Below are 141,799 nucleotides of genomic sequence, written 5' to 3'. Positions count from 1 at the left end.
TTACAAATGCTTCGGGTTACAAACGCTTCAGGTTACAGACTCCACTAACCCAAAAGTAGTACCTTGGGTTAAGAACTTTACATCAGGATGAGAACAGAAATCGTGCAGCAGTGGCGCGGCGGCAGTGGAAGGACCCACAGTGGTACCTCACAAGACGAAAAACTCGCTAGACGAAAAACTTGCTAGACGAAAGGCATTCACTAATGAAAGGGTGACTCACAAGACGAATTTCCCTATGGCCGTGACTTGCAAAATGAAAACGTTTTGCGGGTTGTTGTTTTTTTCATAAAGCCGCACTTACTCTGACCACGCTTCGCAAGACGAAATTTCCACTATACGACAGCACTCGCGGAATGAAATAATTTCGTCTTGCAAGGCACCACTGCATTAGCTAAAGTGGTACCTCAGGTTAAGAACAGTTTCAGGTTAAGAACGGACCTCCAGACAAATTAAGTTCTTAATCAGAGTTACCACTGTAATGACATTAATGACAATAATGAATAATATCATTCTGGATTGAGAAATGTCCATCAGAATGTTAGCACTGGGATGGACCCTTTACCACTTTGAAGTGGACATACAAAAATCAAGCCCGGTTCTGTTTAAAGAATTTAGTCTACCTCACCAAGGTAAATAGAGAAGCCTACCCTTGAGAATGGCTATTGTATTCTCCCCAAAAAAGGAAAAGTCTCCTGTTTTGTGTGTTAACTACCAAACTACCTCAACTACAGCTTTAACATCTACTGGATTTGATGTTTGGCATCATGTTTATGTAGTTGAAACCTATGGAAACTCTCAAAATATGAACTCTGTGCTAACGTACTTAAAAAGAAAGTGTGGTCAAACGTTCACATCAAAACTTGAAGAGTAAATCAAAGCAGGATTACTGGATGCAAATAATGACAACTCACTATTGTAGTTTGTATCAAACACGTCAGCTAATTATGAACAGCAAGCAAAATTTACTCTATTGGATGTGGAGTACAAAACTGTCAAATGAAGGCAGAGAGTAACCCCCCCCCAAAGGATGGGACAGCCCCCAAAGCCCTTAGACAACTTTCTCCAAGAGACAAGTTTAGGGTAAATTCATTTATCCCTGTCATAGATGCTCTTGAAGCCAACCTGTTGAGGCCACTGCTGTGACCTTAGGTGGAGGTCTATGGTTCTGTTTTTTGGTTTTTATCATTGCTCTTCCATAATGTAGCCACTAAGTTTGGGGTTTGCAGTGTGGGGGGACAAGGGAGGGAGGGAGATTTGCTCACATTTTCCTTGATGGAGCAAAAGCTGCTCAGATTGGATTTTTACCACCCACTGAAAAATGAGATGAGAGGTAAAAGTTGAGAAGCCCCTCCCTCCCCCCCCCCCAGGCAGGATTTTCATTCCAAATTTCAGTAAATGGTGTGATTTAAAATACAAAACAAAACCTACAACCTGGACATCTGCTTTGAGAAGTTGCTGTCACTTTCTTGTGCTCTCAAGATCCCGGGAGCAGGAGCAGCAGAGATACAGGATAAAGGCATCGCCATGCCCATAAGCCAGACAGTCTCACCAAAGAAGATTTTCCACACACACCCACACACACACACACACACCCCAGTAACTGCAGTAAATGTTCTGAACACACCTGCTAGTCAGTGAACTGCATCACCCAGCAGGACACAAGAAGAACAGGGAGCTTAATCAAATCAACTATGGTAGAGCAACCTACCGGGGCCTGCTAGCCCCACCTCAAAGCGCTGCCTTGTGGGGAAATGCAAAAAAAGAGAGAGAGCGCAATAAATGTGCATTTATTGCATGAAAATCACCAGCCACCCAGTCTAATCATGATGGCAAAACTTTAGCGATTCAAATATTCATGAGTGTTTCTTTGTGTCAGAATGTTTTGCCTGTTTTTGCTTTAGTTATTCAGAGGCCCATAAATAATGCATTTTCTATGTGTTGGCGTTCAAACACCTCCTCCTGAGCAGAGGGGCTTGTCTGAGCAAATGCTGCAGATTAATTTCTGGGGAGGAGAAGGGTGGTTTCCTCGTGGGTCAGAGCAAGGGCACATTCATTTCAGAAGCCCATTCCAGGATTGCTAGAGAGGCCTCCTTGCTTGGTCAAGATCACGACTGCACCCTTCACGTCTGGCTGTGGGCATGTGGGCTTCTTTGCACTATCACACAGAATCGGGAGCTCACCCTGCAATTCAGTTTTGCGGGCCAAATGCAGGCCTTCCACTTCATCATTATCGAAGTCCCATTTATTGGACGTGTATAGGTGTAGGAAGTTCTGCATCGTCCCATCACGGTAAAGAGCAGCATCCCATAATACCATCCATTTAGTTAAACACAGTTTATTTCAAATCATAGGTGCATATTTTATTTGGCTGTGGAATCTATCAACCTTTCCGCTCTTTAAATGAAATGAAATCGGGATAATGTTTTCATTTGATCATAAAGAGGAAAACAAAAACCAATTGTTTTTCTCAACACATGATTCAAATGAACGTATTAAAAATCACCCTTCTGATGGGCTCCTTTTCTCCCTGTGAGATGAAAGGAACAAAGCCATGGTAATAGACAATAATGCTCCCACTGATGAATCACATCAAAGACACCTCTCCCATTGTTCGCTTCTCTTGTCCAGGGGAAATTGGCTCATTAAAAGTGTGTTGTTTACGTTAGAATGGCCTGATGGATGGCAGAGGAGGACCTGCCATATTTCTCCCACCAGGAGTTTTGCTACTGCACCTCCAGAGCTTTGAAGGCTCAACGAGGCAATGGCCCAGCTCACTTTTTACTCTGCTTTCACTAATTAGCTTGTCAAATGAATAACCTCGAGAAGTTCAAGCATGAAACTGCGAAGCAGCAAGAGACGCAGAGTGACAGACCAGCTGCATTTGGCATTGAGTCAGACACACCTGACTCTTTGGGGACAATGGGATCCCCAAAATGACTGGAGATGGTTTCATCAAAACTCTTACCCCACTGAAGAACCAGGTTCACTTTCTGGGGCATTCCTATGCCTGCCTCTGTACCCAGGGGGACCTGTGCCCAGCTTAGGCTGAATCACTGTCTGTACCTGACAAGCTATGCTACTAGACAGCATTGCTGCAGTGTGCCTTACATTTTAGGAACAAGGCTATGGAGCCTTATGAGCCCTCTCCTGCAAGGCTTGCACTGGTTACCAGCCTGCTCCCAGGCACAGTTCAAAGTTTGGGTGGTTAACATTAATGCCCTAGATGGCTTAATTCCAGGGTCTTTAAAGGCAGCCCTTCTATGCATCCCATCCAGAGGGGATGGGGCAAGTGTAGGGGCAGAGCTCTCTCCTTGACCACACCAGGACTGGGGAACAGCTCACCCCAGGAGGGTCAGGCCAGGCCAGGGGGCTTCCTTTCTAATGGATAACTTTTTCTTATTTCAGCAGGTTTTCGATTTGTCGTGTTGAAGGCTGATTTTACTGAATACAGTTTAATCTGCCATGTCTGTCTCTGCTGCTTTTATCTTTGCTGTATTTTACTGTTGTGATTTTAATTTCTGTAAGTCACCTTGAGCAATGCATGTGCTTTGGAAAAGGAGGGTCTAAATCCTTAAAGTAAAGCTTGTGCTAAAAGTGCACCATTTGTTTTTGGTAAACAGAGCCTCGCTTTTGTCACAAGTTTGCAGCCAGGTTCAGAGGGAGACTCAGGGCAGGGCTGCCTTTGCCCTCGCTTGCCTGGACAGTGATTGTCCCTTTTTGGCTCCACCTTCAGCGTCTCCAAGACCAGCTCCAGGACAATCCTTGTTCAACCTGGAAACCAAATTCTGCAATCCTCTGTCACATATCTCACCACTGCCACCTGGCTTGCTTTGCTCAGACAATGTATTGATGACATTTTCCATGTTCCTGGAAGCAGCCTTCAATTACAGAGGCAATCTGTAGCAGGAAAATGTGCCCCAATGATGCTCCTGTCCTCAGCTTTTGCTTTGCATCAGAACCAAAGATGCTTGCTTAAGCTCATTGAGGCAACAGTTGCAAGGCCATGTAGCCAGAGGGTTGGTTGAGAAGGGGTAATTATCTTGGTTACTACTCTGCTTTTGAGTAAAGAGTAAACCTGTAGGCTGACCACTCCTACTTCACACCCTCACCTGGCAGCATCCTTGAGCAGAGTGGGCCTTTCCACCAAGCAGCCATGCCTAGCCTGCCACTATTAATAAAGACCCCAGCCAAGGTTTTTATTAGTATCTTGGACTTCCCTCCTCCCTGCTCTAACCGCAATGCAAAGGTCAAGGAGATTAAATGGCCTGTTTCAAAATGGTAATGGAACATTTCATGCAAATGTTGCAGCTAATTCAGATATTTTGCAATTTGAAAATTTCAGCTAATATGGAAAAAAGGAGCAGAGTCTGTGTTGGAAGATTAAGGTCTTTGACCCTGTTTTGGATTCACTGATCAGCTGAAGTGAGATGATAATTTTGAAATGGTTTGGGACTCTGCTCCTTTATTTTTTCCAACAAATTCTATTTATAATTAAAGAACGCAGGTTTTAAGTGAACTGCTGCACTTTGCTCTTAGTGTGTGTGTGTGGGGGGGGAGGTTCCCGGGAGAGAAAGGTCTAGATTTTTATACATTTTCATGCATCTACATGAATGACTAAATATACCCTGGAAACTTTCAGAGATCATCACCCCACCCCACCCAAGGAATGTATGGGGCTTCTTCATACAAAAATGCTTGCCACTACATATACTACATTCAGAAAAGAAACATGGTTAATGCTCCAGGGCACATGTGTCCTCACAAGACAGTATGTGAGCCTAAATGTTTTGTGCCTGTATGTGAGCCTATATGTGTTGTGCCTGTCCATGAACAAGGCAGGATGTTGGAGGCTCTCCTTTCCACAGAGAAAGCAGCTGATGCTGCAAATATTGTTACTCTTGGAGTCTCCAGCATATCCCATCCCACATAGGGAGGGGCGGGGAGAGACAGCAACCATGTTCCCCTAGTCATTCCTTTCTGAAAAGGCCCTTTCTGCCTTCACCATAGGAAGATCGCAATCAAATTCTCATCTTCTGTCCTTGCTCATAGATCTTTCTGGGGGGCAGTCATACTTTTTTTCATTTTCAATCCCAAGCTCTCCATGTATTCTCTTCTACGAGTATCATTGGGGTGGGGGGACACCCCCAATTCAGGGGAACCTGTTGTGCCACAAGAGGCTCCAACCGCATGAGATATTGAATGGGTTGTATCTGGCTCGTGTTCAGGACCCTGGTCAGAGCACAGAGCACAACTCCCACCTACCCTGCCTCCCACCCTGCCTGCCACACACATACGCCTCTGCCACAGTTACTCTACACTCCTTTCTTCATTTCTATATTAAGTGCAGAGACAGACAGACAGACACACAGACAGACAGACAGACATGTAAAACATAAACCAGATGCAACTCCTCGATCCTGGGAAAGCATATCTGGGTATACATTGGGCTTTGAGATACACAAACCACTCCAATAATGTTGAGCAGAGTCAGTATAGTAGAAAACCCGCAAGCATAAATGGGGACCTGGGAGATTTATCCCACCTGCAAGCTGGCATCTTTGGCAAGCATTTTTAAAATAGTAATGTATTCAGGGTGGCAGCAGCACCATTTTAAATCCCTTCCTCCAAATCCCAAGGAACTCATTTTTGGAGGGAAATCCCTCCCAATTTATTATTATTATTATTATTATTATTATTATTATTATTATTATTATTATTATTCTGGTCTTCTTTGTACTTCCCTCCAGTCTTCTGTTCAATAACTCACACATTTGGTCCATTCTCAGTGTCTTAATCTGTTGGCAAAGATGACGCTTTTACTTCCAGGCTCCTGTGGGCATCAAACATGAGAAAGACCAAGAGCGAACCATTGGAGGGTGGGAAGCTTCAGGGTCTCCAAAGCTGTTCTCTGCCCCAGCCTATATTTTGAGTCCCCGTTGATGATCTAGGACATAAGAACCTCTCCCCCAGGGGCTCACCTAACTGAGCAGCCTATTGTGGAAGGTGTTTGTTAAGACCCAGCTTTTGCTCTAGGAGGGTGTGTGGTGAGAAACAGGAGCAGGCAGGGTGGAAGTTTGTGGAGCAGCAGAAGAAATGTCCTGCCTGGCACAAGAGCAGCTCAGAACGTAAGTCAGGGGGCTCCTTGCAGCTTCCTGGACCTGTTGTAACTAGCATGAGCTGAATGTATCAGGGAAAGGATTAACTGCCCCCGAATGAAGCAACTATCTGCAGAGGGGAAACCTGCCATCAATGGCAAGGAACAGCCAGCAGCCAGCTCCACTGTGAGGCGAAGGTCTTTTAGGCAAGGGCTCCTTCTCTTAGCCTCTTGGCAGAACTGCTGAGCAACAGAGGACAATTCTAGACTGGGAAGCTTCAAATTTGAATTTCAGTTTGGAAATGCAAAGAGATACTGCCTGTGCATTAACTATGGAAATGGGGAGAACAACTTCAGCACCACTTTCCAAAACAGCCTCTGATTGCAGCCGCATCTCTCTGGCAAGTGCCACACAGCTCCCAAGGCAGGGAGGCCAAAGAGCCAAGCAGCCGCCCTGCAAATATGCATCAGGGCAGGTTGTGTGGGGTGTGCACAGTTCACATCCACCTCTTGACACTTGCCAGGAGCCTGACCTTCTCCTGGCTGTGGACAGAGCCCCGCTGTTTGCCACGCAGATAGAAGCAGCCTGCCCCATTCGCGGGCTCTGAGAGGCTTCCCCTTCCAATCCTCTTGCTGTTCTTGCAGGGGCAGAAAGGCACATTCAGCTCCGCGGAACCTATAAAAACCTGTCACTTTGAATTGCCAGGATAAAGCCTAACATGGCGAGATCTGTTCGGCTTTCTAATGCCTTGAAGAATATTGTGTTCAGTGTATGGTTATCACACACTCATTTCTGCGAGGCACGCTGCCTCTTGTACATGTCAGCCAAGCCGACAGGAGCTCCACTCAAAGACAGCTGATGCGGTTCCTGCTGTGTGAGCAAACAGACACTCAACAAGACTTGACTTTCCCTGCTAACAGGAACAGACATGGGATCCTGTGTCTGTATAAGGGGGGGAGGGAGGGAGGGGTGGCCTCAGACTGAAAGGCCCCTTCAGACTTCACTGCCAGGGAGGATGGCTTCTGCTAGCCACCGACTTTCCAGACATTCATTAAAAAAAGAGGAATGGAGGGGCAACTTTTTGGAACACCATCAAAAAGGCTCCTCCTTCCAGAGAGGGATTCCAAAGCCGGATGTTCTTCCTTTCCATTTGCAGGGGGTGGGTGATGTGGGATGTGAAACACGGGAGCAGTCAAATACAACATTGCTAGAGTGGACATAGAAGGAGAACTCTAGGCCAGCCAGTTGGAACTTGCTGTTTATTCTGGGCTGGGCTGGGCTTCCTCTGTGTACTGGAGATGGGTGTGGCCTCACCTGGGCAGGTAAACAAAAGCACCAGGCTGGCCACCATCTTTCTTCTCTTTTGGACGACGCTCTCAAAGAAGCGACATTGCTAGGATGCTCTTTTGCTTCCAACCAAGAGAGAACAAATGAACTGTTTTTTCCCTTATGGGACAGTCTCCTGAGTACATTTAACATTTACTGAATTTAAGTCTGCCTTCTGGGATCCTTTTGTGAACAGAATGATCTATGTAAGTAAACTCTTTTTATGCTTTTATAGAAGACTGTGTTGTGTCTTATTTTAAGAGGGATTAAAAGGGGGGAAATACCAGGACAGAATTATTGTAGAGACTCTAGCGAGTCTGAGCAAGCTATCCGCTGTGTGTGTTTAAAAGGGGGATGTTAACTCTGCTGATATTGTTGAACTTGTAAACACAAGTTGGAATAGGATATCTTAAACAATATATCCTCTCCTGCATCCCAAAACATTCCCACAGTTGAGATGGATTTGATGCCCAAGAGATGGCCAAATATAAACCAGGTGGGGAGAGCTGGGGAGAAGGGGAGATGGTGACGAGGGGCGTTGAACTCAGCAGAAGGAGGGAAGGGACAGAGGCAGATCTAGGGGTGTGTGATGGGTTCATTGCACTGGGCACTGACAACTACAATTTAGAAAGGAATGAGAGCCAGAAGCATTTTTATTGGGAATTATAGGGGATGAAATCCCCCCAAAAGACACTACTTTCTTTCTGTATGCCGCAACAGCAGCAAGAATTTTAATTGCCAAATATTGGAAGATTCAAGAGATGTCTACAGTAGAAGAGTGGCAAATGAAAATGTTGTACTATATGGAACTGGCAGAACTGACAGCGAGACTACGTGACCAAGAGGAGGAGACAGTGCAAGAAGAATTTAGAGATTATTTGAAAAAAATATTGTTTTATTTAAGGTAGCATATGCTTTATGGAAGCTAGATTAGTTCATAAGATAGATGTTAGAAAGAAATAATAAGATGTGACTGTGAAAATGAGACTGCCAAAGTAGATAGGCAGAGAAATTCAGAAGGAGGAGATCAGGGGAAGTAATTTCTAAAATGTTAAAGAAGATAGGTTAAGAAGTTATTTTATTTTTTGTTTTGTGTTTATTGTGTTAAGTTGTGTATCTTTGTTGTGTTTTGTTTGTATTGTCGTTGAAAAAAGGAATAAAATATAATTTAAAAAGAGAGAGAGAGAGGCGGGGGCACTGAATTTTGGCATTGCACAGGCTGGGCAAGGATAAAGCAGGCGAGTGGAAGAGGAGAGGACCACCAGTGCTCGTATGTGGGCCCCAATGGACTACTTCCCAAGGGAATGACTCCTCCAACAGAAGAAGGTCTTCCCCTTTTCTTCCCTTTCCCTTTTGATGAGGCTACAAGGGTATTTTATGCTGCAAGGAGAGCCAGGCTTGGCTACCTCTGGAATTTGGCACTGCCCCTTCTGCCACATCAGATTTCCTCGTGGGACCTGGAAAGCCTCAGGGCCCGTATAACATCTCCTCAGTGGTGACTAATCGCAGTAAATAATCCCCAGCCCCATAAATCCTTTTATTTTGCAGGTTGTATCCACAGACGAACCTTTTTCAGCGAGGACTTTCATAAGAAGAACACTGACTGCTATCAGATTTTAGAGTTATTTAAAGCCCTGCCAAGAGAGAAAAGGAAACCTGGTAATTATAAAAACCACTGCAGATCTTTTGCTGTGGTCAATGATATCCCGTTCTCCAAAGCTTTCTTAAAATGTGTACATGCATCTCGCTTGTTCAAAACAGTAAATATCTCATTCACATTCCTCATTGAAGATTTTCAAGCATGGGTTTTCTAGCTAATTTTAAACATTACCAAATCACACACCTCAAGCCTTTTCCCTACATTGCAGAAGTAGTTTAGACAACTTCCATGCATGTTCAACATTTGGTGCCCACCCATCACCTTCAGAGGCCCAGTAGGGTTTTGCCTGCAGCCCAGTGCAAGGCGGAAGAGGAGGGAAGACTTTTCACAAATATTGTTTCCCCTCTTCACCTGGATCCTTGTAGCACCCAGATTCCAATCTTAAATCTATTCTGTAATTATTTCAGTATTTAAAGAACCAGTCTTTTCAAAAATTTAAGTTACCAATTCAATGAAATCTTGAAGTATACATTGTACTTTCCTCTCAAGTACTCAGAAAGGATGATAAAAGTTTCAATGCCATCTGAAAATCTGCACTTGAATTTAATGTAATTAAAATACAGTTTTTTTACAAAAAAAAAAAACAGCAACTGAAAAGAAATCAGGAACGAGATAAGCGATATTATCTGTGACAGGAAGAATCTACGCAGTTCTGTACAAGAAAGTCCTGCGTATTTTTAAAGCATTCAGACACTGATGGGTTTTGTTTTCATTTTTTATTTCTCTGCAGATTGACTGCCTGGCTTTCCTCTGGAATGACATTGGGGAAGGTAACGTATTTACATATCCTGGAGGAGCTTGTGCAGCCGATGCAAAGAAATCGCTCAGTGAGCTTCTCTCCCTTTCCTGTCCTGGGCATGACACTGAAACTGGACTTCGAGCCAATGAAATCTTGCCTCCTTGTCACCACTGGAAGGCCAAGCAACCCCAAGCAATCTCAGGAACAGGACCTGCTGCAAAGGTGTGGGGAAACCTGGCCCCTCAGCCTTGCATCTGCCACAGTCGGTACCAGTTTGGGAACCTACCGGTACCACTTTCCCCTAAGCTCAGAATTCTTCAATGACCCACTCTATGCTCATCTGTAAAACATACCCTCCAACATTTCTCCAATGAAAATAGGGACATCCTATTCAACAACAACAACAACAACAACAACAACAACAACAACAACAACAATACCCCGCCCATCTGGCTGGATTGCCCCAGCCACTCTGGGTGGCTTCCAACATAATCAAACATTACACTAAACTGCCTTCAGATGTCTTTTAAGGTTGTAGAGTTACTTAACTCCTTGGCTCGGGGGTCGCATAACTCCACACTCTCCAACATTTCTCTGATGAAAATAGGGGTGTCCTAAGGCTTAAGCGAAAGCAGGACATTCTGGGATCAAATCAGAAACTTGGACTATCCCTGGAAAATAGGGAAACTTGGAGGGTCTGTGTTTATCTGTAGTCTAGAACACAATTTAGTTAATGTGACACAGCACCACAATCTGAATTAAAGGAAGTATTTCTTGGTAAGACCCAGCCTGGACCCCTTAGTGATAGGAGGGAACCAAAGCTGCAAGGACAGCTCAGTTTGTCAAAGCCAGTTTGGCCCTTATCTCAGGGATCTTTTTGCATGTGTAGAAACTGGAGGGAGATCCAGGAAAGCTTGGCTTAGAGAAATTGGGGGCAGGGGAGGCAGGAGACCAAGGCGCTTCTTCACACACACCAACCCTCACTGAGAATCCATTTGGGACCAAAAATCGTTCAGGGCTTAAAACACCAAAGCGAGCACCTTGAACTGGGTCAGGCTGTGCAGCTATTCAAAAATAGACCGAGTGCTTTTATTTTTTGCTTTTTAAATATAGTAACTATATATAAAGAATACAAAAAAAACACCAGAATGGCGTTTTCATCTTGCAATTGACTAACAAGCAGGAATGTGTTTAAGATAGCTTTCCTCTCCTTGGGTCGGTCCATAGGCAACTTGACGTCTTCTGCCGTCTGCAGTTCTGCATCTTTCGTTACAGAAAACGGTGTGGACGATGCTATGCGTCAGCAACGGAGGCAAAGCTGCTCAGCCAGTGCTTAAGCCAGACTGTGTGGCTGGCCAAGCTCAGTTGCACAAGTGGAAGGAGATGCTCCCCATGTTTCTCCTTCAGCCTCTGCTCAGGAGGCTGCTGTGTGTGTGTGTGTGTGTGTGTGTGTGTGTGTGTGTGTGTCGTGCCAAGGGACTCGATCTGTAGGGTGCCCTTCAGGATGGCAGTTCACAGGGCCAGTTGCGTTGGGTTTGGCCTCTCCTGAGAGAAGGACTAATTAGCCGAGTCCAGGTGGGCTGACATCTTCTGCCCTGTCTGTGGCCAGAAAGTGGCGAGGCAGCCACCCCGTTAGGATATGAATGTGCCTAATTTAGCATGCGAAAAAGCCTGCAGTTAAAATACAGGCTACCCAGTAATATATTTAAACCCATTCCTGACATGATAAATGAAATGGAATAAATGTATACAGCCAGCCAGATTTCCATGAAACACCCGGAGACTTCAGTGCTTTTCCTGACAGTGAATGCGCTGTCAGCGGCCCGTCTCTCTCCGAGGCAGCTGTCAATCATGGGCCATCTTCCTCTCCCACAGGATTTCATTGTGCCCACAGACAGTCGTGGGAGAAATGCTTCCAGGCATCAGAGCAGCAGATGGAGTGTATCTGTCAATCATTGTCACTAATTATTAACTTCTGTCACTCAGAGCAAGGCAACATCTTTCTGCCTGATCCTCTGTGATTTGATCTGCTCCACCGCCTTTCAGGGAGGCAGCGCAACCTTTCATTCCATGTCACACGCTCAGCGCTTGGCAGGGTCAGCCCCTGCAACTCCATGCGCAGCAGACTAAAGTTTGCCTTCGCCACAGGATGTTGCGGGGAGGAGGCTGGCTTGAGAGGCGATGGAGGAGTAGGAGGCTCTGTCCTCTCCGGTGATCAAAAGCGGCGGCGGTCAGTCACTGCTGGGCTCCGGAAGCATTTGGCAAGAGAGAGGCATGGCAGGGTGGGGGCTGCCTGTTGGCAACAGCGAGCGGAGATGCACTGACACACAGCCAACCTCGACCATCTTGAGGAAGAAGTCCTGAGGTGAAATACAAACATCGATCAATAAAAGGAGGACTAGGCACTCTCTAGTCAAAAAGCAACATCAGTCCATGGTCTGTGGCAGCTCCTGACCATCTTATGTTGCCCAAGGAAACAGACATGACAGCCACTCAGAGAGAAAAGCTTCCTCGCAGGGCTGTTTCCAGGCGGTGGCAACATTTCTCACCCCTGTCACTGAGGTGCTGGGGGCAGCATCCATGGCCGTCTCCACCTCCTCCTTCCATATCTGCCCAGTTCCTGTTTCCAAAACAGTTATGGTTTCTCCTTCTTCGTCCAGTTCAGGTCCATCCAAGCACAAGGCGAAAGGAAAGAGCTTTTCTCTTGAAAGAGGGAGGTCCCCTGGCCCCAGAGAGGAGCTCCAGTAACAGAGGCCAGCTGGGAGGCACCAAGATCAAATGTGTCACTTAAAGAGTTCCCAGTCCCAGAATCCTTTGGGTGCACCAGGGCCCACACATTGGATGCTGGGGGCCTGCTTCCCACCCCCGGTGCCAGAGCATGAAGCTCCGCCACTGGGCCTTAGTGAGAGGAAATGGACAATTTGCAAATATCCTAGCTAATGTAATTATTTAGAAGCATCTCTACACACTCATTCCTGAGTACTTGATTCTTGATTCTGAAGAAAGGCCATGGGGATATTGGCACATGGTTATGTCTGCATCTTGGCAATGCCAGCATAACTCTGCTCATGCAAATCACATTACCAAGTGGTGTAAGTGAAAGCCCTCCTATTGAAGTCAATAGAGGACCCACTAGGCAACTCTGCCTGACTCAGGGCTGGATTAATCATTAAGCAAAGTAAGCATGTGCTTAGGGCAGGCTTCCTCAACCTCGGCCTGCCAGATGTTTTGAGACTACAATTCCCGTCATCCCTGACCACTAGTCCTGCTAGCTAGGGATCATGGGAGTTGTAGGCCAAAAACATCTGGAGGGCCGAGTTTGAGGAAGCCGGGCTTAGGGCATCAAGGGAAAGCGGGCACGGCAGAAATTTTCCATTGCCAGATTTTCAACATTAATGGTCACAAGTTGCTCAGATGAGCATTAATTTTCTCAGTTGCAGTATATGAAAAATCCCAACCGAACAGCTGTGCAAGAAGACAGGCTGTATGCCTTATGTCTGCTAAGCACAGAAGCAGATGCGTTATGTAAGATTAGTTTTGAGGATCTGATCAAAGACTTTGCAGTTAGAAAAAGTAGGAGATTTTTTTTTCAAATATAAAGTATACAAAAATAAACATTATTTTCCATCTTACTGTAGGCTTTGTTTCGTTTCAAAAACTAAAATTTTAATTTGTAGTTTATTATTGTTTACATTTTGAATTAGATATGTATGAGGGCACCAAAATCTTTTAAGTGCTTAGAGCCCCTAAGGGTGTTAATCCAGCCCTGGCCTGACCTCCAGTTCTGCTCCCACAGCTCTGGTGGGGAACAGGATAATGATTAACCCTGGAACCTATTCTAACATGTGGCCACTATATAACCCCATCACAACCCCCACAGCACCCATATCAGAGAGCAACACTGTTGGGGTGGTGAAAACAATGCAAGCAAATATGCCCTGCAAAAAGGAGATGTTTTGCACCCCCACATGGATGTATTTCTGGGCGTATTACTTAACCCAGTGGTTGACTTTCCAAATGTGGGTACCAGGCAGTGCGTATCCCTAGTGTGGGAGAGGGGCTCAGCCCAGGGTCCTGGAAGAAGGAGGGTTCTAGCTCCATTGGGAGCTGGTGCTTTGCATGGAAAAAAATGTATCTGCATGGAAAAGACACTGGGATACTGGAGAGCCACTGCCAGCACGCTGAACTAGATGAAGCAATGGTCTGACTCAATGCAGGTTCTCAAGAGGTGGTGGCAAATTCTCATTACTCTCTCCTGGTGAACACGTAAGACGGCTGTTGGCAAGCACACAGGCTTGGGTTCTCCGTGCACAACTGGGCAGCTCCCCAAAAGGTCCAGAGGAAAGAAGGTTCTCTCATGCAATGCCATGCACACTGTAGCTGAGGAGGTCATCAGCAAGGCTAGGACTGACCAGGATGGATTCAACAGGTCCTGTCCTCTGCTTGGCTCCTGTGTCTGTGAAAGCAGCTTGATGGACGAGGATGCGACAGAACCTGGCAGAAGGATGCAGGAAGAAGGAGACCCCGCCAATCACTCCTCTGCCTTATAGCTTGCGTAGGAGATCAAGAAGGCTGGCCCGCGCCAAGTCCCTGGATTGCATTCAAGCTCAAGGCCAAATTGGAAGAGGTTGTAGGGCTGCTCTCCCTACTATTTAGTCATTTGCCATTTTTTTTAATATGACAGTATCTCAAAGTGACTTGCAATGGAAAAAGAGAAAGAACAAACAGCTGCCTCTCAGGTACCATTCTCATCTGGAAAAGGTGGAGGGGGGCAGCTAAAGTTGTTGAACTTCTTTTGGGAAATCATGGGTAAAAACACCTCGTGAATAGGACATTGCTAGGAGGGCAGAACCTCAGATAATGAGTACTTTCAATGCTTTTCAATAATATTTGTGGGTCATGGGGGGGGGGGCTGGCAACTGTCCACACTGCAGGGTCCATGGGCGGAGCTGCCAGGAGCTTACAGAGGTTAAGAAGTGGCTTTGCATACCTGATATCATCAATGTTGTTGCTGGCCAGAGAGCCCAAAGGAACATTTTGCCTTCTCCTAGATGCCTGCTCAACGCGCCACGGTGGAGTATGTAGGTTTGGGTGTGTAGGAAAGGCGATTTCATGGGGCCGCATGATTGACAGTGACCATGATCAGTGCAGGAGGCTGCATTGATGCTTGTTGAAAGGGGCATTGCTTTGTTGTATAACCTTTGCTCCTTGACAGCCGTCACCATTGGCAGACTTGCCTGGCCTTTAGTGAAAGAGAGAGAGGATGAGCAGATGAAGAAAAGGCAAGCTTACAATGTCCTCCACAACTCATACCTTCAGCTTTCACACTTAAGCCCAAGGAGGAGTTGCAACTGCAAGGGAGCTTTTCTATGAGGGAGGGAAACCTGGGCAGTGCATGAGCAAGAAGAAGACAGCCTCTCTCCAGCGCTGCCTCCGTTCAGCGCTTGACATCCTGCGTCATTCCAGCAAGAGCCAGGCTGTTGTGTTTTTAATAGCCTTTGGCGAATAGAATCCCTAGCCGTATATTTTTGCTGGAGAAACTTTTATGAAATATTGCAATCAATTCAATTGCATTAAGACACTTGAACCTCTGGGTTCAACACAGTGGAAAACGCAATACTTCTTCATTACATCAGCTGCCCGGACACATCAATGTCATCGGTGATGACTCCCAAAAAGACTGTGCGCATGCCGTAACCCCAGAACTCAGAGCGAAAGGGATTATCTGGCAGCGTGAAATGAAGCGTGATGGCTCACTGAAAAGTTTGAGCAGCGAGAGGAAGGAAACTTGGCCAACGTGAAGGAATGGAATTTACCTTTGCCAGATGTATCTCTCTGGGATTTCTTCATCAACTATACAAGCACCAATTTGCCATTTTAGCATGCAGAGGAATTCTATCGCTCGGCCGTCTTCACGTGCTTAAAAAGACAATTGAAGCCTAGGTTTGTAAGCATTTCTCTACTGCGCTTGAGCATGGGTGCCTCCCACAATAAACAGAGGATGGAACCAGTCTATTTAGAGAATCTGAAGGGACAACCACAACCAGGTGTTTTTTGCCCCCCAGCCAGAGCTCACACAGCAGCTCAGCTCTGGCATCTCTCGGGTGGGCGCCATTGCCATTCTAAGAGAACAAGGAAGAACTTCATGGTGAGCTTCGGCACCTGTTTTTCTAGAAAAATAGCACTGTTGTGTGAAGTGGTAAATTAATCTACTAAACTAAACTTTGGCATCTGCTGTTTCTGCCTTCAAATGAAAACAGTTCTGTGTGCAAACGCTTGTGCCTCTCCCTCTCTTCATTTGCCAACAGGGCTGAAATGTGTCTTACAGCTGTTTTTGTTGTGATATGATCTTCACTTTAGATTCCCCTGAGTGCCTGGGGCCTCCAAAGGTACATTCAAAATTCCATAAATAAGCTCTGGATGGAACAAGGTGGCCAAATCTGAGAAGGCAGCAATTCCTCACAGAGCCACTTTTGCTGTTTGCAACTCCCACTTCAACGCACCAGATAGGGGATTCCAGCTGCAAAGAAGGAGAGGCAGTGTGGTGTAGTGGTTAAGAGCGGTAGACTCGTAATCTGGGGAACTGGGTTCGCGTCTCCCCTCCTCCACATGCAGCTGCTGGGTGACCTTGGGCTAGTCACACTTCTCTGAAGTCTCTCAGCCCCACTCACCTCACAGAGTGTTTGTTGTGGGGGAGGAAGGGAAAGGAGAATGTTAGCTGCTTTGAGACTCCTTTGGGTAGTAAAAAAGCGGGATATCAAATCCAAACTCTTCCCTTCTTCTTCTTCTTCTTCTTCTTCTTCTTCTTCTTCTACTTCTTCTTCTTCTTCTTCTTCTACTTCTTCTTCTTCTACTCCTCCTCCTCCTCCTCCACCTCCTCCACCTCCTCCACCTCTCAGTGGATGGGAGCTAGGCATGCTCTCAATCCCACCCTTGGAAGAGGGAAATGTCACTCAGAGAAATGAACCATGGATGTGGTAAAGCCAATCCTCAACATTGTTCCATCATCCTGCCCAGGAGGAAGTAGATGCCTGCTACAGTCGCTCCAGCCATGGCTGGCCGATTAGGCACCTAGTGAGCTCTCAGCCTGCATCAGAGGTCCCAATGCCATGCCCCTCCTGCTTTTTAATCCAAAGAGCGTTCCTCATGAGTCACACAGCACTGCGATGGCAGAGGAGGAGGCCGTGCTGCTACTCCTGCTCCTAGGAGCTGCTCACAGAGATGGCAGCCTCCCATGTGACCATTTGCTTTTCTGGAACACCACCCTCCCATTGAGCATCCGAAGTAGGATATTTAGTCACGCCACCAGGGCAGGTGCCCCACCACATCACCACCACTGTGGTTGCTCCCTCCACTGAGGCCCCGTGATGAAAAAATGAAAAGAATCCAGCCTTCAGCCTCCAGGCAAAAGGAAGGCATGGTGGCACACAGGTGTTCAAGTACAACAGGCTGCGCTGAAAGGCAAGGATGTGCCAGGCATTTCTTCATAGTGCCTTTGGTGGATCAGCACAAGCCAGGCTACACTTTGCAAGCACTCCCTGGGGACAAGTCCCTAGTCCTCATGGGGAAACAGTTCCATTTCCAAATGCCAGCCTGCTATATTTTTATGCCACCCTTTCCTCCGACACGTCCTCTTGTGGACTGAGAACCACCCTAGTGAAGTGGGGGCTTGGGTGCTGTTTCTTTCAGCTGCTGTCTGTCTCAAGGCTCCCAGTGGTTAACGCTTCATATCCCAGGGGCTTCTGACTACTGATTTAATGTGATGCGGTTTGGTTGTTCTTGGATGCATTTCTTGTAAGTCCAAGAGCAGAAGAGCAGGTGAGGATGATGGTGGTTATTGTTGCAGCTCCAAACCCTCAGCTCCGAAAGGGTTTTTTTGGGAGGGGAAAATGAGGGCAGATGGAGAAGATGCTGAAGGACATGCAGAGAGAGAAACATGAGGGAAATAGAAGCTTGAGAGAGACAAGATTAAGAAGGAAGCCTCCTGACTCAAGTGCTTCTCCCATTACCTGGTCTTCTGGGCTTGATAAAATGAGGACGTGGTGCTCTCTGGGCTTTTGAGTGATGCTCTTCGGCACACGGAGGATACTGACCCCTAGAGGGCCACCTGAACAAAACAAGCAGCTGCCCCCCATCAAATAAAACAATAGAAATACTTAACTAACTGACCAATCATGTCAGTCCTGCCCCCACCCCACCCCTGCTAACAAAAATCCTTCCTGCATAGGAAAAGAGGATAAGTCATTTTATGGGTCAGTTACTGATTAAGAAACAGGAAACAGAACGCAAGAATAAATTGACAGTCCTCCAAGTATTGGTATTGGGACTCATGCTTTTAAAGTTGTTTGTCAATGACCTAGAGCAGGGGGTGAGCAGTGAGGTGGTCAAGATTGCTGATGATACTGAATTGCTCAGGGTTGTTAAAATAAAACAATAATAATAATAGTAGTGAGGCGCTCCAGAAGGACCTCTCCAGACTGAATTAATGGAAGGTGAAATGGCAAATGCAATTCACTAGAGCGATTCTGCTCACCCAACAAGGGGGAATGGCTGGTTTGTGTCGCTGATTATTTACCTGAAGGAACACCTGTTCCCACCCCAACCAACCTGCCTGTAAAGTGGGGTGATCTCCAGAGGACCTCCCTCCAAGTGCTCCAGCCATCAGAGATCAGGAAGGAAGGCAGTGTTGGCCAGAATCTTCCCATTTGTGAAATTCCCTTCCTAAAGAGGCCCACCTGGCACCAACATTGTATTTTCAGCATCAGACAAAAAAGTTTGTCTCATGCTTTTTAATGCAGCATGATGTAGCTTTTTTTAAAAAAAAAATCAAAGCAAAATGTTATCAAAGTTCTTGGAAACTGTCCCAGAAGCGTTGTTGAAGGGTGTTGTATTTATTATAACACTCAAATTCCATGTATTTATTATAAATGTGGTTGTTTTTTGACTGTTACACACTGCTGCATACTGCAGTCATGTTTTGCTAAGTTCTTTTTCCTGGCAAATAACCAACGACTCCCTATCACTGTCTATGCAATGCTAGGAATGCAGAAGTTGCCTTATACTGAATGAGACTAATTGGTACTGTCTGCATTGACTGGTGGCGGCCACAGCGGCAGCTCTCCAATGTTTCAGCCCTACCTAGAGGCACCTGAGCCCTTTTGCATGCAAAGCAGGCTCTCTGCCACTGAGCTGCAATGGTCCTTCCTGGAGCCAAGAAAATGCCAAGAGTTTTTGCCCTGCTGTCATTTTGCTACCATTTCACCTACGCTGGAGATCCTTGAGGAGCTCAGGTTTCGCCTCAACCAGGGGTGAGCAGGCTTATGAGCAAATTAAGTCCTAAAACAAACTGCTGTGCTCTCTCATGAGTCATGCCCATTTGCTCCAAGCCGCCGCTGCTGCTTCCTAAGGACTGAGCCATGAGGTCAAGTGGCTGCCACACCATATCTTCTCTGCACACAGGAGGCCTCAAGGCAGCATCTGTCTCTCCCCTTGGGTTAAAAAGGCATCTCTTGCTTGGGGCTTTCTCTGTGGTGGCAGCCGCTGCCAGTAAGGAACAAGGGAATCTCCCAGGATGTTAATGCAGCTGCAACTGGGCAGTGGCCCCTGCCGATCCAGAAACAAGAGAGGAGACAAGGGTCCATGCTCTTTCTAACTTAGGGGCTCATTTACTTTTAAAACGCCCTGTCACTCAAGGCAAAGCCCATCATATTCTCTCTCTCTGTGTGTGTGTTTCTGTAGCTTCCCTCATCAGCCCTGCCAAGTAAGTCCTGGTTGTCTGAGGGTGGGACAGAGAATCATGCATGACAAGCCTGGAGGAAGGCACAGTCCATCCTCTGTGATCCAGGATGGTGGGAGGCAGGAGGGGCACAGGGGGTGGGGGGGCAGGGAGATGTAAAGGTGATCACGAGAGGAGTGCTAGAAGGGACAAATCATCACTTTTTTCCACACCCCTCCAGGAAAATAAATTAAGGAGAGTCTTGTGAGTGGGGGTACCATTTTAACCACAAAAAGCAACCCAAAGGGAAAGCATTCAACCACCCCTCTCCCACTGTTGGAATCACCTTCACGGGCTCCCCCACCCCTCGCCCCCTGTTTGTAATTTTAATCTCAGGAGTGTTAAGCAATGCTTTTAAAAAGAGAGAGCCGTTTCCCCCTGGTTTCTGTCCATGGCTGGTTTGGATTTCCAGCCCAAGACACAGAACACCCCTCAGGGTCACAGCAAACATCAGCCTTCTTCCCTCAGCTGCATTAAAAAGAGGCACCTGCTCCATGGTCCTGCAGGCAGGCGAAGTGCAGTATTGACTGTTTAAAAACCTCAAAAAGCACACAGTCTACAGTAATATTTGCACAATCGGCAAACAATTTAAAGTGTATACAAATCAGGCTGCCCAGATTTGGAGAACAGATGAAGAACCTATCGACGAGAAGGGCAGGTCCATGGTTCTTTGGCATTCTCCTTAGGCAAGTGGATCCACCCCCCTTGTCCTCATTCGCTGTTCAGTGGCGCCATCGCTTGGGTCCTCTGGACCATTTGCACGGGGTGGAGGCAGGGGTGTCAAGGGAAGGGAAGCAGCAGCAGCGCAAGCGAGCAGAGACACCCAGCGAGCAAGAGGGATGAAGCTCCAGCATGCGGGTTAATGGAAATCTGACAGTCACCACACATTTCATTTAATTGGTTTTGCTGCTGAGGCAGTCCTTGGTTTCGCCGTCCTAAGGTGGAACCATGTAAAATCTCTATGGCGCAAGCAGGATCAGGCCCCTCCTTTGGATTCCCAGCCTGCCTTGGCTACAGCTAGCCTGATGCCCTACCCGAACCCCAGAACTAGCTGCAGGAAGCAGAGGGCGAGGCAGAAATCCAGTTTGCTCTCGCCTGGATTTATAACTTAGCACACTTAAAACAACTTGGAGTTAAAGCAACAGCAGCAGCAGCAGCAGTCAGCTTCAGAAGGTGCCCGACCACTGATGGCACATGCTCTACAGAGATGGCCCACCATAACTGTAATAAACCCTAAGGAAGCCCCTTCCAGCAGTCTGCATTTCTAAACATATTTAGCAATAATTCATTTGTTTGGCTTTTTAATGGAACCGATATTTCCTCTCCAAGATCAATACTGTCATAACAATATTGGAAAATTAAATTATAGCAACTTCATTTACATTTTTTAAAGCACCATGAAAATTATTCCGAGGCAGGACCTAATCAATGTTATGGACTTGAAATGTGCCACTCTGCATGAAGCTATAAAAAAAGATTAATGTACATTTTTACAAGAAATTAGTAGCTTAATGAAGTGGATAAAAACTCTGTCACAATTTTTATTGGATCTAAATTGCATTGTAGTGGAGGTACAGTAAGTGCCTAACACGTAATGACAGGATGACTCATGGCGAGAAATGGAAGGGTAATTTGCCCTCAACTGACACAAAACCAGGGCATTAACATCACAGCCGTTTTGAGCCAAGGGAAGTTGCCTGCTTTCATTGCACAGAAGGGGCAGAGCTTTAAACAGAACTGTTAACTTGAGAATTATCGATCGCTCCTTCTGTGAAATGATGAAACAGGGGTGTTTTTAAAAAGTACATCTCAACTAAACTGTTGGCACCACGACAGAGGCCAATGGGCAAAACCAACTCAGCATGCAGAGACATCCCAGAAAGCTACCATCCGGCTGGGCTTGGATTTGCAGCCAAACTGCAAGGCGACAGAGAAGGACTGAAGCAGACAGTCACACAATCCCACCTAAAGTTTGGAAGAGCGGCACCCTAAGCAAGAGAAACACCCAGCAGGAGGCAATCAAAACAGGAGGTGTTTAAAAATAAACACACTCCCAAAAGCAATATTTTCAACAGCTTGTGATCTTTTCCTGACTCTGGGAAGACCCACACATTTCAAACGTGGCAACGAGTCTTGCTGCTCAAATGCCTTCCAAGTAGAAGAGGCAAGCCAAGCACCTCTCCTGCAAAACAAGAGCCAAGGTCAAGGATGCTCAGAGGGAGAGTCATGAGCAGTGGCCAGAAGGAAGCAGGGAGCAGCTAGAGAATCACTCCAGTGACACACCCAGGCCACCCACAGTCTGCCTCAATGATTAAGGGAGGTCAAGAAGCCCAAAGGGCTCCTGCAGTATATTTTATTGTGGAGGGACCCCAAGAGCCCCCAACACTACGGTAGAGAGCAAAACACTGGAGAATTCAGGCCAAGTGCCAAACTAGTCCTGCTGCCATGGCATCCTTGGGCTTTGCTACCTAAATAATCTCCCACCAGTGAAGGGACCATGTAACTTTGCAAAGCCGCCCTTTGCCTCAGCCACCAGCATATATCTTACTTAGCCGACGCCAACAATGTACGTAAAATATGAACCATTTGCCTGGGCTAAACTGACCCTAGAAGATTTCTGCCGAGTGCAGTTAAAAGAAAGCCTTGTTGACATGTGGGCAACCCCTTGGGCAATTTCTAGGATGGTGGGAGGGTGAAAGCTCTGGACACTCTCTGCCTGCAGAACCACCCTAGCCAGTCCTGAGCACTTTTGTTCTGAAGGAAAACCCCATGTCTGCTTGGGCTTCCAGAAAAGATGAAACCTAACACTTCTCACCAACTAGACAAAAGAGCCACTCACATCCATCACTTGGTTTTGTTACCCATTCCTGGCCTGTCGTGGAACCCTTTCCAGCTATCCCTCGGCCTTTTTATACCACCGGAGCGAGTCAGGTCTGACGCAAATGGGAACCCACCCTACGTGGGATGTTGCCAGGCCCACAGGAGTCCCATACGCAAGTCAGAAGGGCTCCCCGGAACAGGTGCCGAAAGTGAAGGGGCAGGCAAGCACCTCTCCCAGCGCAGCAAGCAGAGCAGCCTCTGGTGTAGCCCTCCAATCAAGGCTTTGCTCATCAGCAGCTGAGCAAAGGACGGCCAGGATATACTATCGGCAAGGAAAATCTCCTTTCTGCCTTGGAATGAGCCTGTCAGCTCAAGACACATACACGGGGCAGCATTGCCACCTTGTGGGTGAATGGCAGAAACAAGATTTCTTCCTCGCCCTGGCAGCCACCCAGATTTAGGTGGTTTCCAAAATATACCGGACTAAGCTGGTCACATTTATTTACAGTACTGCATACAGAAGAATCATAGAATTGTAGAGTTGGAAGGGACCCCAAGTGTCATCTAGTCCAACCCCCTGAAATGCAGGAATCTTTTGTCCAATGTGGGGCTTGAACCCACAACCTTGAGAATTAAGAGTCTCATGCTCTGCTCACTGAGCTATAGCCAGAGCCAACCCATAGGAGATTTTCTCAGAGATGCTTACAAAAAGAAACAAAAAATATGATATAAAATAAAACCACCAATTAACACACAAAACACAGTTTGAAAGGCTTGGGTGACTAGAAAGGTCGCATTGGAAGTGTGGGGCCCAAGTGCTAGATCTAACCAACTGCCTGAAAAGTTATTGGGAAAGGAGTCGATTCTTGGGGCGAGCCCCAGAGCAACCTCTGCTTTGGAAACTTTGCCTTGTGCCAACCTCGCCAGACCACTCTGCAGCCCAGAGACCCAAGGGGGCTCTATCAAGTCTCAGCTGGTGCTGCAGAAGCACCACTCTTGTCCAACTCTTTGCTGAAGTGGAATCCAAGCCATTGATTGACTGACACTTGAGTGACTGGGAGTGGCATGTTTGTATGGGTGGTTTGTGTGAGACACACACAGAGAGATCTGTCTCTGCATGTGAGAGAAATGTAGATGTATATGAGGGTGGGGGAGAAGAGATGCACTTGGGCAGAGACCCACACATCTGTGCTGTGTGTACAAAAAAGAAAAAGAAAGAAAATGTGGTGTGAGAGAAGACGAGATGAACCTGTGTAGTTGTGTATATGTGAAGGATATGGGGGGGGGGAGAGATATGCCTGAGTTTCTATGGAGTGTCTGCATATGGTGAGTGCATTTATCTATTTATTAAAATATTTGAATACCACTATTATCATAAAATTATATCAAAATTATAAACAGCAATAAAAACTCATATAAACCATACTATAAGCTGAAGTCTTACTATTTTTCTGTAGTGTATATTTTATCTTACGGAACACTAAACTTTCATTTTTATGTTTGTTAACTCAATAATTGAGGATTTTACCTTAATGTTCCCATGAAATGCCACATGGCTTGAAAAGAAGCATATATGGTATTGATTTTGTTGCCCAGAGGGCAACACATACAAAATCAGGTGGGCAGTTTCTTTTCGTTTAGATGCTGTAACTTACTGGCCAATGATAGCTGCGCATTCTCTGCTTCATTCTCTCCACCCCACCCCGCCTAAAGATGAGGAACAAGCCATTGACCTCAAGAAATGGGAGGTTTAAGAGACACCACCAGACATTTTGGACTACAACTCCCATCATCCCCCCCACAAGCCTGACCAATGGTCAGAGGCGGAGAGAATTATTATTCTCCTTGGTATCAGGTTTTCATAGAACAGCCACCCCCAACTTGGTGCCTGTCAGACATTTTGGACTGCGACTGTGAGGACTGCCTCACCCTTCCTTTCTCCAGAAACAACCCCACAAACTGAATCGGACAAAACAGAACAAACTTGATAAGAAACTGTACCAACGCAACAGGCTAGCTACCGTGCTGTGTGGATTCCGAGTAAGCATGATGCTAAACTCTTGGCAAAGGGGAAATGAGTTGGGGAAGTCTTCCCATTACCCATGAAGTGTTTAAGACAGCAGCCAATCTTAAAGGTGGCAAGTCAGGGGGAGAGAGAAGTATATGCTTGCTGTGCTATGCCAGCTTCCCAGAGTTCTTCCTAATCATGGCATGCCACAAGCATGCCTCTTCCCACAACGACTTTGCAGCAAACCCTACATCGTTTCCTTGAATGGGGAAATCCATTTCCCAACATGCTTACCTTCCAGCCCTATATTACCAGAGTCTCTGGGACCCAAACCCACCCTGCACACACCTGTCCGACAGGTGGCCAAGTCTCTTTTTGCTAAGCTGCCTAAGTTCGCCCAAAGGTCAGCCTCTAAGGCCTGCAATAATGCTGGTCCAGCTCACTCAGAGAGGTTGCAGACTTTTGGCAGAACGCTTCCCATCCATCATCCCTGTTCCCAGAGAAAGGTGGTGGGCAAGAAGCATCCAGTAACAAGGTTGTGCTCTTCCACAGGAAGTGGATTCTTCTGCTTGCCAAAATGATGTCCTTCCCTTACACTGTGTAGTACAAGGAAGGTGTCAGGTGCTTGCAGGAGAGACAGGTGCTCTTCCCCTCCTGCAAGCATGGAAGCGGTAGGGACCGCTTGAGTTGGAGGCCCACCTACAGAACAGATGTGTACCATCAAGGTCCCTGCTTGGGGTAACTGGAAAGCTCACAAGCCGGGATGGACAACAATTTCCTGTCCAGCCCAAGTACCTGGGACTTGAGGGCATATATCCATCACAGAATTGTAGAGTTGGAAGAGATTCCAAGGGTCATCTAGTCCAATCCCCTGCAATGCAGGAATCCCTGCTCAGTAATCCCTGACGGATGGACATCCAACCTCTGCTTAAAACCCTCCAAGGAAGGAGAATCCACCACCTTCCAAGGGAGTCAGTTCCACTGTCAAACAGCTCTTCACAATATATCTATACTGCTCTTCATCCAAGGGCTATCACTGCAGTATATGGCAGTTCCAGTAAGATACCATGGCTATTAGCTATTTCAGTACAATGAATTCATCTAATTCCACTTAGGTCAGTCCTCAAAAATCTAGTTTTTACATTTTGTGTACCACAAGCTGCTTTGAGCACATTTTCCTTTGTGGAAAAGTGCATACAAATTAGAGGCTAGTCTAATGTGATGTGATCCAGAGAATCTTTAGGAAAACAGAGCTTGTAGAAATGCTTAAGTGTTTAAGTGATTTCTATTCATTAACAACAACAACAAAAACTTGCTTGGCTTTAAACGCATCTGTATAAAATAGTGTGCTATGGAGATAAACCTATCATGTGAACCACACAATCAGCCATCTGTGTGGTGGGCTTAGGGCAGAGCAGTCCTTTCTTCCTTGCCACCTAATTCACTTGTTGCCAGCTTACTGGGGGTTTTCTCGGGAAGGATCATGAAGGAGAGTGCTATTAATCCTACTGGAGGCAAAGCTCAGGGGATAGCTTACACTTCAGAAGTGTAGCAGACAGACCTGGGTCTGAGCAAGCAAAGACCTTTGTGCAGCTGCTCAAGGCCTCTAAATTCACTTTCTCCTGATCAGCACCACACCTCCTGCCTTTCCGCTGAGTTCTTTGAGGAAAGACTTCCAAGCTCTGAAAGTGCCAAAACACTGTTCAGAAAATCACTGTACTCTCTATAGAGTTCAAATTTCAAAACATCCAGAGTGTGGTTGAAGTGACACAGTATTAATGGGGGAACAACCGACTGCCACCGTTTTTTGGCATGGAGCACACCTGCAACAAGGGACACGGGTGGCACTATGGGTTAAACCAGAGAGCCTAGGGCTTGCCAATCAGAAGGTTGGTGGTTCAAATCCCCACGACGGGGTGAGCTCCCATTGCTCGGTCCCAGCTCCTGCCCACCCAGCAGTTCAAAAGCACGTCAAAAGTGCAAGTAGATAAATAGGTCCCGTTCTAGCGGGAAGGTAAACGGCATTTCCGTGCACTGCTCTGGTTTGCCAGAAGTGGCTTACTCATGCTGGCTACATGACCTGGAAGCTGTATGCCGGCTCCCTCAGCCAGTAACGTGAGATGAGCGCCGCAACCCCAGAGTCGTTCGCGACTGGACCTAATGGTCAGGGGTCCCTTTACCTTTACACTTGCAACTGTTGCAAAGCAGAAGGCATAGCTTCTGCAGGGCACCCATCGGCAGCTACAACTACCCGATTAATTCATCAGGAATAGCGTATGGACCTGCAATGCCCTGTCCATGCATGGACATCAAAACCAACAATTCACACATGCACTTAACTGAGAAAACAGCTGTCAAGATAAAATGCATTTTATTAATGCGGACTACTGAGAAGTGAATCCCACAAGAGCCACCCGCCTCCTGAACAGTGCAAGGACACAGTCGGCTGCCGGAAACACCAGCCACCCTGTTCAAACTTTGGCGCATCCACATTGACATCTGAGGAGAGAAAAGGTTCCATGGCTTGGGAATACACAAGCGTTGTCTGATGTGCACGAGGCCACAAGGAGAAGTCCACACATGAGTTGGAAGGGAGCTTCCATCCAATGGAATATGTGCAGAATATGGAGTTCAGGGAGGCCTTTCTATCTTCCTGACCTTGAGGTAAAGGCACTTCCTTGCCTGGTGAGCAGCTACAGAGACTTCTAGCAACCAGAGTTCAGTTGCACACCATATTTTACAAAAACTAACCTGTTATGCAATTGAAGCATAGCTTCAAAAAATGGAAAACGCACTTAAATCCAAACACATTAGCCACAACTGGGCAGAATTTGAATCGTTTACTACAAAAAGCATCTTCAAGGACAAGTACAGGAACTGCTGCAGCAAATTGTTAAGTGGCCTGCCAACAAGCTTGAGAATGCAAGACGAGCATATTCTAAACCAGTTTTGAGCGACGAAGTTAAGGTTGCCAATTCTTGCCTTTTATCCTGTTCTCCAACAAAAAGAGAGCTTTGCACTCAGTGGGTCTGCAGAGGGAAATGGCACCACTTGGCATCACATTCATTTCACAGAAGATGGAATTTTTTTTAAGGTGTTAACCGCAATATGATATGATAAAACTCAAAGGATGGAATGTTTGAAATTGTGCTAAACTAAACTGCAAGCTGTCATGTTTGAGTTTACGAACGCCAATTTCTTTGAAACGCAAATGCACTAACACTACGCATGTTTAAAAAAACACAAGGAATGCCGAGTGTCAAATCAGCTCAGTTCCAGAATCATCCATGCCCTGTTTTGTATCAAGGGAGATGTCGAAGCGGGGGAGGAAGCAGCCCCACTTCCAGGCCATTTCAGTTGTGCCACGCCTGCCACGACTGCAGCTCCACAAGGCAAAGTCCCGTCTCTTCCAGAATGCACACACAGGAATGTATGGAGCCAGTTCTCTGTGCTGTCCATCCCCAACACACGGACACGGAGCAGGGAACACTTGGCCACCCGCCTTGGGTCCCCTCCGCTAGACGACATTTCTAGGAGTGCCGTTATGAGTCACTGCTTTTAGACCAGGGATGTTTGCTTGATGGTTGCAGGATCGGTGGGAGGAAATGCCCACTTCAAAGACCTCGTGGATGGCCTTGCGGAAGCAGTGGAAATTGTAGTCTATTAAACCTGGGAGAGCAAGAGAAACAAACCACAGGTGACAGTCAACAGAAGGCAAAGCACAACCTCATTTGGGAGCCTGACTTACCAGAAGACCCTCCCCTCTGCCATTCATTCTGTGACCCAGCTCTGTTCTGTGCAGCAGTAGACAGAAGCTCTACAGCTGCATCATGGTTTCTGCCAAACGCATTCCAAAACACAATTGACTAAACATGCCCATTCTTGTTTTAACATGCCTGAAAGTATCCAGGCATGTTAGAAAGGGGCCCTGCTCTTCCAGCATCTCCGGCTGCCTATCCGGTCGAGACACAAATAGCTACAACAACACAAAACACAACTCAACAACCCAGGAGGATGAGCAACTTTACATGCTCAGGCAGAAACTCGCGCTGCTTCAGGGTTTGGATCCAAGCAGCAAAGATTGCATGGCAAATAAAGATTCAGTTGGATGGAAGCCCAAACCTGAGCTTCTTTAGTAAGAATAACTGGGACAGGATAAATGTAGAAATGGGCCCTTGATCTGCAACGCGGTTTTAGAAGCAGGGAAGCCATCCAAAATGGATTTTGGAGTCAGTCAGCCTGGAAAAATGATTGAATATAGGCTGAGTCTAGGACAGAGTATGTGACTCGAGAGGCCCTGGAGCACTAGGCAGAGACGAGGAGGGCAGCACTAAGGAGGGCATCAAATAGCACAAGCTATTTGATGCAAGGGACACACACACACAAAAACAGTCTCCAATAGAGTGTTACATTGCACTGAAAACACATCATGCAGAAGGAACTTTTCTGGAATGCTTCCATAAGGAGGCTCACAGCACCCTCACAGGCTTGCTGCCCTTTGCTTGAATCTTTGCATCCCTTTTCCCCTTCTTCCAGGCTGGCACCACAAGCCCAGGCACACACTGCTCAGCTCCCACTTGAGGACCGACACCATAAAACTTTTGCCTGTGTACCTTATGATAGATTTTTTTTTTAGTTGTTTATTGATTCTGCTTATATAATTTTGTATATTGTTTCTCTTTATTTTTATTTCCTTGTACCCCACTCTAAGCTATAAATACTGTAAATAAACAAATAAGGCTGAAGAAGACTAATGAGAAGATTTGAAAACTTGCCCAAAGGGGATTTTAGTGAGTGCAGCTCATAGAGGAACAACTCTTCACAAATTGCAATTACCAGATTTGTGCGACCCCATAGAAGCTGGAGCCCAGGCACTCAATCGAGGGACACACCCATCTTCTTCCTCACCTTTGCGTTCAAAACTTTCTTCTCTAAGGATGCACACTAAGGCCAGAAACTTGGTCACTTCTTTTAAATACAGCACAGTTGTGTTGTTGAGCTTGATGATGGCCATGGACTCCTTGTCGTAGGCACTGCCGCTCCCATCCTCCTTAAGCCTACAGTTGTTTGAGACAGAAGGGTATTCAGGGCACACAATCGGCTAAGGACTTTGAGGCAGCATTTTAACAGTAACTGAATACTGGACTGAGGCATTAAGCAGCAATGAGGATTGTGAGAATCTTGTGGACACCGTTTATCTTGAATTCAGCAAAGCATTTAACAATGTACCATGATATTCTGATGAAGAAGCTTGCTAAATGCAGGACTGAAGATTCACAGCTGAGGGATTCACAGCTGGTTGTAAAACTAGCCAAAAATAAAATGCTCACCAACAGCTCCTCATCAAACTGGAGAGAAGTTTCTGAGTGGGGTAGTGCAGGCCCCTACCCTGGTCTGGTCCTCTCCACTGAATTAGATGGAGGGTGAAAGGAATCCTGATCAGATTTGCAAACTATACAAGACTGGGAGGACAGCTAACACCTCCAAAGGCCAGAAGAAAATTCAAAGGACCTTGACAAAAGGGCCAAAACAAAATGAAGTTCAACCAGGGTGGGGGGGGGGGAGTTCTATATTTTGGCAAATAAGATGCATAGGTATGGGACTGGGTTGTCGCTCAAAACAGACACTGCAATTTCTAGTACCCCTCCTCACTAGCAACAAAATCATACAGAGAAAGTATTTTAGTTTCATACCCAATATTCCAAAAGCCAGGGCTTTCTCAACGCTAGGTTTTCATTTTCTCATGACATTTGAGAACAGATTTCCCTCTAAGCTACTTTAAGATTCTCTGAAATGCCTTAGAAGCACCACATGGTACTTACCCATATATACAAGAAACATCAATGACTACATCTATCATGTCGCAACAGAGCTCATATGACTGCATATCAACAGGCGAACTATCCGTTGCAATATAGATCTTGCTGACGACGTCGAAGAGAAAAGCTTTTTCAATACCAGAATTCTTAAAGAAGAAAAAACAAGTTAAAATGGTTGTCTCACATACTGAACTATTTCTCAGCTTACTGGTGACTCTTGTTTTACTTTTTTACTGAAGGCAGATGGTCAGACAGGAAGGGGCCTTTCATCCCCACTCTAAGAATGCAAGGAAGAAGAGCTCAGCTGCTGGATCAAGCCAAAATGCCAACTGGCCCAGCATCCTGTTCTCCACAGTGGTTAACTAGACACCCCGATGGGAAGCCCAAAGGTAGGACCCGAGTGCAAGAGCAGCAATACTCTTCCCACTTGAGATTCTCATCAACGGGCTTCCAGAGGCAAACTACCTCCAATGGTAGAGGCAGAGCACAGACATCCAGAAATCTGTCTGATCTCCTTTCAAAGCCACCCAAGTAGCCACCACTATCTCTTACAGGAAACAGAGATGGTGGCCTCACATCAGAGCAGCCAAACCTACTTCAAAGACACCATCACCAGCGTTTCAAATAGCACACTGTACCAGTTGCAAAACTGACAGCCATACCACCAGTTTGATTTTCAAACTGGTGGTAGTGATGGGGCATCTGTTGCCCATTTTGCAGTCTGAAATGAAGGCACCCGAAACAACTAATCATGCTCAGAAGGTAATAAATAACTGGATATCTTTTTATGAAGCGACAAGCAAGGCTCTCTAGTAGTGGATTCTGCTTTGAGGAATGTCTTGTCCACATTTGCTGCCATCTCCGAAGATATAGCTCAACTAAATCCCCCCAAGCCTATTATGCTACACAAGCGCTTGCTTTATTTTGCTGGTGTTTTATTATACACATTGGGGGGGGGGGGTGTAAGTAGGTTGGATAAATACTTGCCCTTTTACACAGAAGTTGATAGTTGTACTAGACCAGGCTTCCTCAAACTCGGCCCTCCAGATGTTTTGAGACTACAATTCCCATCATCCCTGACCACTGGTCCTGCTAGCTAGGGATCATGGGAGCTGTAGGCCAAAAATATCTGGAGGGCCGTCTGATGAAGCCTGTACTAGACTCTTGTTTTAAAAAATATAAAGTGCAAAGGTGGAAGCTTAAATATTAAGGGGATGTAAATCTTTTTCTTGCTGATTAAAATGTCTTGTTATAAATAAACACAATTATTCTGTCTATGGAGGATATAAGCCAGGCATAGGAAAACTCAGCCCTCCAGATGTTTTGGGACTACAACTCCCATCATCCCTAACTAGCAGGACCAGTGGTCAGGGATGCTGAGAATTTTAGTCCCAAAACATCTGGAAGGCCAAGTTTGCCTATGCCTGATATAAGCCTATAGAGCCTCCAACCCACCTTCAAAATCTTCCCTTTGCAGAGAGCATCTCATCCTCTAAGATGCCATTGGATATCTGGCCACTGGCTAGAGCTGAAAAGTCAGGCTATTTGCTCACAAGAGCCCCAACTGAGCACAAGTTGCTACTGCAGGTGCTGTAATGAAGAAGTCTAGCATAGATCATAGTTTGAGAGCTCCCCAACTGTTGGAGCCCGCAGAGAACTACACACATTTTTGAAGCAAAAGCCTGTAGTTCCAAGTTCTAACCAAGTATGCCAGTTACTCATTATTTCTTAGCAATATGTCTTCCAAATGAGAGCTTCTAAGCAAGGTCGCATGCTTACTGACCCAACAAAGCATTACTGCAACATTTAAAAACAAATCATTGCATTCATTGCCTAAAACATGACAATTAAAGTACATGTACAACACCTACTTACAGATATAAAGATATTTAGCAGGTTTTCCAAAGTTGGCAACTGTGGAATGAGCTTCTGTACCACCTTGCTGAAGGCTTCAAATATAGAATGATCATAGATGCTGGTCAAATAAAAACTACAAAGCAGAACACTGTTATTACCTATCAGAACAGTTCCAGGTTTAATTTGCTGCTTTGGCATACTGAAAGCAAAACTGAAACATCAAAGGAGGCCCATGCTGAACAGCTTCAAATACATTTAACATACTCTGGAAATTCTTATTTTTCTCTTTGTTCCCCTCAGTGATGAGATCATTGCTTCCAAAGATACCTTTTAAGGTGAAGACTAATTTGCATCTCAAAGAAACCGTGAAGGGGGGGGGAAGATAACATAGAGCAAAAGCAGCTTAAATATTTTTGCAATCTCTCCTTATTGCACACAATAGGGAGCAACCCTTTTTTAAACATTTCTCTTGAAACATAGAATATAATCAAGGGGCCAGACATACCTCAGGGGGAAGAGAATGCTGCAGGGCCACTACTGGAAAGAGCCTTCCCCCATAGGGACCAGTAGGATGGCCTCATCTGGAGATCTCATGGAATGGACAGGTCTACACATGAGAGTGGGTGTTCTTGTGGGTATTTGGGGCCCAAGCCATCAAGGGCTTTAAACCTAAGTGTGAGCACCATATTTAGGCCCAGAACACCATGCAGACAATGTTAACTGTTGTAAAATGGGAATTAGACGTGCCTGACCCACTACCCTATCAGCACCCTAGCTAATACATTTTGCACAAATTGTAATTTCCATAATGTCAGGTTAAATTGAACGTACACTTTTTAAGAAGACACCAACAATAATCAACAGAGACTAATGATTTTTAAACACAACTACTCACAAAACCCACAAATGGTTAGTACCATCTTGGAATACATATTCCTCCTTTTTGTATGGAAGAGGAAATACCTCTTCTAACATTATGCAAATCCATGTTTGTAGTGGGCTACCAACATCCAAATGTGTCTCCCCCAAACTACCTCTTTATTCATGTGTAGATTAAGACTCATATTATTAGTCAAGTAACATCTGACTCCTTGACCAATAGACTCACTATTTGTCTTAGCCACTCAGAGCCAGTATTTGCATGCAGGGGAAGTCCTTAACTCACTGAGGATTTGAGATCCATAGGCTACCCTCACTTGGTTTAGCCAACCAGTTAAAAGTTGTTCCTGGGATGCGGCTGCTGTTGCATGCTGACAGCTTCTAGGAGCCACAGGTGAGAGCTGGGTGCAGGGTGAGGACCAAAGGTGGAAAACTACCCCAGGAGGAGCATGACATGCACCGCACCAGAGGTACTACCCCTCCCCTAACACCACATACACCCTGCATGTGCTGTAGAGGGAAGTGAGGGGCAGATGGGGCTCAACAACCTGGGAAGGCAGCCCATCTAGGAGAAGGAAAATTCTGATCTTAAACCTCTGCTGCCTTGAGGGAGAAGAAAAGTATAAGGAATAAACCCTACATAAATCCAAAGTGGAGTAAGATGACACCTTGCAACTCCTGCACCCAAGCTGGTGCCAAACATACTGTTCCGTTTTTCTTTGGAGAACATCAGCAAGGTGGGTGGGGGGTCAGGGTCCTGTCATCTGTGCAGCCCACCACCTCCATACACACTGCCCAAGCTTGCACAGTGGTTTGACTTCATTCCCGTAGGCACACTTCATTGTCTCTCGAGACAAGCGGATGCCAACAACAACAACAACTGATTATTCAGGTGATGGTCCCAGCATTAAACAAACCCTAAAAATGCAGCTTCTCCAGATTTGGTCTCAAATGGGAGAAAATTGTGTCCAAATGGAGTCCACTTACCTAAGGTGAAGTTTTTCTAGCCCAGCATCGCCAAGATCATCATTGGCTCTCTGATGAATATCTCTTTGAGTTTCTATTTTATGATCATCTGACAAACCATCAACTTTATGAATAAAAACCTCAAAGTTCATTTCTGGATTAATTTTGTAAGCTTTTGAGACTGTAATGTGCAACCTGGTTAATGCTTCCATGTAGTCATCCTGTAAGCAAAATATTCAGTCAGAATTAAATGTACAGGCCATACATTACTAAGAAACGTAGTGATGTCTGCTTGTTGATATTTACAATTTACAATTACTATAATAGAAACAGACCTTGTGAGAATCCCAAGGATAATTCAGAATCAAAATAGTTCTATTCTTGACCAGATCTCATCCCAAAGCCTAAAAATACTGTTACAGAAACTGTTAAATTCAACCACAAACTGGTCTCTAAATGTTGGATTGTTTGCTTGAGCTGTGTTCTGCCTTAATTAACACTGCCCAAATTACTCAGTAGTATTCCTATCTGATATGGTGATGCCCCTACACAATGTCATTCCTGCCGTTACCAGTATTTTAAAGGTTGTAATCTACTCTGAGCTGTGACCTGTTAAAAGATAACAACAGACTACAGCTACTTCAACACTTGATATTTATGTTAAGGATCAATGATGCAACATCCCCAAGACATCCTCCCCACCACTCACAGAGCAACCTACTCTGCTCCCCAAAGTCAAGCTTCATAATGACCTGTGCATCAATAACATAGATGAGGGCTCCAGTTCCCCTGAAGATCATCTCATAATCGAACGTTGGATCAAAAAAATCCATTTGTCCAGGAAAATCCCATATTTGGAAGTTCACAAAGGAGCTATTTGAAATATCATCTTTATAGATTTTGTTGGTACTCTCCAAGAATAAGGTTTCATTAGGAGACATTTTGTGGAACACCACCTGTTTGCAAGAGAGCATACAACCATTATTTACTTTTTTTGCTGCTTTACATTTCTATCCTTCCTTCCACCAAGGAACTCAAGAATCCTTGTTCTCTCCTCCACCCATCCATTTTATCTCCAAAGCAACAAGAGGCACAACTCCCTCCCCCCCCTCAGTGAGGATCAAGACTGAGAAGTTGAAGCTGCATCTTTCTCCCAAGTCTCTTGCCTGAACCGCCAACTATGATGCTACCTTGAGGAGGAGCCAGTAAAGAAATGTCAGGCCTGTAAACATCTTGATGTGGAATGACAGGTTGAACAGTGGAGTATTAGGGTAAGAACTTACCTTGTTCCTCTTGGGCATGAAGAAAAGAGAGATCTTGCTAATACCCCTGCAGCTTCCCTCCACCCCATTAGTCCCCCTGCCCTCCCCAATCATGAGTGATTATTATTGATAATAATAATACACCCAATTATATCCCACCATTCGTCTAAAGATTTCAAGGTAGTGCATATGATTCCCCCTCCTCATTTTATCCCCACAACAACCCTGTGAGGTAGGTTGCACTGAGTGACAATGACTGGCCCCCCCAAGATCACTCAGGGAGTTTGAACCCTGGTTTCCTCTCAGGTCCTAGTCCGACCCTAAACTTCGACCTCCTCCCTCGTCGCCAGGGCGCTCGCTGTCCCGAAACCCCCGCGATGCTCCGGACACGACCCCACGCCGGGGAGGAGGGGGCGAGAGGCCCTGCGCACCTTCTGGATTGACGATTTGCCGCTGCGGCGCAGCCCCATAAGCAAGATCCGAGGCTGCTTGGAGGAGTCGCCGCCCGCTCCACCGCCCGAGCCGAGCCCGCAGTTGCTGCCGCCGCCGCCTCCTACGCCGCCGCTCCCGCCAGGCCCCCCGATGATGCTGCCGCCGCTGCCGCCGCCCAGCTCGGCCCCGCCATCGATGTCCTCTTCGTCATCCTCCTCCTCGTCGTCGTCCTCCGCGCCGTAGCCGAAGTCCTTCGGGAAGGAATCCCCCGCCGCTGCTGCTGCCGCCGCTGCCGCCCCGAGGCTCCCGCCGGGCAGAGCCCCCGACGTTGACTCCTCGACCGCACCAGGACCCGCCGCCGCCCCGAATTGCAGGGCCGCCATCACGAGCTGCCAAAGGCGCCCCCGACTCCGACAGCTCCTGAGCCCGCCCCAACCTCCCAACACCTCGCGCACCGATTGGCCTGGAGGAGCAAGAGGCATTCCCATTGGCCGAAAATGAGACGGCAGCGCGGCGCGTGACCGGAGGGGGGCGCGCGGGGGCCGTGCTTTCAGCTACCTGTCCGGTAAGGAAGAGGCGCTCTTTGATGACATCCGATGACAGGCCTCGCCTCGCCCAATGGCGCGCCTTCTTCTTCTAGTTCCACCCCTACCTGGGATCCATCTTCCGGGCGACTTCCTGGTTTTGTCAAGGGAGCAGAAACAGCGGCGGCCTTGCATTCAGTCAGTGTTGTGTCACCCGCGGCGGCAGCAGCAAATTCATCGAACGTTTAAGATGTCCTTGTTTCAGCGTCGCGAACCGCCCTGGAATCGCGCGGAAGCGGCGGCGCGCTGGGGTGTTGGCCTCCACCCATTCAAAAGCTCTTCTGAAAAAGTGCGCTACGGCCTCGGAAGCCAATAAACTGACACCCCCAAGCCCTCCCGCTCCTTCCCCTTTTCCACGGACTCACTAAAACAACATGACTGGGAATTTTCTATGGAGGAATAGCTGAAACTTCCAGCATCTCACCTGCGACTCCTCCATTCTTAATCTCATTGTCTCCTTGCACGGGGCTACAATTACTGCATGCTGATTCTTTCACTGGTCAAAAAGAATTAAGGTTATAAATCTAAGCACTCTTAATTGGGAATTGCAGGAGGATCTTAGGTTGGCTGCTCCTGTTCTAAGGGAGTTAGCTTCCCCCTAGGAATATTAAGTGGCATTCAAGTCCAAGTCATTGGAAGTTTTTTAACAGAGGTTGAATGACTATCTGTCATGGATGTTTGTTGAGATTCCTGCATTGCAGGGGGTTGGACTAGATGATCTTCAGGGTCTCTTCCAACCCGACAGTTCTATGACTCACCACACCAATGTCTGTACCCTTATTTGTCTTTCATAAAATCTTTCAACCATCCAACAACAAAAATAGAAAAATTGCCCCGCTGTACAATGGATCTGCTTTTAAACAGTGCTATTTCTATTTAATGTTCTCTATTTTTTCAAGACAAGGTATTGAAAGATAATAGTCACCATGTTTACAAAAGCATATGAAGGAGACTTATTACTGCAAGAGTCAGGAACACTAGATTTGTGTGCTTCAGGGTCTTTTATTCAAGTAATACAAAAGGAACTTATTCCCCACGCTTCTCTTCCTGAGGTGGTTCATACTGAGCGAGCTGCAAAGAGAAAAACCCTGATTAAGTCTCAGATCATTTAGGTGGGCAGTTATATGTTCCCAAAATTATGTTGTGTCAAGCAAAGTATGCTATGGGTTAACACTCGTTAGTGTGAATACATTAGCAGTGCATAATAGCCCTTTGGCTTGCTTGCCAAACAAGTTACTAAGCTACCTTTTTAAAGAAATTTTGATTTTAAAAGTATAGATCTGATTGACTTTTGTGTCAGTTGCTAGAACTTCAACAAGATGACAATAAATATTACATTGTGAATAAGGGGACAATAAAGATGTACATTGGGAACAAGGGTGGAAGGAGACCAGCAGCACCTCTTATTTGCCAAGAAGCTGCTGCAGAGGTGGCACTGGGTAAGGCTGCCAAGAAGACAGCAGATCCTGCTATCACAGTGATGATGGTGGCGGCAGCAACAAACAATGCATTCCGTGGAGGCTGGATCTGCTGCCCCTGTGGATCCTGCTGCCTGAGGTGGTCACTTCACCTTGCCTCATGGGTGAGATGGCCCTGGGTAAGCAGCAGGAAACTGCCTGGATGAGCTTTGTACTCCACAAACACTGAACCCTTTACCTTTGCTTTTAGTTTCTTATTTTCTTCCAATATGGCTTCATACTTCTCTTTCATCTCTGCCACTTCCAAGCGAAGGGCTTCCACTTCAGGATTTTCTGGAGCAGTAGCTCCTAAGTGATGTTTCATAAAGCTTTTAACCAAAAGTTAAGTTATTTGCTTGCTTGGACGATACCTCACTGTGCAACTGATGAGCTGCAGGCTGAGCTACTCACCAAATTCTAAACTATGCCAGTTAACTCAGGTGCTGCCATCTGTCTGCAAATCTACTTTCGTTTTTAGGATTACAGCCCACCAAAGTCAGGTTTACTCCTGAAAATAGTGAGTCCTACTGAGCTGAAAGGAGCCCTTTAGGGAGCCTCATAATTGGGTCCACAGCACTTTATCCTATAGGAGAACCAGAAAATGCAATGGGGGCGGAACTCAGAGCTAGTCAGGGCTGTACTCGGCTATTGTGGGAATCCATTTCCCTAGCTCAGCAGGGCTCCCCTCTCTCCCCATTATTCTCATCCCCATCAAGTAGGCCAGGCAAGTGAAGGATACTCCAAGGCACAGCTGGGTTTCTCGGGTTCTTCATATAAGGCCACCAGGACTGCGGGAAGAGAAAAGAGAGAGAGGAAGCCGAGTGGCTCACTTTGTCCCGCTGCACCCTGGGAACATAGGCAACAGCTGCCTTATACTGAGCCAGACCACTCGTCCATAGTCAGCACTGACAGGCAGTGCCAGCTCTCCAGCGTTTCAGGCAAGACTGGAGCTGGGACCTTCTGCATGCCAGGCAGGCGCTCTGCCTACTGAACTACGTCCCTGCACTCCTCCTCCTCTTTGTCTTCCTCCTGCCCAGCTTACCTTTGGTGAGGCTGTCCATGACGCCGGACTTCTCCAGGTAGCGGCGGAACTGCTCCCTCTTGGAGTCGGCGGCCTGTAAGGGAGCGAATGAGGGAGTCAGGGGCTCGAGGGGGGTCCCGCGCTCCCCCGCCCGCCCCTCCTTCCATCTCTCCCTCCCTCCTTCCCTCTCCGCGGGCGCCCCACCTTGTAATTCGCCATGGGGTCCGCCGCCTGAGCCGGAAGTAAGACTGCGCCTGCGCCTCGCACCCTTTGTAAGCGACGCGGCGTCCGCGCGTCGCCATGGAGACCGGCGCGCCTCTTGCCGACGCCTTCATAGACTTAGACGTGTAGACGTACAAGCTCCACGTTCACTGTGGATCCGCTGCACCCGGGGCTTCTCGCACGTTGTACTGGAGGCGGCGTCCGCCGCGGGAGAAAATGGGTGTGTGGAGGCGAAGGTCGAAAGCGGCCGAGGAGATCCCTTCTCCCCGCAGAGACAACAGGGGAGAAAGAGCAAGAGGGCACTCTATTTTTTCCTAGCTCTATGGCTGTGCTGCCTCTCCCCGCAGATCCCGCCCATCCCTGGAGGGGGAAGACGAAAGCCCGAAGGCGGTCCCGCCCTCCAGGAGCAGTGCTCAGACGCGGAGGTCCGTGGGCGCCCGCCTGTGGCTGCCCCCGCCGGCCGAGGCCTCCTTCCGGGGCGGGGGGAGTCCTGGGCCGCCGCTCCTGCCGCTCCTCCTCGCCCTGCCGCCGCCGCCCTTGCAGGAAGCCGATCCTCCCGACTGGCTCCCCTCGGCGGCGGCGGAGGCTCGAGTCCGGCCGTGGCCGGGCTGGAAACTCCCTTCCTGCTGTCCCCGCTCGCTGCCGGTGCTGGAGGGCGGGGAGCTGACCGTGCTCGGAGCCGCCGTGGCCGGGGAGACGGCGCTGCCCGAGTCCCCGCCGCTGCAGGAGCCGCGCCGGGCACCGTTCGCGGGCGGCGGCGAGCGGGACGAGGAAGAGGAGCCGGCCATCGCCTGGGCTGCGTCGGCAACGGGGCCGCTCTCCTTGGTGCTGCTGCTGCTCCGCGTCGGGCTGCGAGGGCCGGGCGGCGGGTGGGCTTCATCGGCGGCGAGTGGTGGGCCCTGCGCGAGGAGGTCGTCAGGGCGGGGTCCCCAGGGCGGGGGGTTTGGCTGCTGGCCCAGCAGGGCGGAGCGCGGGCTGCCCCCGAGGGCCGAGGGCGAAGCACCGCAGGAGCCCGCCCGGCAGCGCTTGCAGGCCAGGTGGGCGACTTCCAGGCCGTTGAGGGCGAGCGACACGACGGCGATGGCTTGCATGAAGAGCAGGAAGACGGTCTTCTCGGTGGGCCGGGAGACGAAGCAGTCGACCACATTGGGGCACGGGGGCCGGCGGCACTGGTAGAGCGGCTCCAGCTGGAAGCCATAGAGCAGGTACTGGCCCACCATGAAGGCCACCTCCAGGGCAGAGCGCATCAGGATGTGGGCCAGGTAGGTGCACATCAGCGAGCCCCTCAAGGGCGCTTTGCTCAGGCGCTTCTGCTCCAGCTGCCGCAGCTCCTTCTCCAGTTTCCGTCGATCCTCCGCCTTCTCTGGGGATGTCCCCTCCAGCTCAGCCCTCACCTGGGCCTTCTTCTTCTGCCGCTCCTTCTCCAGGGTCCTCAGCCTGTACAGTGCATGGCCCATGTAGACCAAGGAGGGCGAAGAGACAAAGATCACCTGCAGGACCCAGTACCTGATGAGGGAGATGGGAAAGGCCTGGTCGTAGCAGACATTCCTGCAGCCGGGCTGCTCCGTGTTGCAGATGAAGTCTGCTTGCTCGTCGTCCCACACGTCTTCGGCCGCCACGCCAAGAACCAGCATCCGGAAGATGAAAAGGATGGTCAGCCAGATCTTGCCAATCGTGGTAGAATGGATGTGGACTTCCTCCAAAATCCCGCCCAGGAAATTCCAGTCTCCCATGGCTATGCTACCATTCTGACCCTAGAAGCCAGAGCAGAAGAAATGGAAAATGGTCATGTTTGGTGGGCACATGTTGAAAATGACAAAGGCAAAGTTGTCCCTCATCAACCAACTCCAGATGAACCTCTTCCCTCTACTCTCTATGCCTGATACTCCAGACATCTCTAAATAAATTGTTGGGGACTATAAAAAGGATAAAAACATATAGCCATCCATTTTCTTATACCATGCATATTTTTATACGCCACTATCATGTCTTTTCTTACTTGCCTTTTCTTTAAAATGAAAAAGGCCCAAATGTTGCAATGATCCCCTTAATAATTTTGGTTGCCTCTTTCCAACTCTATAAAATACGTTTTGAGATGAGCAACCAGAACTGTACACAGTATTTCAAGTGTGTTTGCACCACAGATTTGCATTACAACATGTGGATAATTTATTTTCAATTCTTTCCTAATGATTCCAGACATGGAATTTATATTTTTCGCTGCTGCTGCACACTGAGTCAACATCTTTTTATTTGACTACGACTCCGGGGCTTTGTTCCCGGTTAGTCCCTGCCAGTTCAGGGCCCCACAAGCATATGTGCAGTTAGGAATTTTTTGCCCTGGTGTGTATCATTTTACATTTGTTTACATTGAATTTTATTTGCCATTTTACTGCCCATTCACCCAGTTTGGAAAAAAAATCTTTTGGAGCTTCTTTACATCCATTATTGTTTCTAACCACTCTGAATAATTGGGTGTCATCAACAAACTTTGCTACCTCACTGTTCACCTCTAACACCAGGTGATTTAGGAACAAGTTAAAAAACTGTAGTCCCAATACTGATCTTTCAGTGTGCTTTCTACATCCCTCCATTGGGAGAACTGTGAAGACTTAAAATTCAATTTTGAAAAGTAGAATACTTTTATATTTTCCCCATATTGAACCTCGTAACTTTTTAACAAAGATTGAAAGACATCTCAACCTGTACAAAAACTACAATATCTCCAGTCATTTGCAAGAGGTGGTTGCATATAATGCACTATACATGAATTTGCATCTTGACCACAATTCAGATTTTGCAAGCATTGCTCCCTGGAAGAAGCTGATGGCTTCTTGTATTTTGTTTTGCTATTTTAGTAGTACACATACCTTTTCAGCTGAAAACAAATTCTGAAAGAGCCCACTGGATTCTTGCAACTAGTTCACCTTCTGTATATTCCATAGGCATTACAAAACGGTAAGGGATTTTTTTTCTTCATGGGGAAAAATGGAACGCGAGCACACAAATCAATCAGCCCTTTGCAGCCGCAGTTACTTTTCAAAATTTCATTAGGAGCAAAATGATAAACTGTAAAAGCAAAACTGCCAGAACCGAAGAGATAAACCCTTGTGCCTTTGTGCAGTTTATTTTTCTTCTTGGATTTTCTGGTCCATCACAATTGCCATGGGCAAAAGGAAATAATCGTCCAGGCTATGTTCAAATAACTGGCCTCCACTCCCAGTTCTGGATAACAGGCTGGCAGGCTGCATCTCTTACCAACTTACTGGTACCAAGGTTGGTGTGAACCATGGCTCTTCTTTTTATTCCATTTCCAGAAACAGGCAGCAAAACCCCATAATTCACATTAAGGCCAAATATTAGGCCAACCAGCATGTCACAAAACTGCACGATCCTTTTGAGCTCTCCGGAACTCTTCATCACATAAGATGGTGAACAAAACAAGAGGCGGGAAACAGCTGGCAGGCACTGAAACCTTGGGGTGGAGCCTGCATTTTGTCACAGGGTGGAAAGTGGGCAGGGGAAAGAGATGTTCACATGAGGCTCTGCAGAGTTCATGTTGCCTTTGCTGTAGGAAAAAAGTTTCCCTGTGCCCTGCAGCAAAAGCTGTTGGATAATGATGGCTGGAATGGTATAAAGAGAGGAAGATATTCTGGCAGGACCAAATGTGTGCCAAGGAGACCAGTTTCAAATGTTATCTTCTCAGCCCACCAAATAACAAGGTGGGGGTACATCTTGGACTTACCAAGGTTTTTTGGATCTTTTAAATAGTTGGTGTTTAAATGCTTTTACTGATAATTTCATAGTTTTGTTGTAAACTGCTTTCAGGTTTGTTTGTTTTTGCAATCAAACAGTATATAAATTTTATGAAATAAATAAGTGTGAGCACCTTCAATTGAGCCCAAAAATGAGCTGGCAGCCATTCTGGACCAGTTGAAGTTTCCTAGTTGTCTTCAAGGGCAGCCATACATTACAGTAATCCAATCTGGAGGTAACCAGAGCATGGAATATTATGGCGAAGTCATCTCTGTCCAAAAGGAGCCATAGCTGGTGAACCGGCTGTAGATGGGAACCAGCACTCCTAGCCATCGAGGCGGCCTGGACTTCAAGGGACAATGTAGAATAAAAATGTTTCTATAATGCTTTAAAGTGTCTAAAAAACTCCACATGCTTCAAATCCTTCCAGTCCTCAGAAGATCTGGGCACAGGGTAGGTGGGGGAAACTTTGTTCCAGGTCCAAAAGGCACTACAGTGGTACCTCGAGTTACAAACATCTCAGGTTACAAACTCTGCTAACCTGGAAGAGTTAACTCGAGTTGAGAACTTTGCCCCAGGATGAGAACGGAAATCGAGTGCCAGTGGTGCAACGGCAGCAAGAGGCCCCATTAGCAAAAGCACACCTCTAGCTAAGAACAGTTTCAGGTTAAGAATGGACCTCCTGAACAAATTAAGTTCGTAACTAGAGGTACCACTGTACTGCTGTAGCCTGCAGCTGTGTTGCCCTGAGCCCCTGGAAAGGAAGGGAAATTATGCTGTCTGTTTCTTTCCAGGCAGGTTCCCACAAAGTCCCCTGAGAATAAAATGCAGTCTCGTAACACACATACACACCCATGCCCTGCCTGCAGCCTCTGGGAACAGTTTGTGTTTGCTGCATCACAGCAGGCAGATCAGCTGCTGGGTGATTCGTTCTTGGCTGCCTCTATCAGTTACCCCGCTCACCTTCCACAAGAGAAAGGCCCATCACCTGAAAGGAACAACAAACCCCATTTATTTTAATTGGGAGTGATTAAATTGATTAATAGGGTCATTAATTGAAGTGCCAATTGATGTTGTGAAATTGATGTTCAATTCACATCAGAAAACTCTGGGACCAAAGGAGTGGGTGTTTTTTTTATATATCGGGTTTCAGGTAGCCTAGCCTGCCTGGTTCTTATGCAAGGTTTGCCTTCAGTGAAATGGGTTCTTGCCAGTAGTTTACTTTGTTTAGAGCAGGCACTCCCAAACTCTGCCCTCTAGCTGTTTTGGGACTACAATTCCCATCATCCCTGACCACTGGTCCTGTTAGCTAGGGATGATGGGAGTTGTAGTCCAAAAACAGCTGGCGGTCAGAGTTTGGGGGGTGCCTGGTTTAGAACATGCCAGTAGAGTTAAGGGCCTAGTCCCATGAGATTTCCTGGTCACAGAAAATCCAGTTGACACCCTGGCAGCCTCCTCAGAGGGTAGGCTCCTATACTGTACAGGGTTAGGCTAGCTTGGCAGACTTATTCCACCATTTATTGCTTGTTTCTTCACATGGCAGACAACTAAGGCAGTGTCTTTTCTTTCACCCTCTGGAGTCCTCTCTCCTTGGAGCCTGTGCATTCTTTTCTTTGAAAGAGGAGGCAAGCAATATGCATCTACGCAGCTTCTAAATGGGCAGGGCCCACAGCGCAAGCAAGAAGGTTGTTGCTTTCTGGAAGAGAACAATAACTAAACACATTGCCAATATTTAAATCAGTTGGTTAGCTCGTTTCTTTTCACTGGTATTGAACAGTCCTGGGCGATCTGGATTAGACAGGCACACAATAATGGCACACAAAAATAATTAGCTGGTTTCCAATTACTAGCAAGCCATGAGCACCTGAAATTCCTCCCGCCTTATTAATTTGCACAATTTAAGGAACATATTGCAGAGGACAAGCAAACAACCAGATGGAGAGAGCTCCCAGCAGTGGATCAATATCATGTTCTGGCACTGAGTAGCAATCAATCGGTCACGTCCGATTTCATAGTTAAATGAAACAAGGCCCCAGCACAGTCAAATCCTCTGTGCCAGCCTCTCCACCACAGGCCTTTCAGCAACTGATTTCTCCCGTTTTTAAATGCAACTTCAGTAACCGAAGTTGGTGCATTGAATGACTCTCTTCCCCTACCCCATTCATTGAGTTACCTACTTCTATTATGTTTGCTGAATAATTCTACTGGATCTGGCCTCTCCTTGTCTTTCCAGGAAACAGATGTTCCCTGTTTTAGTATCTATGTTTGCAGAGAGTCAGGAACCACTTTTTGAGGTACACTGAGGGACAGTCATAGCTCAGGGGTATGCAGAGGGGCCCAGGTTCAATCCCCAATACCACCAGCTTGAGATTAACCTTATTGGCCAAGAACAGCTCAGGAGACAGAGCTGAATGCATTTTAAAAAAAGAACCTCAGGATAGTTGCTGCATAAAAATGGCTGGCTGGGGTAAAGGAGTTACTCCCAAAGTCTTCAAGTGCCTTCTGAATGGCCCTGCAGGAATCCTGTTTGCTTGGAGTCTGCTGCCCTTTCCCTCCTGACTCTATAAAAAGGACATGAGTCATTTATCCTTGCTCTGGCCAGGACCCCCTGACAGACAGCTTGTAATTATCATATCAACTCCCCACATGAAAAGGCAGTGCCACAACCGCTGAGGCTATTCCTGCAAACAACCAATCTCCCAGAGTGCATTTTGTAACACACCCAGTTTTCTTTCCCAAATATGCACCAACTTTCATATGTGCACAAGGAGTTAGCAAAATGTTCCAAAGTTTACCATTTTGTGCCTGCAATTCACAAAGAATGCCTGGTTAAAAGAGCCTAGCTTATTCATTAGTTGCAAGATCCAATGGCAAAAAGCTTTTCTTACCTAAAGTTGGCTTAACTTGCAGTGTTTTTTATATTAAACTGGCTGTCTAAACATTGCAATGAACACACAATGTAAAAGCCAGTGGATTAATCTTGACATTGGTTCTGTTAACTCAAGACCCCAGCTATTTGTCACCTCTAATCTCCTGCTACTTAGCGGGACAACTGAACCAGAACGAAGAACAGGACACCTCTCCTGTTGCTGGGAAGTTTTGGCAAGTAATCAGAATAATTTGAAGGCCAGGACTTTCCTCATTCAACATCAGAGATTCTGTAACATTAACAGTGGTGTAGAAGGGGAATTTTGTTGTTCTCTAGTGCTGTTCTCTAGTGGGAACTTTAAAGTGGCAACCAAGCCACTATAATAACAGTGCAACCCCACCCCCCAACCCAACAGAGTTGTTTCAAGAGGATACTGTGGTCAATGGTATAGAAAACCACTGAAAAGGCTGGGAAGAATCCACAGGGAAGAACTCGCCTACCCCTCTCTCAGTAATCAATGATCAAGAGCTGTTGCAGGCCTAAAGCCAAACTGAAATGGGTCTAAATAATCTGCTTCATCCCCACCCCACTGCCTTCCCCTAAAATTTCTATTTCTCTTGTACTGGTATCTGTAGTCGGAACATGTCAGACTATCTGGACAGAATCAGGCAAAACTGATCTCTTTGATCTCAAGAAGGAAGACATGATCACATCCAGGAACACTTGTGTCCAGAGAACGACAAGCTCATATATGAACGAAATATTATCATATTGTGCAAATGCTATGGCACAGCAAAATAATTCCAGACATAAGAAGTAATGAAAATGCCTTGCAGTTTAATATTAAAATACAAAAGAAATATTTTCAGAGCACTGTAGTGCAACATTTGACTTTGGCAAAATAGTGATTTTTTTTTAAAAAAAACAACAACAACGAAAAGCACAGTTGCAATGAAATATCACCCATAGAAAAGAAAATCACTTCATATTGTCCTTTAAAGCTTTGCATAGTCATTGTCAGGCAACGTGTTCTATTGGTTTGCTGGTGAAAAAAACACATTGAACAATACAGCAAACGCTACAAATGCCAAGTAAGCAATTATGCAGACCCAGAATCGAGGATCTTTAATGAAATTCTTATCAAAACAGCTGAATATGACATAGCCTATTGACATCCCAGCAAGGCCTCCGGCAATGTGGGCCACAAAGGAAACCTTAAGAGAGAAAACAAACACAGGGAGAGACTTGACAGGTGTTCCACTTTAGGATGGAGGATCAAGCAGTGGTCATGACACAGAGACTGCGAGTACAGAGCAGAATTGCCAGCAAGTGTCCCGCAGTCTGTACCGTGGAAGGTGGGGGCTGCAAGCAGGAACAATGGCCCCAGTCAAGGACTTTGCAAGAAGAGCTCCCAAGAGCTCTAACCCCTCTACCGACATGCAGCAGGCAAGAGAAATCCATTGTGCTATCAGGCGTAATAGGGCTCAACCTTCTCTCCCCCCCCCCCTCTTCCCCAAATCCATTCTGGAGGATTGGGAGAACTCCCAGGACAACATGGGGGTGGAGGAGACTCCTGGCAAGGAGAAATGCTTGCACTGATGCAACAGGGGGATACTGAATTCCTCCCAGGGAACCCACATAAAAGGGGAACCGTCTGGAGACTGCAAAGGTGAGGCAGGAGGACCCCACAACAAATGCTAGAGAGAGGCACCCACCTCAGAGTGAGCCACACATGCCCCGCACCCACCCCCTAGTAGAAACTGCTTTTAGTTGTCTTGGTTGCTGCTGGAAGCCAGGTCTCCCTTCCCAGGCACATTCTACAGACCCCCCCCCCCAAGTTGGGGACCCCCTTTCTGCTCTGCGTGGATCAAGAAAACATGCTGATTTCCTTCCTACGCATTGCCAGGCTGACTCAAGACCAAACGTCGCTTCCCACAGAGCATGCAGCCACTTGCGACCGAGTGCCTTCTCTTCAGGCTTCCTCACCCACCCACTTTCCTCTGCAACTTGCAGCATGCAAAGATCCCCTCAAGCTTCCTTCCAGTGTTATTTGAAGCTCCAAGGCAGCCACTGGGCTGGACCCGCAGGATAGGCCTTTCTTCATTCTAACCCTGTGCAAGGTGCCAGAGAGGAAGAAGAGAGAGCAAGAAGGAAGGCTGCAGGTAAACCATACAGTCCCAAAGGCCGACAGCAGGAAGAGCAGAAGGATTCAGCCCTTGAAGGAGGGAGGAGCATCTGGTGAAGGGAAATAAGAAAATGCCAAGTTAGTTTCCCGAAGCAGAAAGCTGAGAGCCCGGTGAAATTCTGCCACAGGAAACGTGCCTACCTGAGGCGCAGACTTATCTGGAATAAATCTTCTGTACAAAGCAAATCCCACATCAGTTCCAACTAGGAAAACAAGACAAGTGGTCAGAAGGAAACTGGGCAAGGCCTCAAACACTTCTGAGCACCCTCCCTTCTGGGAACCACTGACAGGACAGGACAGTGGAGCACAAGGGCCACATTGATGATGATGATGATGATAATAAACTTTTATTTGTATCCCACCCTCCCCGGCCAAGGCTGGGCTCAGGGCGGCTAACATCAAATATATAACATTGGTATAAAACAATAATTAAATTACCTCCTAAAAACAAGTCAGGATCAAATTAAAATCAAATTAGATGGGTTGGAGGTAAAAAAACGGGCATCACAGTATCACCTATGGAAGCAGACATTGAAAGTAAATCTAAAACTAATTTTATAAAGAAGTTAAAAGGGACAAATTTGGGAGGCCACAAAAATACTTTGCTATCACAATCACAGCAGGGGTGGATGGGAGAAGATTGGGGGGGGAGAATATAGTTGTGATCATGTCATCACAAGTGAGGAAGCACATAAGAGCAATCTTTTTATATATAAATCACAAATTTTCGAAGTTGGTAGTGGTGGTGCAGACCATTGTAGATGTAAGAAGAGCCTGAATTCTATGGCTCAGCCATAATTGCTACGCCTTAAAATGATTTTTACAACCAACTTAAGGAAGGGTCACCTTCTTTGAAAATAAAACAGTCCACCAGACTTTGTTCTGCTTCCAAACTGTGGATGCCAACGTTGAATTATTATTATTACTATTATTTTATGACTGTATTGAATGGTTTTCCGTTAGACATTCTGTGCTTTTTCAGGATAAAAGGCATGATATTAAACAGACTAAATAAGGAGCTATGTAAATAAACTATCACATAAAAGAGGAACTGTAGGCATGCCTGAGTGAGCATGGAGCAGAAAAAAGGAGGCCGACCTGGTAAATAATAATGGGCTTACAGACAGGTAGAGATATTAGATCAGAATGGGACACATTAAAAAAAAAATACCTATGAGGAGTATGGAGAGTAATCTGACAACTCCAAACAGCGGAATCATTTCTCGGAAGTTCTGTAAAGAACAAAAACATTAAGAAACTTTTGAACAACCCCATACCTCTTAAGGGTGCTGTTGGATGGCCATCTGTCATTGCAGCTTTAGCTGAGATTCCTGCATTGCAGGGGGTTGGACTAGATGACCCTTCGGTCTCTTTCAACTCTATGTTTCTATGATTCAGATGTTACCTCACCACCACCACCAAAACACATAAAATAAAGGGGAGAGAAGGTATGGGACTCCTGTATCTTTGAAAAATTTGGGTGAGCCTGAGAGATGGGTCCTGGAGGTATCTTGCATTTTCATACAATTGTATTATTGGAATAGACTTTGAAGGCGATTTAGTCCAGTCCTCTGCTCATCACCTTCTGGGGCAGCCTCTTCATTGGTTGACAACCTGTTGCCATTCAGGCCTTTCTTCTGGTTGCTCCCCTGCTATCTTTATCACCCAAAGTTCTACACTCGTCCTCATGGAGCAAAAGAGAATGAGAGTCTGCTCCACCTTCTGCTTGAGGGACATTCAATTTTTTTGAGAGCTGCTCTCCTTAATCTTCCCTTTTCCAGGCTAAACATGTCCAGCTCTTTCAACTGTTCCTCACAGGGCTTTGGTTTGTGGAACTAAGTGCCTAAAAGAATTGTTTCCCCATAGAGCAAAGAGAGTTAGGATTAGGCTTCGCACCCACAACAATACAGGTATGGTCTACCTTTGAGTAGTTATATTTTTACTGATACCAACCCCAATTGCAAGCAACTTCACTTGAAACCTGAGCAACCTCCTTACCACTAGAATATTCATGAAGTATCCTCCTATGAGAGCATAGACTCCTCCTGATGCTCCTACCAGGCCCTGGAGAGGATCACAGACTGAGCTTGCCAAGGAACCTGCAGCAGTAGTGGGGAGAAGAGGATTGTGGCAGGTGAATTACCGTATTGGCCTGAATATAAGCCGCACCCGCAAATAAGCCGCACCTTTAAAATTCAAGGGGGCGGGGAAGAGGAAAAGAAACCAATACTCAAATATAAGCCGCTCCCTTAAAATTGGGCTATAGGCTGAAAATCGCTGTGGTTGGTAGAACTGTAACTCCGAGCCCATTTAAGCCTTTGATCTTGCAAGCCCGCAAAAGTTACCGTACAATTGCTAAAATCGCAAATCGCTATTCAATTGCTACAATTCCACAGGCTCTCACACCTGTAAACGGCAAATGAACAGTCTCAAGCTGGCAAATTAGCAAGAAAACATTTTTTTTGTTCCATTTCACCGTATGTCTGTTTCAGCAGCGATATCGCAAAAGCCAATTTTTGGAAGGTCGCGGATTTAAGCCGTGCTTTAACTTTTCACAGTTGGAATTTTTTTTGGGGGGGGGGGGGAAGTGAGCCTTATATTCAGGCCAATATGGTAATAATGGCAATGCTACCTTCAAGCACTTGGCCTAACAGTCCACGCTTCAGCATCAAGAAACCCGGACATGCGCCTGAAAGTCAAAATGACCTTGCAAAATGCCACCCCTTGACTCATCGCCCATCCTCATGCCCATTGTCTTGTGCTCAGTGTCAACACTCAAGTCCGGCAGCTTCCCATAGAAAGAGGCATGACTGTGCTGCCCCATTTTCCAACCCCTTCTCTTCCCACTCACCTGCAAGCACTCCTGCCATATAGACCAACCCAACTCTGTGACCTTTGTGAACCAGTTCTAGGGGGATCCCCAAGAGAAGCTGCAGGAAGAGGTTTCCTAAGATATGCTCAATGCTGCAGAGGAAAAGAGCACAGGGAGAAGATGAACCAGCACTTATGTTTATCTTGATTAAGACAAAAACAAAATCCACATTCAAGTGCTGGAGGCTAAGTAACTACAGGTGCTGACAGACACAGGCCACTTACTACTCTCTTAGCCCTGAGCCATAAGGCAGTTTAGATCCAGATGGAAACTGAGACAAGGTCTCCAGCAAAGGAAAGACTTCAGGGACCCTGCTGCCCTTCTTTGTGGGGCACTCAACAAGTCACCCACTCAGTCACTTGTACCAGAGGGCCAACATGGCTGCGACTGAATGGGTGCTGCTCTAATGGCCAAGCCTCACAAAACTGGAAATCTAGAAGGTGCACTGCTGTCTTGAGGCTTAGCCAGAGAAGCACCATTTTAGGAGAAAGGTGTACTCAGGCTACGACTATTCAGAAGATCCTGGTGACCACTGAAGAATAATCTGTAACTCACCCCAGCTTCATTGAGGGGAAGACACTCATATAGCTTTACAGGTCTGGGATGATTCAGGTAGGTAGCCATGTTGGTCTGACACAGTCGAAATAAATTTTTTAAAAAATAAAAAATTGTCCAGTAGCACCTTAGAGACCATCTAAGTTTGTTCTGGGTATAAGCTTTTGTTTGCATGCACACTTCTGAAGTGTATCTGAAGAAGTGTGCATGCACACGAAAGCTTATACCCAGAACAAACTTTGTTAGTCTCTAAGGTGCTACTGGACAATTTTGTTATTTTTTAGGTCTGGGATGCACATTCCAAACCAAACTCTTTGAGATGGGAATCATTTCTTAACTGCAGCGATTTGTTAGATTCTGTTGCGCTTTCCAAAGTTACCGGTAACCCAGGCACTGATTATGTAGACCAGGATTTTTGTTTTATTTTAAACAGGCCAAGTCTTCTTCCCATCCATCAAAGCAATGGGTTGCTTACCCAGCATGCACCAGCATGTAAGACAAGAATCTCCAGGCTTCCTTCCTTTTGTCAGGCCTGTAAATAAAAGGACTGTTCTGGTTGCTTTCCCAGTCTAGGGTGAGCCACTGACTCTGGGGCTTCGAAACTGCGTAATAAATGAACACGGCCACCTAGAAAGAAACACAGAGAGAGTGGCAGCCTGGCTCCGACTGGCTCAGGGAAACAACGAAAGAGCAGAGCAGCTATTGCTGCCACCTATCTCTCACCCATATCTCAGAGTCGCCAGAACTTGGTGCATCCGAAAGTTTAGGAGCACAGGAAGTCTGCACCGAAGGCAAAGGGATAGAGGAGTCTTCCTTTATTCATTTTGCCTCTAATTATTTTTATTGATTTGTTACAAAAAGAAAAATGCAAACCTAACAAAAAGAAAGAAAACAGGAGTCTGTAAGGACAAAAGTCCAATCATCCAGCACAGCTCCAAAGAGATAATGAAGTATTAACTCATGCAAATGTTCCCTTTACAAATATTAAATGTTTATAAAAATAAAAGTATTCTTCACCTGTGAGTTTAATTATTATTTCAAATAAATGTTCTATGTTCCCTTGAAGGAGCCAAACATTTGCATATACTAGTGCCACTGAGTGACCACATGCCTCAATATTTGTTTTCCTTTATGGCAGGCTTAGCAGCACAGCAGTTGCTGCACATGCAGAGGGAACCTGGTTCAATCCCCAGAGAGGGCTGTGGGGGGAAACCCCCTCTCTGAAACCCTGGAGAGCCACTGCTGCCAGTCAGTGTAGGCACTACTGAGCTAGATGCGACTATCATTACTTGGTATAAGGCAACTGCTGCTAGTGTTCTATGAAATCTCTGAGTATGTGTTTCAAAGGAGGCTTGCTAAGCAGCCTTAGACAATATCTTAAACAATACAACTTTTCTATACACACAACACTTTCTGTGGACCAGAGGAACCCTGGCAGTCATGATTTCCGAACTCTTTCCCAAAGCAGACTGGAAAGAAACCTGCAATCCCTCAGCAGCAGTAGCTTTTTGGATGGGTAGGTGTCATTTCAGACCCTCATTGGACCATTTCTAGTTTAAATACAGTCACACAATTCATCCGAAGTCATGTAAACTAAGATCAGCAAAGCAAAATGTTTACTCCCCGTTTAGAGGCAGTAGTATTTCTATTGTCAATTAACCGACACTTAACTTGAAATGAACTTTATATGCTCAGAAAAGAGCATGTAAATATGCACATAGGAAGAAAGTAAGAATCCCTGCACACAGAAAGGTAGCAGTCATGGACTGCTTTTCCTTGACACAGTAGCTTTCCCAGCGCAAAGTTCCTGACAAGGCAGATAATTCATTTCAGCCATCCCACCCTTGCATTCAAAAATCATATAATTCCATGAAGGCTGCACCACGGCATGGGCTTTTTCTTTTCTTTTCTTTCTTTCTTTCTTTCTTTCTTTCTTTCTTTCTTTTTTGGTAAACTGACAGCTAGGTGAGCACCAAGTAACTGAATAGGGAGTGGGAACACTTTACTTATGACAGCAAATGAGACCACAGATTCAAACTGTCACACACACAGGGAAGAAGGCATCCTGGACTGTTACACTGTCATCCTAAATTGTGAAAAATAGGTTGGAATTTTAGGCGGGGGACGGAAGAGTTTTTAACATTTCCTGGGAGAGCTCCCTACCTCAGCCACGCTGATGCCCAGGATGAAGAGGGGCGGAGGGATGCAGTTGGCTCTCTCCAGATAGGTGGCCCGGGAATCCTCCGGGAGCATCCACTTGGACACCGTGGCGTAGAGGCCGTCGCAGCTCAGACAGGCCGCACGCTTCCGCCCTCCCTCCTCTTCCTCCTGGGACCGGGTTGCCCGCTCCTCCTCGGCGCGCAGCCTCTCCAGCTCCATCGCGCCCGTCGCAGCCTGCTCCTGCAGAACAGAAGAAGAAGAGGCGGGTCCCGTCAGGGAGGCTCCGGCTCTCCGCCAGCAGCTTCGCCCTACGCAGCCCAACCCCAAGCCCGCCCTGTCCAAATCACAGCTCGGCACTGGGCTCTCAGAGCGCGCCGTCGCCAGAGCGCACGGTGGCCAGAGCGCACGGGGCTGAGCGCCGCCAGGATGCGGGAACGGCGAGCCGAGGCAGGGCGCGGGGACCCCGTCTGAAGCAGTCGCCACCGCCACCTCCCGCAGAAGTACGGGGGGGGGGCTGTCTGATCGCCCACCGGGGCTGGACGGAAGGTGTCTCCGGAGGAGGCGGGCAGGGAAGCAGTCCACTACCACCGGTGGCGGCAGCCCCGACGAGCGCCCACCTGGAGTCGAGCGCGGCGCGGAAGCAGCACGAAAAGGCGGGCCGCGAAGGCGGAGAGGAGGCAGCCGCGCTCGCTCGCCCTCGAAGCCGGGGCGGCGCGCAGGAGGAGTCGCGATCGGGGCCAGGCGGGGCGAAGGCAGGCAGGCGAAGCGGGTTCCGCCCTAGGGGGTCCCAGCCAGGCAGAAAGGGAGCGCCTGCGAGTCCCTCCCTAGGGAAGTTAGACTGGTTTCCTCCTTGCAGTGCTTCCGCCCGCAGGTGAAGACAAGCTTTGGGGAACTGACTGGTTCCCTGCTGTTTTTGTTGTGATTGGGTGCTTGTCCCCGCCCCTCCGCCCCTGTTTTCAGTAGTTCTTGTTTTATCTGTGAGCTGCCTCGAGTCCCTGCCAGGGGGAAAAAGTGGGGCATAAATAAATATTACTATAGCACACTGGGGTGGGAGTCGTGAATCATGGACAAGGCAGGGATCCTCTGGGTATTTAGATAGAAGGAATGGTAAAGGCAACAGCAGCAGCAACAAACGTGGGTATCTGTTATCAACATGTGGGGCTGACACTGATGTTTATGGACCTATGGATTTTTACAGTGGGTTCCCAACAATGTGACTCAAATCACAGATCACATCTGAAAGATACTCGGAGTCCAGTGTGATTTTCATGCTCTTTATTCAGCTCATAGTAGTGAGGGATGCAGTTCCCCCCAAATGTTTGCTTTATATACACTATTTACACAATGGGCCCCATGTGATTGGCTAATTCCGGGATACTCCTGTATGCCAATCGGAATGCGGATTCACTTCCACCTGGAGCTGGATTGGGTGGCTCCTGCAGACCAATCAGACAGCTGCAATCTCAATCCTATTGTTCTGGGACCAGTCAGACTGCTGCAATCTCAATCCTATTGTTCTGGGACCAGTCAGACTGCTGCAATCTCAATCCTATTGTTCTAGGACCAATCAGCCTGCTGCAGTTTGGATCCTATTCAACTCAGTACATAACAACATCCTTACAATGAACCGCACCTCAGAAACCATGGATCCCGCAATGTGTTGTGTCACGTGTCATGGACGCTCATACATTTTATACAGGATACTCCTGGAAGTCATCATGCTCACAAACTGAGCAATAAAACCCACTTCATGGTGCTGGCATAGTGCAAAAACATGGATCCTCTGGATTTTTTATAGGGAAATCCTACAAAACAACAGTCCACTCCTTAACACTCCTAGATCAAAATATTGCAGCACAAAACTCTACCACAGATTTAGGGATTCACTGCCCTGCAAATGCAAAACATAAATCCAAGCCATAGATCCTTGTGAATTTTTGTGATTTTTCCATGTTTTCCCCTCAATGATGAAATCAGATTCTATCCACATACTAAACTCTGAAAAATCACAGCTGCTATAGAGCAGAGAACTATGAAAGGTATCTAGTGTAGTACTAAGTAACTTGTTGCAGTAATGAAGGATTTATTCTGAGGCAACTGAACTCCCCCCCCTCCCCCTGAATCTGTTTGAGGGCTCCCCACCCTCTGGAACAGAACTAGGGCAGGCATGCTGCAAAAGGGTAGGGAAGGAAAGGGGAAATTCCATTGCCAAAGTATAAATCCTTGCACTAATGGAACCGCTTTGAGGTTTTTTCTACAAGCGGCATATAAATTTTATGAAATTTTTAAAAAATGCACTCACTGAGCAACTCATTTGCAATTGAGTTAAAATTTCCTTTCCCTTCTCATTTTCTTTGTATTCCATTCCAGATTTTGGGGGGCAGGCAGTTAATATAACAAAGAAATTCAAAAATAGTGTGTTTTAAACTCATTGGGCGTTACTCAGTGCAAATTAAAATATTTAGGCACAAATATATCCAGAAATATGAACAGTTTATTTTGAGACAACAATAAACCTATTTGGCAAAACATTAATAAATAGGTGGAAATGAGGGAATTATACTATATTGGACATTTTGGCTATTACTTAAACGAGCATTCTCCCCAAATTAACAGATCTCCCTTGCTGCTACATGCAAGAGGTAAAGTGTGTCAACTTACAGAATCACTTCCATGACAACAAAGAATGGGTACCTGATTGCCACCCAAGGAAGGATTTTTACAGGTACTTTGCTTCAGCATTCATCCAACAAAGTAAGGATGCCCTCTAGTGAGCATTTACAACAGCACAACTCATCAGGTAGGTAGACCTCAGTAGCATCCTTAAAAGAACCAAGGGACCATTTGGGACACACTTATGGATGTGACCTGCTCTTGCATAACTCACAATATAAATAAGAGAATCAGAGAATCCTGGAGTTGAAAGCAACCAGCAGTCCTCCTGCCACTCCACACTCCCAAATTCTTATCAGGGTGGTCCTCCATCCCTGCAGAGCTAATTTGAGGGTGCAAGGGAGAGGAGGGGGAAGTTCCTCCTCTCCCTTGCACTCCTGGTGCACAACTCTCGTCTGAGGGTTAGGGTTTTTTAAACCATGCTGCAACCATTTTGAAGCCTGGGGGCTTCTCACCTGTGATTCCCAACCTTCACATTTTGTTACACGTTTTTATGGGGGTGTTTCAGTGTTTGGGAGGAAGGGTAGGATAAAGATGGCACAAACAATGGAAGTCTATTATGCACCCGCAGTCATTCCCACTTCGCAAATAGAAGGGGAATGGGGAAGAGAAGGGCATGGAAATTCTTGTTAAGTTTTAACAAGAATGCTCATCATTTTCCCAGCTTCCTCTTGTTCTGCAACAGGGCTAGAACCGTGTTGTTTTTCTAAAACTTTTGCTCAAGCTACTAGATTCCTGCATTAGAAGTTACAGTTTTATGTTCTGAGCTTTGCTTTCCAGACCTCCCTGGTCATAAAAACTGCTGAAAGGGAAATTGTCAGAGCGACAATCTGCAACCTTCATTAATTTAATGTTGGCTGGAAAGAAATCAGTGCTTTGACATCTCCTTCCCAAGGCGCCAGACAAGCTTTCACACATGGTTAAGCGGGGGGGGGGGGGATTTTTTTATTATTATTCCAAAAAGTAATAAATGCAAATGCTATCAAACAACAGTTGCATAACCTGTACATCTGCTAGGCAGGGGAAGTTTGCTTCAAAAGCCCAGGTAGGGCAAGAACAGAAGGCAACCTGTGCTGTTGGGAGGAAGAGAGTGGAGGAGGGCCTTGTGCACAACCTTCTTCCCAACACACACTGGAAAACAGGGAGAGGAAAGGAAATAGTTCTCTGTAGGGAAAATGGCAAGCATCAGCCTTCCCCCCAGCTTGGTGCCCTCCAGCTGTTTTGGACAACAACTCCCATCATCCCTGACCATCAGTAATGCTGGCTGGGGCTGATGGGAGTTGCAGACCAAAGCAGCAGGAGAACATCAACAGACAGTCTTCCTCAGAGGCTGGAAGGCAAGGATCAGACTCTGTCTCCATGCCAACAGTCTCCTGACTAACATTGTAAGAGTCTCAGGAACTGGTGCTACTCTGGGGGATGGAGAAGACTCAGTTTATGGTCAGCACATCGCTCTGGATCTCGTGGCTCAGCTGGGTTTGGAGATCGCTCAGTTTCTTCTTCAAGCCAGACAATGCAGAGAGGACGATGGTCTCAGGACGCAGGGAGCCACAGGACTCTACGTTGTAGTAAAACCTGAGAAGATAAAGAGGCCAGAGAGGTTTTCAGAGAGAGATGCTCTTTGCTCGAGCCCCAGCACACAGTAAGGAAAACTCAAGAGAACTATCTTCATGGCACCGCTTATTAAAAGAAGGATGCACTGGAACTCAGTTGTTTCTGAATGTCTAAAAGTGCTTCAGTGGAGGCTGGTGACAGTCACTCGCCAGGGAAGAAGAGGTGCTCTGGGTTATGCTGGGAATGTATACACAGTCAGACCACTAGTCCCAGCTCAACATTGTCCAAAATAGACTGGAAGCAGCTCTCCAGGATTTAAGATAAAGGACATTCCAAGTGTTCATCTAGAGATGAACCTGGGATCTTTTGCTTGCAAATTACGCTCTCCACCACTGAGCTACGGCTATAACACAATATTCAACATACAGATCATAGATATATGTAGAGAAAGTGGATAGAGAAAAGCTTTACTCCTACTCTTGTAACAATAGAACTTGGGGACATCCAACAAAGCTGAATTTTGGGAAGATTCAGGATAAAAGAAAATACTTCTTCACACAGTGCATACTTAAACTGTGGAATTTGCTATTACAAGATGTAGGGGGCAAAATAATGTCACACATACACACATCCAGGTGCTGGTAAGATATCACACTCCTCACCTCTCCGGCTTTCCATTGGGATCATATGGAGCCTGGGCTTCATCTTCATCAATTTCAGAGTATTCACTCTTTGGCCTAGAATAGAGACATAACATTTCCAGAAATTTTGAATCCATAGGGAGAAAACAAACTACCCCTCATCCCATAAATATTGGGGAAAATAGGAGGAAATGCAATACAAAATTTGTTCAGCACATTTTACAGATTTTATTGATTTAACCTTGCATTTCTCTCACCTTGATTGCAAACAGAAAATGACAGATCAGGACAACCAGCTGGAGGACAACTCCTCACCCCCATTTTGGGGCATCTTTGTGTGGATGTGTAAAAATTTAATCCACAGGGCTTGCCAATCCCTGTTCCTTCCGCATAATGTTAGATGTAGAGTTTGCAATATACCCTAAACAGTTTGCTTTCATTCGAGCTAGAGATACAGTGGGGAGGAAGAGTTTGATTTGTGTTTTAACATGAACTTGTTACTCCCTACAACAGTTTGAGAACTGAATCACAAAAAATTGCACCTCTCCAAATTTTGTGATGCAGTTCTTGAACCAAAATCCATGTACAACAATCCGTTTATTAGCATAAAGTGTACATAAAAATGCACATTTGTACAGTGGTCCCTAAACTTCCCCCACCCCCTCACAGACCATTTGAAAACTGCTGAAGGTCTTGGCAGACCACTCAATGATCTTCCCGTCTGTTTTAGCAATTGTAATGTGCTGTGCCAGGTAACATATGATATTTAATTGTATTTTTACAAACATGTTATGAACCACCTGAATGAAGTCCCAGTTTGAGAAACTGGAACATTGCCTGGGAAAAGATGTGAATTAGGTGTTAAAATGCTGAGGAACATTCTTCAGAACTTTTTTTTTTTTTATAAACAATGTAGAAATCTGGTCAACTGAATTTAAGAGTGGAAAAACGAGAAACAGAAGTTGACAACTTTGTGTCTTCCCCACTTGAACAGCCTCTTTATGGAAACCCACCATTCCTCTGGTTTAGGGTAGACGGTGTGGCGCAGGGCATTATCTGGGTCGTACTCAAAGGCCACTCCTGCTGTGGGGTTCCACTTGGCGTGCTCCTTGCCAAACCCCTTCTTGGCATACGCTCGCAGCCTCAGTTCCTGGCCTTTCCGTAACTTGACAATGAGGATGTCTAGAAGAACACACACAGAGATACACTGGTGAAGAGGTGGAAAACAGCTGTGATGCTTTGTACCTTCAAAATCACCTCTCACCCGAAGTCCAAATGGGGGTGTATTATCGTGGGGCTGCTGGGGCAGGGATCTTGGCATCTAGTTCAACGACACTCCCTCAATACCAACAGTTGTGCTGCTCACGCAAAGGTGGGAGGGGACCTACATGGACCATCTCTCATCCCATGTTGAGTAACACATGTATTAACGCCTATAGAGCCCTGAGGTCTCAAAGGCTGTGACTGGGTAAAATTCAGGAAGAATCAAACAAAGAAGTCTAGTTTGATCAGAGAATCCAGCTCTGTTCAGGCATGATTCCTGGAAAGGGTATCCCATCTTCATGTTTCCCTACTCATATACAGTGGTGCCCCGCTAGACAAATGCCTCGCTAGACGAAAAAGTCAATGGAGCTGCTTCGCAAGATGAAAAATTTTCGTCTTTTTTCCGTTTAGCGGAGCGCGGCTGTCATTGCCGCTTCGCTAGACGAAAAAACCACTAGACGAAAAAATTCGTAGAACGAATTATTTTCGTCTAGCGGGGCACCACTGTATGTGCATACGGATGCTGGGAATGGAGCTCCCCCTTGCTTCACCTTACACAAGTTGCTCCTCATGTAACAGACCTTCTCTTAAACATAATGTACAGATGAATATGTCTAAAGAAAACAAACACAATAGATGAAGATGTCTAAAGAAAACATACACAATTGCCTTTGGGAGGCTAGGGGCTCAATCCTGCCATCTAAAGGCAACTCTCACCAGAAGCCAAAATATGGATGCATTGTGGTGGGCTTCTCATAGGTATCCATACATATTACACAACCTGGTACAGCATCAGTTGCATCAAAGGATGGCTCCATAGAGATAAAATGCAATCACATTGCCTGTAGATTGCCTTTGGCTTGGGTACCTACCATCCTGTTCAACGTAGTCATTAGGGTCATTATCTCTGCTCCTGGACGTCACCTGTGTGGAGCCAAGAGAGGAGAAGAAGAAGAAGAAGACAGTTTGCATCTTCTGAAATTAAAAACTGAGTTCCTCACTTAAACACAAGGACTGCAGAGTTGGATCAGAATACCACTAGATCCCAATCTGCTTTTCTCCCACCCTGACTTAGGAGCATAGGAAGCTTCCTTATAATGAGGGAGACTATTGGTCACTCTAACCCAATACTGTCAACACTGACTGGCAGAAGCTCTCCAGGCTTTCAGACCTCTCCAGGGTTCTTTCCTAGCCCTACCTAGAGATACAGTTGGGGGTTAAGCCAGAGGCCTTCTGCAAGCAAAGCAGGTGCTCTATCACCGAGTTACAGCCCTGGTGTGTAAGGCATCAGGCGTCATATACACGCAGGTCCTGCTGTCCACTTGCTCTGCGAAAACTCACTGCACATAAAGAATTATGCCCAAAGCTTGCTAAAAACAGCAGGTTCAGATTCAAACTCCTGAACATCGGGAGTTTGCTTGCTTCCTTATTTCCTTACATATTTGTGCTTTGCTGGTGGGTGGGTGGGTGGGTGGCAGCCATTTTTGGGCAGAAACCATGCAGGGAGGGAGGGAAGGAGGAAGTAAGCAAGATCAAATGAATCAGGTTTTTTCCTTTGTTGGTTGGCTACAGCCATTACAAGAAGAAACCATTGAAAAATGGAGAGAGATTCGAAAAAATCCAGATTAGAAATATTGACATAGGAAATAATGGAAATCATGGACTAGTTATGCAAATGGTTGCCAAATGAATAGAAACAGCATGTACAGTATTTTGGGGTACCTTTGAGGCATTGTCCTCTCTTATTCCTGCACTAGAGCTTTCCTACATTTCTTCAATTTGTACAAAAAAGACAATTAAGAGACTTTGCAGAGATAGAGCAGGAACTCTGTACTGACCGGTATAACTCGGGGGTTGTTGGAGATGAGGTCACGTGATGTGACGTGGCGGGTCTGGTCTTCATTGCATCGGACATCAAGCGTGAACTCCACCGAGCACTCAGGACAAAATTCATCACAGGTGCAATCCTGAAGGGACAGGAAGGAAAACAGGACAGGGTGGTCCAACTGCAACTCGAAACATCGCCCATTAAATCAGTGATGCTGTTGCTCTCCCACCCCAAGAACTAGAACACAGGAACATCAGAAGAACTCTGAAGTGGATCAGAGCCCATGGCTCATCTAGTCCAGCATTCTGTTCCTACTGTGGCTGAACAGATGTTTATGGGAAGATGCAAGCTGCCCAAGAAAGTATGACACAACATGTCAACATGAAAGTATGACACAACATGATCTAATTTCCCCACAAACTAATCAGAATTAATGTTCAACCAATGGCCGAGGTCATCTAATCTTCCTGCAAATTTTATGCAAGCAAATCAGGATGTCTGTTTGATATACTGGTTGTCTGCAAGTAAGCAAGGAATTAGAAACGATACACTCCTGGATCCTTTGTGGCTTCCTGAAGGATACTATGCCGTGGTGGCCAACAAAGGAGCAAAAGAGATGTGAAGGAAGTGGTCCATGAGAGGCACCTTTGAAGTGGTGAGGGAGGCCTTTGGCCCTCTGTTTCCAACTCCCTTTCCACAGTGATCCTCCAAGAAATCTAGTTTACTGACTAGGGTCAAGACTCACCCGAGAATACTGCAGCTTATCAACAACATCATCACTGGTAAGTGGGATCAAACCTAAGAAGGAAATGAGTGAAAACAGCCATGTGAGGGTTGGAAGGCAGCCAGCCAGTCAGCACCAACAAACAGAGTTTCCTGTTCAAATTTCAGACACTAAAATAACTTTTGTAGCTCACAGTATCCCAGAGGTAAAAAAAGAAATAGCTCCAAAGACAAGAATGGGGTGGGTGGGGAAACAAACCTCAACAAGGTACTGAAAAAACATCTGATGGAACTTAATAAAATAGTGAAATGCCCAGCACGTCTCTCTTTTTTTAATTTGGGGCTTGACTCTTTTGGGGGAAAGATCACAGTAACCAAGGGCCGCATCCGGGGAAAGGATAGAATAGAAAAACAGTAACACAAAGATGTGGGAGAAACCTAAGAGCTAATTTACCTGTATGGAAAAACTGGCACACCAAACCAGCCCTTCCAACCCTGCACTCATTCCTCTCATTTTTCACTCTGAACTGTATAATAATGACAGGCTGGTGGTATTCTAAAATTGGGAAGCTGTTGGCTTATATGGATGAAAGATTTCTATGAAAATATGAGCTATTAACAGGGCTTGAGCTACAAGCAAATCTACGGAAATTACGTACAGCCTGATCAATATATGTCAGGTCTTACACTTATACCACCTGAAACCTTGGAGAAGGCAAGCTGCTCAACCCTTAATTTGATGACTGACGGCCACTCAAATCAGTATGGCAAGATATTGGAGATCCCTAAAGACTGCTTATATGCAGATTTGATCAACAACTTTGGGAATGAGCACTTATGGAAAAGCTGGTGCAAGTCATGCAAGAGAAAAAGGAAAACGATCTGGTAACTTTTATGCAGTTTGGTTTAAATGTATTGTTTTTGCAACAATTAAAATGCACAAGGATTTATAGAGAGACACTTTTAATTCCTGTTGCTGAAGTATCGTTATGATTTCTAAATAACAAAACGGCGTGCCTCTCTTCCTCGTTTCTTTATGTACCTTATTGTATCTCATTGATTATATCTGGAAAATAGTAAAATAAAATAAAAAGATGTAGGAGAAAGAGGCAATGGGATGATGGGAGTTATAGTTCAGCATTTGGAGGGCATAATATTGGCAAACTGTGCAACCGCTGTACAATATTTTAAAAGTTTGGGTGCTTTATAAGTGATAAGTAAAAAACAACAGGCACATGAATCTCATGAAGTGGACTCTGGAACGCAAAAGCTTCTACCATAATACTAGTCTTCAAGACACCACAAGACTTGCTGCACCACAGGCTAATGCTGCCCCTCTTTAAAGAGTAATGAGGGGTTATATTTTTTGTTTTCCTTCATTTCATCTTCTGCGTACTCACCCAGCCTGTGTGCAATGAACTCATCATGGAGTACGGAGGAGTTGGCGTCTATCTGGACCCAGTCTATGGCTGCAAACAAGACAGTAAGAACCCAAAATGAGAAAATACTTTTTCACCCATCAACGGTAAGAGAATGTGTGCTCTGAGGCACATCTACATTTCAAACTAGGCTTCTCCCCTAGTGCTCTCCATATGTTTCGGATTACAATTTCGGTCAACTCCAGACAGTACAGCTACATGATGCTGGGGCTGATGGGAGTTGTGTGGGCTATGACAAACCTAAATTGGTTTGGTTGTAAAGGGTGGCCCCAAGTTCCTTTGAGAACTGCAGACTGGGGCGATGCTGAAGGTTTTCTGTTAGAGATCTGGAAGAGGACTACAGTTCTGGAGGGCCTTGAGAGAAGCCTTGGCGGTCCATTTTAGTATAGAGCTTAAAATTTCAATGCTATTAAGAGAAGCATGCAAAAGCACAACTTTTTCTGAGTAATACATTCAAATCTAGGTTACTGACCAGGATGAATAATATTTTTTCCTCTTTCCTTGCAAAAGAGCTTGAAAATTGGGGTCTTGGTGGAGCACTTAAATCCCCCCTTCAGAGCCAGCATAATAAAAAGTGCTGTATTTTGAAGACCCCTAAGAAGCCCCAGACCAAGCTCTGGAAAAAGAACTCCTTTAAACTGTATTCTTTGGGGTGGGGGAGTTAATTAGCATACTGCACCAGTGCCATAATGTGAAAATCATGGTCCCTAAGCCAGGACTTTGTTAGCCTGTTTTATAAATCCAACCCTGGGAAAAACTGCCTCAATCTCCAGTGTCAGGGAAGGGGGAAATCAAGTGCAAGGCCAGGTTCAGATATCTTAACCTTTCTGTGGACTACCTGAGTACAGCTTGCGGACCACAATATCTGAAATAGGACAGAAAGATCTTGTGTGTGTATGGTGTGTGTGCATTCACATCAGCATCTTTGATCAGCCTAGCAATATAATTATCTTGCAAGAAGAGACAAAATATAAAATGGAGAAATACCTATGATGGGAACTTCAGCAATGAAGACTCTCCTGATGGAATTTGCTACTCTAGAATAGAAAAAAAAAACACAAAGTGTTTATACGATCTGAATTGTATTTCTGAACCATCCATCCACAGCTGCTACCCCCAATAGCCACGCGCTGCCCGCCCCGCCCCCGTGGGAGGCCGGAACCCCCTGAATCCTGAATGCCCCCCAAAGCTCTTCTCTCTTCGATGTGCACGCAGTGAGTTAAGAGCGGGGTTCAAGGCGCGCGGCAGGCTGGTAGCGCGGCCCGAGAGGAACCCGCCTGGGGGAGGCTTGCGGAGGCCCCGACCCCACTCCCGTAACCCCCGCCAGTCCTCACGCCAGGTCGGTGTTCTCGATGATGAACTTGACGTTCTCGTCGCTGAGCTCCGTGATGCGCACCGTCGGCTGGTTGGCGTAAGGCATGGCGAGGCCGCCCGGCAGGAGCACCAGGACCTGGAAGAAGAGCGGGGACAATTCCTCGGCGCCTCCTGCCTGGGAGACGCGCAGCCCAGCGCCGGCTCACGGTTCCTTGCTCGCCCCCCAGCGACCCGGAGGACCCGGCCTGGGCGCCCGCCTCGTGGTCGCTGCTCTCTCCCCTCCGTGGCTCTGGTGGGCCTTGGTCTGATCTTTGCTCTCCGCTGCAAGCCAGGGGATGTTTCCCTCGCCTGGATACGTGGGGTTGTGGTTGTTGCTGCAGCTTCTCCTCCTTCATCTGCACATGGGACACAAACTCTGTCAATAATCACAGTTGGTTGCTTATTTATAAAGACCTTGGAGTGCTTCAGTTGTTGTTGTCCTCATATTTATATCCCACCTTTCCTCACAGTGTGGCTTGCATTAAAAGCATCACACAATAAAACACAATTTCGGTAACAAAGCATAGTGCACAACGACTTTGCTATCATTTTGTTTCCTCCAGATGCTTATTCCACAATGTGTAGAATGACCCAAGATCTTGTGACTGGTCTAAGCACTTGTTGCATTTCATAGCTAGAAAGCTTCATAGGGTATCTTGTGCATCACTATTTATTCAACAAAGAATGGAGGTGGTTTTACCACAATGAAGTGGACTGTGGTCTTGAAACCATAATGAATTTGTTACAGTGCAATCCTATATTCTGAGTCTACAGTATTCAGAAGTAAGCCACAGTAAGGTTACTTTGCCTGTATGCAGGATACACTCCAACGTCCACAGTTGGGCATCTTTCTTAGGACCAGCCTGTAATAAGAATATTAAGAACAAAATAAAAAATAAAAAAAATCCTTCCAGTAGCACCTTAGAGACCAACTAAGTTTGTTCTTGGTATGAGCTTTCGTGTGCATGCATGCACACTTCAGATACACCGAAACAGAAGTATCTGAAGTATCGGTGTATCTGAAGAAGTGTGCATGCACATGAAAGCTCATACCAAGAACAAACTTAGTTGGTCTCTAAGGTGCTACTGGAAGGATTTTTTTTGATTTTTTTTTACTATGGCAGACCAACATGGCTACCTACCTGTAACAAGAATATTAATGTCTTTTATATATATAATAAATGTTCATAAGTGTGCCATAATATAAGAATTGATAAAATATATGTGCATAAGATTGCAGCCTTAATATTTGAGATGCCACTGCAACACTGGATGCAATAAATCTTTGCTCTGTATGGTGGGGTGCTGAGCCTTCTGGTAAAAAACATTTCAATATATTTTACTGCTTTTTCTCTGTCATTCTGGTTTATTTTGTACATTTTAATGCTACGGGCATTCCTTGATTTGTTACTATTTTAATATCGCCTGTTTGAAAGGTGGCTTGTCCTAAATCTATAAATGAAACATTTCCGTTTTAAGCTCCTATTTGATTGATGAATGCAGCAGGAGCATCTTTGTGGGGGAGGGAGAATAACTGCTCCCTTCCCAAATCTCCGCAAGAGATATGAAGCTCTTGGGGCCTCCTGTCTCCATGGCAACCAAGCCTGGCTAGTAGTGATTGTAACCGGCGGGAGCGTGGCTGCCTCGCCTTCGCTCACATCCGGGCATTTTCGACAGCCGCTGACCCTCCATCTACCTCCCGCGGTCGTGAAATGAAGAGGTTGCTTTCCGGATCTACTCTAAGCAGTGGGACAAGTCTTATGCCCCCGATTTATTTATTTAACAAACAAAAACTGTCCGCTTTTCTTAGTGCCTTAATAAATTTAGCGTGGAAATAAGGGGGCCGCGGTGGCTGCTGGGAGAAGCCGGGCTCTCGTCCAATCAGAGCGCGAGGCGGGGATCAGAACAGCGTTGACGTGACGGGCTCGCAGCGGACCGAGGAAGCGGAGCGAGAACGGTAAGAGGCCGGTTGGCTGGGGGATTGCGGGGAGCGGACCCAACTGAGGGGAGCTTTAAACCTTAGCCTCCCTCACGCGTGTCTCCACCCGGCACGCGTTTACAGCCCCTTCTTTCCTTCCTCAGCCGTAGGCCCTAGTACCCGGATGTGCCGCCTTTCCACCCTTCCCGCCCTGCTTTAAGGTGCCGAACACCATTAACGCCGGGGCAGAAGGAGCCGCTTGACGCAGCGTCCTGCTTCCAAACAGCTGTCGCTCACTAGATAGCGGGGTTACAGGTGGGTAGCCGTGTTGGTCTGCCATAGTCAAAACAAAATCGAAAATTCTTTCTAGTAGCACCTTAGAGACCAACTGAGTTTGTTCCTGGTATGAGCTTTCGTGTGCATGCAAGCTCATACCAGGAACAAACTCAGTTGGTCTCTAAGGTGCTACTAGAAAGAATTTTCGATTTTGTTTAGATAGCGGGGGTGAGGGTTTCCCTTTCCTGCTTATCCCCAACACCATGGAGAAACTGCGGAGCCAGACTACCCCTGTACTTGGAAGCTCTATTTTGAAATCATTGGCTAACAGTAGCAGATGACCCTCCTCCTCCTCCTCTTCCTCTGTGGATTTGTCACCAAAACCACTTAGGCTGCAGACCTACACAGGTTTAACTGGAAGTACGGCCCATTGAGCTTACTTCTGAGTAGACATGCAAAGGACTGTGCAGCCACTGGTAACCGTCGCCTTGGATTTCTCTAAACCTCTCCTAAAGCTGCCAGTTCTGCCCGTAAAAGGTGCGTGTTTAATCAACGGTTCTTCCAGATAAAGTAGGTGATGGAAGAGGCTTCACCTGAGACCATGATGAGCCACTACCAGCACAGAGCTAGATGAGCCCAATGGTCTTCAGTCTGTATGAGGGAGATTTTGTATGTTCACATGGCTATAGTTAGATACAACAAATTCTTTAAAGCAGAAGTTGTGTGCTTTGTCTTGTCTTATGAACTTATAGACTTACCTCTTTATACGAACATCTAGACTTGCACTCTCAGAAACAAGGATATGAACATATATGAAGATGAGACTGAGAGGGACTGTATTGCCTACAGCTGCTCAGTGAATCTAGAAGAGTTTACAACTCAAGTCTCATAGCTACTTGGTTACACTGCTGTTTATCATAATAAATTTGTTAGTCATTAAACTGCCATAAGACACTTCGTTGTTTTAGCTCTCTGAGATAACACAGTTTAGATCCTTGCCTCACTTTAGCAGGCTTCTGGTTGTTGCTGGGTAGTGTCAAAGCTCTGTGTACAATGGAGGAATAAAGCCCATTGAGCATAGTGGGACTATCTTCTGAGCAAATCTGCAGAAAGTGGTGGAAACTCAAAAGTGAAGGGGCAGTTGAATGCCACACAGGAAAATCTCCACAGCTGGGATGCAGCCATAGAAAAGGCCCTCTTGCATGTGCCAACGAACATAGCATCACCCTGCGTCATGATATAGAGAAGGGCCTCTCCATCTTGTGTATGGGAGAAGGAATTCCTTTAGGTTCCCTGGACTCCAAGCCATTTGGGGTTTATAAAGGTAATCTCCAGAACTTTAATTGTACCTGGAAATGTATTGCTAACTAGAGCAGTTGTCCTTAAGTGACCACAATATTTTCCCGCATTCATGAGCATCCCAAGCCACACTGTGGAACAGTTAAAGCTTCCAGAGGTTCTCTTCATAGGTAGCCTCATGTAGTACATTGCAGTAGTACAGTCTGTATGTAACCAAGACATGTTACTGTGGCTAGATACAGAAATGAACATAGTTGGTGCACCAGCCTAAATGGGGGAATGTCCTCTGGCCACAGCTACTTCGTTGGTATTCAGAAGGTGGTTGGGCCCAGGAGAATTCCCAAACTACTGTGTTTTCCCAAAAACAAGACACTGTCTTATATTTCCCCCCCCCCTCAAGAAAACACACTATGGCTTATTTTCAGGGGATGTCTTATTTTAACCGCTCCGCGTCAGTATGCTGCATAGCCACGCCTATCCAGGCCGTCTTAAGGGAGGTGCTGCATCACTATGTCTTATTTTCGGGGTATGGCTTATTTTTGGCGTGTGGCTTATATTGCGCAAATGCATAGAAATCCTGCTACGGCTTATTTTATGGGTATGTCTTATTTTTGAGGCAACACGGTATGCACCTTTATTTTTCAAGATGTCTGCTACTTTCTTTAGAAAAGACTGAACACTGCACATCCTGCTTTTCAGCAGGATTATGTAAAGCTGCAATAACTCTTCATTACTAACTAGTTAACTCAGCATGAAAACAGCGTGGAAACTACCTTGCCAAAATGATTAGTCCTGTTCCTTTCTTGCGACGAATCTCACAAAGGTCCTTGACACAGAAGTGATGTTGCAGCTATGAAATCTTGCTCTAGTTAGTGGGCATAAAAAAATTATTTTGCAGTGTTGTGCTGGAGCACCCCAGAGGCATGCTTGTGTGTTGGGGGGGGGGGGGGTGGGGAGAGAGAGACATGTAGTGTTGAATCTTGCACTATTAATTGGAATGCTTTTAGCACTCTTTTTAGAGCTGAATGTGTCTGAACTCTCTTGGACTTAGGTGGAGGAATTTTAAATACACTACTAAAAGCAGACTATAGGATTGGTATGAACTCAGCTATCACAATATGGGAAGTTCTTGATGTTCAGCAACAGAGTTATTAACTGGAATTTGTGTACAAAGCAATGTGACTTGTTTTGTCCCTTTCTGCAGAGTGGGCTGTGCATTGAAATAGCACAATGTCATTTTCTTTACTACACAAGATTGTTTTACATTGCAAATGTGCATTGTCCATTGGTGTTGTATGTGTTTATCAAGTGAACCTGCATTGCAGGGCTAGAGCTATCGTAATTGAATGGAGTCTCTGTATGAATCCTAAATTGTCTGGGCTTTGTGAAATGTTTCTTAGGACTTATCCTAAATCTCATTATACATTCTCTTTTCCTTCTCAGTCATTTTAGAGTGGTTAATCTTGAAGGCAGCCTATCAGCATGCATCTTCTCTAATTTCGTGCTCCAGTTTTATTTTCTTCAAGATGGAGCTTACCTTTTAATATGCAATCCACCAGGAATGCCTCCTCCTCAACATTGTTTAAATGAGTGGGACTTGGGGAATGGCACACAGATATATTGTCTTCTGCAACACCTTTAGGTATGGCTGTGGCATGAACACTGAACAGGTAACACCAGGCACAATTTCCACCTCACACTTTTACTCTACCTATGCACTCAGAGTAACAGGAAACTGTCTGGCATGTATGTGGAGTTGTGTGTGTGTGTGTGAGAGAGAGAGAGAGAGAGAGCGAGAGAGAGAGAGAGAGAAATTTTGTTGCCTTTAGTTCTTAGTGGATGCAAAGGAAAGAAACTCTATTTCCCTGCCTAGCAACCACAAATGCTTTTTGTATTTGCTTGAGTAATGATTCCCCAACATAGTGATTGCCAGTTGCCTTATTAAAAAAGGGTGGTGGAGGAGAGAGACCTGTGTAAGCCTCTTCCAGGATAAGGAATCAAGTTGAAGAAGGATCAGCTGGTGGCAACAACCTTGATTTGAAATGGATGAGAATCAGGGGAGGAGTAAAAGAGGTTCTAAAAAAATGGTTTAGAGCATTAGAGACTAACCTTTTGGTCCAGTGTGCTGCAACTTATCAGAGGTATGAGAGAGGCCAACTGGAGTAGCAAGTGAAGCCCCATCTGCAATGCAGGTATAGTTGTAGGCTGCATAGCTGAGAAGCAGAGAGCAGTGTTGGAGAAGCAAGCACAGGCCTCATTCTCTGCCTTAGCCAGCCTTGGGGGACCTCCTTCTCTACTGCAATCAAGCCAGAAGCTTCTACTTTCAATCTGTCACTGAAAAAAGTGCTGTAGCAGGAGTGGGGAACCCCAGGCTGCTACCTTCCAGACTTCCTTTGGGATTCTGCCCAGGTCACACCTCTCACCAGTCTTGCTTCAAATTCTGCTTGAGTGTTTTTGCCGGACTGGAATGTGTCATTGAACTCAGATAATGCCTCTTGCTTACTTTTGTGTAGGATACAGAGTGGGGTGTTAGTGTGTGTGTAGAAACTAGTGTACTGTACAAAGGTTTGATTTATGTTCATTGCTTCCTACTTTTGCCTCTGGCCCTACTTCCCCCTGACATATGACCCCCAAAAGGGAATGTGGCCCTTAGGTTGAAAAAAGTTCCTATTCTGGAACAAGAGATCCCTTTATAAATGGACACATAATCAACATGAATGAGCTGCACGCGCACACATATGCACATGCATTGTATATTGGCAAGAGTTGCATTTATCAACTAGAGGAAAATGAATGGCCCAGCATTCCATTTACCAGGTAATTGACCCATCCAGCCATGTGCAGTTGCTGGAAAGCCCTACAGGGGAGAGCAGTGTTGCCCTCAGGCACTGTTTGATATTTCTGACCACCGTCAGAACAGGATGCTGTCCTAATCTGTAGGCCCTTATGTTCTTAAGTTTCACCAAGTGATAAATTGTAGGCTGGTTATTTTTCTTAGAAGTTGGCTATTTCTCTGTTCTGTTTTCCAAACATTATAGTTTCATTTTAATGGAGGTTTTTGTTATAGAGCACAGATATTGGCTTAATGCAGCAGAAACTATTGACGGATCTTCAATCTTGTTTTTGATGAGTTTTGCTCTACCTGACTTTTGGACTACTATTTGATTCAGAGAACTTAGTTTACTACTTTCTGCCAGATCAAACTCTTTGGGGTCTCAGTTGTTGCTTTTTCCTCAGCCAGATGTGATGATTCTGGCATCATTCCGCTCATGACTGTGCTATTGCTTTCCATACTGAGCAACCACATTAAAAGTCTGACTGCAGTCCCTTGAATGCAGTAAAATTCTATCCATGTAAAGGCTATAACGCCTGTGCACCAATGGTCTGGAAAATATTGAATCCTGTCATTTGGGAAGAAAGCCCCCTATTTCTTGGCTGGTCCAGGGCTAAATAGCCATTGAACAACAAGAGCACTTAAGTATCTCGCCCCCACCCCTGCCCCTGCTGCTGTCTTCATTCAAAATTTGCCATAATCAGACCTAGCCTTCTATTGTTGGATCCTGCCTCCTGAATTCACTCCCCACAGATTGCAAAATCCAAGGGATATAAGGGAGGCTTCAGCCGAGGCAGCACTTTCCCATTTTGCTTTAATGAAACAGGATGTCCTTCCCCCGGTATTTAGCAATGTGCTATTAAAATTGTTTCCTAGTATCCATTACTGTCTGCTCGTACTTTTGGGGGGGGTGGCGGCAAAGTTTTAAGGTGTAGCTTGAATTCCAGCTTTTGTGAATGAGACTGCCGTAGTTTTAGCTGTTTTTAAGATGAGCCGAGAGTTGAAACGTTCACATACAAAACTGCTTAACCATTTTAACCTAGGAAAACTGAGCTTTCTATCTGTTTTTAAACCTACCATTTAAAAACCAAACCTGACTCTCACCAGCTAGATTTATATTGTGTGGAACTATGTATATCAGAGTTTTCTTTTACCCCTTCAAGCTTCCCTGCTAGGGTAGTGCTGAAAACTAGGTTTCTACAGGCTTCCTACAGCTGTAGTTTAGTTCCTGACTCATAATTTAGTCCCGTGGAACAGAGATGTATAAAGAGGCTCCAGTTACAGAGATGTTTATTATATTGTTTTTATTAAAACCTTAACTTTTAGAAAATGTATAGAATTCCAAGGCTTTGATTCAAATGCAGTTTTATTTGGAGATTTGTGGGACAAGCTTTCCTTGGTACAAATACCAGCCTTTGTAGGTACCCTGCCAACATTTTGCACTAGAGTTCCCATCAGTCTTGGCCAGCATAACTGCTGGCTAGGGCTGATGGGAGTTGTAGTCCACAGATCAGGATGACATCAGTTTGGGGATGGCTGATCGAGGCTAACCCAGGTTCTGAATCACATTTTGTGATCCAGTGCTATCAGCTAACCTTACCAATACCTTTGCACAGCTCAGTTTAAAAGTACTATTTTTAAATAAAAGTACTATTTTATTTTAAAATAAATGTAACAGCACCTTTTTACATTTCTAATAATTTTCAGTGAGGTTGAGCAAGGCTGGTTTGAGAGATGCCTGATCCTCACTCCGATTTTCTCCACCTACTGCCCTTCCCACCCCACTCTTGCTGTTTGGATAGAAGAAGGGCCAGATGTGGGTTAAATCTAGCAATATTCTCAGGATCATTCCAGCATTTTTACAGATTTGCATGTGTGTTTTATACTGATTTATGGTTGCTTCCCTGTGTGCTGTTTAAAAGCGAGAGCAGGGAAATGCATCATCGGAAGCAGCCCATGGAGTGTGCTTTGCTTTATATACTTATTGGCTTCATTGTCGTCACAGAAGTTTGCTGGTGCTCTTGGTGTCGTCTTACCGACGATGTAGTTAATGAAAAAGAGAAGTGAACCGGATCAAAGTGGAGCGTGTGCTGTTCCGTCTGTCAGTATCAGACGCACTGCTGCACTTTCTGGAACCGGCGGTGGCAGCCTTAACTGGGTGGGAGGGCAACTGCTTCGGTCACTGTCTGCCAGCAGAGGCTTTTCTGTTAGCGGTGCACAGTTGTTCTCTGCCAAAGGGGAAGCAGCTTGCAAGGAGATGCTGAGGCGACATCCTGTACTGCATTGCAGGGCATGAAATTGCCTTTTCTCTGTGACCTGGCTCTCTCCCTGGCTTCCATGGCAGCCGCTTGCGCTATTTATTGGATTATTGAAGTCTGATGGCCATTTACGTTAGCAAAGAGCCCAGGGCCTGGCGATAGGGGAGGTTCACATGGTCTCCATTGTCTGGAGCCAGCCTGATTATTTGCATTTTTTGGCATTTGCATGAATTCTGGGATTAGCTTTTCTTCTTCAGGAGCAAAATCTCATCAGGATGGGTAGGCCATATTTTGGGGAAAGGCATATACATTCTCTGCGCCTTGGGTTCCAGTGTGCACACTGCACACTTCCCTGTAGGGACAAGCATATTGGGGTGCTATCTGCCCTTCCAGACCCCAGTCACTGAAGCCTGTTCTTACCTACAAAGCTCTATCCTGGATTCTGCTTCTTGGTCACCCTTAAGAGTCATGGCATGTGGGGAAATGGCTTTATTTGTATCAGGGGTGGGGGACTTTAGACCCAGAGGCCAAAGGCAGCCCTCCAGGCCTCTTTCACTGTGCACTGGGGCTTTGCTCAGGCCACACACCCCTCCCTAGGCTACAGTCCTCTGATCAGCCCTGTTCCATACACTCCTCAAATGCTTTTTTTGCATTCTGGAACTGTAATAATGACTTTTGATTGCCTGGATGGAGAGATGGAAGTGTGCATAGAAACCTCTAACTGAACATAGCCTACTGTGCAAAGTGAATAATCATATATGTTCCTGTGCCTACTTTCCTGTAAGGCCCTGCCCAGCAGAGGCATGTATCACCCAGAAATTTACCCATGAGGGAATTGCAGCCCTTAGACTAAGAAAGGTTTCCACCCCATCATATACTGATACCTATTATCAGTTTGTCTGAACGATCAAGTATTGCTTCTATTTCTACCCTAATAGTGAAATGTTGCCTTAAACAGAGTGGAAGATGGGCTAATTCAGATGCTTTGGGAATTCCACAAAAGGTTAGATTGGACAGATCAACAAACTTCACATAAGAAGAGAAATAAAACTACCACAGGCAGATCAATACAAACAGAAGTGAAAAGTAAGACTGTGGAGTGGGGTTGGCACAGTGAAAATCAAGCTTTATAAATTCTGGCTTTTAAAGCACTTAACAGATTGCAGCTTGTTTTGGCATAACTTATTCCTCCCTGAGAGTTCTTTGAAATGACTCCTACGCAGGAATACATGTGAAAAGTGTTAATGTCGGATGGGAGCCCCTTGTGGGTTTTCTGGAAGATAACTGTGATTAGGATATCAGATTTTTGCCAGCTGCTGCTGGTAAGTCTTTCCTCTGAAATCTGCAAGGGTTTCAACTACAACACTGAGCTGGCTTTTATAGGAGGTCTGGAACTTCAGGAGCAGGGCCCAAAAGCACAGCCCTTCTCTACAGCAATATTTTCTAGATTTGTAGATTTTCCCTGGATCTTAAGCTTGAAATATATAGAAGAAAGTATAAAGCACCCACTTGGGATCAAAGCTTGAATTGGATGATCAGATCCCACTCCTGTAATTTGTTTTAAGACTAGCTCATTTGAAAGACCACATAGTATTTCTATTTATAGTTTTTATCTGAGTTTATCTCTATTTTATTTGTTAAACTTGCTGTACACAGCTTAGAGACAATTGTCACTAAGCAGAATATAAATTGTCAACAAACATATAAATTTCAGAGACTTGAACTTGAGGAACTTTTGAGGAAAGGGGAGTAGCACTGATGCTTCAGGGCCTTTTGGTCATAATAATACAAATAACTTATATAACATTTATTTCAAAACACTCTAACTTCATGTTTAGCTGACTCATCCTTATAACAGCCCTGTAAGATAGACGTGTTAAGATCATAAAAATCATAATCAATATCCCCATAATATATCTGGACTAGGGCTTGTCTGAAGCCACTTTGTGAGCCAATGATCAGAGCTTAAATTTAGAACCAGACTGCTTGGCTCACAGCTCATGGTGGTCCGTGGCAGTCAGCCTGTGTCACCTTTATGGCAATGGCTCTGGTGTCCATTGCTTCCAGGTCTTTGAGGTGACATAGCTATGCAGCTAAGCCTCCGTGGTAGAGCAGTGTTGGTTCCTGGCTCTCCCTTTCTTGCTTTAGAACAGGGCCGGGGACCCAAATGAGGCCTTTATCTGGCCCTTTGAAAAGCCCACAAGCAGTACAGGAGGGTTCTAGTGCTCTCCTGCTGTTGTTCCCATGCTACTCTTCTTCCAGGCCTGGAAGTAGGATACAGCCATCATGACACCGATAGCCTTATCCTTCATCATTTATTCTAGTTCTTCTTAAAGTTATCCAAGATGATAAGTGAAGTTTTTAATAAGCTTACATTCAGATTTCATTTTTTAAAGGAGAAAGCAAATCATGACAGGTTTGTTAAGAGAGACTTACCTATGCTACCCCTGTTCTGTATATTTCTTGTAGTATGGATGCTAAGCTATCCTTGCAGTTAATACTTCGTTGGAGTCGAGTAACAATGCCTTTTGTGCGATGAGCTTACCATACCACCTCTCCAGTGATAGATAGAAATTTCTATAAGCCACCAGCCTTTACAAATCCATAAATTGCTGAATCAAATTAAAAATTATACAATTTAAAACTCTGAGACCATCACTGAGACCTTTCTTTTAATGACAGTCACTAGAAATTTTACAGTCTTTACAGTTACCAGTGCATGTTTATGCTTAAGTGATGTGTAGGTGATGGACTGGGAAATACTTTGCTTTTATCCATAAAACTGACCAGAGCAAGCTTCACTCTGTTATTTTTTTCACACGGGTTAATTGGAGGCTGATATTGTTGTTGGCAGTAGCCTTTTCAGGTTGTCATGATTGTACATTCCATTCTTTCTGAGGTGCCTTTTCATACCCATTTCCCTCAGGTCAGTCCACACAGTGTGCAGTCTCGCAAATGGATGGAGAAGGGTTTGGTGAGCTACTGCAGCAGGCAGAGCAGCTTGCAGCAGAAACAGAGGGCATTGCTGAGCTTCCTCATGTCGAACGCAACCTCCAAGAGATCCAGCAAGCAGGAGAGCGCCTGCGCTCCCGGACACTGACCCGCACTTCCCAGGAGACGGCAGATGTCAAGGCGTAAGTTCCTGGTTTTCTTGAAGCTTTTGGTCTTGTTGGTAAGATGCTTATAGTAGCAGACCTAACTAGGGAGTAAACCCCAATGAACTCCTTGGGACTGAATTCTGAGTGATATGCTTAGGATTGCCTTGAAGGTCATGCTTTTTATATTCTCTGTGGAATGTGTTATGATGTATTTTTAAATTGCTTTTATGTAATTTTATTGTGGGCTGTCCTAGGCACCATTTTGGGAGGAAGGGTGAATTATTATCTGTACCCATTCCAACCTGGGTTCAGGAATGAATCTTCCTTGATTACCCTGATAGATGACCTCTATTGAGAGGGGAGATTGTGAACCTGTTTCTCGTAGTAAATCCTATTGACAGTGGTATCCTCCTGGACTGTACAAGAGATGGGTATCAGGGGCACTGTTTCACAGTTGGTCCGGTTGTATCTCCAGGGACAAAAAGTAGCACTGGATTATTGCTTCTCAGCCCTTTGCTTTTGAACTACTGGTGCTGCAGAGCACTATATTGTCTCTGATGCCATTTAACACTTACATGAAGCTGTTGGGAGTCTGAGGTGAGATGCCCATGTAGTGGAAGTTGCCCCCAGTTCCAGTCACCACACAAAGGCAGCTTAAGGTCCAAACTAGCTTACTTCTGCAGAAGATAAAGCTTCAGTAATGCAGTTTTGGATGCTGATAAATACATATAGCTTGTAGGCTTTGCAGATACAGATACAGTAATACCTCCGCAAACATCTGCCCCGTCGACCATCCATTTCGGCGAACGTCCGTGACAAGCCCGGAAGTACTGGAAAGGGTTACATCCGGGTTTGCTGCTCACGCATGCGCAGAAATGCTAAATTGCGCCTGCACAAAGTGGCGCTTTGTCGAGTGTCCCTTTCGTCGAGCGTCTGGGGCCCTGGAACGGATCCCGGACTCAAAACAAGGTACCACTGTACAAGTACAAAGCTGCTCCAGCAATTCAGTACATGGAGTGATTTGTTTCCATGAAGGAAATGAATCTCTTCCCCATGTCCAGTTCCTCCAACAATCAGAAGTTTTTGAGCAAAGTGTCATCAGTACGTCAATGATACCCAATTCTTGTTTCTTTGTAACATCTGAGCTGGGAGTGGCTGAGAAGGCCTTGAACCAGTGTCTGCATGCAGTGGTGGGCTGGGTGAAGACTAATAAACTGAGTCTGAATCCTGGGAAGATGGGTGGCATTGCTACTCTCCCTGAAGGAGCAAGTGCATAATTTTGGGGTCCTTCTGGATCTAGCTCTGTCACTGAAAGTATGTGTAGTCTCATCCTCCTGCCTTTTCCTGTCTCTTATAGATCAGTTCTCCTTGGGTCCAGAGGTCTTGACATCTCCCACATCTCCCAGCGGTTGGAGAGTCTTAGTGCTGTAACAACATTTGAGCCTCTAGAGCCTGTAAAGGATACAGATATACAGGTAAGGGTTTTTGTGTAATGAAGTGTAAACAGTATCAGAATCAGCAGTGAACAGTAATGGGTTACTGCCAGCTTTGGGGGGAAGCAAGTGCTTGAGCTGTACGGATTGCAACACTTTTAAGTACCAGGATAGTTTCCTCACATTTTCCTATCAAAAGGGATATGTTCTGTGAAGTTAATTGTAAATTTCCCTGAGTTCTTTTCTCACCTCTCCTCCTTCAGTGATGACGAACAAATGGTATGTGCATTCTGCCTTCAATGTCTACATGTTTCAAATATTCATGCTTTAAATATTAGGATCAAAACTTTTAGTATGAGACAGTCAGGTTTGGAAAAGGATTCCACACATAGGTTGCTTAAACCTCCCTGAAGTTGGTGGGATTTTATCAGCATGAACTATGTGCTGCATTCAAGACCCATCTTTGCAAAAAGCCACCAATTCCAGAAGGCAGAATTCTGTGTTTGCCTCCCTTGTTGCATCTGTTTTCTCTTTAGGGAAAGAGTTGTAGCTCAGTGGTAGAGCTCATGCTTTGTGCGCATAAGTTCTCAAGTTCAGCCCCCAGATTCCCCAGGTAAGGCTGGGGAGGGGGGAGACTCTTATCTGAATCTCTGGTGAGCAGCTTCAAGTGATTGTAAGTAATACTGATGCACAATCTTATTTTCAGTACAGAATTTGGGTTTTCTTGTACTGAATTTGAAGTGTAAGTACAATCTGTCCTCTTTTCAACATTATTCCTTTACTTAATCAGCTGCCTCTTCATCTCCCCACCACACCGCACCATTGTGTTGTAGTGGGTGGCACTGGCAGATTCATTAGGATTCCAGACTTTCAAATAAAGGCAGACAGAACTGCAGCTACTACATCCTTGTAAAGTTCTGTTTTCTTTTCAATCAAGGCTTTAGCAGGAGTGGATGTCTATAAAATTTGTGCTTTGAATGGCTCAGTAGTATTATTTGGCCCAAGGTCTTAGCCCGTCAGGCTCCCTGCCCTCTTCTGTTAATCAATTGAGTGTCTTGCTGATCTGAACTTGTTTCTTAAACCATATTTTTTTTTTACTGTTGATTGGGGAGAGGCATGCCAAATTGCATCTTGGTTAATTATGTGAATTATTTAGCAGTAATAAACTTAGATGGCTGATACAAAAAGACGGTAGTTTCGGAAATGGCTCCCATTAGAGTAATTGATGAGGAATCTTGTAGTAGATTCCTGTCACTTGAGAGTGGGGTGAGTTTTTTCTTGGGTACATGAGTCTTTGTATTTTGGAGGGATTTCATTTTCTCATTTTCATATCCATTTTGAAGGCAGACAGTGTGGCACTGAAGATAGGCATGCCTTCATAGGTTACTATTGAGCTCATGGGGTGCAGCAACCAGTGAACCACTGGGGTTCCTTAGGACCCTCCCAATATGGTTAAAAAAAAGGAGAGTCATTAAGGGGGAACACATGGCTTCCTTTCTGTTGTACTGCTCTGAGGAATGGCAGGACTCAGGCTGTGCTAGAGGAACACAAAGCTCTGGTGTTGCTTCAGCATCAAACAACCTGAGCCTGAACCCTAATTACTAAAATGAGAATACCAAATCCATTTGAAGGCCCCAACCTATCAGATACTGAAGGTTATGTCATTATTTGTGTAGATCACGGAGGAGGAGCTGACCAAGAATTTAGGAGGTTGTGATCAAAATAGGATTTTCATTCCATGGAGTGGGGTCCCATCAATCAGGAAGGCACATCAGCTTGCTTAGTGTTGATCTGTAGCTGCTTAACCTTTAGCCTTTGTTAGGGAATAAATTTCCTTACAAATAAAATTCTATTCTTTTAATCTATTTTTGTTGTTTTCTTGTTTAAATTGTTGACCTGCCCCAACAATCTTAAATCTGAGCAGTAGCTGGAGGACCACTTGCAATCGGATGTTGTAATTAAATTAGGACTAGGCCTTCAGAGAAATTCCATACCCCTAAATTTATTCTTCCACCATGACAGAAAATGGTTGGATGTTGGGTTTGTTGAAAGGCATGTCATCATAAGGTGAGGAAGAAGCCTAATTGCCTTTTCACATGATAAGGAGTGATGGACTATTTCCACCAGTTGAAGACTTGGGAGAAAGTTGCAGCTGGTCCTACCTCCCAAGTGAATGTAAGTCACAGTGATCTTGGGCTTACATCCTCCTTTGTCTTCCTCTGGTTATGGGTACGGGAGGAGGTTAGAAGCTTTAATTTTCATTTTCAATCAAGTACAGGTGGTTGTGATGGTTCAAACTTGATAGACTATGGTTAAACTTAGCTGTGGTTTGTTGAAACACACCAACTTCAAACTGTGCTTAATGAGATTTTCTCATTTCAACAAATCATAGTGAAAATTAACCACAGTTTGGGGGGCCATATGACAGCAGTTAATTGAAAATGAAAGCAGAAGCATGTGGTTGTGTCAGAGGAAGAAGAGGGAATGCATAAGTCCAAGACTGGCTATGGCTCCACCTCATCACACTAAACCCTAGTTATAACATTATATTCTAACATAGCCTAAGGGGTGGGGGGTTGCAAACTCATGCCTGTTCCCTTCGCACATTATGCTTTAACTGTACTTTTAAAACATCTAAGATGCATACCTCAGAACTAGTGTGGGAAAAGCAGCCCAAAGTGCAGAACAAAGAGGTCCTGTTCTCAAGCAGCTGTTTTTTCTCTTGCAATATTTCATTTGATTTTGTATTGACATCACTGCTACATTTCAGGTATTAGTCTGTGCTCAGTGCAATTCCCACTTAATCTGCCTGGAATTAAAGATGACACATCCCGTAAATGTGAAATGCATTTGTAATAATAGGCACAGTGATGTTTACTGGGGTTCCTTTAGTGTTACGGTGAATCCACAATCTCTTCAGCTTTTAAATCTTTGGCTTCAGAATTGCCAGTAAGATGACAGGCTTAATGGCATTATGCAAAATCTGTTATACTGAGCTGTACACTTTGGGTTATTTCGCTGTGGTTAAATCTGCAAGGAATACATTCTGCTTTTTAGCTGTTCAAAAAGTACCTTTTAAAAAAATCATATCGAGTACAGGTAACTTGCTTTACTTATGTGATCACAGCTTTTCACAGGTGGGTGGGGAAGGAAGGAAGAAACCACCTCTCCATTTATTTGTTCCTCCCCCCCCCTCACATACCTGTGCAAAAATGTGATTGTGAGTTTAGCCAACATTGGGAAGGAAGCACAAGGACTCTGGAACCCTTGTGCCTCCTTCCCAAAGCTTAGCAAGTACTTAGGCTTTGAGAGTGACAGGAGGGCTCTGGGGCATTGCCAGAGCCCTCATGCTGCTTTTCTGAAGCCAGGTACGCAGCCCTTCACCTTGTGATAGGTGCTTGTGCCTGATATCCTCTTGCTGGTAACAATGGATGCTTTGCCACTGTCCCCAACAGTCTAGTGGTTCTACTTTTGAATGTCAGGTCAGTCCGTAACAGAACCCTGCTGATCCATGATCCTGTTGTAGATGAGGAGGCTGGCTTAGTGCATCACTAAGACCTGGGTGTGGGAAGTGGGTCGGCTAAATTTAACTCCACTCTGGTTGCCCATGTATTCAAACTTGCATCTGGTGTTGGGCAAAAGAGACTGGCTAGGGATGCTCTAGTTGTGCTGCCCACCATACTGCTAATCAGCCTCCCTGACTGAGCTGGCCAAGGTTGAATTGGGTGTGATGTCAGGTTAGAGCAAACAAGAGCTGTGCTTTAAGGTGACTTCAGCATCCACAGTGAGGATGCCTCAGATCTAGCTCAGGAGTTCATGGACTTTATGGCAACCATTGGGCTGTTTCAAATGATCATCAGTCCAATGCACACAGCAAGACATACTCTTGATTTAGTCTTTGCTCTATGTGGGGAGGGTGGTGGTCTGGAAATATAGGGGTTGAGGTTTGGACTTTCAGCAACAATTCTCACTTGCAAGAATTGACAGTGCATCCTAAAAAATGTCCACCCGAACATTGCTCTTTTGCCTAAAACACAGCAACATTGTTTGCTTAGTTTGCTTATTGACTTACTGAATTGTTCAAGAGATAAATTAAATTTTCACCTCTTGAATGTTCAGACAGATTCATTCAAAGGCAGATTTGTTCGGTTATGACCCAAACTGGTGTGTGTATTAATGCATTAACCATTTCTTATTTAAATTCCACTCTTATTTGGTCCCAGGGTAAGCAGGAATGCCAGTTGATTGAGTTGAGGCATCAAAGAGTGCTGCTGTATTTACAGTAAATAAATATTAAAACAAAAGAAACTGTAGGAGTGTGTGTAAAACTACCTATCATGGAAAGATAGCATGTGCATTTGTTTTGCATTTGTTGCTGTGCTACTTTTGTCTCTGGTCCCACCTGCAATGGGAATGTGCCCCACTTAAGATGATTACCCAGAAGGGAACATTTCCCTTTTGCTGAAAAAGACTCCACAGCCCTGCGTTAGAGTTACCAGTAGTCTAATAAAATCAGAAGAAAGTGGGCAGATGGCAGGTGTGTCCCATGCTCTCTCTCGTTGCCTCATATTTCTGCATTCCTTGTTGGCTGAGCAATGGGGATGGGCAAATAGCTGAGCAAGAGTGTTCCTTCTTTGTGAAGACTCTGCCCACCCCAATACTATTGAAATGCAGCCAGGCTTTAGTGGTCTCTGAAGTGCTGGATTGTGCCTGGATTCAACGCCTGTCCAAAATGTAGGCTCTGGTGCGCTAATGCACTTCGTGAATATTTCATTTGGTATTCTTGGTTCAGAACGCAGCCTGTTGTTTCCAAAAGCTGTTGGAGAGATGTACTAGGTTTTGTTGTGCTGAAACCTCCACAAAGAATAAGAGCTTTCCATTTGGTGGCAATCAGAATGTGCTGGGCAGTAGTTTGTTTGCTTGCTTGCGTTCTGCTATATGTCACCAGAAACAAATGGATAAATCTTAAGGGCTGAAACCTCATACCTTCAATGCTGACTGAAGATTCTGCTCCAGAGTATCAACGCAAGAAGGAATACTGCATGAGTACCAGTTGCTTTTGTTTCTAATTTATAAGTTCTAAGCTGAAGATGTTCAACATTCTGCAGCGACAGCTCTTTAGAGTCCATCATATGCTGTAAAATAATCATGAGATTGCTACTTACTAGATCTCAGTGGGTTAAAGAATGCTCTGTCAGAGCAAATGCTATATCATTTCAGAAATAGATGAGACATCTCTTTTCCTAATTCCTTTTACGAAATGTTGCATGGCTGTATTCATTTTGACTTGGGTAGAATACGGTTTATGAAGTTGGCATGTTTTTGTAAAAAAAATTTTTAGAAAAGGTAAAGGACCCCTGACAGTTAAGTCCAGTTGCAGACGACTCTGGTGTTGCGGCGTTCATCTTTGACCGAAACCAGAGCAGTGCATGGAAACGCTCTTTACCTTCTCGACGGAGTGGTACCTATTTATCTACTTGCACTTTTTGGCGTGCTTTCGAACTGCTAGGTTGGCAGGAGCTGGGACCAAGCAACAGGAGCTCACCCTGTCGTGGGGATTCAAACCACCGACCTTCTGATAGGCAAGCCCAAGAGGCTCAGTGGTTTGCCACCTGCGTCCCTTGTAAAATGGAGATAAAACTAAATACATTGTGGTCAAGTTTGGATATAATATGAAACGATGGTTAGTTTGTAACAAAAGCAAGAGCATCAAGTCTCCTCCTTTTGATTGAGCTATATGCCACTGTGCCCATTGTACACAGAAATGAGTAATTTTAAGGGGAACTCCCTGTTGCCCTACTTTACTGCCCTTGATCTGGACACTAGACTTCTGTTGATGTAACCTGCATTCACATTTTTTGCTGCTGCATCAAACTGTTGACTCATGTTGAGCTTGAGGGTCTACTAAGACCCCTAAATCATTTCTACATGTACTACTGGCAAGCTAAATGTCCCCATTATATTTGTGCAGCTGGTTCTTCCTACCTAAGTGCAGAGCATTACATTTGTCCCTATTAAAATTCATTTTGTTAGTTTGGGCCCAGTTCTCCAGTCTGTTAAGGTCATAGTGAATCCCAATTCTGTATTCTGCAGCATTAGCTATCCCTCTCAGTTTCATGTCACCTGCAAATTTGATGTGCATCCCCTAAATACCTTTATCCAAGTTGTTTATAAAGATTCTGAACAACAAGAGGCCCAGGACAGAACCCTGTGGCACCCCCCTTATCACTTTTCCCCAGGATAACGAGGAACTGTTAGTGAACACTCTTTGGGTGTGAGACATGATGTTGCAACACAACCACATGTCTTGTGCAAGCAGCATCCCACCCAGGCTTGCAGTTTGCCAGACACCATAACAGCTGGGGTGGCAAAATGTTTTTGTACTACACACCTGGAAAAAAGAGAGGTTTTACTAGGAGTAGACCTTTTGAAATTACTAGACATTGTTAACTTAGGCCTCCTAATTTCAGTGGATCTACTCTTTAGTAGAATGTAGTTGGCTACAACCCACAGCTCCATGTTTTATCTGCAGATTTCCATATTATCTTAATTGGAGGAGGTTGTAGGGCTGATGAAAGTACCAGATGCTCTCAGGTTTGAACCTCAATCAGCCTTCACCAATAGTTGACAGGGGCTGATGAGAGTTGTAGTGCAACACATTTAGAGGGCAGCAGAATGGTAACTGTTGAACTAAATACCTAAGCAGTTTGTCTCTCTTTTTTTTGTCTATCTGCTGATCTGCCATTTTTATTTACGGTTTAAAGTGCTGCATTTTATAAAATTTTATACCTTGGGGTGACCACAGGATATAGGATAAAAAATTACTCTGCAGTACTAAAATACTGCATGGACCAGGAAGGTAAATCTGTTTTGATAGCTGTGACAACAAGTTGGGTTTCATTCCTACCTTAAGATTTCAGCTGTTGTGCTTACAGCTGAGGTTAGGCTTTTACTGGAGAGTGAGTTTCAAAGGGTGTATCACATATTTACGGTAATATTGAAGCATTGATTGTTGACTTATTTGTAGACATTAATACAGAACTATTTCCTTACTTGGTGCCTTGGAACGTCCATTAAGCTTTTGGCTTTGGGCCAGGATAGGTTGCAGTTCTGCAGTTTATAATGCACGTTGGCCATCTGTCCTTAGAGTACTAATGCGAGTTTAATTTTAAAAGCACATGAAGCCTGCAGTTTCTTTTGTTTTAATATTTATTATCTTGCCAATACTAGGAAGGATGGCTCTTTAATGCACATTACTCAGGTTTGTCTTATTTTAAAAAGCATAGCATAGAAAAGACATGAACATCATTATGCTTTGTGTATTGTATTGTATTGTATTGTATTGTATTGTAGTCTTGTCATTTCAGTCTGGACACATCACATCTTGGGATTACCTTTAGAAGTAGCATTGTTCATTTGGGTGTGGTAAATATGTAAACAAATAAATGATACATATTTTATGTAACAGCTTCTTGAATTGATGGTGGTTTGGGGATGATTGGTTATGATATGATCGGAAACAGCACTTTGATTTAAAAGTTCCCTTGCTTTCTGTGTGGAGCATCTCTCTGGATTTTTGCAGATGTTTTCAGCCAGCAGGTCCAGATCAGAGTTCATCCATGGTGCCTAATGACAACCCTATAGAACGCAATATAGGCAAGACTTGCTGGCTCAAGTGGGAGTGAACTTATGTCAGTAATGTTTAAGCTGCCCTTGATGAGGAGGTGCTGGTGATCTTGTGGGCAAAGTGAAATCCAGGACAGCAGTGTCTTGGCTTATCTTCCCCACTACTCTTGAGTGACGTTGGCATATTTTCAGTATCAACAATCTTGGGAACAATTTTTTTTTTCTTCCAGTAGCACCTTAGAGACCAACTCATACCAATAACAAACTTAGTTTGTCTCTAAGGTGCTACTGGAAGAAGGAAAAAATATTTTGTTTCGACTAACAATCTTGGGCTTTATGATTGGCAGTGGAGGGCCTGTTGGTGGTAACACCACTGTTGTGTGCTGCCTTGTCAGTACTGGGTAATTTAAAGACATTGTTTCTGGCATCTTTGACATTATTAGTTAATTGTGGGGCATTTGGTTTGTTTTAAAGGGTTTGTATTGCTTTTATTGCTTTGTTGACTGCTGTCCCAGGCTCTCTTGGGAGGAAGGGTGGATGAAAAGCAAATTATTATTATTATTATTATTAATAAAGCAATGATAATAAAAATAAAAATTAGTTGGATTTTTTATTTTGTAACGAGATAACCTCTCACAATGTGTAAGCTAAAATACTCTCATTTTGTTGTATCAATATGTATATGTTATAGAATACTTTGTTACATTGGGTAGTTTAAGGCTGATTTGTATGAACATTAGAAAATTATATATATATTGCAGTCAGTATTTATGCTAACAAAAAAGGCATGTAAACACATGGTTTTTCAGCTATTAAGCAGGTGTGATTAATAAGGTCTGCATATTTGAATTGCTCTATTGATTGCATTGTATTATATTATGTGCCAACATACTTCAGCACAGCCAGAAAGAGGGCATTACCATATAGCATTTTAATTTATGCAGTGACAATGACTATTTATAGGCTTAAATAATTACAATGCCAATTTGGGTCAGTCTACTCTACTTCTTTAGTTACTTGCTGCTGCAAGAGATAATAAACTATCTGCAGGAGGGTGAATTAATAGGTGTCTCGGTAGACCTGAAAGGGCAAGAATTTGATTGCATTCTTTAAACCCTTTTTCTAATTAAAAACATTTTCTATTACAGAGGTGGGCATTCTGTCTTAACCCTTGGGCGTAACCCTCTCCCCCTCCCCTTTATTTGAATTGGGGCAGGCTGTATCTGTTGTGAATCATAGGTTTCTAAGCAGGTAGTTTTCACATTTTCATCATGGATGTAGTGGTTAACATGGAAAAAATAAATGCCAACTATGAGTCATACAGTTTCAGGGCCAGGCTTGAGTGATGTAAGGTTGTATCTAAATCTAGTTTTGGCATGACCGTTCTCCAGCTCAGGATCATTGTCAATGTTATTTCCTGGTTGTTCTGCTGCAATTAAAGCCAGGATCCCTGTGTTCATGCCATGTAGCATTTCATAAAGACAAAAGGGCCAGATCTGGGGTCAGGAACAGGGAGGAGGAGGAGAATATATCCCAGGGTGCACATGGCTTGTACCAAGCCCCAATCCACTGAAATGATTTACCGGTAGGTTCTGGTGCCATGTGCCATCATTACACTGGAGATCTTGATAGTCAAGTGGTGGAACCTAGACCTGGTGGGGCACCTAGGAGGTCACATGGATGATGCCTAGGTCCCCAGTCTGATCTCTTAAAAAAGGAACAGTAGACACTTAAGCAGTATAGGTGTACAGGTACTTAGCACCTAAAGTGTTGCCTTTGCATCTGAGAACAAAAGATGGTGTGAGATGTTGGTCTAAGCTCTGAGAGTGCTGAAACTCACTTCAGTTAATATCTTGGAAGCTATAGGTGTAAAATTTCAAGAAATGTTGAAGCTATGGGGATAAACAGCTGTGGTATGGAGAAAACTATTTTACACCATTTACAGCAAATTTACATCATTTCTCAATGTACTCACCAGGTGTATTCACATTCTGCTATAGACAAACAAAAATCTATTGATTTTGTTGTGTCTCTTTTTTCATTTTACAGTCTTAAGTTCCGTTCACCACCTTTCTGCATCACTTTGTAGTTTTTTAAAAAAAATCTTCATGAAGTTTTGCAACAATGTACCGGTAGTACATGTTTCTCTTAGGTGTGGATTGTAAGATTCTGATAAGGATGCATTTCAAAAGACAGCTGTGTTTTAGTTTGTGTATTGTTTTTGGAAGTGTGAATTAAACCAAATTTATGCTCCAGGCCTACATTCTATAATGTAGGGTATAAATTTCAATAATTTGGAGCAGCCCTTTCTTGGGACCATTTGTGGGGTGAAATGGCCCTAAGAGAAAGAGAAATAGCTGGATTTAATTGCTTTCTGCATGGTTAGTGCAGAAGGATTACAATTACTGGTAGCTTGAAGCTTTATTTCCACTGAAGTGAAAGCATTGTTGGACTGTATTGAAGAGATTTTTCTCAATATCTAGTAGTGGATTAAGACCATTAATTACCAAGCTCTTGCTATGAGTCAGTAAAATGGAAAGGTGAGTGCCTGTCCGTTCCATGTGTGTGTGTGTGTGTGTGTGTGTGTGTGTGTGTGTACACACCCATCCACACCCATAATGACTCCTGCTGCTTTCTTGCTGGCTCTACCTGGCAAGTAATTTGTGGTCAGCACCAAGGCAGTTATTTCTAACCTAAGGTTACCAGATTTTTTTTCAATGAATCCGGGGACACTTCAAACAAACAAACAAATACTACATGTTCGGGACGTTGATGCTGCAGCGATGGTGGTGGCAGAAGGGCGGCTGCCGCCTTGACCTCAACCGCCAACTTTCCCCTTCCTCCGAGGCTTCTATCTCCTTTCTCCATGAGACTGGGCAGCCCGAGTTGTTGGTTCTTTGGTGGTGGGGAAGCAGTGCGCAGTGGGTCAGACATGGAAAGCGGAGAAGGAGGGCTGAGAGCGGCAGCGGCTGTGAGACTCGGGCAGCGCGATGCCTCCCTTCCCATCGGAGTAGCCCCAATCTCATTCCTACTTGTGTTAAACAGGAGGAGGCGGGGTTCCCTCAGCTGGGAAGGGAGGCTTCCCATTGCCTGAGAGATCCCTGCCCCCTCCTGCTTGCACGCAAGCTCTGATAGGCAGCATGAAGCCTCCCTTCACAGCTTAGTTGCTGGGCTCAGGGAAGGTGGAGGCAGCCTGGAAGCTGCATCTTAGAGCCCCTGCACCACCATCATATGGGGACTTCCGAGCAGCTCCTGAAGCCAGCCAGAGCTAACTGCTCCGGGCTGCTGAGACTGCCACCGCTGCATTTCCCGGGGACATTAGTTGAAATCTGGGGACATTCCGGGGATGAAATTTGTCCTGGGACTTATTCGCAAATCCGGGGACTGTCCCTGGGAAACGGGGACGTTTGGTAACCCTATTCTAACCCCATATGTCAGGCTCTCCTCTCTGCTTCCCTTTGTTAATCAGACTGCCAGTGAGATGTGCTTGCAGCTGCCTATAATTATTAGATTTGGTAAAGATGACTTTTAAAAGCAGAAGGGAGGCAGGGGAAGGATCTGAAAAATGGTTACTAACTTTAACCAGTCCTGAATGATTTTTTTTTAAGCTGACAAGATCAAATTAGCAGTCTAAAGGTCAGTGCAGTCGTTTAAATTCACATTAAAGTGGAGTAATATTCACTTGTGCTGACTTGTCCTACAATTGAAGGGTGGTGGTATATCTGTTCTCTTTTTCTAGGAAGAGAACTCAAGGCACATTATTAAAGCAGACAGCTGATGCATCTTTTAGGGGGCTTGGAACTAAGAATGGGACTGTGTGCAAGGCACCTTGTTGCCCATGTGAAAGGGATAGCATAGCTAAACATTGGAGGCATGGGGAGGTTAGGTTGGTTTGGGGTTTAGTATTTTCAACCCAATATATCCAAATGTTTACTCAAAGCAGTGGTGGGGACCCTGTTTCTCTCTCAGTATTGTTGGACTACAGCTCCCATCAGCCTTAGCCAGGATGTCCAGTGGGCAGAGAAGATGGGAGTTGTAATCTAAGAATATCTGCAGGGCTACGGATTTCCCATCTTAAATTCAGGTGTTATAAATGGGTTCTTTTTGACATTATTAAAGACTCCAAGATTAGGCTAATGGAAGCAGTTGGTGGTGGTGCTTATATGCTTTGGTGATGGGTATCTTGGGAATTTTACATCTCTGGGGATTCTGTTCCTAGACAGGGTGCTGATAATAAAAATGCTGTTAACTCAAAAGTGGTATATGTGTGTGAATGAGAGGGACAGAGGGAGTTAAAAAAGCACTGGCTTAACATGGCTAAAGCCTCACAATCTAAAGTTGTATTCTGTTTGAACAGTCTGACTGAGAGCCATTTTAATGTACCGGTAGCTTTCATTTGACTTCTACAGAGCAGTGCCTTGTAACATGAGGGATTTCAGTTTGGCTTGCCTCTGCTCTTGCAGTTGTCTGATGGAAAGATGTTGGCCAGGTTAGGGTTCTGAGTTAAAAACCCAGAGTTGTGTGTTTGTCGTTGTACATGATTTGCAGAAGGATTAATAAGCAGTGCAAAACATAAGACTTGCTGCTTGATCGTACCTACTGCTGTAGCTGTTGCAACACAAGCAGAGACTTCTACTGCAGTATCCTGTGCAAGGAAAGCTGAGCAGACCAGCACTATCCTACCTTGCTTCCTTCTAAAATCAGACAAGCACCACTTTCCCTGTTTCACTTTTTGCCAGTGCTGGGAGCTCTGAGCCTCTGTGGCACAAGGAAATTTCCCTTCCCTGCAAACAAAAGAAGCAGCAACTTCTTCAGCTGGGAAAGGAGAGGGGCGGAACTGCCTGCTTGCATGGGAGGAGAAGGAGCCAGAGCCCTTGACCCCTGCTGTGCCACATGTGCAACAGAGCCTGGGATCAAGCCCTTAGTCCTCCTTGGCCCTTTTAAAGCCACCATAGTTGCACTTGTGTCAAGCCAGCCACCTTAACTTTGAGCTGATGTTTTTAAAATGATTCTTGTTTTCCTTTGTCTGTGCACAGGCTGAAAAGGTTTTGAATATTCACCGCACTTCATTATTTGGGAAGAAAACCCCTCCCCGTACAAACAGGCCAACAAATTCCTCTTAGACCAAACCTTCAACAACACAGTCCTTTGGATAATGGACACTTGTTACTCTTTGTTTGATTACATCTCAATTATCACTTGATGGCAAGAGCGCAATTAATACCCTAGGTTGTTTGTTTAAAAAACTCCTAATTAAAACCAATTCCTGCTTTTTCCTTGTGTGTGTGTATAAAAGCCAGCATTCTGTCAGGCTGCTGAACTGTGAGTGAGCTCTCCTTTCAGCCGGGCAAAAGACACCATTAATTGGTGAGCGGGATTTTCATGGCAGAATCAGCACAGCCCGCATGAGTGCCAATCTTTACTGCCACTTAAAGGAGGAAACTCCCCACCTTCCCTCCCAGACCACTGCGGGAAGGGTATCACTCTCTGCTGTATAGGACATGTCTACACTGCAGTCCACTGCACCACACACTTGCAAGGCAGTGGTTTGCAGAACTGTCATCGCCTTTAGACCTGATCATTATCCCTTGTAATTTCTGCCAAATTCAAAGGGAAAATGCTCCATTCTGTTTATGCAGCAGTGGGCTAAGCTTTGCCAGCAAAGTCTGGCTTCAGGAATCAATGCTGGTGGCTGCTTGAGATTTTCTGGTTTGGTTTTTCTGCTACCTGCTAGATTAAGGATTGGGACAACCCTGCAAACCAAGTGCATAAAAATTTCTATCTCACATTATTTTTTATTTTTGTTTTAGTCTGCTTGATCATACATCATTCATTCATTCATTTGGATGTACCACTCTGATTGTATTTACAGTTGCTTCCCCAGAGATGTTGTGTTTTACAGTAGCCATGTTTGTACGTAATAATACTAATATATAAAGCAAGTTTAGTAAGCCATATTGTAAATATGTTGCAAGCTAGTGCTCATAGCTCAAATATTTTCACTTTGTGGCCCCATTTGCACTAGCAGGTAAAGAAGCATGGTGTCTGAATCTAGGTTGGGACACCATGGGAAGCTCTTTATTTTTTATTTTTTTATTCATTCATTCATTCATTCATTTCTCTACTACTTTATATTTTTAAGAAAGCAGTTTACAACCTGCCCTGAAACATCAAATAAAAACAATCCAAAATAAAACATTACAGAAGAAAGTCAAATATAAAGTATACACAGCCAGTGTGGTGTAGTGGTTAAGAGCAGTAGACTCGTAATCTGGGGAACCGGGTTCGCTTCTTCGCTCCTCCACATGCAGCTGCTGGGTGACCTTGGGCTAGTCACACTTCTTTGAAGTCTCTCAGCCCCACTCACCTCACAGAGTGTTTGTTGTGAGGGAGGAAGGGAAAGGAGAATGTTAGCCGCTTTGAGACTCCTTTGGGTAGTGATAAAGCGGGATATAAAATCCAAACTCTTCTTCTTCTTCAAATCAATATTATCTAAAAGATTTCAAAATAAAACATTGCAAAGGACGTCAATTCCAGAATGTACATTTAATGCAGCAAAGTTAACCAAAAAATCTTAATCTTTCAAAAGAAAACATTACTAAACAAAGTCAAATATAAAATGCACATTTAAAATATAATTAGCAAGAGAATAAAATATTTTATTAAGCATAGAACATACCTACTGCTGTTGCTGCCAGTGGTGGTTCATGGCAGGTGGCAGCTGTGGAAACTCAGTCACCTGAGTCTGCAAACATGACCTTTGGCCCTTTTGTAGCTGGAGTCAGTCAGGGCCTCACCCAGGCTAGGAGGGAAAAGGCCTGCAAGGAAGGGAGCAGGTCTTCCAGGACTCACAGCCAGGATATCATGGTTGGAATACCCACTTGTGTAGTGGGAATGTTTTCACAGCTTATAGTTATCTACAGAAAGTTGAATAATTGTTATCTCTTAGATGGGAGGGCATTCCACATGGTGGGCACCACTCCCGAGAAGGCCTTCTGCTTGGTTCCCTGTAACTTCACTTCTCACAATGAGGGAACCGCCGGAAGGCCCTCAGAACTAGACCTTAGTGTCTGGGCTGAACGATGGAGGTGAAGATGCTCCTTCAGGTATACAGGGCTGAAGCTGTTTGGTGCTTTAAAGGTCAACACCAACACTTTGAAATGTACTCAGAAACGCACTGGGAACCAATGTAGATCTTTTAGGACTGGTGTTATGTGGTCTCTGGTGGCTGCTCCCAGTCACCAGTCTGGTGGTCACATTCTGGTTAATTGTAGTTTCTGAGTCACCTTCAAAGGTAACCCCACGTAGAGTGTATTGACCACACTACCATGGACAGCCGAGAGTCCAGAAAGACCCCAAGGTTGTTCACTTGGTTCTTTAGGGGTACAGTTACCAGGAAGTCCCCCACACCTGCCTGGCAGTGCCCGCCCCCTGTCCCTCAGAAACAGTACTTCTATCTTGTCATGATTCAGCCTCAATCCAACCTCCAACCGCATCTAGACCCTCCCACAGGACATTCACTGTCTTCACTAGTTGTGATTTAAATGAAAGATAGAGCTGGGTATCATCTGCATACTGGTGAACACTCAGCCCTATCTCCCTGATGATCTCTCCCAGTGGTTTCATATAGAAATAACAGTTGGTCTGTCAAGTTGTTTGCTGTTTATTCTGATTGGTAGTGGCTCTCCAAGGTCCCAGGAGGAGGAAATTCCTGGCCCTGATATATGAAATCTTTTAACTGGATTGGCCAGGGTTTAAACTAGGGACCTTCTGCATTCAAATCATGTGCTTTGCCTCTAATAGGCAGTGCTCATCCTATGGAGTTCATTTACTTTAGTCTATTTGCTTCTTCATAGGGGCCTCTTTTCCATCTTCACTTCCCATCTGCCCAGAGTACCCTGTGCATACTTTTACCCCAACACCTGACCTGTGAGCAACACTCATGGTCACCTCTCCTTTTTTATTCCTGGCCCCAGCAGTCTTGTGGGTGGCCTTGAGGAAAATCAGAATAAATTATGCAGAAAATAAAGATATGCTTTGTTTGCATAGTGGATTTGATTACAGAATTTGGTGTTGTGTTTATTGCATATAGAAACTAGATCACCCCTCTTTTGTTCAGTGTATCTGCAGTCCTGCATATGAATTGCAAAAACATTCGCCACTGTAGAAGACTTGTGCGCTAACTGAACCCCTTAGAATAAAAAAAAGATAAACACTTGTGTTAGATCTTTTTAAAGCAGAAGATCCTCTTCCTGTCTCTGTTTCACCTGAAACTAGATAGCTTTTCCTGAAATGGCATCTAGTTGGATTCCACTTTTGAGAATCTCTGTGTAAGAGATACCCAACTCTCACCCCTGAGACTGCTGGTACAAGGTTCCAGCTTCTGAGTACAGCATCTGTTTGATCTGAAACAAGGAGGGTTTGGCTTCTTGCAGTGATAAAGGAACTGCTCCCCTAGGGTTGTTCCTTGTCGCAGCAAAGTGAGCCTGCACTCAGGTGTTGCTAATTTCAAAGGACAAAAGTGCAGCCATAAAGAGGCCACTTGGATGCTTGGGTAGCCTGAGAACCAGTAGCAGTCCCTACTTGGCCTTTGAAGTTGAAATGCCCAAATTACTAAGCACATATTGTAACTTTATGGCAACCAGGAAACATAACATTTCTAATTCTACATTGCACTCAACTTCACAAGGCTTTTTCTACTGTTTGCCATTCATGAAGCCTTGCCAGTTGTTGAAATCCACCCCAATACCTCATAATTCAGTTCCAAAGTGGAAGCCAGACACTCAGCCTGAAAGATTTTAAATTGGTCTCTGGCTTGTGTGTTCTTCTCTCCCCTCCCTCCCTCTCTCTGTCTCTCTCTCTGCATGCGCTTAGGTACAGTATGTTATTCTATTTCTCCCCCTTTCCTTCAAACACACACTCACTTCTACAAAACTGCAACTGAGAGGGAATCGGTCACTCAAAACCACAAGCCTGCAACCTAGCTGGAATTTGAACTTGGTTATCCAAGTTTGCCATTCTTCCTGCTGAACTATACTATAATTTATTCTTTTCTTACAGGGTATGATTGTAGAAAAAGAACAAATCTTTAGGACACTTAACACCTGCCTTCCAATGGAGATTGCTCCCTAGTGGCTTATTTCTCCCATCCACACTAACTTCATTTCATTAATAGGGCACAATTTGAGATGCTATCTTTGACCTACAAAGCCCAAAATGGTTTTGGACCCTTCAGGGAGTGGCTTCCTGCCTATCTCCGACTTGATTTTCTTCATCTGATCGAGCCCTCGTAAAATATGCAATACAGTATGTTGGACAAATTCAAAACCATATAGAGATGTTTTCTGGTGGGTGAACATATGTGAGGGCTACATTAGGAGTATATCTTTAAAATGTCTATGATTTTGGGTATTGTTTTGCAATCTTTTATGATTTACTGTTGTATTTCATAAAGTATGTTCCCTAAACCCATGTGGATGGGGCAGATTTTAAATCCAAAAAACAAAGAAAATGTTTTATCAGGTATTGCCAGTTTGTAGTGGTTTGGCACAATTGATACACCATTGAATGCAATTTTAATGTACAGCTGTATTTTTTATTTTTAAAAAACCCTTTAGCTCAGCTCATGAAGTTCACTAGCTGCATTGATAAAGAATATCATGTGCATTAATGGAGGGCTCAGGGCCATTAGCTGTGCTTTGTAAAATGCTTTATTGTGGCCTTGTACCCTGCGCATTTGCGATTGCATCTGTTAATGCTCCTTATTTTTCTTTATGATGAGGGTTGGGTGAGGCAAGATGGAGAGGAGGAGGAAACACCCACTTCTCGATTCTTCTCTGAATTTCTGCACTGTAATGATGGCACCATCACCTGACTCTCGGGAAAGACTGGCCTGCCTTGAATTGTGGGGTGACTGGCTCTTTCAGCATGCTTTAATCTTGGTTCTGTTGCATCCCCCACATTCCTGATTTTAATTGTGTGCTGCTGCCGTATAGCATTTACTATGCCGATGATGACCAGCATATGTTAAACATACCACGCCCAGCCTTATCGCTTGCTGAAACATTTGTGTGGCTTTTGAAACCTTTTTCTGCATGGCATATTTTCTCCCTTTTGTAGCCAGCCACAATCACTAGTTTGAGGTTAAATACACGCTGCAGAATAATAATAATGTTATTATATCGCGTATGGATTTGTGCATTACGTGTGACTGCAATGCATGTGAGTGTGTGAATTAGAAAATACATGCATAGGTACATCTCAGACAGTGTATATTATTTGGCTTCTTAGTGAACCCCAGCAGCACCCAGATCTAACCTCGTCAAGAATGCAAGCAACATATTTTAGTGAACAAAGGTGCCAATCAGTCCGCCAGCCATCAGTGTGTAAATAAGAATGCAGACATTGTTCCAGAGTCTTCTGTGAGTCTTAAGATGGCAGAATCACATTTCTATATAATAATGATGATCTGGCTTTCCCTTATTGCAGCCTCGTGTTTTGTGCAAATTCATGGCGGCTTGTGAAGAGAATAGCTTTACTAGCTGGTGTTGCAATGTGTAGCCACAGCCCTGCACCTCCAGTGCAGGAAATGCATTTTCCACATTAACCAAACATGACAGCTGAAACGGTTATTAACCATGCAAGATGTCGGAAGTCATCAAAAATTCACATTGGAGTAATTGCAGTGGCTTGGGGGTGGGAAAAAACAAACCCTTGTAAAATCTTTCTTTGCTTGCATCTCATCTTTTCCTTCCCTTCTCTCCTCCCCGCTCTTAAATCTTACATGGTACATTCCATTAACAATAAAGTATCCTTCTGTAACCTATAAACGCTCCCTTCAGTAACTGGTTTCACACCAGTGCTGCCTATCCTTGGTGAAGGACAGCCCTGAGCAAATGCCACCGCTGCTTTGCTGGCAGTGGTGTTCCACTGTGGGAACAGCTGCTTTCTCATTGTCTTGCTGGACTCTTCACTGTCTCAGCCATAGCAGAGCTTGCAGGGGGTTTCCCACCCTTGAGAAGAAAAACTGTGAGCTCTGATACAGGAAGATTTGAGGTGCCTGGAACCAAATGCCAGGCATTTAAAGTATTGCAACTCACCCCGACAAGGTTTGTAACTTCTCAGTTCTGAAGTCCACAAGATAGGAATGCAATTTATACATTGTTTGTTTGTTTAAATGCATGTATATTTAAAACACAAAGAACTCAATCTTGAACAGTTTAGCTCTTTCTTTTCTGTAGTAATGAAAGATACAAATGTGGATTGTTTTTAAATATGTAGAAATTGGGAGTTAATTTAGAAAAATAACTGTGGTAATTTAAAAATAAAATATTAGATTTTTGCTTCTGCTAATTCCCCTTCTCCCTTTGAAACAGTTGTAAGGGAGGGGCATCTGCTGTCTGCTTTTAAAATATATCCATTTATTCACCTCCTTAGAATCCTTTGCTGCTTATTTTCTTAAAATGTAGGCAAAAGTCAGGAGTGCTACATTTCTAAGGTGTAGGCTGCTGATTTCATTGAAGATATTACCATCCTTGGGTGGTAGATTTTTCAGAGAGAAATATCTGTAAATTGGATTTATGATATAACTGTGGTGGAAATCTGTATATGTTCCAGTTTGTATAGACACTTGCTTTATATTCTTAGAAATTCAGTTGTAAAATACATAGATGAAGCCCGAATTTTAAGGGAGGGTGTCAATAAATAAAGAGTTATTATTTATTTCCTGGTTCTGAAGTATATTCTCTCCCCCACTGAAAGTGGTTTAAATTAATTATAATTGATAATCAGTCACTTTTTATCTTGTTATGTTTTGGGCATGAGTCAGTACTCTGAACTTAGAATTTCATAGCCATGTAAAACAACGAAGGAGAGAGAGAGAGCGCACACACATATTTCTGTGGAGTGGCTGGTTTGGTTTTGTCTGTAACATAGTATTCTACCTTCATTGGGGAAGCTAAGCTAAAGAAAGGTTTCTGTTTTATACATCTCTTGATGTGGTACAGGCAGTTAAGGATTCATCCAACCAGTTTAAGAGGTTGTACTTTAAAATCATAAAGGTGTAGAATTGACTGTTGCCTGGTCCCTTTTCCTTGTTCCATGAGAAATGCGACAACTAGCTTGGCACACAGATGTTGCTGTGTGGCAACATTCTTTGACCAAACAGTTGTGTGTTAAGCCTGGTTTAAAAGGGAGCATTGCTACAGAGACAGCCTGACAATCATATATATACACACACACACAAACATATATATATATAGAGAGAGAGACAATGAGATGTTCATGCAAAGATGGAGAGACTCCTTGCCACTGTCCCTAAGTGGGAGATGCCTCAGTTATTCTTGCAGTTTTGCACTGTCTTATAGCAAATTATTTTCCTTTGTCTGACGAGGGTGGGAACCAGAGTTCAAATATGAGCTCTGTAAATCAACGTATGGGGAGGTGGGAGGGGGAGACACCTAAATCCCCATCTAGAATCCCTAGGTCCAGCCTGCTTCTTTTAAAACCATGCTCTGGGTGTTTTTGGGTTGCAGTTGTCTTGTGTGTGTGATTAAAATGTTTAGCTTTCATGTCTTTTTAACATATCACATACATTCTATAGAAGAGAGTATGCATTTTATTTTTTATTTTAAAAAATGAGGGTGTGGGTATGCATACTGTTGAATGAGGGAAAATGGAAACCTTTTGTCTTCTGTGTGTCTTTACCACATTGGTCTCACGGTCATAAGTGTGAAAAAGTTTAAAATGGGGAATTTATTGTAGAAGCAGTGTTTCTTCATCAAACCTAAAATAATTAATGGACATAAATCACCTATTATAGCAGGAATTGATAAATTACATGGTTATTATGAAATAAGTTTTTCAGATTGTGTTAAATAATGTTTCACACAGTGCATCAAATTTCTATACACATTTAATTTGCATAATGTGTTTAGGAACTATATCCATTTTTAATTATGTACCATTTTTATAAGCCAAATGTTTTAACAAAAATGAAATTAATTCCTGCCTTATCACCACCTATTTAAAACTTTTTTTTTTTTTGCTCAAGTGTGATTCCTTCTGTTCTCCCACACCCCCTCTGCTGCCAGAGGAGAAATAGTATTTGTTTCTCAGTCTAATCATCTGTTTAACAAATGGATCAATTAATTTCCAATGATATTGTTGCAATTTGTATTAATTTGAATTTAAGATGCATGGGTGTTGGTGCAATGTATGAGATAACTATTTAAAGTAGACACCTGAAGTCTCAGATCTGTTGATTCTTCCAAATTGCCTCACCCCACCCCACCCTAATGTATTAATATCAAGTATGGCATTTTTATGCTTGCTGCCCCTTTGTTGTAATCTTATATGCACTGATCATACCAGTGTGGGGAAAATAGGTTGTAGCTTTGAAAGTTTGATTGTGACAAAGTTCTTCAACCCTTCAAATGCTCATAAAGAAAATTATTAAATGACATTGTCAAAAGTGTCGCAGTGAATGAGCCTGTCCACCTCCTGGTTCTGCATTTTGCATCTCCATTTAGCTTGGTTATCATATTTCAGTGCTTGCAGTATACCGAGGAGGCTCTTTCGAACCAGGCGTTGCCCAGCAAGTGGGCGTTGGTGTGTGCAGATGCTGCACACTTTGTAGATGGAAGGTGGGCTAGTGGGGAAGCTTATAACTCTTGGCTTTTTTACAGCAACTGCAAGATCTTTAGTGTTCCCAAGGAAAAGAATCATAAGCAGGTACATGGGATTGTCTCAGGGCAAGAAAAATGAAGTGGTTAAAATCATTCAGTTGTATTTATGTCTGGGCAAGCTTTCAAGCTTAAAGAAACAGAGCTACAATGAACCAAAGAGTGTGAAATGTGGGCAGCAATGAAGGGTTTTTTTAATGTTTTTGAGCATATGCACTACATTTTAATGTAGTTGTTGTGAAGCTTATAACTCCATTTGCAATAGCACAAGAATATATGTGTCGGTAAAAATCCAGCTATGGAAATACTTCTGAGAAGCTGCAGATGAAGCATTTCTGACAGGGAGCCAGAGGGCTGACTGTTAAAAAAAGGAGAGATAACATGTGAACAGGAGTAACATGGTGAAGACAGGGGAGTTGCCTTTTCAGCCTAAGAAACTCGGTAGGACAGAGGATCAGTGACAGTGTTAATTGCTGGGTGGTTTTCTTATATATTTTAGAGGGGCTATTGGTTTTGGTTTTGGTTTTTGGATGGCATTCCAGGGGAGCTGTTCATTGATATAATTCCTTTGAAGCCAATGATTCTACACCAATGGTGAGGTTTTTATCAGCTAATTTGTGATGGCTTTTTAAGTGTTTCTAATATGATGAATGTAAAAAGCAGGCTTCTTTGCAAAAGTGCAGCATTGTGTCCAGCTAGACACTGGAGATAGATGGGTTATGTGTGTGTGTGTTTCTTTTTAAAAAAACACACACACACCAAAAAACTTCTCTTTGGGTAACAGAACAAGCTTATGCATGTCTACTCAGAAGTAAGCCCTGTTAAGTACAGTTGGGCTTACTCCTAGGTAAGTGAGTATAGAATTTTAGCCCAAGTCCCTATGGCTCATGGAACTTCTCTTTGTCTTTATATTGGGAAACAGACTCCCCTACTTCTTGTATTCCCAAAGAAAGCCTCTTGCCATTGATTTTTCATAATTTCCTAACCCTGCTTGAATGCATTGAATGCTCAGAGCTAAGGCGGGGTCCTGGAGTAGTAGAATCGTGCTTTTCTGCCCCTTGTACCTGAGGACAGTGCGATAGCAGAAACCACAGCCACATAAAAGAAGGAAGGGTAAAAAGACACATCTAGATTATTTTGAGGTTGTTTGAGAAAGAAAGCATTAATGTTGCTTCCTTGAAAAATAAAAGGCTTATGTGTAACTTCAGTACTAAAATGGCAGCAAAAAGCAATAAAATGGCGTCACGAGGAAAAATTAGTTAACTAGCCTGATTTCAGGGCGTTCCCCTTGCTCATTCTGAGGAAGATGATTCTTTTCAGTTCTGGTTGCTGCCAGTTATGACCATCATTTTTCAGTTTCCATTCTAGAACCAGAAATAGCTCGTTTTTCCTTTTCTATACTTTTACATCCAGTTTTGAGCAAGTGTATATGGGAGCCTCTTTAATGGAAAATTATATTTGAAATTATCATTTCCTTATTATGGCATTTCTCTATTCTAAGAATAAACTATCATTTAAAAGCACTCTCTCTGTGTGTCTCAGAAGACTATGTAACCTTTCTTTCAAACAACCATGCTTGGCTCCTTAGAAGCATCACTTGAGTTCCTGCAACTTAATGTGCGGGGACAGGACATCAGTGGAAATGGTCAATTTGTGGTTTAGAACAGGTGTTCTTTTGGGGTGCCATACACAGTAGCGTATATCCAGCTATAAGTATAATGGCGTGCCAATGCTCAAGATGGCTTGTCAGAGCATTTGAAGCACTGGTCCCAGCATTTCACTAGGTATAGTTCAGCCAGCACATAGAATGTGGAGTTACAAGAGCTTGCAGAACTACTTACAGAACTGACTTGGTGAAGTCTGTAATTGCTGAGCCCAGAGGAAGGCTGAAAGCAGAATGTATACTTTTAATGTAAAAATTAGTTTAATTTTTCTGTCATCACCCTTATTGGTTATAATAATCTCCGGTCCAAAAAACACAACAACTGTGACAGAATTACTGTCCGGAAATCTGTGACATAGCTTGGTAGTAGTGAAACCAAATAAGACAGGGTGTAATTTCTTTGTTTGATAGTAAATAAATATTCATTGATCCCAAATTTAGGTCCAGGCTATCAACTGGGACACAGACCTTCACATGATAATAAGCTTCCAATAGGTAGTAAGAGAGGTATTTTCCTGTCCCCTCTGCAAATTCTCAGCTATGAACTAAATTATTTTGTCAAAAATAATGCTCATCAAGAACTGAGAAGAATATTGTTGGAACCTTGGAGCAGTAAGGACCCTCTGCTGATAGTGAAATATTATGTGAAAGAAAAAACATGCACTATTTTATTTTTATTTTTTTCTATGTATTTATGTAGCACAAACTTTGAAGTAGTATTACATGGATTTATAATTACTCTCTTTAACAGGTTATTAACTCAAAGTAGATTTACTGTTTGGTGGAGGTGGAATTGACTCTTAGAGACAGCTCAAAACTGAACCTTGCCATGCACTCATATGCCCCATTCATATTGCATGCATTTTTAAAGCTTAACAGGTGTCTGGTGCCAAGTATGAAATGTCAGCGTTAATATACATTTCAACAGAGATAAATTACAAGCAGAATTAGATTAAATCATGATCGACTAATGGTACCCGTCCCAATGCTTTGAGTTAGAAATTTTAATTTAAAAAACAAACAAACTGATGAAGTTATTTCAGAATTTGAAGGTTAAAATGGCTGCCAGCGCTGTTGCTGTTGTCAGAAGCACCCTCATAAAAATGGAAGTCAATGACAGTAAGATTAGTCTCGCCTCCATTTTCTTCTTCTTCTTCTTCTTCTTCTTCTTCTTCTTCTTCTTCTTCTTCTTCATGTTTGCATGCTTTCTGCATACTTACTGGAGAAATTGCCATTCCAAATGCCAAATTTATTCAGGGTGGTTAGCTCAGTTTGCTTTGGATATCCAAACCCTTCAGCTGGCATCCAAATATTAAATGCGGAGCCCTTGTCAGATTTCCAGTTGTAATTGAACTTCTCTTTAAACATCCCTGTGTTGGGTCTGATCTATCCTTCATGGCTGCAGCTTTAATTTCATTGTGGGCTGTATGGATCTCAGTCTGAGCTTTCCTGAAATGAATGGAGAGGACCCAGCAGCCGTGTTTGATGGGTTGTGTCCATTGTCTGCAGCAATGCAGCTATTTGAAGCCTTGTGTGAGGACTGTGATTCCTTCTCTATGTACACGTTGGAGTTTTACTGGGGTGTACTAAATTCCAAGACCTCACCTGTCAGCCTTGATCTAAACTTGATTTAAAATTCCCTTTCCACTTTGCACATCACTTAGTTTCAAACAAAAGAAACGATCACACTTGTATATATAGTTGCTAAAACACATTCATGAACCTTGATACCACATGTGGTATATCATTTTGTTGTCAAGTTAGAGAGAGCTGCTGCATTTGCGTTTTTATTTAGGGGCATTCTAGATGCTCACATGTCTGCAGTGCAGTGCAATAACTCATAGTGAACTGGTTCAGGTGTAATGCCAAACCATGGTTTGGTGTGATAAGAGCAAGCCTTCAGGGAAGTTGAGGCCATGTTTCCTGCCTTTTCCTCCCACCCTCTATGCTGCAGTTCCTTCTCTACTTCACCAAGCCTTTATTAGGCACTACAAATACGGCCATCATAAAACATCCATATATAAAATGTTAAAATATATACAAAAACAGCCATGTAAAATATGTAATAACTAGGGTTTTCATTGGAGTTTCTTCCCGCTAAATAGTACCATTCACTACTCTTAAGAGATACTATTGACCAAAACTCAGCTACCCTTGCAGTTACTTCTGAGTCAGACAGATAGAATCTGATATTTTCATTGTGCGATGTTGTTAGACTACCCAAAAAAGGGGATAGCACACGTTTGTGTAACTGGTTGTACAATGGACAGTAGAAAATAATATGTTCTACAGTGTCTGGTACATTCAAAGAACATCCGCAATGTCTATCGTTTATGGGGATGTTTAAATATATGTCCATGACAAAAGCTGAGGGGAAAAGGTTCAGTCAGGCTAACATAAAGGCCCTGTGTTGCACTAGAATTAATTTTGAAATATAAGTGACCCTGTTATCTGTTGTATTTAAACTATAGAACTTGGGGGAGCAATTCTTTTTTACAGCTGACTCGATGTTTTGTTTTTCAGTGTCCCTTAATCTAGTTTGAATATTGTGATAAATATATTGCTCACAGTTCCCTCTCTCTTTTCCTAGTTTGAGGCAAGCTATAGTTGGTCCTAGTCGTTTTGCCCTGCATGACTCACAAATTGCAGCCTAGGATCCCTTGCAATGCTGCAAACAATCCTGGGCCTGCCTCTGGGTTTTCTTCTACTTCATTTGGTGGCCGTGAAAATAATGCCATACCAAACAACTGTGTTGTTAGTGCAGATGGTCTGTCTCTGACAGAATGTCTGTTTTTTTGCTTGGTTTAACGCCCTGTCCACGACTTCCTGCTCACCATCTTTTCTCATACAGAAGTGTCCCTCCCCACCATTACCAAATTAACCTGAATGCTTTAAGAACCAGAATGATGTTGTCAGAGTCTGTAATCCAGTTAGGATTTTGCATATGTAACGAGAACAGCCCTGAAGCTAAGTTGGCATACCCTGCAGGTGCCTTCTCTTCAGTGTAAGTGTCTTGATTATTGGTTCCTATTTTTTATTTGGAATATGGTTGCCTATTATATTGTATTGTTTACATTTCAAATGCTACGACTCTGATACTAAATATTCCCCAGAAAGATATATTTTTCCCAATTTCTCTGTGGCATAGAAGAGACATCAATTTGTCAACATTTTCAGTAATGTTCCATGAAGTTCTGATGGACAAAAAAAGGAGAACAAAATTGGAGCCAAACAAAATTGGAGCTGTTTGTGCTTTGGCTCCTTGACCTTCGCTAACAAGGACTGTCCCTGCTCATTGTCAGCTGGCAGGAACTGTGCCGTCTAGCAGTATCATCCTTATTTTGCAAGCATCGCCTAAGTGACTGGCATGGCCTATTTGCAATTACTATATGCTAGATAGGCTCCTAAAGCATTTCCTATGGGGGGGAAATCAATGTTCCCTGCCTCTCACTCTTATGGTTGGTGCCCTGTCATTACTTGTGCTCTTTTTAAAAGCAGCTTTTCAAACTACGTTTGTTCTTGTTCTAACACATGCACGTAAGTGTGCAAAAGTGACGTCGGAACGAGTGAAAACCAGAGTTTCATTAAGGGATCTCTCCTAGTCATTCCTGGAAATGACTGGGATTGAACCTGGAACCTTTTGTATGCAAAGCATGTGTTCTGCCCATGCATTCTGGCCCTTTCTCCTAATCATAGCCACTGGAAGGAACCAGAAAGTGATAAACTGGGCGTAATTAAGAACTGCAGCCAAGTAGTCATAAAGTGTTTACGCCACAGCCAAATGATCCGTAATTGTCACCTTGGCTTTTCAGTGGTCCTGCTTGTTTATTTTGTATCAAAGTTGTATAAGGTATCTAACTACCTTTGTTTTAATTTATTAAATAGGAAGGACTGAACTCTGCCTGTTTTTAACTGGTCTTGACCATTCTGATTTTGTTCTTAATCTTCTCTCTTGCATCTTCCATGTAATAGTCTTTATTAATCAAACACACATTCTCTGTGGTGTGCCAATTTCTCCCCGCTCTCACTTTAATACTTTATTTCAGGATCACTTCACGCAAATCGTTTTCAGTTGGAATGTGACACCAGTGAAGTGTTCATGCATGCACTTTTTGCAGCTTCTCTTTTTCAAAATTCAAGCAAATTGGGGCCTAATCTTTTTTCCCAATTGTTATTTGTTCCTAAATTGTGAGAATAACATGAAAAGGAGAAAATGATCAAAGCTGATGTGGGATGTACTTGTGCTAGGAAGGGAGCATTTACCCTTTAGCGTGAGAGCTGTTGTAGGCATTCCTTGGCTCTTTTCTGGAATACATGAGCAACTGTGCAGGCTAGAAATTGGCTTTTGAAAATGCTGATCTACTTGGAAGTCTGTAATAGGTGTCAAATCAAAGACTACATTCGGTGCCACAGTCCACATGTGTGGAGTTAGAGAATACAAAAGGCTTTGAATTTAAGCAGTTGGAAATTCATGAAGCCGGTTGCTAAATGGTAGGGACAGTCATTTAAAACAGCAAGCTGTGTAATGAATATTGCAGATATTTAAGGGGTGTGTGTTGCATGTCTGAATGCTTTGTACTTGTTGGACTTTAGGGTGTGATCCTGGTTGGTGAGTGCCAGGCCACCCAGTGTCAAGGTTGGAGGATAGCTTTTAACCTAACTGCAGGTGTCCCTAGGACAAATGCGTCCTGGTTCACTCATAGAAACTGAATTACAACCCAACGCTTTCCAGAAGCTTCCAATTCCTGGGGAAGATCAGTTGCAATGGGCAAGCTGTCTTTCAGGAGCACTCTGCCATTATTGTACTGCTGATTTTTCTAACTGAGGAACCTCCAATAAGCTGGAATTCTCTGGAACAGAGGTTGAAACCCACTATGTTAATTTATGGGAGGTTGGGGAATCATTGGCCTTCCAAATGCTGTTGGACTCTTAACTCCCATAATCCCTAACTAGCCATGGCCCTGCCAGAAGTTCGATCCCAGTGTCTTCAGGAGAGCCACAGACCTGATATATAAGCTACTTATTGAACTGTGTTAAGCTTGTTAGTAAATGTTTTAAAAAGCAACTTACATAAATCCAAATTTGAGGCTCCATTTAAATCTTCGTCATTTTTCCTAGTGCAGTTTCTGTTATTTGGAATTGCCGTTTGCTTTCTTGACCCCCTCCTGTTTTGCCTTTTACCTATTCCTATGATGGTGCCTCATTTCCCCAAGTTGTCTGTTCATGTTTGATGGGAATGTGTCTGGCTATAAAGCCAGGATTTAAAAAGCAAAATAGATGCACACAGCAAATAAAAGAGTAGCTGTTTTTTGCTGTTCTGGATTCATGGTTGGTCTGGCTGGCTGCCTGCTTGGGTATGTTCCCCTGTGAATAAATAAAGTGGAAAGCAGAGTGTGTTAAATCAATGACAGGTTGTTAAGCCTTGCCCAGAGAATTGGCTGAGGGCTTGGGCTACGCTAAACTCTTCCAAAATAATGTGATAGATAAATAATACAAACAAAAATAGAATAGCTTTGGAGTTCAGCTATTCTCATGCTTTAGCTGGGTAAGTGAAAGGATAAGCAATTATTTCTGGCTTCTGCCGTTCAGTCAACTTGCCCTTTTTGGAGTAATTTGTATGTTTTCAGGGACTGGCCTGGAGCTTGTGGAACCAGACCATCACTTTTTAACCCTTCCTTGTGATCAGGCAAGCTTAATGTCTCTTTACTGGCATCCAGAGCTTACGTTCTGGTACTCACAAACCGGAAGAGAGGCAGCAGGTGCTGCAGTGCGGAGACGAGAGAGAACAGAAGCAGGACACTTTGTAAAGAGTTAATGCAGATATATATTGAAAGAGAAGTGTTCAACCTCTTTCATTTTAACATGGAGCTTCATGAACATCTTCCTCTTTCCCCTCTCAAGTTGAATAATCTTGCTGTTGTAGCAATTTGCAGAGAATGTTGACCTATGCTTAAAACTAAACTTAAGCTAGCTGTGTATGTAAGGCAGCCTTCCATCACTCCTGTAGTGCATGCTGGCTGGGGCTGGTGGGAACTATAGACCAAAACCTCTGGAGGGCACCAGGTTGGTAAAGATTGGTGTAGTACCAAATGTGTCTGAATTTAAATGTCAAGCCAATTTCTGAATCTGCACTTTTTCTTTCAACAGGGATTCCTAAAAAATGAAAAAGATAATGCTTTGCTGTCTGCCATTGAAGAGTCCAGGAAACGGGTAAGTTGGAGAAGGGCATATGAGAAATTCCTGTAATTGAAACACCTCTTCAGTAGAGAGGTTGAATCTCAGAGAATTCTGCATTCTAATTGGCATTGCAACATAGCATGAGTAGCTAGTGTGGTTCCTCCTGAGGTTGTTGGACTCCAAATCCCATCAGCTCAATAGAGCATGACATTGTTGCCTGCTTTTGCTCTACAAGTGCAAGAGCTCTCTCCCGTGCCTAGTTTTAAAACCCTTTCAGAGTAATGACTTCACACCTTAGAATTGAATAAACTGTATAGGCAAATACTTTTCTGTAATAAACCCAAAGTGAGTGGAGGAGTGGGATTGCTGCTCCTGAGTTCTGTACAGATCCTATGCATGGGATCTGTACAGAAGAGTCAGTGGGAAGTCTGTGTCTGGCTCTAACGCCACAGTCTCCCACTCTCATCCATGGTGTACAGTATTCCTTATTTGGCTACATGAGTAGGGCTAAGATTACATGCATTCAGATGAGAGTTATACATTATTACTCTGTGAACAGGAGTTAGGCTCTTGCTTATTTTACTGGTTTGCCTCTGAAATCCCCTGTAATAATAATAGTGAGAAACCACAAAATGAAGATTTGAAATCACTGTGGTTAACTTCAAGTTTATGTGTAATGGCCTCTGATTATTATTTTTAATGCTATGTTTTTCTTGAAGATGTGGAAGCATTGGTTTTTCTCAATTTATTTCAGGGAATGGCCAACAGCATGCTTCTGTAACATACAGTATCTACCCTACCCTAAGTCTGGTGCCATTGGCATTAATTTGGCACATAGGCAAACCAAAGCCTATACTAAGAGAGCCTTGACCTGTATGACTAATACTAATCAAGCTTATTTGTCTAACTTCTCTCATTTGTGTGTAATTTAATGCATGTGTGTACTTTAATACATTTTCCTACTGCTCTGCATATTTTTTTGTTATTTAATTCACTTGTTTGCTACCCTCATCCATTTAGTATCACAGGACAGTTCATAATGCAATAATAAAACAATAAAAATATTTTACATAAAAATTGTAACTACTAAACTAATGTTAACAACTCCCATATTAGTACAGTATGAGAAAAGCAGTAACAATGGTTCAACCAAAACATCAGTATTACTGAAACCTCTGGGTGGTTAGGTGAGACTGATTGATTCATCTCCAAATTGGAGGGGGGAGCTGTTTCTGCAAATGGGGTGACACCACAGAAAAGTTCCTATTTTGAATCACTTCATGATGAGCAAGACCACAAGAGCCTCCCCTCCTGTTTGTAAGGCCCAAACTGGCACATATACAAAAAGAGGTGCTCTTTTTTCAAGTATGTGGGCACCAGTTTATACAGGGCTTTAGAAATGAGCATCAGGATCTTGAATTGCGCCTGAAGAAGTGAGGAAATAGTGAGGATAGTAGAGCCCCACAAACTTCAGACATTTCAGCCAGCATTGTGTGCGCACTTCCAAGCATAACTTTTCAGTCCCAAGAACTGGAAGCTTTTTTTAAAAAAGAAAGCTGAGAATTCTCAGCTGCATTTTGCCTCCAACACTCTGAACTTTATCTACAAAATGTTGGCCGACATCCAGCACTGAGCATCATCTACTGAAAGGGCAGGGTGCAGGTGAAAGGAAAAGCTGTATGGTTCTGTTGTCAAAAAATGAAATGAATTAAATAATGTGTGGTTGCATAACTGATTTTGCTAGCATTAGTAATAATTAGCCAAAATAGATCAGGCCCCAGCTAATGCTGGCATTTGGTCTTCTACCTGCTCAGCATGCTAAGCAGATCACAGTGCCAGGAATTTAGCAAGCCATCAGCAAGGCTCTCTGGGCCAACCGGGGGCTCCTGTTCTACCACTTGGAAATTGTAGCTTTCCTTATAATTGTTTGTAACCATGAATAAATGATAAAGTATCTTCAGACCATAAGAGATTTACTAATCTATTTATTCCATTTATAACTCGCCCTTCAATCTGAAGGTTCCAAAGGAAGTATATAGCCAAAGTCAGTATGAATTAAAAAACAAATAAATAAAATATGGCATTACATAAAACCAATAAACATCATAAAACAGCCAAAGAACAGCAGAACGAAACCACTTCTTCATCTCAGATCTTCCCCAGATGCCTGTAGGAAAAGATGTGTCTTAAATATTAGTTGAGGTGGTGTCTTAAAATATTACTGACTCCACTCTTATAGTTGAGCGCTATTTTCAGGGCATTAATTTGACAACAAAATAACCCCCTGTGTTGTCTTCCTGTAATTTCTGCTTTAAGACAAATCAGGAGAAGTCAGCTGAACAGCAAAAAAATGTGTTCTTTGACCTCCTGTTTTTGCATTTGTATGGGAGTAAAACACATACTCGAATCCCATTCTGCATTTTAATCTTTTTAGCAAAGCCTGATTCTCCATAGCTATCACCACCACTACAGATAATGCAGTGCTCCAAACACCCCAAACCATGGGGACAAGCTGGCTTTTGGACTGGGATACGGACGCGCACACATACACCTGCTTGTCCCAGCCAAGGTTGCTCGTCTATCTTGCTCATCTTGGTGTAATGTCCTATTCTAGAGAGACATTCTAGAGAGAATGTAAACCAATTCAGGCAGTCACTGGAGTAACAGGTGGATGGAAATATTATGTGATTTTGAGAACACTTGTACCAGGGTCACTTGTTGTAGAGAAGAAGCACCAGATAACCACACTTCTGCTGGGGAGCAAACTTCTTATCACTTAAGAAGAGTGGTATCACGAGAGAGCCCATATGGCGTAAGGTCAGGCTGATATGCAACCCCCACACATAGACACACTCCGGGTGAGTGAGGCAAAATTAAACAAAGGCAGTGCCACATAAATGCAGTTCTGACTGCCTCAGAATGGAATTTTGCTCTTTTAAAATGGGGGGACAGTAATTTCCAGCTGACCAGCCATTGTAAATTTGTGGCCAGTATGAGTCAGCCTCTTTACAAGCTACTATCCTATTATAGACATAAAGAATGCCCAACTTGGTTGCTGGGAAAACAGCAGCAGCCTGCAATGAAGGTGTAGCAATAATAAAATAGAGAGGAGGACATGATGCTTCAGTTTTATATGGGCATGCAGACAAAACATATTTGTCAAACACGGCTGTCTGTTTAGAAAGACATATTTGATGTTGTATTGCAGTTGACAGTGTCATAGTTTACTGTAACGCAATGAACAAAAGCAATGCAAGCAATCAAAATATTTAGTTTCAAGACATTTGGTAAATCACAAACCATTTGGAGCCTGCAAATAATTCACTGTTTTTCTGTGCATGACAAGCTGAATGAACTGGTGTATGTGGACACTGATTCACAATTAAAACTTCAAGTCATCGAGAATGTAGTTCTTAACAAGATGGTCAGGACGCAGACATGGCTTAGATTATAACAAATACCAGTAATTTTAATAAATCTATGGTAACTATTTTGAGAGTGCAAGACAAGAAGACACAAAGTGATTCCATAGCTTGTAATGTCTGCAAGTCTTTGTTTCCGATTAAATTTGGATTCACTCGGAACGATCAGATATTTTTCACTTAAACCAAGAGTAGCCATATTGTTTTGCATTTGATTTATCCCAAAATGAAAGATATTTAGAAACAACTTCATTTTTTAGAATGGAGAGAATGACAGAGTGATAGAATTTAATTTGGTTCTTCAAAACTTTGTTCTGATTCAGTGCATACCTTTTAGATATTTGAAAGGGTTTTCATTCTGATCACGCCCAGTCCTCAGAAGTCAACTTTGGTAAAGCTAAATGTTCACATAAAATGTTGATTGAAAGCTCCAAATTACAGCACTATACTTTTGTTCTAGTTCTTTCTCTTATAAATAACACATTTTCTCAGTGCAGACATTTAAACCTTAATTTCCCCAAGAATATTTACCGGGTACTTGCCATTGTATCAGATATGGAGGTTTGTTCTTATAAATAATTATTCGTTGTAAGTAGAGTTGCTAAAACTTTTATACTTCAGGAGCAGAATAAGATGTAAATATTTTATCAAGTTGTATCAAAATGAAAAGTGAAAATAAACACAAAATAGATTTCTGTATTCTGTATTGTGTGTGCATAATAAAAACAATAAAAAGAAAAAGTACGGTATTTTTTTAATGTGACTCCTGTTCAAGATCAGAACTAAATACTGCAAGAGATTTTCCTGTATCCACTGACTTGTTCTTAACTTTTTATGCTTTTATTGTATGTATTTTTTGTTTTATTTTTATTCTTGTAAACCGATTTGATACATTGGAAATACAGCAGTATATACATATTTTTTTATACTCAGTGAGATCTTTCCTTGAGTAGACATGTATAGGATTGCAGTTAGTTTTTTATTTATTTATTTATTGATAGATAGATAGATAGATAGATAGATAGGCCATTTATCAGGGCTGCCCCTCTCAAGCGGGGAAATTGGCAACATGTTGTTGTTGTTGTTTTTTTAAAAAAACCACAATCAGACAAGTTCTTCATTTGCTGTTGTGGAATGTACTTCAAAATTTTTAGAGGAACCTGGGTGGAGAGGTCTTGTTGCTGGGCAGATGTGGAATGTGGTCTTCATTTAGGGGAAGGGCTTTGCATGCAGACACTTGCAGGTTCAATCTCTGATATCTCCACTTAAAGCAAGGGCCAGGGAGCAGGGGGTGCCCTGTTCCGATTCTGCAGAGGAGTCCACGAAGCCAGGCATGCTCTTAGTCTTAGCCTCAGACAGAACTCGGGGTCTCTTGCTCCAACAAAGGTTGGAAGTGAGCTGAGGTCTTCTGAGTCTCTTCCTCCTGCACTCCCCTTAGCCAGTGACACAGTGTCCATTGTCACTGCTGGACTCCAGGGCCATGACTAGTGATGGGAAAGACCTCCAACTGAGACCCTGCAGAGTCACTGCCTGTCAGAGTACACAAATAGCCTGACCTAGTGAACAGCTGGTTCCTAGCCCCTATGACTGAAGAGAAAAAGGGGAACAGGCAGAGGATCAGGTGAAATGTTAATAAGTTTTTTTGGGGGGGATGTATTTGAATCCCATACAGAACTCCATTTCTCTTTCTTTGTCCCTGAAGCTTTTCAGTTCCCAGTTTTAATGCTTTCCCATTTTTATAACAAATATTTCAAATTAATTAGAAACTAGTTCTAGGAAGCTGAATAAAATAATAATTACATAATTCTGGTTGCAGTGATTTAGAGATTGGGGGTGAGTGAGTAGAGTATGTAGACCCTTGGTTGTAAGGCATCGTTTTCACCAGGATTGGGGGGCAGTTTTACTTTTTTAAAAAAGGAGTAGTACTTGGTTCTTGACATGAATGTTGCTTGTCCTGTTCTGGGTGGGTCTGATGCAGCTTCTGCCACCCTGGTGCCCTCCGGCCACAGTCATGCAGCTGGGGCTGATGGGAGCTGGAGTCCAGAGCAGCTGGAAAACACCAGGTTGGCGAAGGGTGGTCTCTTTGGTCTGTGTTTTCTGCATTAATCTTGCTTTTCCTAGACCTTTGCTATGGCTGAGGAGTATCACCGAGAATCAATGCTGGTCGAATGGGAACAGGTGAAGCAAAGGATCCTTCACACACTGCTGGCTTCAGGAGAAGATGCCTTGGACTTCACTCAAGAGAGTGAGGTATCTCTTGGGCTCTCTTGAAGCTGCATTATTATTATTATTATCATTATTATTATTATTATTATTATTATTATTATTAATTTCTCTGGCTTTTGAGATTTCACTCTCTTCCTGTACACTCTCAAGCATATCTTCACAGTCATGATGTCAAGGAACTCGCTTTTAAAATGAAAACTAAGCTTGCTCACTACTACCTCCTGCGTCTCTCTCCCCCACCTCCTGCGTCTCTCTCCCCCACCCCACCCCACCCCCCGGTGCTTTCACATAAGTGCAGTCTTGAGTGTCTGTAGTTTTTTTAAAAAATGTTTTTGATCCTCCTCAAACTCTCCACTTCCTAATTGCATCCAAAAGTGTCCTTCATTGTGGAACGTGTGGAACCCTGAAGTTCATTTTCCAAATTGCTCGTGTTAATTGGCTATTTTTCATATTATGATCTGGAAATGATGCTTTCTTAAGCCTGTGCTAATCACAGAAACATTTTCTTAATGGAAATACCCTGTGGAATATGTTTTACTGACAACTTACTGACAACTTTTGCTCAGTGGGCAAAATATGTTGGAAACTGGATGATCACTCACTGCTCTTCAGTAGCAGAGCCTTGCAGACTTAGCAGGTTGTTCAGGAAGCATTCAACAGCTTCTGGGGATTTATGTGAAATTGAGTTTACCTTTATTTGGAACATCTTTTGAACAGGTAACAGTGGTTACAAAGGATGACTAGCTTAGAGTTAAGTGGTAGACTGTCCTTATCACAAATGTTGAAATCTCAAAGGAAGAAAAAAAATCCATCTATTACACTTCACAAATGGGTTAAAAGACAGGATGTGATCTATCACTCTGTAATGCTCTTCTCTCTCCTGCAGAGCCTATATAATACTTGTGTGTTGCTGAGAGAGCATTTGAAATCCTTGATGTGATGTTTTGCCCCCAGCCTTGAAGTCAAAGGCCTGGGAGGTTTGTTGTGCATCTGCTGCGTTAAAAGCCAGTTGCTTAACTTTCCTAATTCATGCTGCACTTAAATCCTGTTTCAGAAAAATTGTGAGCGAGCGAGAGGCAGACCCCCATCTTTAGAATATAATAGAGAGTTAATTGATACCTCTGGATATGCAGAATCAGCTGAAAAGCACAGACCCACACAGCAGGAAGCAGGTCAGCTGGGGAGCTATATTTCAAGCTTTGGGCTTGTGAAAAAATGCAGGCATGTTGCTTCTGGAAAGAAGAACAATTAGTCAGTGATGTTTTATGGTTCAAAGAAAGCTGAACACACATTCTCTTTTAGTGGTTTCCACAGTTCCCTGAAAGGCATATGGTGTCTGGTCAAAGGAAACACAGTGTGGATCATGTTTGGCTTAGCTGTGTATTCCAGGAGTGTTCAGGCCAAGGTTCCAGTTCAAATGGGATTTTCTGCTCTCCCTCATCCCCACACCCTTTGGCCATCTTGCTGTTTTCTCTGAATCTCCCCACCCCCATCTTTTTATTTTAAAGTGCAGCTGCCCTGTCAGAGTTCCGATATCCCCAGGTCTCTTTAAACTCCTGTATCTCTCCAGGTTTTCTGGATTCGAGATACAGCCAAGATGGCAAGCCTGCTGGCAGCATTGCAGTCCCCCCTTCCCTCCCCCCAATGTTGCAGCGGATGGCCAAGCCGTTTGGAGCTTTGCCAAAATGGCTGCCAAGGTTTTTGCTTTGGAATGCGTGTATGAATAATGCAGATTTTGGGTGCCTGCAGTTTGCAACAAGTGAAGCTAAATGCAGAAGGGCTAGAGGCACAATTGAGTAGTAGCTTTCTGTGCTGCCGAGTTGTTTGTAAAGGTGGAGAAGTCCATTGGGAATTAGAAGTGCATGTTTGATTTTCCTGCATTGAAATCCAAAAAGTGGGCCCAGGTTGTTTCTAAAGGGGGATAAAGAACAAGAAGAGGGATGGATGCACAGCTGTGGGGAATTTGCTACAGCAAAAGCCTCTTGCCCAGCAGCTTCATGCTCTGGTGGGATCCTCAAAGTTTTGGTATTGGCACAAAAGAAGCCAAGTGCCACCCAATTGCTAAATTAATTTGTGTCAAATACTCTGACCGGCATTTTTGCTTTCTTCCAACAGCCCAGTTACATCAGTGAACTGCCACCAACAGTTCGTAGTTCTTTGGACAACATTGAGATGGCCTACGCTCGACAAGTGAGTAAATTAGAAACCTCAGTATCTCAGCTATGTTACCTGAAACTCCCTGTTAGGCCTACATCAGTTTCAGTGACTATTCACCATCAAGAGTTTCTAAAACTAACTTCGAAATCAGGGTGTTTTTGTTTTCATGATTTAATTGATGAGATTTGTGTCAGGCTTAGAGGCCAACTCCTCAGAGGCTGATCCTCTTGAGTTACATTGACATGAAACAAACACAGACATTTTTAAAACGGAATTTGACACCAGATATTAAAGCAGTGATGTGAAGCAGATCTGATTTGAGTAGATCAGACCGAGAGAACCAAAAGACATACTGACTGCTGCAACACATTGGTTTACCAGAAAGTACAGGACATAGGAAACAGAATTATAGGAAACAGAATCAGACACCTGTCCATGAAGCTCAGTGTTGTCTCCACTGACTGGCAGTGGCTCTCCAGGGCTTCAGACAGGAGCCTTTCCTCAGCCATCCCTGAAGGTGCCAGGAATTGAACCTGGGAACTTCTGCATGCAAGACAAGCGCTCTGCCGCTGAGCTAAAGCCCTTGCATTCTTCCACACATGAGGAGTGAAGTGGGAGCAATCGAGCATCATGTAGCAGCACAAGGCTTGTTCCACATGAACCACACTAAGTCAGCAACCTGGACTTACGCAGATATGGCCATTGTGTCACCATGTGAGCATGTACTTAAACACCCCTTACGTGCCCGCCAGCATTTGGTCCTCCTATGTTGTCCTTAGAGATATGCCATGTGGAACAGCGAGAAATCCTCCCTTGCTCCTTACCCTGAGGCCTGCCTGGGGCTTTAGAATAAATCTGGCAGAACATTTTGTATTCCTCTGTATCCCCTGATGCACCATTGCTGCAAGGCAATGAAATGGGGGCACTTGCTGGCAGGAGCACTTCCCCCAAGACCATGTGATCTGGAGGGGTGTTTCAGATTCTTCTGTGGTTAGCAGGGAGGGAAGGGGTTGGAGGGAGAAAGCACTGGGGGGAAGAGGTACTTGTGCTAGGAAGCTGCTTACTCTCAGTTTGTTTTCAGATATATGTTTATAACGAGAAGATTGTGAATGGATACCTGCAGCCCAACTTGGTGGACCTTTGTTCTTCTGTAGCAGAGTTGGATGATAAGGTACTGCCTGTGAAGTGAGCATAAGGAGATGCTCTGCTTGTGCTCAACTGAGCTGAGCAGCCTGCTGACGGAGGAAACACTGGCTGCTTCTTCCAGATGCCCATAGATAGCTGCATATAGGCATTTTTGCGTACAGCAGTGGTTGGCAACATTGGGGGTGGGGCGGTAGGCATCTTGATCCAAATTCAAGTAACCTGGTATACTAGCAGAAGCCAGCAAAGGACTGCCTCCAGCACCGCAGTGCTCGCCGCCATGTCTCTTCCCAAAATCTTCTCTGGAGGTTCACAAGGCGTGGGGGAGATGGGGGATTATTCATCCAGGCAAGCAGAAATGCTTGTGCTGATGGAACGATCATGTTAGCACATCATTGAACTCCATCCCTTGTTTTGGGGGACACTGAACAGACTCTAGTGCCATATGGTCTACTAATCACACTGTAACTTGTGAGACAACGGACACTACATATAATACTTGGCTTTCTGGAAGCTGCATGTCCATCTCACGTTAGATTTTTCCACTCTTTGGGAAACATTTTCCAGCAAAAATTAGAGAGAGAGAGAATTCCCTAGGGTATGGGCCATAAGAGTACAACTTAATTTCAGCTGCTTTAAAGCCTTTATAATATATTTGTAGCCTTGGAGCATTGGTCTTCAACTCATGGGTTAGGGCCCACTACCAGGTTGTGGCCTGATCTAAGGTGGATCACAACACTACCACTAGCATCATATGTACAGACATGGCAACAATAAAGCAATATGTCCTCAGACGAGTGAAAACATTGAAGACTACTATCTTAGAAAAATAAGGATAGTTAGTACTATCAGCAACAGTCAAGTGTTCCTGTGAACCGTTACCACGTACCCTGCCCATTTTAAATGCCATTCTCATGAAGATAAGGATGCAGCTTCTTTTAGTGGTAGCTTCTAGTCATTTGACCTGTTTGTTTGTTTGGCAGAACATTTCTGACTTGTGGGCTATGGTGAAGCAAATGACTGATGTTTTGCTGGTTCCTGCAAGTGATGCACTGAAGGTCCGGACAAGCATGGAAGTGCAGATGGAGTTTGTCAGGCAGGCCCTCCAGTACCTCGAGCAAAGGTAGTGCGGCAAAATAGTTAGAACTCGGGAGCTTTCATTTGTTGTTACAGATGCCTACAGATGTAATAGTGCTTCCGAAAGATATACCACCCATTCATATATTAACTGAAAATGCAATGCAAGGAAGATGTATACATGTAACTGTTTTTTCTGATCTGCCCTTCACATGTTGTGCTTTCATACCCAAGTGTCCTCTATAAGCGTTGCCACCTCAGTACCAAAGAAAGTAAACTTGGAACAATGGAACATTGTTGCAATATCTGATCCTGGGTGGGTGGGTGGTGGAATCTTCCAGCATGAAAGGAGGCCGACTGGAACTGGGATCCCTTTAATGGGTGGAAGGGATGAACCTTTCACTCATGTCCTTCCCCCAATAGCCAGGCTGGGTAAACTATAGCCGTGCTCAGTGCACTCACGTAGCTGTCACCACACCTCTGGAGACCCCAAAGAAATAACCACAGCGGGGAGCAGGGGATAGCACCTCATGTACCTCTCTGCTCCCCAAGACCAGATTGACATACTTTTCAGAACAGAACATTGAAACTAAAGAAAAAGTTCAATCCAAGTGTAGCTAGCCTATCTCAGCTGCTTATAAAAAGGCTTCTGGAAACCTCAAATATGGAATAATCTCATTGATGGGCCAGTGCGATTAGGGTCACAGGACTGTGTAACAACAGCCTGCTGTTAGGAGTTTAACCATCAGGGTTAACCAGCCGACCCCAGTGCAGTCCCAGGACAGAGATGGGAAACACTCAAGATGGCCATAAACTGGAAATAAGCCACCCTGGTGAAAAGAGCGACATTATTCGAACTCGGGGACATGACTGTTTCATTTGCTAGGGAGAGACTGTTTCATTTGCTAGGAACAGGTTGGGGACAGCCAAGTTGTGCAGCACAATCCCCTCTCAAATGCTATTCCTGTGGTTTGTATACTCACCATAAAGCTGAGTGGAATCCATCACCTGGTGTAGCTCATTAAGGTGGAAAGTGTAAGCATATATTTAAATACTTCTTTAAAACTATGTTAAGTAAACATGGAACTGTGTTTGATGTATTATGAATCAGAAATGGATGGTTCCTTGCAGTTACAAGAACTACACGTTGGTGACAGTCTTTGGAAACTTGCACCAAGCCCAACTGGGAGGGGTACCTGGAACCTACCAGCTAGTCCGCAGTTTCCTGAACATCAAACTCCCAGTGTCTGTCCCAGGACTCCAGGTAGGTATCTCCACAGCCAAGGTGTTCTGCCATGACTGTATTCACCCATTCAGATCATTCTGGATCTCTTAACCCATGCATAAATTTGGGGGTTGGGTAGGGGGTTGTCATGTATGCCAAGAACAGAGCATGAGAAAGGTATCTCTTTGCAGTTGCTTATGGGGCAGGGCTGTGGGTAATCTAATCTTTAAAAAAAGAAAATATTATGTGTTGTATTCAGTGGTGTTCTCCTGTGAACAGCAAGGATATCTGAATCCAGCAGAAGTTTCAGTGAGTGGGAGAGGCAATTTTCATTGCTTCCTTCTGAAGCTCCCTTTGGCACCTTCCAGACTGTTCCACAGCATCCCCCAGCCCTCCAGAACCGATTGTGTGTCTGTTGTGGCGGGTGTGTATGTATGTGCAAGGGTAGTCATGTTTTCCTCCAGGTATTTTGGATTCCAAATTCCCTCATCCCTCATTGCTAGCTGAGACTAATAATAATAATAATAATAATATTTCTTCCCCGCCCATCTGACTGGGTTGCTCCAGAACATCTGGAGGGCACCATGTCAGCTACACCTTGTGTACAGAGGGGCCTGAAATCTGCTAAAATTCCCTTCCTCACTGCCATTCCTGGTAGGCTCAGTTAAATTAAAGATGCTTCCATGAATGTACAAAGGAATATCTTGCATGTAGAAATCTAGCATGTCAGGAATGCAGCAATGCTACCCAGTTCTCCATGCACAGGGGATTGTTTTGTGTGGAAGAGCATTCAGTCATTACCTGCAGCCTGAAGCAGGACATCCCAAACATAGGTTTCTCACCTGTGGGAACTGGACCATAATCACAACATCAGGAAAGGTTTCCTCTCTGTTTTACCATTTGTCTGTTTTCTTTAGGATGGGGAAGTAGAAGGTCACCCTGTTTGGGCAATAATTTACTACTGCATGCGATGTGGTGACTTAATGGCAGCCTTGCAAGTGGTGAATCGAGCTCAGCACCAGTTGGGAGAATTTAAAAGTTGGTTCCAGGAATACATGCACAGCAAAGATAGAAGGTACTGTGGTGTCTCAAAAAGAGGCCAGGAAAGTGTGTGGGATGGGTCAGGGAGTCTACTCTGAAGTGCAACCCAGAGTTGCAAGGGAGTTGGGAGCTCATCAATCCATCCTACTAAGGTTTTTGCTTGAACTAGTAAACCCTCATGAATTCACAGTCTTCTCGGCTGGAAAGGCTGATGTTAACATTGCCCATTTTCAGTTGCACGTGGCAAGTTCAGTGCTTTAAGTTTGTGGATACAAAGCTGTTGCTTTTTTGCTCTACTGGGCTCCTTACACCTACATTACTTGCTGCACGCACACAGTGTTGGATGTTGTGAGCAACACAATGCAGGGCCAGTGTGGGTTGAACAATGGGCGCACTGGTAGGAGGGGCCTGTCTTGTTGTGGGCCGTAAGCTGGATCACAGATCCATTTAATAACTTGCCTTTCTTTTATTGTAGATTGTCTCCTGCCACTGAGAACAAAGTTCGCCTCCACTACAGACGAGCCCTGAGAAACAACACCGACCCTTACAAAAGAGCGGTTTACTGTATCATAGGACGCTGTGATATTGCCGATAACCACAGTGAAGTTGCTGATAAAACAGAAGATTATCTTTGGCTAAAGGTAACGGTGGCTTCCTTTCAAAGTTTTAGAGATAGCGCTGCTCACTACACTTCCAATTTCCCCCCTCACAGCTACATTTGAACACTGCCTTGCTCTGGAGAATACCCTCTTATGTATCCCAGCTCCCACCAGCTTGTGAGTTGCAAAGGATTATGAGAACTGTGGCCTGCTGTGTTGCCAGGTCTCCAGGGGCAGTCTTCTTCACTCTGTGCATTTGGGCAGCAGGTCAAAACAGCCTTGTTTAGGTGTGCTTTTTCTGACTTCTGATATGCTTCTTTCCAAATTTTGTTATTTTTTGTTCATTTTGAGGGTTTTTCTTTCCTTCTGCTGAAGTTTATTTGTTGATAGATTGTGTTAGATTTTACTTTCCACTTAGATGTGTTGTATTAGGTCAGGCATAGGCAAACTCGGCCCTCCAGATGTTTTGGGACTACAACTCCCACTTGCCCGTTTGTAAGAGCACATTTTGTTTGCATGGATGGTTTACCTGATTTTATTCTCATTGGTGTTTGCTTTTCACTTGTTTGACTTGAAGAGAAGCTTTTTGTTGCATGCAAAGAAAGCCTTAGCATCACTTTCTCCCTCTTGTGTGTAGCTGAACCAGGTGTGCTTTGATGATGACGGCTCCAACTCTCCCCAAGACAGGCTGACATTGTCTCAGTTCCAGAAGCAATTGCTTGAAGATTATGGTAAGTTAACCCAGAGACTGTGAGTGAGTGTTATTTGGAGTTCTCTATATGTATGCATGCCTGGTAGTTTTTGTAAAATAAAGGCAGTGTAAAAAGTCGAGACCCTGAGTTAGAACTCCCATCATCCCTGACCACTGGTCCTGCTGGCTAGGGATGATGGGAGATGTAGAGACCCAAGTTTGAGCAACATTGAATTATAACCATGCACTGTGGGTTAAACCACAGAGCCTAGGGCTTGCCGATCAGAAGGTTGACAGTTCGAATCTCCACAACTGGGTGAGCTCCCATTGTTCGATCCCAGCTCCTGCCAACCTAGCAGTTCGAAAGCACATCAAAGTACAAGTAGATAAATAGGTACCGCTCCGGCGGGAAGGTAAACAGTGTTTCCGTGCACTGCTCTGGTTCATCAGAAGCGGCTTAATCATGCTGGCCACATGACCCGGAAGCTGTATGCCGGCTCCCTCTGCCAGTAAAGCGAGAAGAGCGCCGCAACCCCAGAGTCGTCCGTGACTGGACCTAATGGTCAGGGGTCCCTTTACCTTTAAAAGGTGGACAAGCCAACTTAAATAGTTAAGGGTGCCTGAGAAATTGGTAATTCATGACTTGAATTACTGGCATGTGAATCTAACATTACTAGTATTGGTGTGATGGCCTGGGAGTCAGACTCTGATGCTGAACCTGAGGGATCCCAGCCTGCACAGGATTCCCCGCCTCCAGAACCAGCTGAGCCGGGGCCAGGGCTTGAGCCTGAAGGATCCCCACCTGTGCTGGATCCCCAGGTGCAGGCATCAGCAGAGTCTGCTCTGGCTCCTGATGGGAGGGAGGACCCATTGCCTGCAGGTGCTCCACTCCCAGCCTCTGCAGAGGAAGCTGAGGCATCCCCTGGGTCCAGTAACCCACCAGCCTCTCCTGAGCTACAGAGGCTCAGGGCAGAGAGGCGAAGGGAGTTAAGTGTCTGCAGGAGGAGTGCTCGCCTCCAGGCCCGGAGGAGAGGCGAGTCTCCGGAGGATCGGGACTGCCCTAAGCATAGGGCCAGATAAAAGCCAGCCAGACCCAGCCCAAGTTGCGTGAGCAACTTAGTTGCAAGCGTGTGCTCAACCTGCAACCTTGTGCCTGAACCTGCCTTGGACCTTGACCTGCTCCCTGCCTTGCTCCCCGCCGGATTGACCTCCTTTGGACCCCTAGACCCAGGACTGGACTTGGACCTCGCTTCATGGACAAACCCTTGGGGCCAGCACAGTTTGCTCACGCCACACCCGCACTCCCCCTTCGCTGGGGTGCGTTCGGGAGGAACTAGTAGCCATGGCTGACCAGGCGGCTGCGCTAGTGGCATTGGCCCAGGAGAACCAGGCCTTGACCCACACCGTGCAGCAGCTAAGCAATGCGGTTACGGCGCTTCAGCAGCGTTTGGATGCCCTACCGGCTCCTGGGGCCGCCGCCCCAGCTCCTGGCAAGTACCCAGTGGCCCTGCCAGAGAAATTTGATGGGTCCCCAGCCAGCTTTCCCATGTTTCTCGCCCAGGCCAAGCTGTATATTCAGGGGCGAGCTCGGGATTTCCCTGACGACCGCACCAAGGTGCACTTCCTGATCAGCTTGCTGAAGGACCAGGCGGCCAAGTGGGCGTTGCCGCTGCTCCGGCAAGACTCCCCCTTGCTGACAGACTATACGGGGTTTTGCAATCATCTGGAAACCACGTTCGCCAACCCTCAGAAGGGGAGTCAAGCCAATCGGGCAATTCGGCGGTTGAAACAGGGCAAGTCCACAGTGGCCACCTACGCCACGGAATTTCGGCTGCTGGCGCAGGACTTGACCTGGAACGACTCTGCCCTGCGGGACCAGTATCTCGAGGGACTTTCAGACGAGATACTGGATCAGCTGGCCACGTTGGATCGCCCTGCCACACTGGATGCCCTCATCCAACGGAGTCTGCAGATAGACGATCGGTTGGAGGACCGTCGCCAGGCCCGGGGCCGCCGGCACTCCGGGCTCCCGGCGCCGGTGCTTCCCTGCAGTTCCGTGGCCAGAGCTGAGTCATTGGAGGAGCCGATGCAGCTCGGGGCAGCGCGGCCTCGCCTCTCCCCCTCGGAAAAGACTCGGCGTCGGGAGGGGAACCTGTGTCTCTACTGCGGTGGGAGTGGACACTACGCCCGAACCTGCCCTGAGAAACGCCAGCCGCAGGGAAAACTGCCAACCCCAGTAGCCGATGGCCCAGGCTACCTGGGGACCCAAGCATCGCATGATGGGCCCTCACCAGTGGAATTGCAACACCTCATGATACCGGTGCGTCTATACCCCCCCGGTGGGCCCTGGATTCTCACCCACGCTCTGGTGGATTCGGGGGCAACCCGCTCCTATATGGACTCTGCCTTCGCCACTCAGCATCAGGTGCCGCTTCAGAACAAGCCGGAACCAGTACAGGTGGAGGCAATTGACGGACGGCTCCTACGCTCGGGCGCTGTTACTCGGGAGACCCAGCCCTTGGTCCTGTGCTACCAGCAGCACCGGGAGGTGCGAACCCTGGACATTGCCACCATGCCCCGGTTTCCCCTGGTGCTTGGGATGGACTGGCTGGAGTCACACAATGTTCAGATCGACTGGGTCAATCGGACTGTACGCTTCCCAGACCCGGGTTCCCGTGCTCAGTCCGAGTTAGTAGCAGCTGCCCCCATGGGGCAGGCTGTGTCAACGCTCCCTGCCGTGTACCAGGACTATTTAGACGTGTTCGAGGAACAGGGAGCAGACAAGCTGCCGCCTCATCGGTCCTTCGACTGCGGCATAGACCTACAGCCTGGGGCGCCCCTGCCTGTGAGCCGCCTATATTCTCTTTCGGAGCCAGAGCGTGAAGCCTTGCAGGACTTCCTTCGCAAGAACCTGGAACGTGGGTTCATTAGACCCTCTACCTCACCCACTGCCGCTCCTGTACTCTTCGTTAAGAAGAAGTGTGGGGAGCTTCGCCTCTGCCATGACTACCGGGCCCTGAATAAGATCACCATCCCAGACCGGTACCCCTTGCCCCTTATTGCAGAATTGCTGGAGCGGGTGCAGGGGGCGCAGATGTTCACCAAACTGGACCTCCGAGGGGCCTACAACTTGATTCGGATCCGTGCTGGGGACGAGTGGAAGACTGCATTCGGGACCCGGTATGGGCAGTTTGAATACCTGGTTATGCCGTTCGGATTATGCAACGCGCCCGCCGTGTTTCAACGGTACATCAACCACGTGTTCCAGGACTTGCTAGACAAATACGTGGTGGTGTACCTAGATGATATTCTGATTTATTCCCGTGACCCAGCCCGTCACGAGAGTCATGTTCGGTCCGTGTTGCAGCGCTTGCGGGAGCACCGCCTGTACGCCAAGCTCAGCAAGTGCGAGTTCCACCAGCGGTCAGTGGACTTCCTTGGACACCGACTCTCCCCTGACGGGGTGCAGATGGACCCTGGGAAGGTGGCTGCGGTTCGAGAGTGGGCAGCGCCCCGGAACCGCAAGGACTTACAGCGGTTCCTAGGGTTCGCCAACTATTACCGGACCTTCATTGCAGATTATGCTCATCGCACCACCCCATTAACCCGACTGCTGCGCCCCAAGACGCCCTTCTCCTGGGATGAGGAGGCTGAAGTGGCATTTCAGGGGTTGAAAGCCTGTTTCCAGAGGGCGCCGATTTTACAGCACCCTGATCCCTCTCGTCCCTTCGTGGTGGAGACTGATGCCTCCAGTACGGCTCTCGGTGCCATCCTGTCTCAGCAACACGGACCCGATGCGCCACTGTTACCCTGCGCTTACTACTCCCGGCAGCTCCTTCCGGCGGAGCGTAACTATACCGTGTGGGAGCGGGAACTACTGGCCATCAAGGTGGCCTTTGAGGTCTGGCGCCATCATCTGGAGGGGGCACGACACCCGGTGGAAGTGAGAACAGACCACCGGAATCTGGAGTACCTCCAGACCACCCGCAAGTTGAACCAAAGGCAGATCCGGTGGGCGCTGTTTTTCTCCCGGTTCCAGTTCCGGATCCGCTACATCCCTAGCTCCCAAAACCGGAAAGCGGATGCCCTGTCCCGGAAACCCGAGGACGTCGCAGACACTGTACAGCAGGCAGTACCGACGACTATCTTACCACCAGCCGCATTCCTGGCCACTCAGGAGGCCAAGCCGCTGCAGGCTCGGGTGCGAGAACAGCAACGGGTCGACGCTTGGGCACAGGAACGGCTCCGGGAACTGTCTGACGGGTCATGCCCTCGATATCCTGGGCTGGCCCTGCACCAGGGTCGTCTATACATCCCACCAGGACCATTGCGGGCTGAGGTTCTCCAGATGTCCCACGATGCCCCAGCAGCAGGGCACTTTGGGCGGTACCGGACCACCCATCTGGTAAGCCGGGAGTTCTGGTGGCCCCGCCTGAAGGCTGATGTGGCACGCTATGTTGCTGGTTGCGACGTCTGCCGGCGGGCCAAGGGTCCTACCGGGCGACCCCCCGGTCTGCTCCAGCCATTACCAGTCCCACCGCGTCCCTGGCACACGGTCTCGCTGGACTTTGTGGTGGACTTGCCCCCATCTCGTCACTGTACCTGCCTCCTGGTTTTCACGGACCATTTCACTAAGATGGTGCACTGTGCCCCCTGCCCGTCCATACCCACAGCTAAGGAAACGGCTCAGCTGTACTTGCAGCACATCTTCCGCCTGCATGGCCTGCCCGAGCGTGTGGTTTCTGACCGCGGCGTCCAGTTCACATCCCACTTCTGGCGAGCCCTGCACCAGACCCTTGGGACGGAGGTCTGTCTATCTTCGGCCCACCACCCGCAGACCGATGGCCAGACGGAAAGGGCAAATGCGGTGCTGGAGCAGTACCTCCGGTGTTACTGCAGTTTCCAGCAGGATGACTGGGTCGATCACTTGCCATTGGCGGAGTTCGCCTACAACAATGCAGTGAACGCCTCCACCCAGCAGACCCCGTTCCAGGCCTCCTACGGCTACCATCCTCGTTTGTTCCCGGACGTGCTGCCAGCTTCCGCGGTCCCCGCAGTGACAGACTGGCTTCAGGAGCTTCAGTCCCAGCAACAATTATTGATGGAGCAACTGCGCCAGGCCAAGGACGCATACAAGGCCCAGGCTGACCGACATCGTCAGGAGGGGCCAGAACTCCATGTTGGCGATCGGGTGTGGCTCTCTACCCGTCACCTGCATCCTTCTCGGCCCTCACGAAAGCTGGATGCACGGTTTGCCGGCCCATTCACCATCACTGCGCAGGTGTCGCCGGTGGCGTTTCGCCTCCAGTTACCTCCATCGCTCAAGGTTCACCCAGTATTCCACCGGTCCCTACTTAGTCCAGTCGCCCCGCCCGACGAGTTCCACCCGGACAATCCACGACCGCAGCCAGTTTTGGTTGAGGGGGAGCCTGAGTACGAGGTGGAGCGCATTCTCGACTCACGATACCGCAGGGGGAAGCTCCAATACCTCATTGACTGGAAGGGGTATGGGCCTGAGGATCGTTCATGGGAACCAGCGGGAAACGTCCACGCACCTGCCTGCCTCCGTGATTTCCATGCAACTTACCCCAGCAAGCCTGGTCCGGCCCCTCGGTTGAGGGGGAGGCCTGGGAGGGGGGATGGTGTGATGGCCTGGGAGTCAGACTCTGATGCTGAACCTGAGGGATCCCAGCCTGCACAGGATTCCCCGCCTCCAGAACCAGCTGAGCCGGGGCCAGGGCTTGAGCCTGAAGGATCCCCACCTGTGCTGGATCCCCAGGTGCAGGCATCAGCAGAGTCTGCTCTGGCTCCTGATGGGAGGGAGGACCCATTGCCTGCAGGTGCTCCACTCCCAGCCTCTGCAGAGGAAGCTGAGGCATCCCCTGGGTCCAGTAACCCACCAGCCTCTCCTGAGCTACAGAGGCTCAGGGCAGAGAGGCGAAGGGAGTTAAGTGTCTGCAGGAGGAGTGCTCGCCTCCAGGCCCGGAGGAGAGGCGAGTCTCCGGAGGATCGGGACTGCCCTAAGCATAGGGCCAGATAAAAGCCAGCCAGACCCAGCCCAAGTTGCGTGAGCAACTTAGTTGCAAGCGTGTGCTCAACCTGCAACCTTGTGCCTGAACCTGCCTTGGACCTTGACCTGCTCCCTGCCTTGCTCCCCGCCGGATTGACCTCCTTTGGACCCCTAGACCCAGGACTGGACTTGGACCTCGCTTCATGGACAAACCCTTGGGGCCAGCACAATTGGTTTAATAAATGTTTATAATTTTATAAATGGTCAACCACCTTGAACATTTTCAGGCAAGGGGGTTAAGCTATAGATAATAATATTATTGCTTCCTCTGGTACTTTACTTTTTATTTTAACTTTTTTTTCTAAATAATCATTGGTCAATTTGGTGCAATGCAAACAATGTTCGATTTTGTGACTAGTTTCCTTCAGCTTCCCCTGATTAAAGCACACCAGTGTGCTGTGTCAGGCATCATCCACGCTAGCTGTGAAAATACCTAACCCTTCATTCTTGTGTCTTTCTTTAGGCGAGTCACATTTTGCAGTGAACCAGCAGCCATTTCTCTACTTCCAAGTGTTGTTTCTGACGGCCCAGTTTGAAGCTGCCATTGCTTTCCTCTTCCGCACAGAGCGCCTGCGCTGCCACGCTGTTCATGTTGCCTTGGTCCTCTTTGAACTAAAGCTGCTCCTGAAATCTTCTGGACAGAGCGCACAGCTTTGTGAGTCTGGATTGTGTTTATCCTGCCCTTTCCCTATCTCATTTGTATGCTGCACAGAATATAAAAGAAACCATCAGAGCAGGAGACTGCAATATGACAGAAATTTGTAAACAAAATTAAGTGTTAGCTTAAAAAAATGGATTAATAGCTTGATTGCAAATGAGAAAATGTGCCCAGATCAATGAAATGCAGATCTTTTGGACCTAACCTGGTTAGAGAAGGGACACAGTTCAGTTCTCTCAGTGACCAACCAGATAAATGCTTCAGGGAAACCTACAGTCAGGATATGTGAGCAACTGCAATTTCCACACGTAATCCCCAGCAGCCATTATTCAGAGGCATTTACAGTGGTGCCCCACTAGACGAAAATAATTCGTTCTACGAATTTTTTCATCTAGCGGTTTTTTCGTCTAGCGAAGCGGCAATGACAGCCGCGCTCCGCTAAACGAAAAAAAAAGACGAAAATTTTTCGTCTTGCGAAGCAGCCCCATTGACTTTTTCGTCTTGTGGGGCAGCTTCCGCTAGACGAATGCCGTTCGTCTAGCAAGTTTTTCGTCCAGCGAGGCATTCGTCTAGCGGGGCACCACTGTACTGCCTTTGGCACTGGTATTAGAACACAGCAATCATGACTACTAGCCATTGGCAGCTTTATACTACATGCATTTATCTAATCCCCTGTTAAAACTCTCCAGGTTGCTGGCCATCACTACGTCTTAGGGCTCTGGGTGAATAAATACTTCCTTTTACCTGTTACGAGTCTTCCAACATTCAGCTTTATTGGATCATCTGTCCACTTTCTCTACACCCTTTATGATGTTATACTCCACTATCATGTCCCCTACCCAGCCCCTCCTCACCATTTTTCTGTGCCAAACCCCACCAAATACAGCAACCTTTTCTCCTAGGAGTATTGTTCCAAGGTAAAGGTAAACGGCATTTCTGTGCTGTCTGGCACTCGTCACAGTGTCCCGTTGCACCAGAAGCCATTTAGTCACGCTGGCCGTATGACCTGAAGCGAGATGAGCACTGCACCCCATAGTCAAGTTTGACTAGACTTAACCGTCCAGGTGTCCTTCACTTTTATCCTTTACCTTATTGTTCCAACCCTGCAGTGATTCTTGGTTGTCCTCTTCTGAACATTTTCCAGCTCTACAATTCTTGCCCTTGTTGGTCCAGCCCTTTGATAAAGTTCCTTTATTCAAAGTGCTTGCCTGTGGTTAATCCCTGCAGACATACTGAACATCTTTCATATGAATGCTGCCTTGGTTGGGGGTAAAGAGAGATTCATCTGCCTGTCCCTTAACTTTTCAGTGAGCCACGAGGCAGGTGACCCTCCTGCCATCAGGCGCTTGAATTTTGTCCGCCTGCTGATGCTCTACACCCGCAAGTTTGAGTCCACTGACCCTCGAGAAGCCCTGCAGTACTTCTACTTTCTCAGGTGGGCTCCTGTAGCAGCAACTGGAACATTGCTGTGGATTTTATGAAGGCTGGGGTGTTTTTTTAACAGCTGTTGTGTTAAAAGCAAAGCAGGAAGCAGTCAAACTGTAGTGCATTTCTTCCTTTCTGCTCTTCTTTTGCAGGAATGAGAAGGACAGCCAAGGGGACAACATGTTCTTGCGCTGTGTGAGCGAACTAGTGATTGAGAGCAGAGAGGTATGCCAGGTTCCAGTTGCATATTGTCCTTCCTTAGTTTAGGGTGGAAATCACCCTTCTTAAAAAGGAGCTTCCAGTGCAGCAGTGGAGCCCCATCACCAGGGGTGTACAATCCTTAAATCACAATATTGCAGTCATCCCTCAGAGTGTTAGCACACCCTCCTAACTTTGTTTTGTTTTTCCTTTTCATGGGTAGTTTGATATGATTCTTGGAAAGCTGGAGAATGATGGCAGTAGAAAAGTAAGTTCATATATAATGTTTCACACACACCCCTCTCCACTACTATTTGAGTGCTGGCTTTAATTATTGTTTTTGCAGGTTCCCTGTTGGTTTTTCAGTATTGAAATTAATCTCTCAATCTTAAACATGGTTATGGTAAACCAGGGTTCTTCTTAACCCAGGTTCTAAACTACAGTTTCAAATCTGTCCCGGTTAACCTCAACAGCAGTTACAGTGGGTGTCATAATTCCCAAACTTTCCAAGGCCTACAGAGCAGCCTGTTTCTGTGCTGGTCTTGAACCACCCAAAAAGCATCTTCTTGTGCCTCAGATAAACACATAGATTATTCAGACAGCTCAGCATTACAGGATGATAGAAAGAAACAATCAGCACAGGTTAGGGAACTAAACCCAGAAAAAAGGACAGGTGTGTTCCTTCAGCCTTTTCAGATTCCTCATCAAACCCCTCCACCTCCTATTAGTGAAGGGCAAAGAAAACCAGTATGAAGGGGCAGATCAAGAGAAATCCCCTTCCTCCTCATTCTTCTGATATCCCACCAGGGAAAAATGTGACGTAGGTGTGTGTGTGTGTGTGTAATAGTTTCCAGCTATGGTTCTCCTAACCCTAGAGACTTACTCAAAGGGCCTGACTGTAATTTAAATCAAATACTGCCAACATAATCTGTCCCAGCGGTGCCCATAATTCCACCTTTCCCAGTAGCCCCAGCAGACAGAGACCAAAGTGTGATTTTGGAATCAGAAAGGGAGGAAAGGCAATGGCATTTGCTTTCTGATACTGCCACAAGATTGTTAACAATTTTAGATTACAATCTGAATCTAGGCACAAAGTTGTGTATTTATATGTACCTTTAAAATCCATAAATAAGAATAAAAGGGGGGGAGCATGGAAGGCAGGGGGAGAGGAGGGAATCTCTATATTTTCCCAGACATAATTTACAAATAAAGTTAGCCATAATCTTGCATACAAAAATGTTGCTACCAGTTGATAAGACTCATCTAAAAGTTTATAGTATTTCTGTTGTCCAGGTATTTTATCTCCCTTCTTTATTTGTATTCTTTCATCAGCCTGGAGTGATTGATAAGTTTACTAGAGACACCAAACCACTTATTAATAAAGTTGCTTCAGTGGCAGAAAGTAAAGGTCTCTTTGAAGAAGCTGCCAAACTTTATGACCTTGCCAAGGTAAGCAGGTTTTCATCACTGCTGGCCAAGAAGCTCGTTTAATTTTTAGATCAGTAAGAATTAGCTAGGAGGCATTGTGGTCTCTGGAAATGTGATCTGAATTTACAACACTAGAGCCAGCTGCAGCCTCTGAATCAAACTATGCTTAAAAAAAATTCTTTAGTTATCTGGCGCTGTATGTTTCTGGCCTTTCAAGATTCATTCTGTGCACCACTCTGAATAGTTAATCTTTGTAGAAAGGTTCACAAAATTGGACCACCAGATAGTAATATCTGGTTAGTAATGGCAATGTGTAAGTTATCAACTAATTAGCAGTTTAGCCATGTCAGATTGAAGAATAGCAGAGCAACACACAACAGTTATCTGAGCACTACATGAAAATTATTGCAACAGTGTCAACTCAAAGGGGTTTTATTTAGATCTGTTTTTCCTCCAACATCAGCACCCCTCCCAATTTCATATGCCAAACTGCCTTTGAAGCTGGATTAGCTGCTCAATGGAAAGAAGGTCAAAAGTTCCACTGGGTTAGTAGAAGTCCCTCGGGTGAGCCAAAGCAGCTCTTTGGACTCCAGCCTCATATATGTATTTTGCTCAACTGTGTGCTAAAAATAAAACAAAATTTTGCACAATCCAGATCCTGTGCAAACATGAGCTGGAGTTTGTGATCTGTATCAGTTGCGCAGGTTGAACACATCTGGGTAATTTCTCAGATTTTTCATAGGCTGTTTTGGCATAATTATTTCTGGTTCAGCTTGAGATGAGAGGGACAAGGGCACTGAAGCCCCAGCCACTGAAATTCCTACTCAGCTGCTTCTCTGTTTTCTGAGACTTCACCAGACCTAGGATGAGAAAAGGACAAGAAATTACATTTGTTTGTTTATTTTTTAGTGAAAGTGGAGGCTGTCAGGCAGCAGAGCAGTACTACTACTCCTGTGCTGTTCTTCCACTCCCTCCAAAGGATGATGCCATAAATCAGGAGCCAAGAACCCCTTTTTTCCTAATGAAAGTTGTATTCCCTCAGGGCTAATCTGTTGGAAGTCAAATGCTGTCATTAGGGGCAGAGGCAGGAGTGCAATAAAAAATAGACAGAGGGCCCACATTTCTCTCTTCCATTTCTATCACACACATGCATGCACACACACACATTTTCCACCACAGGAGGGCCGCAGGTTCCACCCCTACCACAACCCAAATGCCTTTCTTAAGACTTCTTCCATATTCTCATACATTGCTTTTGCTGTTGAAGATCTCAGTTTTTCTTGGGAGTTTCTACATTTTACCAAAAAAAAAAAAAAAAAGTCTCCCCGTGTCCCCTACCCTGGACTCCCTTAGTTGTGTGTCTTTGAAATGTGTCTTCTTGTCTCTGGGCTCTGCAGTTCTTCTCTTCCATGTTTGCACTTTCCTCAGAATCCAGACAAAGTGCTTGAGTTGATAAACAAGTTGCTGAGTCCCGTGGTCCCTCAGATCAGCGCTCCTCAGTCAAACAAGGAGAGGCTGAAGAATATGGCACATTCCATTGCTGAGAGGTGAGAGAACAGCCTCCAGGAGGGGAACTGAGTTTCATGACCATGGTCACTGTAGCTTGAGAAATACCTTTAATGATGAGTTTGTTGAAAAGACACATGGCTTGGATGTGTCCCACACTGCTTTTTGTTGCTGTGCATTTTCAGCATTCAATCCTGCATGCTTGCCAGGTTTGTGTGTGTGTAAATGTGTTATAAGTATGTATAAATTTATGCAATTATCAAAACTGGAGAGGAGAAAGTCCACAGGAGAGTGAATCTAGAAATATAATCTGAAGTTTTATACTTAATTCAGTAATTCTCCAACTCCGTTCTGGAATGAATGAATGAATTAATTAAAGGCTTTTGTCAGTCCAAAGAGCCTACTCACAGAGGAGGAGGTTCCCACACAAGCTGTGGAAAGCCTGTGTTCTCCTTCAGTGTCCTGGCTCCTCCTATTTATTTCACCAACAGACATGCAAATCAAGCTAAGTTTCACCCCTTCTGGTGGGAGGAGCTCCCTGTCAAGTTCTGATCCTGCCTGCTCCCCGTAGAGTTGCTGTGCCCCTCTGTCCCCTTGCCCACTCCATTGCCATCAGCTGAGAGCGGGGGCATTCCAGAGTTATATTCTACACGTGTTGCATGCAGTAGATCACAAATTCTAACATTTCTAGCTAAAAAAAAAAAAGTCAGAAAGCAGGTGATGTGAAACAGTCAGTACAGGATAGACCTGGCATAAAGTAACTTCATGTGTTTCTCCCTCCCTTGGATCAGCTGGGTAGGGTGGCAACTCTAGTTTTCTTCACCATGGTTGTGAGTTGATCTGCAGTCCCCAAGCAGGTAACCCATTGAGCAGGGGTGGTGCAGAAGGGTGTGTGCGTGACACAGCTCCAGCCTAGGGCCAGTAAATCCAGCAGCAGAGAGACTAGAACTCCCTGGCCCTCCTGTCAGCTTGAAGCCATGAAGTCACTGGTTGGCCCCTGGGCAATTCTCTGTTATTTCAACCTCAGTTCCTCCCTCCAGGGTGCAGTATGGAGAGAACAAGATTAACTCTCCTTACAGGGTTGCTGGAAAAATTGCTGAGAGAATGTGTGGGAAGCAGTTTGAAGCACTATGTAAATGCAGAATATACTCATTCTAGGGGAAATGTCCTTTCCTGAAAGTTCAGCTGCCTGCAATTAGAAAATGTCTCAGATGGAATGTGACTTGTTTTGGTTTGGTTTTTTCAGATATAAAGCACAGGGAATAAGTACAAAGAAACCCATTGACTCCACATTCTACCTCCTGTTAGACCTCATCACCTTTTTTGATGAATATCATGCCGGTCACATTGACAGGGCCTTCGATGTAAGTTTCATGTTTTTTGTTTGAGAAGATAAAGCTACTGGGATCTGCAGTTCGACGAGCCCAACAAGGAACCTGTAGATAGCCTTGGACACTCACAAACAAGGCATGATGGCGATGGCCATTGCCTGCTGGTTGCTTTTCTTGGGATTCTGTGCTTATGTAGCCCAAGAAAGCTGGTGATGTAGAAAGAAAGGGGCATTGGGACTCCAGGACTGGGAACTGTGAGAAAATTCAGTGAGCATGTAGCAGGCAAGAGAGCAAGCCCTTACAGCGGGTTGTGGGCAATCTGTTGCTGGACTTCATCTCTCATCAGCCCTGACCATTTGCCATGCCAGCTGGTGGGAGTTGGGATTCCCCATCCATGCTCTGCAAGCATAGAGCCAATGCTGGCAAATGTACTTATGACTGACGGTTGTGAAGCCTGACCTGAAAGTTGTTAAAATGCTACCAGGTCAGAGGGTAACCAATGAGCTACCTGGGTGGATGGACTCTCTCCAGTGTCTGAGCAGGCATCAGAGCCCACAAATCCTTCTGAACTACAGTCTCAGGTGTCAGCACTAATCTGAATGCTCCTGGTTCTAGTCCTTTCCACTCCTAACAATCTCTGGTGCTTTATATACCAAGGTATACTTTCTTGGAATATGGAGATTCTGCTTTTGGTTGTCATGTCTAGCTCCTTTTAGAAACGTGGTCTTCCATGAATTTAGTTTAATCCTTTTTCTTTTTAAAAAAAGCCACCTGGTTATCACAAACAGTAGTCAAGTAGGTAAAGCTGATTTGGGACTGTTCCACTTCAGATGGCAGGTGGGACTGAAGGTGACACATATTTTAATGTTTTTCTACATTAAAAACAAGAAACAAACTCCTAGCTGAGAAGAAGATGGATTCCAGTTCTTCCCCTTTCTCCATAGTGTGCTAGTTTGCTCTGAGCTGCAGGGAATGAGGGAGTATTTCAGTATTTCGGATTCCCCTGAAGTGGTTCAGACAGTTGTGCCTTCCCAACTTTGTGCCTTTCAGGTGTTTGGGATTGCAGCTCCTATCAGCTTCAGCCTGGCCATTGGGGAAGGCTGCTTTATCACGGGATAAAGTGATCAATATTCATTACTCCACCTTGGGCTATGAATGCTCTTTGTTTGCTATGCATGGGGGCGGGGTCCTTCTTAGGCATTTACTTGAACACCTTTTAAAGAGCAACAAAGCCCTGATGTAGCAACAGTACAAACACTATGAAGATGCTGCTTTTCTGATGACCACCAGGAACTTAAATGAGAGAATTTTCCTGATCTTAAGCCCAATAAAGGGGACAACTGAGTGGTCCTTAGCACAGTATTTCTGGTGGTAGATTTGCATAGTTTAAAGTCCTGTTACATGCTAAAATTTGACAATTAGTATGCGCTCACAAGGTATGTACTAGGGTACATACAGAAGTTTGGTTCAGAGCTTAAATTAAACTGTATGCACTCAGTGCAAAAGGAGAGAGAGAGTGTGTGTGTGTATAAGGAAAAGTGGCTGAGCACAGAAGAAGATATTGCACACACAAACTGCCTGCAAATTGTCATCTCCCTTCACGACAGTCCATTGTTAACTCCTGTGCTTTCGTTACAGATCATCGAGCAGCTGAAACTGGTCCCCCTGAGTCAAGAATATGTGGAGGAAAGAGTAGCAGCCTTCAGGAATTTCAGTGATGAAGTAAGCAAGCCACGGCTGTTTGGTCCTTCCCCTTTTCTTCCATGAGTTGCGCACATCCAGGCACCTCTGCCATGGGGGTCTGCAGATGCTGTGCTTGGGGGATTCCTTTCCTATTCTCAGGATACATCTGCCTGCACTTGCTCCTCCAGTGCCACTGACAAGGACAAGTGTGCAATCAAACAGGCGCTGCATAGTTCCTGGCAGTGAGGATCAGTGAGTGTCAGGTGGGGGCTTCACCCATGCCTGTGTCATTCTCTGTGATCGTCCTTATGTGCTGCCACACCTGACATGCAGCTGCTGCAGGTCCCAAAACATGATTCCAAATTGAAGCTCAGATGTATTTAGCTGGAAGTAGGAAAAACTCTCCTGGAGATGCTGTAACTTAGCTTCTTCTGCCACCTTGAGAGAGGTGGCATCATTCCCCTCCAAAACATAATTGCTGTGTTCCAGAGTAGCAAGAGGTCTTGCTGTTGTGGGGTCCCAGACACACAGTGGCTCACCTGAGCAGGGAATGGGTTCCCCCTTTCCCCTCAGTGCTGTGAAATGTTCTGCATGCTGATCCCCATTTCCCAGCACCAAAGGGAGAAAGGGGAAGAGCTGCCTTACTTGTGTACTTAATTTCATGCCGGAGCATTTGTTTTGGGTCAAAGATGTGAACAAGCTCTGTTTGCACTCTGCATTTATGTTTGAAATCTGATGTCCCAGCATGATACTGGGTTGGGGAAACTGCTCAATCCCCATATATTGATTCTGTTACTGTGCCAATTTATTATGGAATTTTTTTTTTAGGGAAATATTTATTTTGTTGTCAGGTTGAGCCCCCTGCAAAACACAGCCTAAAGGGGACTGATAACATCCTGATGCCTTTCTGTCAATAGTAATATTGTTGGGGTGGGTGGCAAATCTCTTCCTCTTGCTTAAGGAGGTGGAATTGAAAGTTACCTCCAATCTTTCAAACACATCTTAAAGAGAGCTTGTCGATAAGGTAATTGGTTCATGCTGCAAAGTGAACTTGGAAATCAAAAGACTGGATGGATGAATGGCAGCCAGAGGAAGTGGAGAGGGGTTGTGTTTTGTGTGTGTGTGTGTTTGGCTTCTAGCATCAGAACATATTGATTTCCTGAGTCATCCATTTTGTCAGCTTTCAGCCAAAAGCTGCTTATCATTCATCAGTTGCTTCTGGGCTGCTTGGTCACAAAAACCAACACAGCAATTTGGCATTGTGGGGCTCAGCTCCTCATCAGTACACTAATCCTGGCTCAAAACTCTCGCCCTTCAGTGAAAAGATGAATTTCCTGCGTCTCATTCCTTTCTGATTAGTGAGTGAATGAAGTGTGCTTTCTTCTTGACCTTTTTTTAAAAAAAGAAAAAGAAAAATGAACACATCCAATTTTACCCCAACCTTATTTATCCAAGGCTTAATTCTGGAACCTTATTATAGTATCAGCAATTGGTTTCTATCATCTACTTGTGCAGCAATTCTTAGTTTACAAGAATGTTTTAAAATTCTTATTTCTTAGTTTATCATTTATCTTAACTATTCTTCAGACTGTGCTCCAGGGAACCCCAGGATTTCCCTTGTCTGGGGTTCCCCAATGCAAAGTTCAGGAATGATAGATAAGATTCCCTAAAAGACATCTTGCCCCTCCCTGCCAGTCTCCCCATGCAAGATGAAGCTGCAGGAGGGTGTTGGATGCCTCCACAAGGGCATGTTCAGTTCACCCATGGTGTGTGAACTGGAAAGGATCTACAGAGTGAGTTGCAATAGACCTACCCAGTACCCGACATAAACTGCATCTGCACCCTACAGCATGTCCCAGATCTTTTGCAATTTGCACAGGGAAAGCTGGGAAACTGTCCATTGATGACATAAGTATGTTCCTGTGTGTCTAGTTTTCTCTAGCTTTAAGCCTTGTTGGTTGAATGTAGTGTATCAAGAAAGTTCAATACCCAGTTTGACTACCTGCGGGGCACAAATTGACCCTTGGCTCCCTTCCTTGTCTTTCATTCCTTTTTGCATTTTATTTTCCCTTGTTTTCACAGATCAGACACAATCTGTCAGAGGTCCTCCTTGCAACAATGAATATTTTGTTTACCCAGTACAAGAGGTTGAAAGGCACCAGCCCAGCCACCCCTGCCAGGCCCCCTCGTGTCATGGAGGACCGAGATTTGGTAAGCTTCTCTTCCCTCAATCCCATAAGATGCTGTGTAGGTAAGGGATGGAGAACCTGTGCTCCTCCTGATGTTTGCCTCCGGCTCCCATCAGCCCCAGCCAGCTTGACCCAATGGTCGAGGACGATAGGAGCCATAGTCCAGCAACATTTACCTGGAGAGCCAGGTGATCCCCCTTCTTGCTGTAGGCAGGTAAAAACAAGACTAATCATGGTAGGCAATGTTGCAGGCCCAGGGTGTTAGTTATGGCATTTATAATAACAGTAATAATTATATTTTATTACTGCTTCACGGAGAGAGAACTGAGAAATTACAACTATCTTAGCGAGGCACACGAAAAGATCCCTGCTCCAAATCAAATCCTATCCTTGGACCACACTGGCACATGTGAATGCTAAGAAAGCTTCCTGAGCTTAGATGCCTGTCTTGAAATGCAAGCCCACCTTATTGTTTTTTGGGCCAGGATAAGCCTGCTTTCCTTTTACTGGGGAGGCAGACCAAAAAAGTGAATTGGCAAATGTCATACCATGAATACATCTGAGGTTTGCACCTTTGGCCGTACTGGAAGAGTCCTCTCTTTGGAAACTCCCATTCACAGCAGGGTTTAGGCCCATGGAAAGGTCCCTTCCTCTGTGCATGTGGATTATTGTTTCATGGCATACCCTTGTGTTCACACAACTTCACTCCCTTTCCTTCTTTGGAAATGGGACCCAAAGGAGATGCTTTCCTGTCCCATATGCCCGCATTGTGCTCAAACCTTACTAATTTGGAAGTTTGGAAACACCACCTCATCCACACTTGACTCTTTTTCTGCCTGTTAAGTCTTGAATCAGATGGAAATCAGTAAAAGGTAGTACTAAGAGAATACAAATCCAGCCATTTCAGTGTCATTTCAGGTCATAACATTGCAGGTCATTGCAGGTTTATTTGCTTCGGGATTTTTACTGGTGCCAAAGGGCATTCTCATGCCCCCTTGAGAAAGGAAAGGGAAAGTAATTGGCACTGAAGGTATTTGGGAGGTACCAGCGGAGGTATTTGGGTGGCTCCTGCTTTTGATTAAATAATTTATAACAAATGGAACACCTGCACCTCCAGGCCTCCTTTAACCTCAGTAGAGAGGGCAACAGCAATTCAGTTCTAAATTGTTTTCCACAAACAAGGACGGGAAGAAAGGGGCTACACCAGCCGTGCCAATCTGTCCCCAAAGGCCTTTGAGGGCAATGGTATTTTCAGTCTCCAAACAGAGCTGCATCATCATAATCGTCTACTGCTTATTTGTCTAGAAGTTGCTCATAACATATTATTTTATTTCATAAAATTTATATACCACTTGGTTTAGATTTTAAAAAGCCTTCAGATTCAAAGATTACAGAGAAATAGTGCTGATGGTCATCTGCTTTCTGATGGCACCTTGCACTGAAATGCCTGATGGCAACTCCCAGTGGCATCATGTAGATATTAAATAGCACTGGTGACAGGGTAGTGCCCTGTGGCACCCGATAGCATAACTGCCAAGGGGCCCAAAATAATTCTGCTAATGCTACTCTCTGGACTTGGTTCCTTAGGTAGGACCAGAGCCACAGTGACACAGTGCCCCAAATTTTCATTCTACAGAAAACCACAGAGACACAAGCAGGAACTAGGTCACCTTCCCCCGTGCTGTCCCCTGTAAAGTTAATCCATCAGGGCAACCAAGGCCAATTCAGTCCCAGGTCTGAACCCAGATTATTCCAAACTCAATCATCTGTGTCATCCAGGAATGCCCCCAGCTAGCTCACCGCAACCCTCTCCACCACCTAACCCCCCCCCCCTGGTCTTTCCAGTTCAAGGGGTCCAGGGCTGATTTTTTTAAGGAGCTGCTGCACCACCGCCTATTTCAAGGCAGTAGGGGCTGTCCCCTCATGCAATGAAGCATTAACCACATTCTGGATCCAACCAGCCAGCCCCGCTCTTGTTAGATTTAATAAGCCAAAAGGGACAGGGATCAAGAGGGCACAGGGTCAGACATATTGCTGCCAGTACCATTCAACTGCCTGCATTAGCTGATACTGATCCCGCAACCCATCTGGCATTGGGTACTTCATCAGGAAGTGCAACACTTGCACAGTCAAGATTTCTCTGAAGTCAAGTGGCTTTATCCTCAAAGTGCATAGCTAGTCAGTCTCAGCAAGGGTCCTTGGGTGCTCCAGAGGTCCCTCCCCCAACACAGGAGTCAGTAACTGCGAGACCTTCTAAAATAACTGCCAGCTGGGTGTTAGAGGATAAGGAGTTTTTGTGAGGCGGTAGTTCAATTAATTCTGAACTATTTCTGAAAGCTTATCAGAGCAAACTTGGCCCTCCTGATGTTTTGGGACTGCAACTCCCATCATCCGGACCAGTGGTCAGGGATGATGGGAATTGTAGTCCCAAAACATCTGGATGGCCGAGTTTGCCTATGTCTGAAGCATATGGTCACTTGAACCGCACATTTCAACTCTGATGGAAACAGAGCCCAACACATGTTTATTTGATACTTTTATAACCAAACTTAAGATATCAGGGGTTGAACCTAGACTTTCTACATGCATAGAAGGTCCTCTGCCAACAATTGTGCTCTGTGACCTTTGCTCTTCCTCTAAGCGCAATGTTACCCAGCCCCCACAGATTACTCCCGGTTGCACTAAACACATACATCTATTTCTGGGAGAGAAAGTGTCAGCCACACAAGCTGATGGTCATGTTGCTTTGCGGTCTGCAGATTCATTTTTTTTTTTGACATATTTTGAATTTAGATCTGTCCACCCACCCTTTTCATTCTAAGAAGAGTCTCTCACCCAACATCCATCTCCAGTTAAAATATAAGTCAAAGCGTTCTGTTTCTGTGCTTTGTAGAAACTCCGATCTCAAGCTCGGGCACTGATCACCTTTGCCGGCATGATCCCCTACCGAACCTCAGGAGACACCAACGCACGGCTGGTGCAGATGGAGGTCCTCATGAACTAGGCGCCTTGGGAAACCTGCCAGATGCTGTTGGTACCCTCAGTGGGCGGCCCAGTTTAAGTTGGTTTTTTTTGCTTTTTGTATTATGTACTTTGTCAACCACAATAAATTTTTTTGGTTTATATTTGTTTTGACATTTTGCTTTACTTTTGCCATTATTTATGTTCACTTATTCATTTATTTTGCTTTTTACAATATTTCTTTGTTTCGAGAGGTGGGGGAAGGGGAAAACTCATTTTAATGAAGGAGCAGGATCTTTGGAGGCAGGTACTGTGTCTTTTATTTTAATTCCTCAGGCAGGGGTCACCAATGTTTTTTAGTCCATGGGCACATTTTGGATTTTTAAGCAAGTGCCATAGGTATATCCCCTCCCTGGACATTTCTCTCCCCGCATCAACCTCCCCCCCCCCGCCCAATCCCTGGGAGACAGAAAAAGAGAAAAGTGTGTGTGCGCGCACACACACACACACTTTCCCAAGTGATCTGGGTAAAAGTTGGAACTAGCAAATTTAATCCAAGCCTCTGAAAGGGGAAGTGGGAAAGTGTCGCTCAGTTTTCTCTTTCAGTTCTATGTCCTTCTCAGGGAGAAACAGATTACCATTCTCACCACCTCATGAATGGGGTGGGCAGTAAGATAAGGTTTAGCTTAGATTTTGTGGGTGTCGGGAAAACCTTTTTGTGGGTGTCAGGGGAAAACCTGTTGCACTTATGAGCACCATGTTGGCAACTCTTCTAGGAAATTGGTGAGGCTTGATTTCTACTGCTGTGAGATGTGTTGGTCCTAAATTATATCATATAATTAACTCTTACCTGCACTGGCTGCAGGATATTTGAATCCCAAAGTGCTCTTGCACAAATGACATACCCACTAGCTGAAGCCCACCCCCTTCTTGTAGCACCCCCCCCACCTGTGCATCTCTGGTGGATCTCCCAGCCCTCAGGGGGTGGCTTTTCAGGGGGTACAGAGGATGGCAATGTGAAGAGGGGCAGGCAGGGACTCCTTGTTACATGAGTAGAGTCCCATTCATGCATCCTTGGGTTCAAGCCATCCTGCTGCTTAGGTTCTGCAGCATTCCCTCGCAGGCAATGGCATGCACTCCTTTGGAAAGCAGGAAGGTGCAGTTGAATACTTCTAGAGCACGGGTAGGCAAACTAAGGCCCAGGGGCCGGATCCAGCCCAATCGCCTTCTAAATCCGGCCCGCAGATGGTCCGGGAATCAGCGTGTTTTTACATGAGTAGAATGTGCCCTTTTCTTTAAAATGCATCTCTGGGTTGTGGGGCTTGCCTGGTGTTTTTACATGAGTAGAATGTAGTAGTACTTTATTACGGTCGACGACCAGCACACACACACACACACACACACACACACACACACACACAAAAAGACACATACAGAATGTGTGCTTTTATTTAAAACACATCTCTGGGTTATTTGTGGGGCATAGGGATTTGTTCATCCCCCCCCCCCAATATAGTCCGGCCCACCACAAGGTCTGAGGGACAGTGGAACAGCCCCCTGCTGAAAAAGTTTGCTGACCCTTGTTCTAGAGGCTGTTTAGGTCCATGATTCTCCAACAGTGAGGTCATCGTCTCCAATTTCAGTGTGGGAGGCAGCGTCCTCCCTGCCTCCTCATAGTCTAGACCTTGTGTCTAGACTTCAGTGCTTCTGTGG

The 141,799-nt window shown here is 45.0% G+C and overlaps 6 protein-coding genes across 11 annotated transcripts; 1 reads left to right on the top strand and 5 right to left on the bottom strand.

Annotated features, from left to right (window-relative positions):
• Nucleotides 1-26,777: 26,777 nt before the first annotated feature.
• Nucleotides 26,778-36,064, bottom strand: RRAGC (Ras related GTP binding C). 3 transcript variants are annotated; one of them, XM_033157468.1, is made up of 7 exons: nucleotides 35,638-36,062; nucleotides 34,697-34,900; nucleotides 33,966-34,165; nucleotides 32,118-32,232; nucleotides 30,246-30,388; nucleotides 29,260-29,480; nucleotides 26,778-28,092 (listed from the first exon to the last, which is right to left on the bottom strand). In XM_033157468.1, the coding sequence occupies exons 1-7, from the start codon at nucleotides 36,019-36,021 to the stop codon at nucleotides 27,941-27,943; spliced, it is 1,419 nt and encodes a 472-aa protein (XP_033013359.1). In that variant the 5' UTR covers nucleotides 36,022-36,062; the 3' UTR covers nucleotides 26,778-27,940. The 3 variants fall into 3 exon arrangements, with proteins under 3 accessions (XP_033013359.1, XP_033013360.1, XP_033013361.1); XM_033157469.1 differs by having other exon boundaries at nucleotides 29,332-29,480; nucleotides 35,638-36,060; XM_033157470.1 differs by lacking the exon at nucleotides 34,697-34,900 and having other exon boundaries at nucleotides 35,638-36,064.
• Nucleotides 36,065-37,156: 1,092 nt separating this feature from the next.
• MYCBP (MYC binding protein) lies at nucleotides 37,157-39,031 on the bottom strand. Its single transcript, XM_033157471.1, has 5 exons — nucleotides 38,905-39,031; nucleotides 38,722-38,794; nucleotides 38,419-38,467; nucleotides 37,879-38,008; nucleotides 37,157-37,293 (listed from the first exon to the last, which is right to left on the bottom strand). Exons 1-5 carry the CDS (start codon nucleotides 38,917-38,919, stop codon nucleotides 37,249-37,251), a joined length of 312 nt encoding a protein of 103 aa, XP_033013362.1. The 5' UTR covers nucleotides 38,920-39,031; the 3' UTR covers nucleotides 37,157-37,248.
• Nucleotides 39,032-39,335: 304 nt separating this feature from the next.
• GJA9 (gap junction protein alpha 9) lies at nucleotides 39,336-40,789 on the bottom strand. The gene has a single exon (XM_033158682.1). The coding sequence runs from the start codon at nucleotides 40,653-40,655 to the stop codon at nucleotides 39,336-39,338; it is 1,320 nt and encodes a 439-aa protein (XP_033014573.1). The 5' UTR covers nucleotides 40,656-40,789.
• A 5,682-nt stretch (nucleotides 40,790-46,471) lies between these two features.
• RHBDL2 (rhomboid like 2) lies at nucleotides 46,472-54,214 on the bottom strand. Of its 3 annotated transcripts, none has more exons than XM_033157465.1 (8): nucleotides 53,850-54,214; nucleotides 53,323-53,559; nucleotides 51,635-51,786; nucleotides 50,584-50,696; nucleotides 49,731-49,831; nucleotides 48,904-48,964; nucleotides 47,874-47,935; nucleotides 46,472-46,761 (listed from the first exon to the last, which is right to left on the bottom strand). In XM_033157465.1, exons 2-8 carry the CDS (start codon nucleotides 53,536-53,538, stop codon nucleotides 46,579-46,581), a joined length of 888 nt encoding a protein of 295 aa, XP_033013356.1. In that variant the 5' UTR covers nucleotides 53,539-53,559; nucleotides 53,850-54,214; the 3' UTR covers nucleotides 46,472-46,578. The 3 variants fall into 3 exon arrangements, with proteins under 3 accessions (XP_033013356.1, XP_033013357.1, XP_033013358.1); XM_033157466.1 differs by having other exon boundaries at nucleotides 53,937-54,214; XM_033157467.1 differs by lacking the exon at nucleotides 46,472-46,761 and adding an exon at nucleotides 47,093-47,782.
• A 2,936-nt stretch (nucleotides 54,215-57,150) lies between these two features.
• Nucleotides 57,151-64,925, bottom strand: POLR2C (RNA polymerase II subunit C). Its single transcript, XM_033157463.1, has 9 exons — nucleotides 64,775-64,925; nucleotides 64,428-64,477; nucleotides 63,402-63,470; nucleotides 62,024-62,076; nucleotides 61,289-61,417; nucleotides 60,323-60,374; nucleotides 59,201-59,369; nucleotides 58,209-58,283; nucleotides 57,151-57,567 (listed from the first exon to the last, which is right to left on the bottom strand). Exons 1-9 carry the CDS (start codon nucleotides 64,858-64,860, stop codon nucleotides 57,423-57,425), a joined length of 828 nt encoding a protein of 275 aa, XP_033013354.1. The 5' UTR covers nucleotides 64,861-64,925; the 3' UTR covers nucleotides 57,151-57,422.
• A 1,666-nt stretch (nucleotides 64,926-66,591) lies between these two features.
• Nucleotides 66,592-140,250, top strand: NUP93 (nucleoporin 93). 2 transcript variants are annotated; one of them, XM_033157461.1, is made up of 22 exons: nucleotides 66,592-66,750; nucleotides 76,304-76,511; nucleotides 77,833-77,950; nucleotides 107,027-107,089; nucleotides 112,600-112,728; nucleotides 114,820-114,894; nucleotides 115,943-116,032; nucleotides 116,988-117,127; nucleotides 118,213-118,345; nucleotides 119,224-119,381; nucleotides 119,823-119,988; nucleotides 120,584-120,677; nucleotides 127,171-127,362; nucleotides 128,674-128,800; nucleotides 128,943-129,015; nucleotides 129,212-129,256; nucleotides 130,321-130,437; nucleotides 131,845-131,963; nucleotides 133,169-133,286; nucleotides 134,892-134,975; nucleotides 137,019-137,147; nucleotides 140,019-140,250. In XM_033157461.1, exons 2-22 carry the CDS (start codon nucleotides 76,333-76,335, stop codon nucleotides 140,127-140,129), a joined length of 2,460 nt encoding a protein of 819 aa, XP_033013352.1. In that variant the 5' UTR covers nucleotides 66,592-66,750; nucleotides 76,304-76,332; the 3' UTR covers nucleotides 140,130-140,250. The 2 variants fall into 2 exon arrangements, with proteins under 2 accessions (XP_033013352.1, XP_033013353.1); XM_033157462.1 differs by lacking the exons at nucleotides 66,592-66,750; nucleotides 76,304-76,511; nucleotides 77,833-77,950 and adding an exon at nucleotides 96,508-96,642.
• The last annotated feature ends 1,549 nt before the right edge of the window (nucleotides 140,251-141,799 follow it).

This window comes from Lacerta agilis, chromosome 8 (assembly GCF_009819535.1).
Source record: "Lacerta agilis isolate rLacAgi1 chromosome 8, rLacAgi1.pri, whole genome shotgun sequence".
NCBI lineage: Eukaryota > Metazoa > Chordata > Lepidosauria > Squamata > Lacertidae > Lacerta > Lacerta agilis.
Note: the sequence above shows the minus strand (reverse complement) of the source record. Positions and strands in the feature narration are given on the sequence as shown.

Bases quoted from the DNA above. Each gene is read 5' to 3' on its own strand.
- NUP93 (XM_033157461.1), top strand. From the start codon at position 76,333: ATGGATGGAGAAGGGTTTGGTGAGCTACTGCAGCAGGCAGAGCAGCTT. The intron at 76,512-77,832 runs GTAAGTTCCTGG...TGTCTCTTATAG, and splicing joins GAGACGGCAGATGTCAAGGC to ATCAGTTCTCCTTGGGTCCA. The intron at 119,382-119,822 runs GTACTGTGGTGT...CTTTTATTGTAG, and splicing joins ATGCACAGCAAAGATAGAAG to ATTGTCTCCTGCCACTGAGA.
- MYCBP (XM_033157471.1), bottom strand. The intron at 38,009-38,418 runs GTATCCTTCACT...TTTGGTTAAAAG, and splicing joins AAACCCAGCTGTGCCTTGGA to CTTTATGAAACATCACTTAG. The intron at 37,294-37,878 runs GTAAAGGGTTCA...TTCTCTTTGCAG, and splicing joins ATAAGAAACTAAAAGCAAAG to CTCGCTCAGTATGAACCACC.
- RRAGC (XM_033157468.1), bottom strand. From the start codon at position 36,021: ATGGCGGCCCTGCAATTCGGGGCGGCGGCGGGTCCTGGTGCGGTCGAG. The intron at 34,901-35,637 runs GTGCGCAGGGCC...TCTTGCAAACAG, and splicing joins GCAAATCGTCAATCCAGAAG to GTGGTGTTCCACAAAATGTC. The intron at 28,093-29,259 runs GTAATTGCAATT...TTGCTCTCCCAG, and splicing joins TATGGGGTCGCACAAATCTG to GTTTAATAGACTACAATTTC.
- RHBDL2 (XM_033157465.1), bottom strand. From the start codon at position 53,538: ATGGAGCTGGAGAGGCTGCGCGCCGAGGAGGAGCGGGCAACCCGGTCC. The intron at 49,832-50,583 runs GTGAGTGGGAAG...CTACTGCTGCAG, and splicing joins TATGGCAGGAGTGCTTGCAG to GTTCCTTGGCAAGCTCAGTC. The intron at 47,936-48,903 runs GTATTTTTTTTT...TTGTTTTCCTAG, and splicing joins ACTCTCCATACTCCTCATAG to TTGGAACTGATGTGGGATTT.
- POLR2C (XM_033157463.1), bottom strand. From the start codon at position 64,860: ATGCCTTACGCCAACCAGCCGACGGTGCGCATCACGGAGCTCAGCGAC. The intron at 62,077-63,401 runs GTGAGTACGCAG...TTTCCTTCTTAG, and splicing joins GTTCATTGCACACAGGCTGG to GTTTGATCCCACTTACCAGT. The intron at 60,375-61,288 runs GTCAGTACAGAG...GGCTCCACACAG, and splicing joins ACAACCCCCGAGTTATACCG to GTGACGTCCAGGAGCAGAGA.
- GJA9 (XM_033158682.1), bottom strand. From the start codon at position 40,655: ATGGGAGACTGGAATTTCCTGGGCGGGATTTTGGAGGAAGTCCACATC.